The sequence below is a fragment of the Phacochoerus africanus genome, chromosome 14 (genome assembly GCF_016906955.1).
Source record: "Phacochoerus africanus isolate WHEZ1 chromosome 14, ROS_Pafr_v1, whole genome shotgun sequence".
NCBI classification, from domain to species: domain Eukaryota; kingdom Metazoa; phylum Chordata; class Mammalia; order Artiodactyla; family Suidae; genus Phacochoerus; species Phacochoerus africanus.
The window spans coordinates 22,634,797-22,752,909 of NC_062557.1; the positions used below are offsets into that span (position 1 = coordinate 22,634,797).

The following is a 118,113-nucleotide window of genomic DNA, read 5'->3' on the forward strand; positions in this document are numbered from 1 at the left end:
TACAAATTATATGATTACATGGAGTTACATTATAAATGAGGCTGAAACTGGTATTAGTTTCCCCACAGCAGGGATGACAAAACTGTCTTTGCCAAAGATAGAAAATGATAAAGAGTCAGGACTAGAATAGGAAGCCATTTCCATTGCAAACTGCAGGTGTCTTCCTCACTCGCTTTCTGTCATTCAGGGGAGACACGTCTTGCAAGATGCTTTGAAAACCACTGGATATTAGACTCAAACAGCTGGGCCATAAGAAAGAAGGGGGAGTCACATGCGCTTATCTCCACCCCCAGTTTAGTCTTCCCTCTGCATTAAAAAAATCCGGTTGACTTCCGTCTGTGTGAACCACATTCCAGAAAACTTCCACAGAGGTGAGGCAGGGTCCAGGAGCCTGCATGAGAACTCTTCAAAGCTGTGGGCCCTGCATCTCCAAGAAAGGGAACTCAGGCTCATTTGGACTGAGATGTGCTTCCTCTACCCCTTAAGTTGTATGCAACTTTTTCTAGTCAATAGCTGGCTGGTTTGAAGCACTTTCTTTTCTCTTTGCTTCCTGTTTCTTATCTTCTTTGTTTTCCAAACACCCTCACTGCTCCATTTGTTTCCCCGGCTAGATATCAGTGTGTTACCCAGGAACGATCCAAAGTGATAGCATGATATGTGTTCATCCAAACTTCAGGTCACATATCTAGCAAGGATCTATACCTTGGCACCAGTCATGTTTCTGCAACCTTAAAGGTCCTCTGGATCTGCATAATTCATTATTGTGCCATAGCTGCTGAAGTTATATTCTTTCCTGATAGCTACAATCTCTGGCTCAGTAAGAAATACAAAAGTTCTTGGGCTATGTAAATTTTCAATCCTGAGGAATGGATTATTGGTGAAATAAAAAGCCTGCTACCGTGAGAAAATAATTTCCACTCTATTATGTCACTGACTCTGCACAAACCCAGCAGGGATTGTAACTTAAAAATTACTTTTTTTCTTGAGATCCAGTTTTGTTTTTGACTATAAAACTATTCCCCCTCATAGAGCTAAAGGTAATCATACTGATCTGTCAGTTTATCTATGTGCTTCCTTCCGAGGGACTGAAGAAACTTGTGAAACTGAAGGAGGAAGTCAAGAGGGGCCTGAGAAACATTTATCAGATGCGTGAGGGTAAGGAAAGCTTGCCAAGGGCGAACAGAGTTAAGATGCAAATATGGCAGCAACCTGAAGAGTTTAAGGGCACTGAGGGTAAAAAACAAAACACAGAGGGAGAAAATAGCTTCCCGCCTTAGGGAAAAAAAGAAATCCACCAACTCAAGAGGAGTGCCTACACCCTGGGGGATTTTTCTAAGGAGGGGGAGGAAACGTCAAACCGTCAAACCGTCAAACCGGAGGCAGTGTCATCAAAAAGCAGTTTCATCACTAGTTCACCCTTTAATCTAGTCTATTAGTTTTCCTTCACTGGGGTTAAAATTTGTATTTTGTTGTATTTTATTTGCCCAGTGGGCACTTTCCCACTAAACAGTTTTGTTTGAAGAGCTCATATAAAATGTTAGAATAGTTATTACCTGTTAAGGTAAAACTCACTGTGAAAGACAGAATTAGTAATTAAGAGCCTAGATCCTGGAGACTTTCAATGCCAACTCTCTTACCTGCTGTGTAACCTTGAGCAAATTACGTACAATTATGTGCCCCTGCACCCTGTAAAATGTGAATAATTAGAGTATCTGCCTACTGTGATGACAAATGAAAACTAGAGAATAAATACCTCAAAAATATATACTTTTTCTGTCTTTTTGAGGGCTTCACCCACAGCATATGGAGTTTCCCAGGCTAGGGGCTGAATCGCCTGCACCACAGCCACAGCAATGCCAGATCTGAGCCGTGTCTGTGACCTACCCCACAGCTCATGGCAACACCGGATCCTTAACCCACTGAGTGAGGCCAGGGATCGAACCTGCAACCTCATGGTTCCCAGTCGGATTCGTTTCCGCTGTGCCATGACGGGAACTCCCCCTTCTTTTTCTTTTTTTAGGGCCGCACCTGTGGCATACGGAAGTTCCTGGGCTAGGGGTCAAATCAGAGCAGCAGTTGCTGGCCTATGCCATAGCCACAATAATGCCAGATCCTTTAACTCACTGATTGAGGCCAGGGATCAAACCCACATCCTTACAGATACTAGTCAGGTTCTTAACTAGTATTTGTTTTTGACTGTAAAACTATTACCACTCAAAGAGCCAAAGAAAATCATACTAACCTGTCAGTTTATCTATGTTCTGAATAGATAAACCTGGCTGAGCCATGATGGGAACTCCGAGACATTTAATTCTTAAGGAGACAAAAGTTTCCCTTTAAATTCTATCATTAAAATGTTTGTATTCTGGGGAGTTCCCACTGTGGCACAGTAAGTTGAAGATCTGCTGTTTTCTCTGTGGCAGCCTGAGTTGCTGCTGAGGCACAGGTTTGATCCCCAGTCTGGGAACTTCCATGGATGTGGACAAAAAAGAAAAAAGTAGTTTGTATTCTGTTTCTCACGTTTATAAAATTCCACTGTTTCAAAATGAGACATGCTATTGTAAATAAATTTTTTAAATGCTTTAGTCTATCTCAGGATTACCTTACATTCATTCACGTGTGTGCCTATTTTTTATGCTCACAGAAAAAAACTGTACAAACAATGAGATTCATCCTTACTGGAATAGACACATACTCTGGATGTGGATATGCCTTCCGCGCTGAGAATGCTTCCAGCAGCACTGTCACCAGTGGACGCACAGAATGCCGTATCCACATCCTGTCGTTGTACACAGCACTCTGTATCAAGAAACTCGCTTGAGAGCAAAGGAAGTGAAGATCATTACCATGGAGTTAGATAGTCTTAGCGCAAACCTCGTGACCCGGAAGCAACTGGCATTAACTCAAAGGTGAATGGCTTACCTGGAGTTCCCATTGTGGCCCAGTGGAAACGAATCCGACTAGGAACCATGAGGTTGCAGGTTCGATCCCTGCCCTCTCTCAATGGGTTAAGGATCTGGTATTGCTGTGAGCTGTGGTGTAGGTCGCAGATGTGGCTCGGATCTGGCATTGCTGTGGCTGGCAGCTGTGGTTCTGATTGGACCCCTAGCATGGGAACCTCCATATGCTGCAGGTGAGTCCCTAAAAAGTTAAAAGGAAGGAAGGAAGGAAGGAAGGAAGGAAGGAAGGAAGGAAGAAAGAAAGAAAGGAAGGGAGAAATGGCTTACTAAAATCCCAGTTATGGGAGTTCCCGTCTTGGCTCAGCAGAAACGAACCTGACTGGCATCCATGAGGACGCAGGTTTGATCCCTGGCCTCGCTCAGTGGGTTAAGGATCTGACATTGCCATAAGCTGTGGTATAGGTCACAGACCGTGGCTCAGATCTGGCATTGCTGTGGCTGTAGCATGGGCCAGCAGCTACAGCTCTGATTCAACCCCTAGCTTGGGAACCTCCATATGCCTCGGGGGCAGCCCTAAAAAGGAAATAAGTAAGTAAATAAAATAAAAAATAAAATAAAATCCCAGTTACAGTGTCAGTTGGGAGGCACCACCCTAAAATGAGAGGACTCTGTTTTACAGGATGCAACATATGTTTTGAATCAGAGACCAACATACAGCGCTGTCTCCCTCAGAGCCAGAATAATCCAGGAATCAAAGGTGGAAGTGGGAGTGGATCCTCTCACCTAAGACACACTTGCAGAATCTTTGCTTCCTATCCTGATAGTTTTGAGCTCTGCTGGCTGGAGATCATTGTCTCCTAATGGGAGATGCTTCCACCTGGGGACACGAAAGTGGTTCTTCCCTGAACTGAGAGATGGACTGCCACCTGAACATTTTGGGTTCCGTATGCCACTAAATCAACGGGCAAAAAAAGAAAAAAGGAGGGGTGTTGACCTACCAGATGGAAGTGACTGATTCTGAGTACCAAGGGAAAGTGGGTTGCTACACAATGGCATCAAGGAGGGCAGTGTCTGAAACCCAGGAGATTCTCTGGAGGGCCTCTCAGTTCCTCCAGGCCTAATAGTAAAGATAAAAGGAAAACCACATAGCAACATATTAAAGGGCAGAACCACAAAGACTCACACCTTTGGGGAATGAAAGTTTTGGTTATTCCACCAAATAAAAAACCCAGAGCAATTGGCTGAGGGCAAGAAAAGTATCAAATGATTAGCTCAAGAAGGAAGCCATAGGTATCAATTACAACCTCATGACTAATGACAGAAACAAAGTAGTTTTGCATATTTTCTTTTTGCTTGTTATATTAATACCTTTTTTTTTTCTTTTTAGGGCTGCACCTGTGGCATATGGAAGTTCCCAGGCTAGGGGTCAAATCAGAGCTGCAGCCTTCGGCCTATGCTATAGCCACAGCAACGTGGGATCTGAGCTGAGTCTGTGACCTACATCGCAGCTTATGGCAACCCCAGATCCTTAACCCACTGAGTGGGGCCAGAGAGCGAACCCAATCCTCACAGATACTAGTTGGGTTCATTACTGCTGAGCCATAATGGGAACTCCATTCATACATTTTTGTTTTGGCTGCACCTGTGGCATGCAGAAAATTCCTCGGCCAGGGATTGAACCCATGCCACAGTAGTGACCTGAGCTACAGCAGTGACCTGAGCTGCAGCAGTGAAAATGAATCTTTATCCTGCTAAGCCACCAGGGAACTCTGTTCATATGTTCTAACACATGACGCATCTTCATCTTCTCTCTTCCATTTTCATTTTACATACAAATTGTTGAAAGTTAAGTTTTTACAAGTTAGTCCTTAGGTAATAAAATGAGAGTGTGACTGAACTTGAGGAATAATTAATAGAGTTAGCAATAGAAACAATGACTGTCGGGGCTATGTGTGCCTGTATTTTGGGGAAATGGTGACGTTTTTGTAAGATGGATGGTATATCTTCTGTAGAAATATAAAATTGCTTTGTCAATGTACAAGAGTTCACATGTGTGAAGAAAGGTACATACTAAAGTTGGGCAGTCAAAGGCTTGGACTGTGTCAGTTATCAATTTATTGCTTCTCAGCTCCAAATCATCCTTTTTGCCTGCTTTGTGAAAATGGATCTGGGCCTTGTAAATACTCTCTTTCCCCAGCTGGTCCAATGTCAAATTTTTTCAGATGATGATGTAGGAAATACACTACAGAAGGAAAGGAATTTTCTCCTTAGTCCTGGGTTGTTCCCTCGGCAGGCTCCTGCACCATGGGCAATACCTCCAGCATCTATACCCTGCAGTGCATGGTGGCCAGCAGTGTCACCAACAACCCCCCCTCGACTGGTTTTGTAGCAGAGTAAGAAATTTCCCCCACGAAGAGCTTCCCTTGGCACCTTAGAGGGGATATCTCTAGAAAGTTCCAGAGAATAAATTTCCAGCATCAGAAACTTTTCTGTCAACCAGTGACCCATGGTTGTGCCTTCTTCAATAAGGTCTAGATCTCTGGGAAACAGTGGCTCTTTCTTGTTCATTCTATCTCAGTCCCAGTAGTAGGGGGTGCTCTTTCTATCTGCTACTCCCATATTCCTTAGGGCTTTCTTTATATCTTACTCTCCAATTCCTTGTTATTCTAATCCCTTGTTATGGTTCATAATTTTTTATATTAAACCTTCCCTATTCAATTACTTTGTGTTTTCTGTCTCCTGATTGGATCCTGACTGACATTCCTACAATGTTAATATTAACACTAAAATAACCCTAAAACTAAAACCAGGTAACGATATCATAAGAGAGCTAGAGAATAATATGTCTCCTAAAATAAATACAGAAATCCTCAACAGAATATTAGCAAATCAAATCCAACAATGCATAAAAACCACACACTACAGCTAAACTAAAAGGGATTTGTTTTGAATATAGATGGATGGTTCCAACATGTGAAAATCAACTAATGCAATCCATCACATCAACAGACTAAAGATGAAAAATCATATGATCTCATCAATAAATGCAGAAAAAGCATTGGACAAAATCCAATACTCATTCATGATAAAATCTTTCAGCAACCTAGAAATGGAGAACTTTCTCAACAAAGAACATCTATTAAAAAAAAAAAAAAAAACGGAGTTCCCGTCGTGGCGCAGTGGTTAACGAATCCGACTAGGAACCATGAGGTTGCGGGTTCGGTCCCTGCCCTTGCTCAGTGGGTTAACGATCCGGCGTTGCCATGAGCTGTGGTGTAGGTTGCAGACGCGGCTCGGATCCCGCGTTGCTGTGGCTCTGGTGTAGGCTAGAGGCTACAGCTCCGATTCGACCCCTAGCCTGGGAACCTCCATATGCTGTGGGAGCGGCCCAAGAAATAGCAAAAAGACAAAAAACAAAAACAAAAACAAAAAACCCTGCAGCTAACATCACATGCAATAATGAGAAACAATGCTTTCTAAGATCAGGAACAAGACTAGGAGATTTTCACTGTTTCTACTGAACATCATACTGGAAGTTCTAGCTAATGCAATGAGATGAGATAAGGAAATAAAAGACATAAGATTGGGAAGGAAGAAATAAGACCATTTTGTTTGCAGACGACATGATTGTCTGAGAAGAAAATCCAAAGAATCCACAAAAAACTTCCTGGAATTAATAAGCAGTTATAGTAAATCACAGGATATAAAGTTACTATACAAAAGTTAATTGCCTTCCTAAATATCAGCAATAAACACTTGGAATTTGAAATTAAAAATATATGACCGGGAGTTCCTGTCGTGGCTTAGCCGGCTAAGGACTTGACATTCTCTGTGAGGATGTGGGTTCAATCCCTGGCCTCGTTTAGTGGGTTAAGGATCCAGTGTTGCTGCAAGCTGTGGTGTAGGCTGCAGATCTGGCTCGAATCCCATGTTGCTGTGGCTATAGCATTAAGCCAGCAGCTGCAGCTCCAACTTAACCCCTAGCCCAGGAACTTCCATATGCCACAGGTGCAACCATAAAACAAAACACATACACACAAGCGTGTACACAGACACACACACACCATTAACATTTGTTCCAAAAATTAAATATTTAGGCATAAATCTAAGAAACATGGAGAGGATCTACATGAGGACAACTACAAAACTCGGATGAAATGAATCAAAGAAAAATCTAAATAAACAGAGAGATAGTCCATGTTCCTACATAGGAAGACTCAAAATCATTAAGATGTCAATTTTCCCCAACTTGACCTATAAATTCAATGCAATTCCAACCAAACTTCCAGTAAGTTATTTTGTGGTTATCAACAAACTAATTCTAAATGTTATACGAAGAGGCAAAAGACCCAGGATAACTAACACAATACTGAAGAAGAGGAAAAATTCAGGGGATTGATACTAACCAAATTTAATATTTACTATACAGTATTTACTATATTCCTACACAGTAATCAAGACAGCATTATATTGATGAAAAAACAGATGACTTGACAAATGGAGTAGAACAGAGAACCCAGACACAGACCCACACAAATGAAGTCAACTGATCTTTGACAAAGAAGCAAAGGCGATTCAAAGGAGAAAGGATAGTCTTTTCAGTAAATGGTGCTAGAATTGTACACCTATATGGGAAAAAAAAGAATTTAGACAAGCAACTCATACTTTTCACAAAAACAAATTCATCTGAGACTAAGTGTAAAACATGAAACTATATAACTTCTAGAATACAACAAGAGCAAACCAAGATGACTTTGGGTTTGGTGATGAATTTTTAGGTATGACACCAAAAGCATGACCCATGGAAGAAAAAAATTGATAAACTGGATTTTACTAAAATTGAAAACTTTTGCTCAGTGAAGGACATTGTTAGAAAAATGAAGAGACAAACTACAAAATGGGAGAAAATATTTGCAAAACACATACCTGATAAAGAGCCTGTATCTAAAATATACAAGATACTTGTATTTTAGAACTAAGAATAAACAATCCAATAAAAAATGGAGAAAGATCTGAACAGACACCTCACCAAAGAAGATACAGAGTTGACAAATAAACCTATCAAAAAATGCTCAACATCAGATGTCATTATAGGGAATTTAAAATTAAAATAATAAAATATCACTATATATCTATTAGAATGACCAAATTCCAAAAAACTACAAGTACCAAAAGTTGGTGGGGATGAGGAATGACAAGAAACAAATCCATTGCTGGTGGGAATGTACAACAATAAACCGATTTGGGACATAGTTTGGCAACTTCTTAAAAAACTAAACATGGAGTTCCCATTGTGGCACAGTGGACATGAATTCAACTAGGAACCATGAGATTGTGGGTTCGATACCTGGTCTCGCTCAGTGGGTTAAGGATCCAGCGTTGCCATATGAGCTGTGGTGTAGGTTGCAGATGCAGCTTGGATCCTACATTGCTGTGGCTGTGGTGTAGGCCAGCCGCTGTAGCTCTGATTAGACCCCTAGCCTGGGAACCTCCATATGCCGCGGGAGCGGCCCTAAAAAGACAAAAGACAAAAAAAATAAAACAAGGAGTTCCCATTGTGGCTCAGTGGTTAACGAATCTGACTAGGAACCATGAGGTTGTGGGTTTGATCCCTGGCCTTGCTCAGTGGGTTAAGGATCTGGCGTTGCCGTGAGCTGTGGTGTAGGTCGCAGACATGGTTCGGATCCCGCGTTGCTGTGGCTCTGGTGTAGGCTGACAGCTACAGCACCGATTAGACCCCTAGCCTGGGAACCTCCATATGCCGTGGGAGCGGCCCAAGAAATGGCAAAAAGACAAAAAAATAAAATAAAATAAAAATAAAATAAAACAAAAACCCCAGACTAAACATAATCTGATCATACAATCCAGCAATCATGCTCTTAGATATTTACACAATTGATTTGAAAACTTATGTCCATGCAAAAAACTGCACACAAATATTTATAGCGGCTTTATTCATAACCACCAAAAACCGGAATTAACGAAGATGACCTTTATACACCCATAGGATGGAGTATTGTTCAGCAATAAAAAAATGATCTATCAAGTCACATAAAGACATGGAGGAACCTTAAATGCATATTGGTAAATGAAAGAAGCCAGTCTCGAAAGTCTACATAGCGTATGATTCCAAGTATATGCCACTTTGGAAAAGGTGAAACTATAGACATGTCATTATAGGGAATTTAAAATTAAAATAATAAAATATCACTATATATCTATTAGAATGACCAAATTCCGAAAAACTACAAGCACCAAAAGTTGGTAGCGGCTGTCAAGGGCTCTGGGGGCAGGGGTGGGGAGATGAACAGGTGAAGCACAGGGCATTCTAAGGGTATGGAACTATTCTGTATGAAAGTGTAAGGGTGGACATGTCGTTATGTATTTGTCAAAACCATGGAACTGTACTACACAAAGAATAAACCTTAATATAAACTATAAACTACAGCTGACAATCATGTATCAACACTGGTTCATTGACTGTAACAAACAGATCACAGTAATGCAAGATGTTAATAATAGGGGAAGCTGGGGAGGGCTGAGGGTGTGGGCTGGAGTGTGTAATATCTGCTCAATTATTCTGTAGTCCTAAAACTACATTAAAAAATAAAGTCTACTATTCTAAAGACAAACTAAAAGCAAAGAAACTGAAAGAATAACTTTTTTTGGTTCTAATTGTAAAGGTAATATATATGCCTTTATATTATACAAGAGTGATTTCAAACAAAATAATACATGAAAAGTACAAAGCTTTTATTATATTATACTTTGCTAACCTTCTTGACCTTAATATAGTCTTAAGTACAGAGCAAGAGACTGTTTGTAAACAACAAACATAAAATCATCCACTGCTACTTACACTTTCTTTTACACACTGGAGATATTACATCAAAAGCCTTCTTAGAAATGCCAGGTCGACTATCGTTTCAAGGTTTCTAAAATGTATGTTTCCAATATTTTGGTCTTAGTGATCATACTTAATCTATCTATGATGCTCTGGGATATGAACAAATTATCTTATGTCCACCACCGCCACAAGCAAGTAGCAATGCTTCCACCTCTAGTTTTCATGTTGCGATTTTTGAAGTTTATGGGCAAGATTTAGCTCCATAGATGTGGATAGAAACGCAGGTCTGACATGTAACATCAACATCGGGACTAAAAGTCCCAGGACCACAAACCACTGCAGAGGAAAACACAATGGAATAGATTATTATAATTTCAGTTAGAGGTAAGTTAGAGGTATTTTCCACCAATAATAGAAATTGTCATCAATGTCACACCGATTCTATACCTATTTTATACCTACGTTATACTGAGTTCAGCCAATTAAGCTGTGGAAGATTATTTATGAGCTTAAAACTTTGTTATCTGATGATCTTTTTCTTTTTCTTGGGATGAGGCTTTTATTTTTTTATTGAGGTACAGTTGCTTTACAATGTGTTAAGCTCTGCTATAAAGCAACTCACTTATATATACACGTATGTGTGTACAGGACACTGAATATAATTCTCTGTACAGTACAGGAGGACCTTGTTGTTTACCCTCTTCATGTATAATAGTTGACATCAGCCAATGCCCACCTTCACTCCATCCCTCTCCCAATCCCCTCCCCCTTGGCAACCACAGGTCTGTTTTTATCTGTGAGTCTATTTCTGCTTTGTAGATAGGCTCATTTGTGTCTTATTTATTTATTTGGTCTTTTTGTGTCTTATTTTATTTATTTATTTATTTATTTTGTCTTTTTGCTATTTCTTGGGCCGCTCCCACGGCATATGGAGGTTCCCAGGCTAGGGGTTGAATCGGAGCTGTAGCCACCAGCCTACGCCAGAGCCACAGAAATGCGGGATCCGAGCCGCGTCTGCAACCTACACCACAGCTCACGGCAACGCCGGATCCTTAACCCACTGAGCAAGGGCAGGGACTGAACCCGCTACCTCATGGTTCCTAGTCAGATTCGTTAACCACTGCGCCACGACGGGAACTCCCTTTTTGTGTGTGTGTGTGTGTGTCTTATTTTAGATTCCACATATAAGTGATATCCTATGGTATTCCTTCTCTTTTCTGACAGATTTCACTTAGTATAATAATCTCTAGTTGCATCCATGTTGCTACAAATGGCATTATTTCATTCTTTTTATGGCTGAGTAATATTCCACTGTATATATGTACCACATTTTGTGTATCCATTCATCTGCTGATGGACATGTAGGTTGTTTCCATATCTTGGCTATTGTGAATAGTGCTGCTATGAAGACAGGGGTGCATGTATTTTTTTGAATTATAGTTTGTTCTGGATATATGCCCAGGAGTGGGATTGCTGGGTCATAGGTAGTTATTTAGTTTTCTGAGGAACTTCCATACTGTTTTCCATTCTAACCAACAGTGTAGGAGGGTTTCCTTTTCTCTACATCCTCTCCAGCATCTGTTATCTGTAGACATTTTTTTTTTTTTTTTTAAGGGGCCGCACCTGTGGCATATGGAGGTTCCCAGGATAGGGGTTGAATCTGAGCTGTAGCTGCTGGCCTATGCCACAACCGCAGCAACGCCAGATCTGAGCCACATCTGCAACCTATACCACAGCTCACAGCAACACCAGATCCTTAACCCACTAGGTGAGGGCAGGGATTGAACCCGCATCTTCATGGATACTAGTCAGGTTCGTTACTGCTGAGCTAAGAAAGGAACTCCTATAGACTTTTAATGATAGCCACTCTGCCCAGTGTGAGGTGGTACACTGATTTCCATTTCTCTAACAATCAGCGATGTTAAGCATCTTTTCATTTGCTTATTGGGTATGTCTTGTTTGCAGCAATGTCTATGCCTTCTGTCCATTTTTCAATTGGGCTGCTTGTTTTTTTTTGTTGTTGCTGCTGTTGAGTTGTATAAGCTTATTTGATGATCTTAAAAGTAGGAGAAAGTTAGAATCTTTGCTATTTTTTCCTCTAGTATAAGCATTTGACAGTCTCATCTATGGAGCTCCATTTATGAGTTCCTATTTCTCGTTGTCTAATTACAATTTCCAATTCCTAGGTAGGACCGTTTTGTTTTCTTTCATAGTATAGTAGCCTAAGTCAGAACACTATAGAAATGTTTTTAAAACAAAAGAATACATAAAGGTAATTATATTTAGAAATTTGGGCTTTGAATTTTTACTTCCCTTTAAATATGTTTTTTGGCAAGAGAATCACTATAAATTAGATTCAATTCAATTATGTGAAGTGAATTCTCACTACACAATCTAAATATTTAGATATATTTATATTTTATAATTACCACAACAGGTAGCACAATTGCTGTGTAGACCTTCATTTTTTCCAAAGCCTGGACGACAGCTATCCATACGTACTATTTGAAAACTGTGATCCACAAAATGCATAGCTGGTAGAGTTTTATTGAAGTCATGGTTGAAGATATATGCTTGGCTCCGGAAAAATTCTTCTATTCGATCTCTTGCCTAAGATTTAAAAACACCAGAGAGAAGTACAATCACTAATCTAATAATTGTTTCTCCTCCTGTATCAGAGGTAATGAAATGTAGTATAAGCATGCCATACTTTACACAGCAAACTCCCGAAAAGTTGCATGTTAATACTAAAATTAGTCTAGCCTTGACCTTGACCCATCATTTTCAATTTTTATGTACAATGGTTAAAAAAATTAAATTGAGGTTAAAAAAACACTTGAATTATGCCTATTCCATATGCAGATAACCGAGAGTTCATTATTTCTAATTCCAAAGAGCCAAGCAAAATGGAAACCCAAACTATTCTCTAGTCAGCATTACAGACTAATGATGTGATGAATTTTATTTTTTGAGCATAGGGTTTAAATAATAACTAATAATAACTGAGTGCTTCCCATCAACCATACATACCATTAAGGGTATGGGCCCAGGGGCTAGACTGGGAGAGCGAAGGAATTTTTTAGACTATGTCCTTAACTTCTAAAGAGACAGAGGAGAAAGCAACTATTATGATCACTATAGATACAATTTTGGAAAAACTACTGGTTTAATCTAGGATGACATGACTGTAAAATTGTTCAAGGTGCTGCTTAGTTACCATTTGGAGAACAAAGACTAGTGATCTACCCTCCTGTCTTAGGAAAAACATATAATGTTAGCCTGGGGGAGCTATATAATATTTCAGATATACTATTCCAAAACAAAACATCTTTACATTCTGAAGATGTTTACTTTACAATCTCGGTTTATAAAACAAACCAAAAATCAATAATATTTCATATTTAAGTTTTTAAATAGCTTTATTGACTATTCAAATAATTGCCCCTTACACTGAAATTCTCACCTGGAGGATATTATGATTAGTGATATCTTCACAGTCAACAGACCCATTGCATGTACCTTTCCACCCTGGTGCAAAAGGGTTAACTGGAGGGAGAAAAAGTGACATCTTCACAAAAGGATTCTAAAAAGTTCCAAACATTTCAATAAAGCTCCAAATGCTGAATTCATTATGCATGTGTGTGCATATGTTTAATCTATGTAATCCTAGTAATATAGGTGCACAATTTGACTAATTTATACATTATGATTTCACTCCATCTGGGGGCTAATGGAGGTAACTACAAGGCTTTAGAATGAATAAAAATAAATTTGGAGTCTCCCTTTTAAGTTCTCAAAAATACAATTTAAAGTTCTTTAAGAAATTATAAGTTAAATAATAGCTGCACAGTTAAAGCTGTGCATCATAAAATGATTTATAAAATGATACTGACTTCTAAAAGAGAGGCAGCAATGTATTACAGTTAAAGGTAAATAATTAATGTGTTAATTTTTAAAGCCACAACCAGGCTAAGAACAATAATAATGTTTTAGTGCTTAACAAACATGTAAGGCCTATTATTTGTAAGCTGTCTCATATTAATATGGTAATTAACTTTGTAATCAAGATTAAACTCATAAAATTAAAGAAATATGTTAAATGTGTTTACCTTGAAAGGCTATAAACAGCTCATGAACGAGGCCATGTTTTGGAAGTTTAACAAAATGGCATTTATATGATGGTGCTATGACATGGCATGACAAATCAGAGATTAAATTATCCAAGATTTTCCTCAGCACTCTAAAAAGCAGATCATTATATTTTCCCACACAAGACTTTGTGGTAAAACGTACAGCCATCTGATAGGAATAATCAGGTTCCCTATAGGCTTTCAAAAAAGATGAGAATAAAAACAATTGTGCCTAGCTTAATTTTCAAATAACATGTAATATTAAATCCCATCAATCTTGCAAAGTGGCACAGAAACTTAATTTATCTAATAAAACATTTTAACAGTTTGTCCTCACAAAAAGATTTAAACCAATAGTGAGAAGAGGTTATTTTCCTCTACTATATTATCTACTCGGTATAAGAAAAGATACAGCTTCTGTGAGCTGGTTACACATATAGAAGTTAAAAGTATCAAGGAAAAAACAAGACTTCAACAGCGAGAGTCTTAATTTACAGAAGTGTTGTTGTCAGCATAGTCCAGTGAAAAGGATCATTAATTTGCTTTTAGAGAACTGAACATCAGTTTTTAAATTAGTTGGAAAAACTGAAAAAGTAGATTGTGCCTACACACCTAGGCAGTGGGAAGTGAGAGGCTGAAAAAGGATTAATGAGGATATATTATTTTGATTATCAATTTAAGAGTTTACCTGGTTAAATACACCCAAAATACTCTGTAAGTCATAATTATTATATATAACAGACACAGTTTCACCAAATGAAGAAGCCATATACTTAATTATGATCTAAACTAAATGAGTAAGTTAAAGTGTGGCCATGTTCTTACCAAAGATCATAAAGTCATATCTCTGCTTCACCATCTTTTCTTCTTGGGTTTCTGCTTTGACAGTCTTATAAGAAAGAGTGCATGTGTAAAGTCCAGACAAAGGCTCCAGAAAGTCTTTCACCATCAGCTTTCCTGTTTTAGTTATATTTATTCGATCATTTCCTAAAGAGAAATAGTAAGTTACTTGGTTATTCAACATGTCACAATTCAAATATTATTTGGTAAACCTGGGGTTACAAATAAACACATTTAAAAATTAATGGAATATTTTTAACTTCAAGAATTCAACAAAATCTTTATTCTGTCATATTACTCAATGGAAAAACGCAGGCGATAAGTGCACTTCTGAAATATATTTTGATTTTTTTTGTTGTTGTTGTTGTTTTTTGTCTTTTTGCCTTTTCTAGGGCCACTCCTGCGGCACATGGAGGTTCCCAGGCTAGGGGCCTAATCGGAGCTACAGCTGCTCGCCTACGCCAGAGCCACAGCAACGTGGGATCCCAGCTGCGTCTGCAACCTACACCACAGCTCATGGCAACGCCAGATCCTTAACCCACTGAGCAAGGCCAGGGATTGAACCCGCAACCTCATGGTTCCTAGTTGGATTCGTTAACCACTGAGCCACGATGGGAACTCCTATTTTTATTTTCTTTTGGCCACACTTGGGGTATGTGGAAGTTCCTGGTCCAGGGACTGAACCTGTGCCACAGCAGTGACCCAAGCTGCCGCAATGATAACTCCAAATACTTAACCCGCTGCACCACAAGAGAACTCCTCTTTTGGTTTTAATTCATTTCTTGGCATCTAGTTTTGATTGATTTATTTATGTAATTCAGTGAAGGAGATGATACTGCCTGGTAATATAGCAATTTCTTCACATAAGACAGAAATTAATAATGCTTATATTCCAAGACACCTTCTAACATCTGGAAAAATTACATATTAGTTACCTCATCTCCTATCACAGGTGTTGCAGGGATAAATTTTAGGTTTCATAAAAACTAAACTAATATAGCTCTGGGAAGTAGGGTACAAAACTTACTGCTTCAGTTTTTGCATAAAGAGAAAATAAGGCACAAACCAAGAATATGGTTTAAGTATGGAGTAAGTGAAACTGCAGTTAAAATTAAATTTCAAGTTGTTCATTCCAATAAGTGACAGAGCCCTTCTAAAAAAAAAATTCCTCAACATTAAAAAAGATATTAAAATCAAATGACTTACCTGTTAATGGCTTTTCATTGGGTCCAATCCATAAGTAAGTGGGGTCCACTGTTTCTTTTTCAGCAAGTTTAAAATCCATACAGACAAGAATTGGGCTACTGTGATGTAATTTTACATATACTTTCACTGTGACAAAATCAAACAATATATAAGTACTTTATACAGCAAAATTAAATTAAGAAATATGCTTCCTACCATTTTATGCCAAAGTTACTTTTTTTTTTTTCTTTCTTTTTACAGCAGTACCTGCTGCATATGGAAGTTCCTGGACTAGGGGTCAAACTGGAGCCATAGCTGTAGGCCTATGCCACAGCCACAGCCACGACAGATCCCAGTTGCATCTGCAACCTATGCCAGAGCTTGTGGCAACATCAGATCCTTAACTCACTGAGTGAGGTCAGGGATTGAACCCGTGTCCTCACAAACACTATGTCAGGGTCTTAACTCACTGAGCCACAGTGGGAACTCCCCAAAGTTACTTCAATTAGTTGTTTTTGGATTTCACTATTTTAAAAATTAGTATATGATTATAACATTTGGAGTGTTTTAGCTTCCTTTTCACTTCTTGCAGATTTAAAAAACTGTTCTACTGGAGAGTCAGTATTTTTTCTTTTTTCTGTGATATTATAGTGCTGTTTATAAAAAAGGTATATAATACATTTAGAAGTTCATTTTAATGTGCAGATTCAGAACTAACTAGAATAAAAAAAATTCTGAAGGGTTAGTGGAATCAATTTGAAGGTCAGTATTTTTTGCTACAAAACTATTTTAAAGATAATCATTGTCACCTTCAAGGCAAACTTGATATTTATAAATGTCCTCTGTTAGAACAATAACTAAGTCTATGTGCCACATTCAAGGAAGATTTTCTGAAATTACCTATTCTGTTTCAGATTTGATGGAAACAGCAGTAATGTGCTTGGAACCAACACTGTTTCATAATATATTAATTTTAAAGCCTACTGAATGCCAGGCTCTAAACATAAAAAGACGACACTGTGTAGCACTGGGAACTATGCCTAGTCACTTATGATGGAGCATGATAATGTGTGAAAATAGAATGTGTACATGTACGTGGAACTGAGTCACCATGCGGTACAACAGAAAAAAAATTGCATTGGGGAAATAGCTATTAAAAAAAATAATAAAGAGAAGGATTTAAATTCTGCCTTCTAAAAAAAACAAAACACTGTCCTACAGTTTGGGGGTAGGGGGAGGAGCTCAAAGCCCAGAGCCTTTGGGCCCTGGACTGGCCCAAAGTTATCTAAGTTAGCCAGGAGACTAATTTTCATTGGGGAGTGTGAGAAAGTTTCATCGCAGTGACAAATGACATTTGAATTGAGGCAGAAAAGGATGTTGAAGGAGTTCTAGTTAATAAGGTAAGGGATAAGGGCATTCCGAACAGAGGGACTTCCAGCCCGGGAAATCACTCCTCTGAGTGGGCCTTGCACGTTGCAAAGAAGCAGGGACCCCTCAGGTGGCCTCAGAGAAAGAGACCAGGATTGAATCCTAGCTCATCGCGAGCTGTGCGGCTTTAGACAAGGTGATTCAACACAGGCTCAGTGGCGTCGCTCTAAAGATGAAACGACGAAACCTTCGGGAAGCGCGGAGCACACAGCAGATGTTCCATAAACGTTCGCTCCGTTTCCCACCGTGGGAAGCACCTTAGCAGAGCCAGGCACACCTGGCTCTTCGGATCGACTCTGCAGATGACGAGGTCCTTATTACCTGGATGTCCCGGCTTGCCATAAATGAAGCCTTTCTCATTGCGTTCGGAAGAACGCTGCCATCCAACTGCGGAGAAAAGAAACCACTGACTTTTCACGTAGAAAAGGAGCCAGGGCTCAGCGTGGGGCAGGACGGGGAAGAGGGGAGAGGCCGGGGGGGGGGGGGGGGGCGGGCGGGGAGAGCCCCACCTCCTGTGAGGTACCAGAGCACCGCGGAGAGTAGGACCCAAGCTCGCATCGTGGCTCAGGGACTAGCGTCGCGGGAGGCGTCGAGGGGCGGGCACCTTCCTACCTCAGCCCCTGCGCAACGCCTCCTCATCGCTGACCAAACCGCCGAGAGGCAGCTCCCCTACCCGTCCGTAGCTACCGCAGGAGCGGACGCGCAGGACAGCGCGTGCGTGCTACAGAGCCTCGCGCGCGTGGGCGGGGCTAGAGCGGGGCGTGGGCGGGGCTAGAGCGGGGCGTGGGCAGAGGGCAGGACCCTGGGCTGGTGCGAGCGGGAGGCGAGCGCCCCGCCCCCTTGCGCGCACGCGGCCGCCGTCGTTAGGGTGCTTCGCGCCTTCCGCCTGGCGCCATATCCCTGCGCTCTGGGCGGCTTAGTTCTCTGCGAGGGCCCAGAGGGAAGAAAAGAGTAGAGGAAAAGAAACCAGGGCCTTGAGTTTTCTGTCACTTACTTAGTCTAGGGACAAGAGAGCCACAGGAGGAACACCATGGCTCTAATGGGGTAGGGCGGGTAGGGGAAGCGATTGCATTAGCACCGAAGAGGGAGAAGCTTGTGAAAATTTCCACCTCATAGAAAGCAGAGAACCCCACGTGGGAACTTCTGTGCCTTTCTTCTCAGGAACTGTCTGAAACTGTGGGCACAATCTTTTCCAAACTCTTAACACCCGTTTTTTGCTGAACTGTATTCTACCCACAAAACGAAGAAGTCAGCGAACCGCTACTGCACCAACAAGGCGTCTCCAGGCCTTCACTTTACGGGAACATTTCATCTTCATTTTCATCTTCGAGTATCAGCGATGTTGAGAGACCCCCCCCCCGCCCCGTTTGCAAATTTCTGCAGGGTTGTGAAGTCAGCCTGCTTTGAAAAAGGGCCCAATTGAAAGGCAAGGTCCCCAAATCGGCTTTTCCGGTGGGAAGGGAGGCTAGGTCAAGATCAGCAAGCTCCAAAAGAAAGCGTGCCAGGGTTTTTCACGGGTCCCTTCTTGGCTACTAATTTGGTGGCCTGGAAAGCCCTGTGTATTGTCTGTTTCTTAGCAGCGGGACACCCGCAGTCGTGGTTTTGAGTAGGCTGGTGGGTAGAGAGCCCAAGGTTCAGACAGGGTGCAAAATGATTATTTGGGGTGAGATCAAGAGTTTTCAGTTTTATTTCCTTTGAGCCGAGTCAGTACTTGGACTATCTCAGATGGTCCAGGAGCAACCTTTGTCAGTGATTTCATTTTTAGTCACTGTTAATTTTACCTACATAGCCTAAGCCATGAAATGTGATTCAGTGAGTCAGATCCACCCATGTCAGTTACAGTGTCTAGATTCATGGTTTAGTCTCAACTGTTGTTTCCTTCTTAAAGTGAGGATAAAGAAGATAAATTTAGGCATCCTCTCTGCTTCCCTGGAAGTTTATTATCCAATTTTAGTTCAAGTACATTGTAAATCCACAGTGTTTTAATAGCTTCCCGGTCATAACTAACTGATCCTTGTAAATCCTGTGTGATCAGCTTGGAACACTGAGAAGCGACTTTAATCAAATGAGTGGTAGTTATTTGTTCAAAGTATCGTCCACTCTTTTAAAATAAACTTAATTTTAGAAGTTTTAAATTTACAGAAAAGTTGTGAAGATAGTACAGAAAGTCCTCCACCTACTTCCTTACTGTTAGCATTTTCCGTTAATTATGGTACATTTCTCAAAATTAATGAACCAATATTGATAATAAAGTCCATTCTTTATTTAGATTTCCTTAGTTTTTACTAAAGGTCCTTTTTCTGCTCCAAAATCTGAATCAGGATCCCACCTTATGTTTAGTCGTCAGGTCTTCTTAGGTTCCTCTTGGCTGTGACAAATTGGGTTTGATGACCTTGACAGTTAGTGACAGTTTTGATGACATTGACCTGACTTGAACTGGTCAGATACTTTGCAGAGTGCCTCTCTATTGGAATTTTTCTCATTTTTTTTTTCCATTATTAGACGGGGGCTATAGATTTTGGGGTGGAAGACTATAGAGGTGAAGTGCCATTCTCACCACGTCATATCAAGGGTACATACTGTCAACATGCCTTAACATCACACTGTTCCCTTGATCACCTGGCTGCGGTGGTGTTTGGTTTCTCTGCTCTCTCCCCCCTTTTCATAGCGTACTCTTTGGGAGGAAGTCACTATGTGAATCCCACTTATGGAGTAGGGATTTATGTACCACCTCCTTGAGGGTGAAGTAGCTGCATAAATTATTTTATCCATGTACTTTTTATCTATCCCCTTAGGTATGACGTTCTTGAGTCTGAAATACTCAATACTGAACAAATTCTTTAGAGTAGTGACACATGCCATTGTTAAGTATAAAGAACATTGTAGTAGAAAAGTTTTCTATAACTCTTTAATCAAATAACTACTCATCCTTATACCATCCCTGCGTAATTTTACAGTTCCTCTTCTGCTACTTTTGATGTGCTATTTTTGCTTTTAGAAACTAACAAACAACAAATTTCCCCTTTCAATACTAAAATTAGACCCAGTGTTTAGAGTATTTCTCTGAAACTGATATTATCCTGTAGAGCTCCAACCCAAACAAGCTATAGAGATGCTTTCATGGTACCATGATCTTAAAACAAAGCCAATACAAGTTATTAATTCATTAAAAACCATATATATCTCCTACACCAAAGCATGTTTAAAATAAACTAAATTCATAAAATTATAATAAGCACACTTTAAGTGTGGGTTTATTCTTATGTGGTTTGTTGATGCACAAACCCCCAACCTTAAGTCTCAAATATATTTGTATACTAACAATATGTTTCTAACAAGGGTGACAGTGGTCTTTTTGAAAATCATTTATATGTTGTCCAATTCAGCATATTTAGTAACTTTATAAGGACTCACTTGAACGATGTCCCTTAGACCTTAGTGTGGAGAAAAATTCTGCTTTTGAAAAATTGTTATGTGGTCATCTCCCTTTTCTTCTCCCTGTAGTCAAAAGTGTGCTGACCTCTATAAAGTGTGGAGGATGTTGGAAATAGATATTGACTGGTACAGCTCTGCTTGTTAACATCTTTGAGTTAATGTTATTATCTTATTGTGTCTCCCCACCACCACCACCACCACTTAGCACTAATACATTATACATAGGTTTTTGTAGGCTGTCTCACATCTTATTTGGAAGAAGGCAGGGTAGTAGAAAATAAACACACATACGTAGATCACGTAGTATTTTGTGAGTGGTGACAAATAAAGCAAGCAGTTCCCAGGAGGGAAAATAAAAGTGAGAGACTTGCTTCCAAAAATGAAAAAGTTGAGTTGATAAAAGTGCCAAAATTCTTTTAAGCTATCCTAGAACTTTCTGAAAACTTGGACCAATGAACTTTATTACGTGAAACGAAAATGTGAGGAAGAAAAACCCATCGAGTGAAGTGAATGCTCCTTGATGATCTTCATGGTTCTCATCCTCGAATCTAGAGCAAAAGTTCCAGATTTTGCTCAATTCCTGCCAAACCTCTCTGAACTCAAACTTGGAAGAGAGCTATCCAGATTCCTCCTCTCCCCTCCACGTGATAGCACGCTCTCAACTCACATCCTTCGGCAAGAGACATTTTGAGACAATTTACTGTGGTGCCTTTCCATCCTATCCGGCTTCTGGGCTGTGACATTCAAAAAGGTGCTGGAGGCGCGGTACCTCCGGGCGCTCCGCGGTGAGCGTCCTTTAAAGCCGCCGCCAGCCAGCGCCGCTGTAACCCCGCGCACCGGCCGATCGCCGGCTCCTGCCCCCTTCCGTCTGCGCCGACGCGGCGGCCGGCTCCCGGGGACTCCCCGAGCTGGGAATCTCCCGCCAGCTGCGCGCTGCGTCCCGGCGACGGCAGGAGCACGTGGAGCCGCTGGGCAGCCAGAGCCGCCGCTCCAGCCCAGCCCAGCCCAGCCCGGCGGCGAGATGGAAGGTGAGCCTCCAGCCCGCTTCTTTTCTAAGGGATCTTTGAAATGCTCGACCGGTGCACGCAGCAGAGAGAGTTCCTTCTGAATCTCGGTTTTGCTTCTATTTATTTCTTTTGTCAGAAGTAAATATGAGGCATTTCAGAGGGCGAAGCGTGTGCCGGCTTTCATACATCTCTCATTTGCTCCCTACCTCCCCCCCCCCCCACCCCGCACTTAACTTTGGAAAGTGATAACTTCTCCGCAATTTCATTTCTTAGGAGTTGTCAGGGGTCAGTTCTTGAGTCTGCAGAGGAAGAGTACCTAGGACGAGGTGTCCCTGAAATGGCAGCAAACCTGAGTTGGAATAATTAATCCTTTTGGATGATTTTTTTTTCCGTCCATGGCCTTACTGTCCATTGGAATTAGGCTAATATGAGCGACTTCTTTAGAGTGAAAGGAGATTGTTTTTCCTCCTAAAGGCAAATGCTGTCATATGGGGAGGTAAATGTTAAAGTGTTGGCACTTAGCGGTTCCTTTGGAACTCCATCTTCTAATGATAACTTTACTCAAAGCAAAAATCAAGCTCGTGTTGAGTTTTATTTGAATTAATTTTGAAAGTCATAAAACTCTTCGCTTCTCAAAAATGTTTCAGTATGTACTTCCTTGGGATAACTAAAATTTCCCACTGCTATTTAGTAGTCTAAACTTTGCAATAGTCTTTTCAACAAGTGTTTTTAAAACCTTGAAAATGGCAGATGCCTCTCAGACTGGGGGAGGTAGTGACAGAAAACCAGAATTTGTGAGAATATATTCATTCTGTTGATAAATGAGATACTGATACCTAAATAAAATGTTCACTTGGTAAATATTATGAATAGCATGGATATTTTCTTCATAGTAATCTAAGGCTCTCTTATTGCCAGGGAACCTTGATCTTTGTCTGCCTTAGGTCTAGAGTATATGAAGTTATTAAAACCTAATTGAATACTTTGGAATATAAGATAGATTTTTGTTTCATAATATAATTGAGTACAATACTGGGGTACTAAGTCCTCAGTTTGTACATGGATATGTTTACAATTTTTTTTAAACTGACTTGGCTCTTATAAACATTTTTTTTCCCTCTAAGTAGAATGCTAAATGCTAAATCAATGAACAGTGTGTATTTAGTATGTGTATAGAAAAATTTAAATGACTATTGAATAATACTTCAAAGTTCTCTTATGAAAAACTCTTTATGCTTTACATTTGAAAATACAAGTCTAAAAATTTGCACTTTGAATATTTGAAAAGTGATTTATGATGTGCAATTTTTACATGTAAAGATTTCATTGGCCAAGAACAGGAAAAAAAAATTAGGTTGCTGTACGCTATGAACAAGTAATTTAAAAAACTGTCATGCTTTAGTTCTTATAAATTAATTGCTGAATTTGTTTTGTGAAATTATAAATCAATAATCCAACACTTTTCTTTCCCTAGTCTTAATCATTTCACTTCTCAGGAATAACGTACAGAGTAGTGTAAAACAGTGGAAACTGGAATGTTTCTCTGCAAATGTTAATATTTCTGAGTTCACTTATTTAAGATGAAATAAATTATTAACTAAATAGCATAATTTAGGATATTAAAGCCCTAACTTTTAGATAAGCCTGAATAAGAAAGGAGTGAAAAGTTGGGTAGGATTTGATTTGGAATGTACAGACTGTAAGAGGAAAGAGATAGAATATAGAATATGAATCAGTGATAAGTTGTAAATTTATGCAAGTAGATTATATTCATAGGTCCATAGAGATAGAAGTTATGTGGTATGCTTAATGCAAATACTTCAGTACTTAAAGCAAAAGATAAAATTGACAAAAAGTTTATTGCTGTGAATTTGGCTATTTTAACATCAGGTCCCTGAGGACCAGAGTATTTGATGTAGTAAAGTATCTGATTCATTATAGCCACCCAAGATTGACTAATCTGACTCATGTGTTTGATATTTAAAATAAAGTGCTTTTGTATTATTTCGATATCTTGGTCTCAATCTAGAATTTGACCTGTAGTGTATACCTCTCATTTCTTGGCAATGTAAGGAAGTAGAGTACCTTATGGAATACTTTTATTTTCTGCCTAATTTGGGGGTTGAATTAATATGCTATAGTTTAATGTGAGATGCGATGCTATTTAGTCAATCATTCCTTCAGCATATAATATAAACTCTTTTAAAAAATTCATTCATTTTTTTATCATCACCAGACATTTATCGAGGCTTTCTATATCTGAAGATGTCAAATGAATAAGCTTTTGAAGAGGAAGCTTGTCATGTAAAAATGAAAAGAGTTAAGGCACCTAATAAATCAAAAGCTGTAATTTTTTTCTTTTTTCACAATTTGTGATCTTAAATATTTTCTATCCGGAGGTTCTTTATGTTATTAACTTTTGTTATTTGTGCTTAATTATATCCTTTCTGTCTGGTATGGTTGAGAAATGGGTGGTTCACAAATATGAATTTCACAGGTATTGGCATAGTTGTCATTTAATATAAAATGTTTTATTTAAACAATATTGGATAGAGATCTAAGAGTATTTATTACACAGCCCTTTTCTTTATTTAAAAAGGTACATAGGAAAAAAACTTTATCTTGGTGACCTAGGGTCCCTATTCTGACCATCAGGTAATGTGTGGTTCTATAGTATATTCTCACGGCTGCCGGGGGAGGGGCGGGGGGGGGGAGGGTTGAACTGTGTGGAACTGGATGTCCCTGGACTAAATAATCACAGGTTCTTGTGTAATTTTTGTCTCCTTCTTGATGTCAGCTTCTCCTTCGCACCACACAGCTTTTGTGGTAGCCATTTTTCATTTCTAGGTCCTTCTCTATGCTCCGAATGGTTGGGATTTACAGAAATAAAGCCTCCAGGTGGTGGGGTTGACTAGCCCTCCATTACGAACATGTAAGACTGAAATGGTGAAGTTCAAAGGAACAAAAGCCACAGAAAGACCATGGGGTCGTAGTAGAACATAATTTTAGAAAATTCCTCTTTGTGCTTCCTATAATCCGAGATGCTACTTCACACTTGCATGTCTGCGCTACAGTTTTCACCCCATTCTTTACCTAGTTATGCCTACTCATCTTTCAGACTTTTCTCAGGCATTCTCACCATGAAGGACCTCCTTCTCATGAATTTCCCTCGTGCCTTCTGTTGGTCATTCTACCCAGTCTTTTGCCTCTCTCCAATTAGGCTAAGGGCCTTTCCTTACTGTGCCTATTTCTGCCAACAATATTGAAATTATTTATTGATTTAAGTGTGTTCTCCCATTGGTCTTTAAGCTTCTGAGGGCAGAAACTGTGCCTTATTTTTCTATGCTCTGTGTTAGGAACAGTTTGTGGTTCATAGAAGACCCTCAGACTTTGTTGCATTCGGTTTAAAAAATGATGCTGCATGTAATTTTCATTCTGTTTATCATGATGACTTTTATTTAATTAATATTTGTGAGTAAGGATTGGTGCTAGTGATTCTTTGTTAGAGAGGTCTCAGAAAAATTTTAAAGTACTGTCTAGTCCTTTAAGTGGTACCATTGATATAACAGAAAAAGAAAACTTAGAAAACCAAAAAAATATTATTGGTTTTTGGCTAGAATATCATTTATTGCTAACTCTTATCTTTTAACTTTATATCAGCAGATTTCAGGATCATGTCTTATTAGTCCATTAACTTATGGATCAAATATGAACAGAAATTTGTTTTCTCAATCAGTAAGATATATAGGTGGTGCCATAAAATTAGGATACGTTTTCCAATGATGCCTTTTTAATACATAGTTATAGACTTGTCGTTAATGTATAAATGTCTATATTTATACTTACTTAGGACTCAAAGATTATTGGTAGATCCTTTATCAGACACCCAATATTAATTGGCTCCTGACTCAAACGGTAGTTCTAGACCAGATGTGAGAAGAACTGAGTGACTAACTGAAACCTGCCTATAGTAAGTGCTCAATAAATATTTCTGTGTGTGTGCTAAAGATTCATTAATTATTACAAAAAGAGATTCTAAATATCACAAGGACATAGAGTACACTCTGCTCTCAAGCCTTTTAAAAATACAACTCTCCCATTAACTGGTACATTCATAAAAATTAGAAATCATAAGGATGACCCCAAGGCTTTTTGAACCACTTTTTAAAAAAGATGAAATAATAAAACAGTAATTATATTTCTAATATATGTGGATTAGTTGAAAAGTGGTCTATATATGTCTCAGTAATTATTACTCAATATCAGACTACTTTAATCCATAATTACTTTGAATGAGGTAATTTTTTCATCCTTAATTTAAATCTGCATCCAAAATTAAAGTTTGTAGGATCCAAAGTTGTGTAGGGTAAATAAAAATAATTTGGAGCTGATATCATATTATGTTGGATATATGTCCCATTTAGAAGAGATGACAAACTAAGTGTTTATTAATGGATATGAAACAGAATAAAACACATTTATGGAACAGTACTTTTTACTTATTGTCAAAATCAGCTTGCCTTATAACTTTGTATATCAATGGAATTGGCAACATATCACACATTGTATTTATTAATGAGTATACTTAGAGATAGCATTTTTGGCACATCAGGTTATTTATGCATTTATAAAGGAAACTTTTTTTTTTAAATAGGGGAAATAGAAAACATTTCAATAGCATCACTGATGAAACAATGCCAAACTATGTTTCTAGTCATAACTCTTAATTACCCAAAGATTATTTAACCAGGTTTCTTGCTTATTTTGGTCATTACTACACCTGTAGCCCCATCTAGACTATCAGGTTCCAAAGTGTAGGGATCTTTTTATCACCAGTGATAGCTAGTACCCAGCTAGATCCCCAGCACATAGTAGGGCTGCAGTCATATTCATAGAATAAATTAATGAATGAGTTGCCAGTGTGTTTGGTAATTTGACCATTTATTTGTTCAGCTCTTATGGTAAAGAGAGTAAGGAAAATAGTGACATAGAAATTAGTTAAATTTGCTGGTTAATTTGTCGAGATGCTGTTACAGGTTTGGTAGACAAGTTTGGAATATTGGCTTAATCCAACACGATGAATGCTATTACCTTTTTCTAATCCAATATTGGCTCTATTATGGAGGAAATAATATAGTGAAATCTAACTTGGATTCGTTTTAAAATTTTGCTACATTCTTTGTTTCAGTGTAGTACTGCATACCCCATAATAAGCCAAATTGTTTATGTTCTGATTCTTAAAGTTGAGAATAATATATTTTACTTAATTTGAGCTCTCTATCACAGCATGGTCAGTTTATCTGAAAAGTGTTATCTATTTGAGAAACTATTAACATATCAGAATATTTGGCACATCAGAACAATTTCCTGCAGTAGTAATCATATAGACTCTATGGATATGAAAAAAAAGATTATGCTCACTAATCTATAAATACTTTTTATGGCTATGGAGTTACATGATAGCTGATGTAAACTATAATAGGTCTGGTCTGAAGAACTAATTTTTATAACATTTAACAACTAATTTTTGCCATTTATCTCTGTAGTTAAATAATCACTTACTAATACTATTAGTTGATTGATTATATGCTTGAGTACAGTGCACATAGTAGCACAAATGTACTTCAGAGGCTTGATTTAAATTTCATTTGACTTTTATGTGTATCATTTACCAAAATTTTAATGCATTGAGGATTATCCATATATAAATTTACATTCCGACCTCAAAATAAAACTTTGTAACCAACTCCTTGAAAATACTAAAAATTTGATGTGAGATTGTAGTTCCACACCGGTATTTTTTTTTCCTGTGCCAATTTGCTCATGTAGAGTTATTTAAATAAGAATATCAAAGAGAGACTACTGCTAGACCTACCTAGCTGTTGCCGCTTTCCTTGCCCTGATGAGCCCCTGGCAGCCCTCTGGAACTCTGGAGTTTCCATAGAACACATTTTGAAAACTACTGATTCAGACTGTTGCATGTTTTTCCTTTTGGTAACCCTGTATCTAGACTTGCCTCTTTGAATTCATTTTGAGGGTTGCTGCAAGAATGATCTTCCTGAAATATCAAGTTATTCCCCTGCTCAACAAACATCTTAAGTATTTCCTAGTTGGGCATTTAAAATAATCCACAGTGTGGCTTCAGTATACCTTGTCAGTGGCATCCTATCTTGTAAAGTTGTTATTCTGGACTGCTCAGTGTTCCCTGAGCACATTGCTTTTCCTAACCCCCATTCTAGGCTCTTCAAACTCAGCAAGTCCAAAAGTGAACTCACTGTCTCTCCAACCCAAACCAACTTCTCCTGACTTGTCAACACTAATATCACCACAACTGTGCCAATTGAAATCCTCACTCATCCATTATAGTCTGTCTGAAATCCCTTGTCTTTTAGGAAGCTGTTCCTCATTCTAAGGTGGAATCTTTCCCTTTCCTGAAACTTAGTAACACTTTATATCTATCTAATGACTTCTAGACTCAAACTCCATTTTATGTATAAACATAATGTGTGCTTTCATGATTTTAAAACCATCTAAATTGTTTAAGAATGCAACTGCTGTGTAAATTAAGAGATGAGTCTTTGTTTAGAGAGCCAAGACCTTTGCCATTATTGATGCAGCCCTTGTATCCTGCATTTTTTATCTCTTGCATTCTTGGTGATTCTATAAACACACCTGACTACTTTCTTATTGTGTCTTCTACAGTAATTGTGCTTTATATTTACATGTTAAAATTAATTTATTATTTATTTAGCTATTATGTTACAGTTAGGGCTTTAATTTTAGAAAACATATGTGTGGAGAGATTATATTTAATTTATGATGACAAAGAGGTATTATAAAATATTTTTTCTAAAGTGAGGGGCATCTGGCACCATCTTGAGCTCTGCCCATCCGCTTCAGATGCCTTAATAAATCTCTCTTGCTGTATTGAAAAATAAATATAGTGACTTGGTCTTGCTAAGGTTGAGAACTCTAAGTTTCCTATACTACGAGAGACCGGCCACAGTGTAAGAAAATGTGTATGAAAATCACCTTGCATTCTGCTAGATGCAAAGTTAGTGTCCAGCAAAGTTCAGTTTAATTTGTAAATCATTTGCAAGGGTGCTTTAGATCCTTGCTAAGTATGGTCTGTGGACCAGCAGCATTATGGAATCTCAGGTGGGACTTGCTGAATCAGAATCTGCATTTTAACAGGATTTCTAGGACATTCTTGTTCATGCTGAAGTCTGATAAGCATTGCCCACAGTTTGAAATGTATCAGGGAAACTTACTGCCACTTTCATAGCACAAGTTTGGTTAGTGGTTGATTGTTTTTTTTTTTTTTTTGGCCGCCCCAGAGACTATGGGGCCAGGGATCCAAGCCACACTTGTAATGTATGCTGCAGCTGTGGCAGCATGGATCCTTAACCCTCTGTGCTGGGCCAGGGATTGAACTTGCATCCAAGTGCTCCAAAGACGCCACTGATCCATTTGCGCCACAGCAGGAACTCTCCTGGATCATCTTTATATATGGACTTAGAATGTATTTTTTTATTGTTTAAAAGCTGATTTTAAAAGATAGCTGGGCAATGAAAGTTTTATAACATCTAATTTTGACTTCCCTTATAATACATTTTATAACACAGTATAATCCAAAAGTCAGAAATCTTTATTCATTCATTCTTCATTCGAAAAAATATTTATTGATTGGACTTCCCCTGTGGCTCGCAACAAAAAAATTCATTCAAGAGTTCCCTTGTGGTGCAGTGGATTAAGGAACTGGTATTGTCACTGTAGCAGCTTGGCTTGCTGCTGTGACATGGATTTGATTGCTGGCCCGAGAACTTCCACATGCTGTGTGCACAGCCAAAAAAAAAAAAATTTATTGAATGTCCTTTATGTGCCATATATGCAAAATATTGGCAATACAATGATGAACAAGACAATGCTTTTGCCCTCATGGGATTTACAGTCCAAGAAGAAGACAGGCTCCCAAACAAATAAATCCCCAATGAAATAATTAAAACTATGCTAAATATTATGAAGGAAATTAAAGTGCTAAAATGAAGGCTAATGGTCAAGGGCAGCGCTGGTGAACCTCTCCTCCAGAAAAAAAGATCTGGCTAGAGATAGAAATTTGGTCATCCTTCCACATAGATGATATTTAGCACAGCGGGAATAATTGGGGTCACAGAGGAAATGTATCATGAGAATGGGGCTCAAGATTGAACCCTGAGAAGCATCTCATTTAGGTGGTCAGGTAGAGGAGGAGGGGCCAGCATAAGAGAAACAGCAGTGGCAAGACAGGTGAAAAACCAGGAAAGTAGGGTGTAGCAGAATTCAAGAGAGAAGATTTCATGAAGGAGTGAGTGATCAGCCCTGCTGAAGGTTGCTGGAAAATCAGATAAGGTGAGGGCAAAAAGTGTGGGTTGGTTTTGACAACATGAATCTTGCAAGTGACCTTCACAAAAGTGCTTTTTGCAAAGTGGTGGGGATGGAAACAGTTACAGCAGGAATGGGAGTAGGGGAAGTAGAAACACTGATACCAGCCATTTCTCCCCCCACCCCCGAAGTTTAGCTGGGAGGGGAAGTGGAGAAATAAGCGGGGCTGTTGTTGGAGAGAAATGTGGATCAGAGGTTTTGTTTGTTTGTTTTTGTTTTCCAAAGATGAAAGACACAAACTATCTGTAGCCTAAGTTCACTGAAAAAAAAAAAAAAATCAAAGATCAAAATTGAAACGAATCTTGAAATCTCAATTCTCAGGAAATTTGGAGAATTTGCTATCACTGAAAATATCTTCATATTTATTTGGCATGTAACATGTAAATAAATTTCCTCACTGTGAGAATTTTTGTATAATGCCTATTCAGTGGGTGTTGGTATAGTTATAATCTATAAGGACTCTATAGCAGAATCATGAGAGGAGTTCCCATTGTGACTCAGCAAGCTATGAACCCAACTAGTATCCATGAGGTGGAAGTTCGATTCCTGGCCCTAAAAAAGAAAAAAGAAGAATCATGAGAAACGCTTGAAATTCAAACTTTTTTAAAAAGTGGGAAGTTATTGCCATAATTGCATTTCTAAAGTTTTGGATTTTAGATATTTGAAAATGAGTTTAATAGATTTTTTTTTAAATTAAGGAATAACTTATACAATGAAGTATACGTCCTTACATATATAGGTCGATTAATTTTTACCTCTGTACACACCTTCTAGGTCAAGATATGGAACATTTGCGTCACCCCAGAAGGTGCCCTGGTGCCCATTTATAATACCTTGCTTTAGCCCAACTAAAACACCATTCAGATTTTCTTGATTGTCTTGTAAATCATACAGTACGCACTTTTTTTGGTGTCTGGCTTCTTTTGCTCAACATACCTTTGAGATCCATCCATATTGTTACATTTACTAGTAGTTCATTCTCTTTTATTGTTGAGTTGTATGAACATAGCACAGCTTGTTTATTCATTGTACTATTGATGGACATTTGCTTGTTTCCAGTGGTTGTCTAAATGGTGAACATTCTTATACAGGTCTTTTGGTGGACATATACATTCATTTTTCTTGGGTATACATCTAGGACTAGCATTTCTGGGTCATAGAATAGGTGTACATTTAGCTTTGACACATACTGCCAAAAAGTTTCTACTTTTGGGTTTTAAAGCCTCTGCTTAAACACTTCCAAGACTAGCATTGGACCCTCTCACTGGCAATGTCTGGGAGTTCCAATTGTTCCACGTCGTGCCAACACTTGCTATTGTCGGTCAGTCTTTTTAATTTTAGCCTTTCTGGTGAGTGCATAGTGGTATTTCATTGTGGTTTTAATTTGCATTTTCCTGATGAGTAATGTTGTTGAGTACATTTTTGTATGTTTGTTGGCTGATTAGATATTCTCTTTCCTGAAGTACTATAAATCTTCCATACATTTTTTTAAAAGTTGGATCGTTTGTATTTTTTTTTTTTTACTGGCTTTGTAGGCATTAAAAAAAACTTTTAGGAGTTCCTGTCGTGGCGCAGCAGAAACGAATCCAACTAGGAACCATGAGGTTGTGGGTTCGATGCCCGGCCTCCCTCAGTGGGTTAAGGATCCAGTGTTGCTATGAACTGTGGTGTAGGTCACAGCCAAGGCTCAGATCTGGCGTTGCTGTGGCTGTGGTGTAGGCTGGCAGCAGTAGACCCCTAGCCTGGGAACCTCCATATGCTGTGGGTGTGGCCCTAAAAAGCAAAAACTAATAATAATAATTTTTTAGAAGCATGTATTTTGCCATATGTGTACTGCAGCTATTTTCTCTGAGTCTGTAATTTGCTAATTTATTTTCTTAATAAATGCCATTGCACCTGTTTGTCTCCCAGAAATGCTATAAGATAATATGAAGTCTCATTTACTCTCCTGGGCTAAGAGCTTGGTGCCACATTTTTGGAGGACCACAGGCAAACAAAACCAGATTCAGAAGAAAGCTCTCATCGTGGTTAGGGAACTGAGTGGTAGCCTTTGAGTAACAGCTTATTCTGGATATTCCCAGAAAGCTGAACTAGGACCTGAAATGGACAGTTTAGGAAGTTTGAGTTCCATTACATTTCAGGAGTAACTTTTTAAATCATTCGTCTTTCTGAAATGGGAAGGTATAACTTCTGTTCTTGGAAGTGTTTAAGCAGAGGCTTTAAAACCCAAATAGGGAGATATTGGAGAAAATTCAGGTATCAGGTGGCAGGGAAAGAAGAGGTAAGGTAGTTAAGATATCCACTCCATTTCTAAAATTCTAACTTCATCAGTTATAGGAATAGTTTTTGTTACGCAGAACTGTTCTTGTGATGGTAAGATTCCAGGAATGATTGTATGTGGTATTAATAAAGAGAAATCATGAAAGACCTTTCAGAAATAGTAGCTAACACTTCTATGCCACATCTATAGTCCTAAGTGTTAATGTTGTAATTATGAATTCATTTTTGTAGTCAGTGACTCAGTTTCCAAAGTTTTTAGTTAAAAAGTAAAAGTGGACATCTTAGTTTTTAAAAAGAGGTTGGAGGATAGAGGAATCAGTGTACTGTTAGGAAGACAAAGAGGAATGTTGATATTCAGAAACAGCTTCTGACAGCTGTCAGGCACCAGTGCCGCTGGCAGCTGGCAAAGTCAATGCAGGATCCTTTCTAAGATTGACATTTTGCTCTTTTAGCATCTTTTCTTCCTACTGGGAAAACAGAATAGCAAGTAGAAATCTGACCTCTGAAACTAAGAGTAGAATTTTATTAGCTGGTGTTCTTAATTGAATGATAATTACTTGAAGTAGGAAAGCAAAGACAAGTTTATAACCATTCAAATTCAAAATACATTAGCAAAATACAAAATTTTGTTGCTAATGTAAATATTTGATTTTGTTTGTAGAGAACTTATTCACATGTGAATTTTGATGAATTCTCAATTAACCACACTCCTGCCATTTCCAAGTTTAAACTTTATTTGTAATCTTTTACAAGATTACACATCTCTTCATTTTGCAGCACATAAAATGCTAGAATCTCTGAGAAAAATCTTGGTATCCTTTAACAAAAATTCTAACTAGTGAAAACTTTTTAACAGCATTGTTGTCGAAGAAAGAGAATCTGAAGGAATAAAAACAAGTTTGAAATTGTAATCTCTCAGTAAGCATGTGATGAAGTTTGTTTTCAATAATGGTAGAAAACAATTCGAGATTGCTAATAAAGGCTTTGAATCTGCAGAGTGCTTGGAAGGCTGCAGAACAAATAATCTTTAAATTTTACAGAAAATATATTTGTGAGCTTGATCAGTAATAGAATAGTTATATTTTTTACAAGATTTATTATTTAAGAAGTAAAGCATCAATGGAAAACACCAATGATTTAATTATATCTAAAACATATCATGAGATTAGTTATTTAGTTGTGGAAAGAGCAGGAGGACAAATGACACGAAAGAGTGTTAGCCAGGGTTTTCTGCTAGATTGTAATTTCAACTTTTAAATGAGATAGAGAAAATGGTTTTATCTAATGAGATCAAAAAATCCTAATGTATATGCTAAATTTATATTTGTACATTTTTAAATGTTTTATCTGGGAGTTCCCTGGTAGCCTGGTGGTTGGGAATTCAGCATTGCCACTGCTGTGGCTCAGGTTTGATCCTTGGCCCAAGAACTTTCATGTGCTGTGGGTGCACCCCCCAAAAAAATAAATTTTAAAAATTGTTAAAAAATAAAGTATTTTTTCTGGATGTTTGCCCCTATGGGTTTTTTTTAACCCTCTAAAAAGTAACATTAACTTCTTTAATCAGTGAATTTTGCAAAATGCTTTGTTTGAAAGATGCCAGATATCTAGATCCCTTATCTCCTTGATCCCTGCATTAATGGAAACTATTTTGCCCTGAAATTCCAATTGCAGGAGGTTGGAAATAGTAATTGAAAATGGTTATTGTTAAGCTGTCTCCTAGTACAGTATCTTTAGAAGTTTAGTTGGTATTTAGTTTTTAGAGATGATTCGATTCCTGATCCAGAGTTTTAATGTTTGTTTTAAATAAACAGTTTTGCTGTGAAAGGTATCCCAAGCAACAATGAGACATTTTAAAATCTGGAGTGGTGTTATTCAATAGCATTTTCTATGATGATGGAAATGTTCTTTGTTTGTGTTACCCAATATTCAAGCCCCTAGCCACATGTTCTGTTGAGTCTTGAAATGTGGTTGGGTGGCTGAGAAACTAAATTTTTAATTTTAATTAACTTAACTTTAAACTTATATACAGCACAGTATTAGTGTTAGTATTAATAATAATAATAGATTGAAAGCTGATCTTGGCAAACTTTTTTTTGTAGAGAACCAGAGAGTAAATGTTTTAGGCTTTGCAGGTCACATAGTCTCTACTCCAAGTAGTCATCTCTGCTATTGGAATACAAAAGCAGCCATAAACCTCACATAAATGAATGGATTTGGCCATGTCCCAATAAAATTTTATTTATGAACACTGAAATTTGAATTCCATACAATTTTCAACAGTATTCTTATTTTTTTTCAATCATTAAAAAATGTAAAAATAATTCCTCGTTCACAGGCCATACAAAAACAGGTGATAAGCTATAGTTTGCAGAACCTTGACCTAGAGTGTTCATACGTAGCAAAGACAGGGATGTAACAATTCATGTGTTCATTCAACAAGTATGTATTGGGTGGCCATCACGAGTGGGCACCCTTTTGAGAAATGAAGATAGCGCAAAATGGCAACGAAAACGACAGCCAACATCCCTGTTTTCGTGGAGTTGATATTCTGATGGTGGGGAGACAGATTTTAAAAATGAAAAAATATATTTCATGAAAAAAAGTAAAGCAAGAGAAAAGAAAGTGACGATGGAGAATGACATTTTATTACAGGGTAGTTAGGTGAACCCTGTTTGATGAGGTAACTCTTGAGCGTACACCTGAAGAAAGGAGGAGGCCGGATTGCTCTCTAGGGAAGAGCATCTCAGTGAGGGTAAAGGAGGGTGAAAGTAAAGGCCCTGGGGCAGAAGCATGGTTTATGAATTCAAGGAACAGGAGAGATGTACAAAATTGATGAGATCTGTATCTCAACAAAATTAACCCACTTCGGAATTCTGTCATTTTCACCAGGTATGTATAAATATCAGTAAAGGAAAATATATTTCTATCAAAAGCAATATAGGGGTGTTCCCCGGGGCTCAGTGTGTTAAAGATCCTGTTCTCTCACTAATGTAGCTCAGGTCGCTGCTGTGGCACAGGTTCAATCCCTGGCCTGGGAACTTCTGCATGCCTTGGGTGTGGCCAAAAAAGAAAAAGGCAATAGAGGGACCTTACCTTCTTAGCTTTCTAGAGCATTCTTTTTGGAAAATAGTTTAAAGCTATGTTGACTACCAACACATCAGAAAGACCCCAGTAGATCCCACCATGGAACCTTTTTTTTTTTTCCTTCTTTTTATGGCCACGCCTGCAGCATATGGAAGTTCCTGGGCCAGGGGTCGAACTGGAGCTGCATCTGCGATCTGCGCCACAGCTTATGGCAATGCTCGATCCTTAACCCACTGAGTAAGGCCAGGGATTGAACCTGCATCCTCACAGAGACAACGTTGGGTCCTTAACCTGCTGAGCCACAGCAGGAACTCCCCATCATGAAAACTTTTTGAAGGCTTTTTTGACCTGAAGTATGAAGAAGTTACAAAATGGTCCATTAAAATCTATAAAGCTTTTGCTTCAGTTAGAAATATTTTAATAGATTTCTGGTCTTAAGATGGGCATCTACTGGACTTCATATTTTTACAAAGACCTTTGCGTTCAAGAAGAGGAAATGCACTTCAATCTATTTGTCCTATGTCTTAAGTATTTTTTAGCACCTAAGAAGAACATCCATGTAGCATGATTATAGATGGTTTTAATGTCTCATTCAAGCTCTGAATACTTCGGCAGTGGAATCTCTTCTTTCTCTTGGAAACTGTATTAAGTTCCTTCTGGTGTTATTTACTGCACACAAAGGCTGCTGGAAAAAAATATTGCGAGCTATTTAAATGTCATTGTCGGAGAGTTTAAAAGGCTCAGAGGACGAGGGGCTTTTTCCTTTAGGTCACCAAAGCAAAAGGCATCTTGCTCTGTAGTAACTAAAAGGTGTTTTCACATGAAGTTTGCTAATGTGAAACTTTTGAGCTAGTTTTTTCTTTTTTCTTTTTTTCCTGTTCAGAATCCCTTTAGTGTGCAGTTAAAAGTTTCACAGTCAGCTTTAAAAAAAACAAAACTTTAAAAAACACTATCAAACTTACAGAAAAGTTGCATTACAGTTAAAAAAAACCCAAAACTTTCTTTTTCCGGAAATTTTGAGAATAAGTTGCTGACATGAAGCCTAGCACCCTTGACTATTTTAATGTGCTATTCTGCCTTCTCCTAACACAACCACAAAACAACCATCAAAATCAGGAACTTAACATTGATACATTACTACCATTTAATCCTCAGACCCTATTCAGATTCCTCCAGTTGTTTCTATAATGTCCTTTATGACAGGAGGATTCTGCTCAGAATCACAAAATGTATTTCGTTGTCACTGTCTCCTCACTCACCTTCAGTCTGGAATAGCTGCTTTGTCTGTCATGATCTTGACACTTTTGAGGATTACAAGCCAGTCATTTTGTAAAGTATCCCTCAATCAGAGTTGGTTTGCTTTCTCACAGTTGGATTCTTGTTAGGCCTATTTGGCAGGAATGTCACGGAAGTGATACTATATTCTTTTCATTATCAGGGGCACATAATTTTCACGTGTCTCGTTACTAAAGATGATCACTTTGCTCAGTTCCGGTGGTGTCTACCAGGTTCTCCACCATATAGTTTATCTTTTAATCTTTGCAGTAAGTGTTCTGAGGAGAAGCATTTTGAAATTATATAACTATTCCTTTTGTTACTAGACCTTCAATTTATTAACTTATAAATGTCCATATAGATTCATGAATTTCTTTTTTTTTTTCCAATGGGTTATAGTCCAAAACTACCATTATTATCTCAATGGTCCCTTGTCCCAGATTTGGCCAAAGCCCTTTGAAACGATTTCCGTACCCTCTTAACATACTTTCTCCGTTCTGTGAGCGCTTCTTGCTTCTGGCACAACAAAATAATCCAGACGCACCTGTACTTTCCCTGCCCCAGGGCTGGAGTCAGCCATTTTCTAAGGAGTCTGGTTCCTTTAAGTTGAGAATGATATTTAGAAGTGAATATCTGTGTGCGAAAAGCTGTCATGGTGTTGCGGCTGCACTCTGCTCCCAGGTGCTCTCAATAGACAGGGCTAGAGGCTATGTGTATGTATACCCTACACACATTTATGCCTATATTTTGTATCTATTTATTAATGTAGTGGAAGCTATGTGTTCCACTTACATTTCCAATATAGTACCGTAGGTTTTCGTGTGTGTAATGTCCTTCTCTTAACGAGAAAAACCTGGGTCTCATTATCCTTATTATGTTTTTCTTATTTGATCAGTCCTCCTTTATATAACCAATCGTCCGTTGCCACTTCATCTCCTCTTCAGTGAAGATGCTCTCCTTACCTCCTTTGGGTTCTGGCATCCTGTACCATGGCCACTGATCTGTGGGGACACTCTTTTCAACTGTTGGGCTCTGACATCCATCCTGATGCAAGGGCTGCCGCTAACAGGTGGCTGCCTTCTTCACCCCACTCCAAGTTCTGACGCTTTGCACTGGACCACTCTGGCACATAGAAACTCTCCTCATTCCATTTGGCCTCCATCATGCCAGCCTCCACTGTCCCTGTATGGGTTCCTTTCTCACCCTGTTTCGTCTCTGAAACCCTGCACCAGACCGCCCCCAGGCATAGATTCCCTCTTCACTATGCTCAGCCTCTGCTGCTCATGTTAGGCCATTCCTTACCTGGATACCCTTATCATCCCTCTCAGACTCTAACACTCCAAGTCAGGTAATTCTCCTGCCTGTATGCCCTTTTTATCCTCCTCAGGCTCTGCCCTCCCATGCTGTCTGCCCCTTGTGTAGAATTCCTCCTTATCTCGTTCTTGAATGCCCATCCCACACAGGCACTCTTCATGCTGATTGGTCTTTAGCAGCCTGCCCTGGCCAGTGCTCATTCCTTGCATGGATGTTCCTTTCACCCATCTTGGGTTTTGACACCACATACCAGGCTGCCCCTTTGTTTATTTTTTAAAATATCTGTATTTTCTCTGCCCTAACTACACTACAGCTCACGGCAGTGGGGATCCCCACCCACTGAGCGAGGCCAGGGATTGAACTGCATCCTCATGGATGCTAGCTGGGTTCTCTTATCACTGAGCCATGATGGGACTCCTGGAATGCCATCTTTAAAGTCCTGGAAGGGAGTTCCCATTGTGGTGCAGCAGGAACAAATCAGACTAGGAACCATGAGGTTGTGGGTTTGATCCCTGGCCTCGCTCAGTGGGTTAAGGATCCAGCGTTGCCCTGAGCTGTGGTGTAGGTCGCAGATGCAGCTCAGATCTGGCGTTGCTAGGCTCTGGCATAGGCTGACAGCTATAGTTCCGTTAGACCCCTAGCCTGGGAACCTCCATGTGCTGCAGGTGCAGCCCTAAAAAGACTAAACAAATAAATAAATAAAGTGCTGGAAGAAGACTATCAACCAGTAATTCTATGCCAAGTAAAAAAATCCTTTATACAGTGGGGGAAAATAAAATCCTTTAAAATTGAAGAAAAAATAAAGATATTTTCAAACAAAATGAAAACTAAGGAACACTCCCTTTGTTCATAGCAGCACTGTTCACAATAGCAAAGACTTGGAGACAACCCAAATGTCCATCTACAGATGAATGGATTAAAAAGTGGTACATATATACAATGGAATGCTACTCAGCCATAAAGAAGAATGAATGAAAGAATGCAGCAACATGGATGCAACTAGAGATTATCCTATTAAGTATAGTAAGTCAGAAGGAGAAAGACAAATACCATATGATACGATTTATATGTGAAATCTAAAATATGGCACAAATGAACCTATCTGCAAAACAGAAACAGACTCGCAGATGCAGAGTACAGACTTGTGGTTGCCAAGGGTGAGGGAGGAAGGAGAAGGATGGATTGGGATTTGGGGGTTAGTAGATGCAAACTATTACTTTTAGAAAGGATAAACAACAAAGTCCTACTCTATAGCACAGAGGACCTATATCCAATCTCCTGGGATAGACCATAATAAAAAAATATTAAAAGTATGTGTATGTCACTTTGCAGTACAGTAGAAATTAGCACAAAATTGTAAATCAGCTATACTTTATTTTTTAAAATTAATTTTAAAAAAACCTAAGAAAGGTTTTCACTCATAGAGTTGCACTACTAGAAATGCTAAAAGAAGCTCCTTAGACTGAAGAGAGAATAACCAGTAGGAATTCAGGTCTTCGTGAAAAAAATGAAAAGCACCAGAAATGTTAAGTATGAGGGTAAATACAGAGTACTAATTTTTTCCTCTGCTGCATTGATGATTCCTTTTATTCTCCTTGAGGCACTTTTTAGGAAAGATACAAAGAATAGTCCTGCTCTGAAGAGGAAATCAGCAGCTAAGTCTTCTAAAATGGTATCCTTATTAAATTTAGAATGCTCAATCCTGAAAAAATTTACTCTTAAGTAGCTAATATTAATAATCTTTTTCTTTTCAGATATAAAACCAAATGTGGAACTGAAAAGCAGTCAGGAGCAGTCTGTGTCCACAGGTAACTGCAGATCTTTCCTCTCTCAAATATGCCTTTACTGAATAGACCAAAGAAAGGAATATTCTGATTGCAGTAAAAATGCTTTGGAAATGCGTTGGGGGAAAAAACGTGATTGTCTTTTCCTGATATAAAATAATGCATCCATTTAGATCATATAAGTTCTTTACCTCACAGAGCCAAACCATACCACCTAATGTTAATCACTGTTTTTTTTTTTTCTTTTTAAAAAATTTCAACTGAACTGATTGATTTGAATAAAGACAGTTTTGGTTGAACAGTATAGTAGCTTTATTATCATTATTTTTTTTGGCCATACTCATGACAAATAGAAGTTCCTGGACCAGGGATCAAATCCGCACCACAGCAGCGACCTAAGCCACAGTAGTGACAATGCTGGATCCTTAACCACCAGGCCCTCATGAAACTCCTAGTAATATAGTAACTTATATTTGAACAGCTTGTGCTTTTCACTTAAGAACAGTAGTCAGGAAATTTTTTTTTGGTAAGGGGCCAGAGGGTAAATATTTTAGACTTTGAAGGCCATAGATAGTCTCTGTTGCGCATTCCCCTTTATGTTATTTTACAACTCTTCAAAAATGTAAAAACCATTCCTTCCTCCTGGGCCCATACGAAAATAGACCATGGCTCGATTTGACCCCTTGGACCATGGTTTGCTGACCCCTGCTCCAGAATAAACTATAAACATTTAAAATAATCTATTTCCTAAAAATAACTTGGTTTTGATTCCTTTGTTTGAATCGAAGCTTAAACCGTATTATAAAATTTACCACTTAAGTGCCTTGTTGTATTACTGTGAGTTGTAACCTTATATTTTACTTAAACCTGTACCTCATATTAGTTGTTCAGACATGCACTTTATGTCCATCATTTCAGGTGTGAGAAAAGTAAACTATCATTTAGAGCAGTGCCTTAGTGTCTTAGCATGTAGGTTATAATATGCAGAATTGAGAAGCTTTACCTATAAATCCAAACTTGAGTCCATGATGACCACATTTTCAGGACTTTTTTTTTTTTTTTGTCTTTTTGCCTTTTCTGGGGCTGCTCCCGTGGCATATGGAGGTTCCCAGGCCAGGGGTCCAGTCGGAGCTGTTGCTGCCAGCCTAGGCCAGAGCCACAGCAATGTGGGATCCGAGCCGTTTCTGTGACCTACACCACAGCTGACGGCAACGCCAGATCCTTAACCCTCTGAGCAAGGCCAGGGATTGAACCCGCAACCTCATGGTTCCTAGTTGGATTCGTTAACCACTGAGCCACGACGGGAACTCCCACACATTTTCAGGACTTCCTAATCATGGATTTCGTGACTATGTTTCCATTTCACTCCTGCCTTCCAGTGAACCTTCTGCTCCATGTGTTCAGTCATGCCTGCAGCTAAAAGGAAGCCACTGCAGAGTTTCTGCTCATCCCTCCTACTTCAGCCCCTCCCTAGTGCCACAGGATTCCTTTGACTATTTGACTATTTGTATTTGAATATTTGTTGCATATAATAGATTCTCAGTAAATATTTTATTGAATATTTGGAAGGAGTTTGATAGCAAGTGGGTATCTTTACTGTTCATTTCTTTCACTGTCTTTTTTTTGTTAAGCTACCATGCTTGCATGTGAAATACCTCCAGCTACATTTGCTTTCTTCCTTACTTCTAATATTATCACTATTTAGTGTACAAAATTACATTTTTGTTAAACTTGATCTTTAATAAGTTTGCTGTTTACTTTAACCATGCTTTTATTATGTCTTTTGCCTTTTATTTAGGAACTCCCATTATTTCCCTTAGTCTCTTTCTGAGTCTACATTATAGACTTATCTCTTGTCTGAATCTTGCATTACAGTTGTGGGTTTGTCTTATAGACATCGATGAAGTATAAAGCTTCTTGAAGACAGGAATTATGACTTATTCCTATCTGTACCCTTGTCAACATTTAGTAAATGTTTGAAGGAAGAAAAGAACCGAGGGGCAATATGTTTCCACAGAATCGCATATATACTGGGAACAGAAAGGGAAAATAGCATTTGGTATACAGAAGCTTACATGCTTCCTCACAGGAAAGCACCTTTCGCAAATTGAGTTATGCTAGTACTTTCCAGCTCGGTATCTCACATCATTATATATTAATATTTCTTGGTCATAACTAGAAGTAACATCCTACTGAATATTGTGAGATACACCAAGGAAAGAGAATTTCTATCCAGAAGGAACTTGAGTGCATTTCAACTCAGGTGAAAGAAATATTCAAGAAAATTATACCTCATGGAAAAGCACATGATCCTTGGGCATATTTCTAAACCTCAAGAGTTTTCACATATATCCTACTTGAGTGTGTGTGAAAGGGATATTATCTCTCACTCAGGGTTTGGGTGAAGTTGAAATAGGAGTCTTATAAAAATGTTTATAAAAATCCTTTAAAGTTGACTGCATAAAATTCTTTTTATCTCTTAGAAGGTTCAGTGCTTTTGAATGACTACGATTTAACCAAACCTCATGAAACCGAAAATGTGGACGGTGCCGAAGGCCCAGCCAATGAAGATGAAGATGTAGGAGGTGAGCCGTAGTGAACAAACCCAGAAACTAAAGATATGGTTGAGGCTTAATATAGAGGAGAAACCAGGAAATCTCCAAAGGAAACTTGCATTTGTGGGTTGAGTTGAGAGGAATTCACTTTTGTTCACTTTACACGTCTACATTTAATAATTTGTTGCAGGATATCAGCAAAATTTTAAGAATCTAAGGTGCTTTTTCAGTATCCAAGTTATACTACATTTCTAAAATAGTATGTTTATTTTACTCTTTTCCATTAAAAAGTGATACGTGTTCATTATAGAAAGTTTGGGTGGGTGGAGTTCCCGTCGTGGCGCAGTGGTTAACGAATCCGACTAGGAACCATGAGGTTGCAGGTTCGATCCCTGCCCTTGCTCAGTGGGTCAAGGTTCTGGCGTTGCCGTGAGCTGTGGTGTAGGTCGCAGACGCGGCTCAGATCCTGCGTTGCTGTGGTTCTGGCGTAGGCTGGCAGCTACAGCTCTTGCTGTGGCTCTGGTGTAGGCTGACAGCTACAGCACCGATTCGACCCCTAGCCCAGGAACCTCCATATGCTGCAGGAGCGGCCCAAGAAATGGCAAAAAGACAAAACAAAAACAAAAAAAAAGAAAGAAAGTTTGGGTGTTTTCCACCATTCTCCAATTCTCTAGTCACCAATTGGGCATCTGACAATTCAATTCCATTCTTTTAAAAAAACTTTTTTATTATAGTTGATTTACATCATTAGGTCAGTTTCTGCTGTACAGCCAAGTGACCCAGTCATACATCTCTACACACTCTGTTTCTCATATTATCTTTCATCATGTTCCATCACAAGTGACATAATTCCCTGTGCCATACAGCAGGACCTCATTGTCTATCCAGTCTAAATATAACAGTTTGCATCCATTAACCACGGACTCCCAGTCCATCCCACTCCCTCCCCCTCCCCCTTGGCAGCCACAAGTCTGTTGTCCATGTCTATGAGTCTATTTCTGTTCATCTGTGGTAGTAGGGTCATCTGTGCCATATTTTAGATTCCACATATAAGTGATATCATGTGATATCTTTCTCTTTCTGACTTACTTTCCTTAGTATGAGAATCTCTAATTCAATTCATGTTGCTGCAAAGGGCATTATCTTGTTCTTTTTATGGCTGAGTAGTATTCCATTATGTATATGTACCACATCTTAATCCATTCATCTGTCAGTGGACATTTAGGTTGTTTCCATGTCTTGGATATTGTGAATAGTGCTGCAGTGAACACAGGGGTGCATGTATCTTTTTCAGTGAAAGTTTTGTCGGGATATATGCCTAGAAGTGGGATTGCTGGATCATATGGTAGTTCTATATTTAGTTTTCTGAGGTACCTTCATACTGTTTTCCGTAGTGGATGTACCAATTTACATTGCCAACGACAGTGTAGGAAGGTTCCTTTTCCTCCACACCCTCTCCAGCATTTGTTATTTGTAGTGTTATTAAATGATATAGCCATTCTGACTGATGTGAAGTGGTACCTCATTGTAACTTTGATCTGCAGTACTCTAGTAATTAGTTATGTTGAGCATTTTATCACGTGCCTGTTGACCGTCCATATATCTTCTTTGGAGAAATGCTTACGTAGGTCTTCTGCCTATTTTTCAATTGGGTTGTTTGTTTTTTTGCTGTTGAGTTGTATGAGTTGTTCGTGTATTTTGGAGATTAAGCCCTTGTTGGTTGCATTGTTTGCAACTATTTTCTCCCATCCCATAGTATTTTTTTAAATGGTTTCCTTCACTGTGCAAAATCAATTCAATTTTTATGCAAATTTCTAGAATTAGCACAGAACCCACAGATTAAGGGTTCAGTCCCACAAGACTGCCCTCACTTCAGACACCAGTTGAAAGTACCAGGTCCCCAGGTTATTACCTGAACATCTGTCCAATGTGACTACAAATTCAGGATTTCCCACAACGCCCCCCCCCCCCACCCGGTTTAATAATTTGATAGAATGACTCACAGAACTTAGGAAAGCACTTTATTTACTGTTACTGGTTGATTATAAAGGACACAGTTCAGGAAATACCAAAAGGAAGAGGTGCACAGGGCAAGGTATGGAGGGTGTGGAGTTTCCATGCCCTCTCTGACCACACCACCTTCCCAGCACCTTAACATCTTCACCAGAAACTCACTGAATCTTATAGTTCAAGAGTATTCCTAGAGCTCAGTCTCCAGTCTTCCCTCCCCTTCCTAGAGGTTGGTGGGTGGGGCTGAAAGTTCCAACTCCCTAACCACTTGATCTTTCTGGTGATCAATCCATCCCAAGAGTATCTAGGAGCTGCATCCTGTCCTCTCAGTAGCATAAACTCAGGTGTGATTGAAAGGGGCTGTTTGAATAGCAAAAGATGCTTTTATCACTCAGGAAATTCCCAGGGTTTTAGGAATTCTGTGCCTGGGACAAAGACCAAGTATATATATTTCCATATTTTGTCTTTCACCACAGAATCTCATATAGAAAAAGGATCATCAAAGTCAAAATATACTGGTGTCACACTCAGTCACACTCAGTCATTAGTAATGAGTCCAGTCCATCATCATGTCGTAAGAAAGTGTCTCCCAGGTGCGACCACTCAGATTTGCAGACTTCCATCTGATTTTGTCAGGTTCCAAAGGCAGGAGTGGTCCCATCAACACGTCTTCATCTTTTCAAGCGTCTGGTATAATTGAGCTAAGAAATAATTCTATTCCCTTGCTCTGAGCCTCTCTTGAGATTGTGTTATAATATTGGATTTCCTTTATTAAGCAGTTCATTGATTCATTCCTTTACCTTCAATTATTATTCCTCCTCTCCATTTATTTTATACCTGGACTTCTCCCCATTTGGAAGGAACTTTGGGTTCAGCCACCGTGCTGGTCTAGGTTTCAGGCAGAAATACTAATCCAGTGAAGGCCTCCCCTTCAGTTCACTCCTGTCCACTTAGGGTAGAGTTACTTAGGTACAGAACCAGTGGGCTTATACCCCCAGGCAACAGCTACTTTGAGTGTCAACCTCAGTTTTGCCAAATGGAGTAAAGGCCCACCCTGTCCTACCAGGCCTTCAGGAAGTCTGACATAAAGGTTTAAAACTATACTTACAGTTTCTCTTTTAGGCATCATCCCTATTTCTGCCAGTTAAGGTTGCATCCTTGATCCCGTGACCATAGGGCATCAGATAGGAAAGAGAAAGTTGAGGAATGTAGAGAAGAGAAAAAAAAGTATAGTTATCATACCAGTGTCCTCTCTCCTTTGAAAGAATCATACAGCCGTGCCATCACTGTCCCTTTCTCCCATGGAAAAAATTGTATCGTCATTATAGCAGCTCTCTCTCCTCTCACTTCCCCATATCCACCAGAAAAACAGAGGACTCTGTCTAGTGGGGAGAACACTGCCTTAGCTCCTCTGACGTTGAGTGTGAACACACACTCCTGAAGACACATAAACCAACCCTTCATGCTTACATCCCCCCCTGTTTTAAATGACCCATGTTTCAACAGCCTGTTCCAATTCTCTATGAAAGTGTTATTCTGAGGAGAATATCTCTTTGGCCATCCATTGTTTGACATTGTGAACCGTAAAGTGTATTCCTTGGTCTGAACAAATGTGGTTTGATGGTCCAAATTGGTGCAATATCTTCTGTTCCAGTTCTTTCATAGTACTCTGATCATTCGCATCTACCACCAGATAAGCAAAGCCCAGTCCGGAGTCAGTGTCCATTCTGTCAAATCCTATTTGTAGCCCCACTGGGACCATTGGCCTTGGTTCAGTGTAACTACTTGCCAGCTATGTGTGGGGTCTTCCCCTTGAGGAAGCACCCACATGCATCCGTAGCCTCTGTTTCTCTTATTGGCACACAGGATAGTTCTTGTTGGTATTTTGAGCCTCAGAGGATGCAAAAGGAATATGTCCTTCTGCACTGCTTTGGTCCCTGAATGTCTACTCATTTTGTGGACCCAGAGGGCCACCTCAAGCTAATGCACCATGACATCCACTTGCTTGTCATCCTCCAAACCTGGAAGGGGATTCTTCTGATGGGCATCAACCTGTCCTACTTTAATGTACCAATCACATTCCCATGGTGATTTCCATAAGGCTATGCTCCATGTGAGCATCCCTTTAATAGGCCAGATTTCCATTGCCCTCTGCCTAACAGTATGGCCAGGCCATTGGTCATCACTCATAAGTCAGGTAAAAACTGAAACCTAGAGGCTTGTATTATTGTCCAATTTTTCCGTCGCTCCTTGGGAAACAGCATGTAATTCATCCCATCAAACTGATATATTTTTATCTTTTCAGTTAGAGTGGTAGTCTTCCAAACAGAATATTGGCCATTTACCTTGGAACTCCTGTCCATAAACCAAGCAGCCCTTTGTTGGTGAGTCAGGAGCTGTTTATAGGGCACTGTCTAAGTGATGATAGAATCTAGCTCCTCCCACAGTTCCAAAGTCATCCTAGAAGAAAAGAGGCTCCCTGCTTGTGAGTATCTCCTGCTTACATTCCCTTTGTAGCATAACCCTGTGTAAACCATTTCCGTTTTATTTTATTTTATTACTTTTTTTTTGGCTGAGCTCACGGCATGTGAAAGTTCTCAGGCCAGGCATTGAACCTGCACCACAGCAGCAGTCTGAGCCACAGTGGTTACAACATTGGCTCCTTAACCTGCTGAGCCACCAGAGAACTCCCCATTTCCATTTTATTATAGAGTTCTTCTGGGCATTGGATGGCAGTCCCCCATCAGAGTGTTTTTCTGATATTACCTAATACATCATGAGTATTTAGATATTAAGATTATTTTTTGTTCTGCAATCATAGGGGAAGTTTGAATTAATGTCTGATATCAGCCTACTAATTTTCACTTCAGATAATTCTCTGTTCCATCATCTCAATAGTTGTCACTAGGAAGTGCTTTCAATCTTTGCTGTAAGTCCCAATCTATGCTCCACATAGAGCTATCACACAAAATTTGTCTGTACCAGCACTCCAGCTTCTCTTCTACACTGTGTGGACTTGGGCAATCCTATCCATTCCCGTTTAGCATGTCCAATTAATATTGCCTGGAGGATAGATTTACATGCCTCCTGTTTAACAGAAATAGTTCCCCAGTCAGACACAACATCCATCCCCATAAGACATTCGGGTAAAAGAGACTCAACCATTTCTGATACCAGTTTTCATACAAACTTTCACCTTAATCCATGAACCCTTATATCACTTTAAAAAAATCAAAGTATTGATTCACAATGTTGTGTTGATTTATGGTGTACATCAAAGTGATTCAGTTATATGTATATATACATATTCTTTTTCATTATGGTTTATTAAGGATACTGAATATAGTTCTCTGTGCTATACAGTAGGATCTTCTTGTTTGTCTCTTTTATATATAGTAGTTTGTATCTGCTAATCCCAAACTCCTAATTTGAAGCATTGATGGTATCATTGTTAGCATAACTGCCTTCCAAACTCCTAATTTAGAGCAGGATCAAGATGGCAGAGGATTAAGATGCGTTATTCACCTTCTCCCACAACGCATTAAAAAAAAATCTACATGTAGCATGATTTGCACAGAACATCTACTGAACACTGGCAGAAGACCTTAAACCTCCAAAAAGGGCAAGAAACCCTCCACATAACTGGGTAGAACAAAAGGAAAAAGAGAGAGAGAGAGAAAAAAAAAAAAGAATCAGAACAGGACTTGCACTCCTGAGTGGGAGCTGTGAAAGAGGAAAGGAACCCACACCCTGGGAAGCCACCTAACTGATGGAGAGATCAGCTGAGATGGAGGAACCTCAAAGCCTCAGAGAAAAAAAAAAAAGTGCAGCGGCTGGACCGAGGAAGGCACAGCAAAGAGAACTGCACAGACCACTGGTATCACCTCCCCAGACACCACAGCCTGAGACCCTTGGAAGGGGACTGGCTGATGAGACTCAAGTCCAGAGGTCAGTTCTGAGGAGAGGACTAGGGTAGGCTGTGTGGAGACAGCCTGAGGGCCTAGAGAGCAGTGCACAAAGGGCTGGGGAGCAGAGCACCACAGCCAAGGGAACTCGGGAGGAGGTCTGAGCCCACAGGAGAAGCAAGGCACCATTGTTTGGGAGGAAGGGCAGATTTCCATAGAAATATTTTTCTCTGTGCACACTCAGAGTCTTGGAGGATGGGGCTACTGGTGTTGAGGTGCCTTTTGTGCAGTCTACAGGTGATGAGCCCCTCTTGTATGGGCTACAGATGGCAGGGGCAAACCCAAGGCATTTCAGACCCCAGAGGAGGGTGTGGCCTTCTGCCACTAGGGGTCCGTGAACAGGCATCACCTGGACCCCAGTCAACTCAGTGGTTGGCACAGAGGTGGGCACTGCAACTGAGCACCACCCCTGGGAGTGTGCACACCCTGCCGCTGCCACTGCCAAATTATCCGGGCACCACCTACACCTGCCTGAGAGTCACTGCCCCTTCCCAAGGCCCTGCAACTAGGAGCAGTCTGCACCACCTTTCCACTGTCAAGGCCCAGGAACCAGCCACTGGCTACTAGCCCTGCCCATTGCCTCCATCTCTCTGGAAGCACACTCAGCATTCTATCGGGGGCTAACAGCCTGCACACACTGAAGAAAGAGACAACAAGCATCCAAACCAAAAGCAGTCCTCACACCAAAAATAAATAGTAAGCCCTCACAAAATACCCAGGGGTACTCTTGCATATAAATAACTCTCCAAGACTACAATAGTTGTTTTCCCTAAACTCACAAAATAAGAAAAATATAAGCAAAATGAAGAAGCTTAGGAACCATTTCCAGTTAACAGGAGATTTCACCTGAAGGAGCAAACAATGAAAAAGACATCTGCAGTCTAATAGACACCAAATTCAAAAAGGAGATAGTGAAAATACTGAAGGAATTAAAAGCTGATATGAGCAGTAATGCAGATTACTTTAGAAAGGCACTAGAGGGAATTCCCATCATGGCTCAGTGGTTAATGAATCCAACTAGGAACCATGGGGTTGCAGGTTTGATCCCTGGCCTTGATCAATGGGTTAAGGATCCAGTCTTGCCATGAGCTGTGGTGTAGGTCTCAGACATGGCTCAGATCTGGCGTTGCTGTGGCTGTGGTGTAGGCTGGTGGCTACAGCTCCGATTTGACCCCTAGCTTGGGAATTTCCATATGCCACAGGTGCAGCACTAAGAAGACAAAAAGACAAAAATAGTAATAATAAAAATAAAGAAAACAGATATAAAGATATAGGAAGCACAGAGGGCCCCAAGCAAGTTGAAAAACAGGCCCACACCAAGACGTATTATAATAAAAATGACAAAAGTTAAAGATAAAAGAGGATTCTAAAGGCAGCAAGAGAAAAACAAACAATTATAAGGGAACCTTCCTAAGGCTATCACCTGATTTCTCTACAGAAACACTACAGGCCAGAAGAGAATGGCAAGATGTATTCAAAGTTCTAGAAGGGAAAAATCTGCAGCCTAGAATAGTCTACCCAGCAAGAATATCATTTAAAATAGGAGAAATGAAGAATTTATCCAACAAAAAAACCTAAAAGAGTACAGGAATACTAAACCCATTCTAAAAGAAATACTGGAAGAGGTTCTCAAAGTAAAAAAGAAATAAGAAATAGGATGGAGGAAATAACAATTGGAAAGTGATCACTTAAATGAGCCAGTATACAGATCTAAAAGAAAAAAAAAAAAAAAAACCTATTTAAAAGTGACGATAAACACAAGAAACAACAAGACTAAACATGAAGATATTAAAAAAGGACATCAAAATCATAAAATATGGGGAAGGAAAGTAATAAAATCTAGACTCTTTTTTTAGAATGTGTTTAAACCCATGTGACTGTTAGGCTAAAGCAAGCAGATGTGGGAAGGGCTTAATATACTTGAAAAGCAGGACAACCACAAATCAAAACCAAACAATACATTCACAAAAACTAAAGAGGACACAAGCATAAAATAAAAGGAAATCATCCAACCAAAAAAAAAGAAAAGAAAAGAAGGAACAAAAGAGAAAGAATCAACTGGAAAACAAGGTTTAAAATGGCACTAAATACATATTTATCAGTAATTACCTTAAATTTCAATGGATTGAATGCTCCAATCAAAAGACATAGAGTTGAAGACTGGATATAAAACAAAAGCCTACAATATGCTGCCTTCAAAAGACTCACCTAAGGGCAAAAGACACATATAAATTGAAAGGGGATGGAAAAAGATATTTCATGCAAATGGAAAAGACAGGAAAGCAGGAGTTGCAATACTCGTATCAGACAAAATAGACTTTAAAACAAAGGCCATAAAGAAAGACAGAGAAGGACACTATTCAATGATTAAAGGATCCATTCAAGAAGAGGATATTATACTCATCAATATATATGCCCCTAATATAGAAGCACCCAAATACATATGACAAATACTAACAGACATAAAAGGAGAAATTGATGGGAATACAATAATAGTAGGAGACTTTAACACCCAACTCACATCAATGGACAAATCCTCTAGACAGAAACTAAATAAAGCAACAGAAATCCTAAAGGACACAATAGAAAAATTAGACTTAATTGATATTTGCAGGACATTACATCCAAAAAATCAAAATATACATTCTTTTCAAGTGCACATGGAATATTCTCAAGGATTGACCACATACTGGGGCACAAAACTAACCTCAACAAATTTACGAGTATAGAAATTATTTCAGAGATATCACCTCACACCAGTCAGAATGGCCATCATTAATAAATCCACAAATAACAAGTGCTGGAGGGGGTGTGGAGAAAAGGGAACCCTCCTGCACTGTTGGTGGGAATGTAAACTGGTACAGCCACTATGGAGAACAGTTTAGAGATACCTTAGAAATCTATACATAGAACTTCCATATGACCCCGCAATCCCACTCTTGGGCATCTATCCGGACAAAACTCTACTTAAAAGAGACACGTGCACCCGCATGTTCATTGCAGCACTATTCACAATAGCCAAGACATGGAAACAACCCAAAGGTCCATCGACAGATGATTGGATTCGGAAGAGGTGGTATATATACACAATGGAATACTACTCAGCCATAAAAAAGAATGACATAATGCCATTTGCAGCAACATGGATGGAGCTAGAGAATCTCATACTGAGTAAAATGAGCCAGAAAGACAAAGACAAATACCATATGGTATCACTTATAACTGGAATCTAATATCCAGCACAAATGAACATCTCCTTAGAAAAGAAAATCATGAACTTGGAGAAGAGACTTGTGGCTGCCTGATGGGAGGGGGAGGGAGTGGGAGGGATCGGGAGCTTGGGCTTATCAGACACAACTTAGATTAGATTTACAAGGAGATCCTGCTGAATAGCATTGAGAACTTTGTCTAGATACTCATGTTGCAACAGAAGAAAGGCTGGGGGAAAAATGTAACTGTAATGTATACATGTAAGGATAACCTGACCCCCTTGCACAGTGTACACACAGTTTTCCCCCTTGTACAGTGGGGAAAAAAAGAAAAAAGAAAAAAAAAAGAAAGAAATTATTTCAAGTATCTTCTCTGACCACAATGGCATGAAACTCGAAATCAACCAAAGGAAAAGAAATAAGATAAAACTGACAATATGGAGCCCAGCCTGCATCCCTATCAAATTCCACAGTCCAGTTGACAAGTGAGTGAGCCCAACTTGCCACCCCACCCAAACAGGGAGCCCAACCAGTGGCCCCACCTAATGCAGAGTCCAGCCAATGGCCCAATCTGATGGCTAAGCCTAGCCATGAGCAGTGCCTGAAAGCAGAACACAGACAGTGCACCCATTCAACCAGGGAGATTAGCGGTGAGGCCAGCAGACCTCAAAGCCCACCTAACAAGAGACCCCCCAGAAGCAAGCCCCACTAACTCCTGGATGCTACCAGCTGGCCAATCTAGTACCACAGAATGACAAATTAAGGATTTCCCTGCTGAAGCAAACTGTAAAGAATAGAAGTGATCACTCCCTCAACTATGCAGACACCATTGCAAGGATACAAGGAACAGGAAGAAACAGGGAAGCGTGAAACCGCTAAAGGAAACCATCCAAGCTCAATAACTTGACCCTAGGGAGTTCCTGCCGTGGCTCAGTGGTTAACAAATCCAACTAGGAACCATGAGGTTGTGGGTTCAATCCCTGGCCTTGCTCAGTGGATCTGGTGTTGCTGTGAGCTGTGGTATAGGTTGCAGACGTGGCTCGGATCCTGCATTGCTGTGGTTCTGGCGTAGACTGGCATCCTATGCTCCAATTTGACCCCTAGCCTGGGAACCTCCATATGCCACGGGAGCGGCCCAAGAAAATGGCAAAAAAACAAAAACAAAAACAAAAACAAACTGACCCTAAAGAAATGGAAGCTGATGAATTGACTGACAAAGAATACAGAATAATCCTCTTAAAGAAGTTCAGTGAACTAAAAAAAACCCAAAAAACAAAACAAAAACTGACAACATGGAGGCTAAACAACATGCTACTAAAAAACCAGTGGGTCAACGAGGAAATCAAAGTAGAAATTAAAAAATACCTTGAGGAGTTCCTATCGTGGCTCAGTGGTTAACGAATCTACTAGGAACCATGAGGTTGTGGGTTCGATCCCTGGCCTTGCTCAGTGGGTTAATGATCTGGCGTTGCCGTGAGCTGTGGTGTAGGTCACAGATGCGGCTCAGATCCTGCATTGCTGTGGCTCTGGTGTAGGCTGGCAGCTACAGCTCCTATTGGACCCCTGGCCTGGGAACCTCCACATGCCACGGGAGCGGCCCTAGAAAAGGCAAAAAAAAAAGACAAAAATTAATAAATAAATAAAAAATACCTTGAGACAAATGATAATGGAAAGAAACAACCATTCAGAAATCTATGGGATGCTGCAAAAACAATTCTTAGAGGAAAGTTCATAGCAATATAGGCCTTCCTCAAAAAAGAAGAAAAACCTCAAATCAACAATTTAACGTACTACCTAAAAGAATTAGAAAAAGAAGAACAAACAAAACCTGAAGTCAGCAGAAGGAAAGAAATCATGAAGATCAGAGAGGAAATCAGTAAAATAGAGATTGAAAGAACAATAGACTTATATCTGGAATCACAAATGAACCTTTCCACAGAAAAGAAAATCATGGACTTGGAGAATAGACTTGTGGTTGCCAAGGGGGAGGGGGAGGGAGTGGGATGGATTGGGAACTTGAGGTTAATAGATGCAAACTATTGCCTCTGGAATGGATAAGCAATGAGATCCTGCTGTATAGCACTGGGAACTGTATCTAGTCACTTATGATGGAGCATGAAAATGTGAGAAAAAAGAACGTATGCATGTTTGTGTAACTGGGTCGCCATGCTGTACAGTAGAAAATTGACAGAACACTGTAAACCAGCTATAATGAAAAAAATAAAAATCATTATATAAAAATTTTTTAAACTAAAAAATAAAAACAGAAGAAAAAATAAAAATAAAAACTATCTCAAAAAAAAAGAACAACAACAACAATAGAAAAAATCAATAAACCCAAGAGCTGGTGCTTTGACAGGGTAGACAGAATTGACAAACCTCCAGCCAGATACACCAAGAAGAGGAGAAAAAGAATTCAAATAAACAAAATAAGAAGTGAAAAAAGAGGGATCTCAATGGATACTGCAGAAATACAAAAAATAATAATAAAATAAGAGAATACTATGAACAATTATATGCCAACAAATTTGACAACCTATAAGAAATGGACAACTTTCTAGAGACATACGGCCCGCCAAAACTGACTCAAGAAGATATAGGTTAATTGAACAGACCAATCACTAGAAATGAAATTGAATATGTAATGAAAACACTCCCTACAAACAAAAGTCCAGAACCAGATGGCTTCACAGGAGAAATCTACCACACGTATAAAGAACTTTACCCATCCTTCTTAAATTTTCCAAAAGGTTGAAGAAGAAGGGATAATCCCAAAGACATTCTATGAAGCTACCATCAACCTAGTATAAAAAAAAAAAAAAATCAGGAGTTCCCGTCGTGGCACAGTGGTTAACGAATCTGACTAGGAACCATGAGGTTGCGGGTTCGGTCCCTGCCCTTGCTCAGTGGGTTAATGATCCGGCATTGCCGTGAGCTGTGGTGTAGGTTGCAGACGCGGCTCGGATCCCGCGTTGCTGTGGCTCTGGCGTAGGCCGGTGGCTACAGCTCCGATTCAACCCCTAGCCTGGGAACCTCCATATGCCACGGGAGTGGCCCAAGAAATAGCAACAACAACAACAACAACAACAAAAAAGACAAAAGACAAAAAAAAATCAGATAATATCAACCTAATATCAGATAAAGATACTACCAAAAAATAAAATTATAGGCCAATATCTTTGATGAATATAGATGCAAAAATTCTGAAAAAAAATTTTAGCCAACTGAATCTAACAATGTATAAAAAAAGACCATACACCATGACCAAGTGGGATTTGTCCCAAGTTCACAAGGATGTTTCAACATATGCAAATCAGAGTTACTGCCTTGGCACAGCAGAAATGACTCCAACTAAGAACCATGAAATTGTGGGTTCAATCCCTGGCCCCGCTCAGTGGGTTAAGGATCCAGCATTGCCATGAGCTGTGGTGTGGGTCACAGATGAGGCTCAAATCTGGCATTGCTGTGGCTCTAGCGTAGGCTGGTGCTACAGTTCCGATTGGACTCCTAGCCTGGGAACCTCCATATGCTGCAGGTGTGGCCCTAAAAAGACAAAAAAAAGAAACAACAAAAAAATGCAAATCAATCAATGATATACACAGCATTAACAAAAGAAAAGTCAAAAACCACATGATCATCTCAGTAAATGCAGAAAAAGCATTTGACAAAATCCAACATCCATTCATGATAAAAACTCTTACCAAAGAGGGTATAGAGGGAACATACCTTAACATTAGAAAAGTCATTTATGACAAACCAGCAGCCAATATAATGCTCAATGGAGAAAAGCTGATCTTTGTCCCACTAAAATCTGGAACAAGACAAGGATTTCCACTCTCACCACTTTTATTCAACAGCAATCAGACAGACAAAAGAAATAAAAGGTATCCAAATTGGAAGAGAAGAGGTAAAATTGTCACTCTATGCAGATGACATGATACCATGTAGAGAAAACCCTAAGGGCTCCACACAAAAACTATTTGAACTGATCAATGAATTCAGCAAAGTAGCAGAATATAAGATTAACATTCAGAAATCGGTTGCATTTCTGCATACTACAATTAAATATTAGAAAATGAATATAAAAACACAATACCTTTTGAAATTGCACCCTCAAAAATTAAATACCTAGGAATAAACCTAACCAAGGAAGTGAAAGTCTTCTATGCTGAGAGCTATAAAACATTAATCAAGGAAATTAAAGTGGATTCAAAGAAATGGAAAGATATTCCATGCTCCTGGATTGGAAGAATTAATATTGTTAAAATGGCCATACTATCCAAAGTCATCTCCAGATTCAATGCAATCCCTGTCAAATTACCCATGACATTTTTCACAGAACTAGAACAATCCAAAAATTTATATGGAACCATAAAAGACCCAGAATTGCCAAAGCAATCCTGAGGAATAAAAAACAAGCAGGAGGCATAACTCTCCCAGAGTTCAGACAATATTATAAAGCTACAGTAATTAAGACAGTATGGTACTGGTAGAAAAACAGACATACAGAACAATGGAACAGAATAGAGAACCCAGGAGTAAAGCCAGACACCTATGGTCAGTTAATCTTTGACAAAGGAGGCAAGAATATAAAATGAGGAAACGTTTCTTCAGTAAGTGGTGCTGGGAAAACTGGACAGCTGCACATAAATCAATGAAACAAGAGCATACCCTCACACCATGCACAAAAGTAAATTCAAAATGGCTTAAAGGGAGTTCCCGTCGTGGTGCAGTGGTTAACGAATCCGACAAGGAACCATGAGGTTGCGGGTTTGATCCCTGCCCTTGCTCAGTGGGTTAACAATCCAGCGTTGCCGTGAGCTGTGGTGTAGGTTGCAGACGTGGCTGGGATCCTGCGTTGCTGTGGCTCTGGTGTAGGCTGGAGGCTACAGCTCCAATTGGACCCCTAGCCTGGGAACCTCCATATGCCAAGGGAGCGGCCCAAGAAATGGCAAAAAGACAAAAAAAAAAATGGCTTAAAGATTTAAACATAAGACTAGATACCATAAAACTCCTAGAAGAGAACATAGGCAAAATATTGTCTGACATCAATAGTACAAAAGTTTTCTTAGGTCAGTCTCCCAAAGCGGTAGAAACAAAAGTAAACCGGTGGGACCTATCAAACTTAAAAGCTTTTGCACAGCAAAGGAAACCATAAAAAATGAAAAGTCAACCTATGGAATGGGAGGAAATAGTTGCAAACTTTGCAGCTGACAGGGGCTTAGTCTCCAAAATATGCAAAAACAGCAAACAACCAACCCAATTAAAAAATGGCAGAAGACCTAAATAGACCTTTCTCCAAAGACATACAGATGGCCCTCAGGCACATGAAAAAATGCTCCACATCACTAATTATTCGAGAACTGCAACTCAAAATGACAATGAGGTACCACTTCACACCAGTCAGAATGGCCATCATTAGTAAGTCTACAAATAACAGATGTGGAGAGAGTGTGAACAAAAGGGAACCCTCCTACACTGTTGGTGGGAATGTAAATTGGTACAACCACTATGGAAAACAGTATGGAGGCACTTCAGAAAACTAAATATAGAACTACCATATGATCCAGCAATCCCACTCCTGGGCATATATCCGGACAAAACTTTCACTAAAAAAGAAATATACACCCCTATGTTCATCGCAGCACTATTTACAATAGCCAAGACATGGAAACAACCTAACTGTTCGTTGACAGATGAATGGATTAAGATGTGGTACATATATAACAATGGAATACTATTCAGCCATAAAAAAGGAAAATTTATGCCATTTGCAGTCACATGAATGAAACTAGAGACTTTCATACTAAATGAAGTAAGTCAGATGGAGTTCCTGTCGTGGCTCAGTGGAAGTGTATCTGAATAGCATCCATGAAGATGTAGGTTCAATCCTTGGCCTCACTCAGTGGGATAAGGATCTGGCATTGCTGTGAGCTGTGGTATAGATTGCAGATGTGGCTTGGATCCCATGTTGCTATGGCTGTGGTGTAGGCTGGCAGCTACAGCTCCTATTCAACCCCTAGCATGGGAACCTCCATATGCCACGGATGAGGCCCTAAAAAATTATAAAAAAGAAAAGAAAAGAAAATGTGGTACATATACACAATGAAATACTACTCAGCCATAAAAAAAGAAAAAATAATGCCACTTGGAGCAACATGGATAAAACTAGAGACTCTTCATACTAAGTGAAGTAAGTCAGAAAGAGAAAGACACATACCATGTATTATCACTTATATCTAGAATCTAATATACAACACAAATGAACCTATCTACAGAAAAGAAACAAACTCATGGACATGCAGAACAGACTTGTGGTGGCCAAGGGGGAGGGGGATGGAGTGGGATGGCCTGGGAGTTTGGGATTAGTAGATAAACAATAAGATCCTGCTGTATAACACAGGTAACTCTATCTAATCGCTTGTGATGGAACATGATGGAGGATAATGTGAAAAAAAGAATGTAGGGAGTTCCCATCGTGGCACAGTGGTTAACGAATCGGACTAGGAACCATGAGGTTGCGGGTTCGGTCCCTGCCCTTGCTCAGTGGGTTAACGATCCGGCGTTGCCGTGAACTGTGGTGTAGGTTGCAGACGCGGCTCGGATCCCGAGTTGCTATGGCTCTGGCGTAGGCCGGTGGCTACAGCTCTGATTTGACCCCTAGCCTGGGAACCTCCATGTGCCTCGGGAGTGGCCCAACAAATGGCAAAAGACAAAAAAAAAAAAAAGAATGTATATATGTATGTATAACTGGGTCACTTTGCTGTACAGCAGAAATTGACAGAACATTGTAAATTAAGTATAATAAAAACAATTTTTTAAACTTATTTATCCCTCCCCCACCCCCTTTCCCCTTTCCCCATAAGGTTGTTTTCTACATCTGGGAATCTGTTTCTGTTTCATAAATATGTTCATTTGTGTCGTATTTTAGATTCTATATATAAGTGATATCATATGATATTTGTTTTTCTCGATCTGACTTCACTTAGTATGATAATCTCTAGGTCCATCCGTGTTGCTGCAAATGGCATTATTTTTTTCCTTTTTATAGCTGAGTAGTATTCCATTGTGTATATATACCACATCTCCTTTAGCCATTCATCTCTCAGTGGATATTTAGGTTGCTTCCATGTCTAGGCTATTGTAAATTATGCTGTTATAAACACTGGGATGCATGTATCTTTTTGAATTAGAGTCTTTTCCAGATATATGCCTAGGAATGGGATTGCTGGATCATAGGACTATTTTATTTTTAGTTTTCTAAGGAACCTCCGTACTGTTTTCCATAGTGGCTTCATTAATTTACATTCCCACCAACAGTGTAGGAGGGTTCCCTTTTGTCCACACCCTCTCCAGCATTTGTTATTTGTAGACATCTGGGGGGCAGGAGGGCCGGCACTGCCCCTATGGCACATGGAAGTTCCTGGGCCGGGGGTCAAGCCTGAGCTAAAGCTGTGGCAACACCAGATCTTAATCCACTATGCCGCAGTGGGAACTCCAACTTGTAGACTTTTTGATGATGGCCATTCTGACCAGTGGGAGGTGGTACTTGCTTCACTAGCAAGTTTTGTTTTTGTTTGTTTGTTTGTTTTGCTTTTTAGGGCCGAGCTCAGGCATATTGAAGTTCTTAGGCTAGGGGTAGAATCGGAGCTACAGCTGCCAGCCTGTGCCACGCCACAGCAACTCGGGATCCGAGCTATGTCTGCAACTTACACTACAGCTCATGGCAATGCCAGATCCTTAACCTGAGTGAGGTCAGGGATTGAACCTGCATCCTCATGGATCATAGTCGGGTTCGTTCACTGCTGAGCCACAAAGGGAACGCCTCACTAGTAGGTTCCGGTACCACAGTACTTGAGGTGCCCATGTCAGGAAGTTCTAGAGACTTGACTTTGCTACCCCCTGACCATTTTACCCCTGCTAGTGAAAAGTGGAGCCAAGGGCCCCTGGCTCTTTCGTTGTGACAGAGATTAATCTGCCAGACTATTGCCCTAGGTGATCTCAGATCAGATTTCTCCTTGCAGTCTTTGCCTTTGGCCTTTTTTTTTTTTTTTTTTGGCTTTTTGCCATTTCTTGGGCCACTCCTGTGGCATATGGAGGTTCCCAGGCTAGGGGTCAAATCAGAGCTGTAGCCACCAGCCTACACTACACTGGCCTCGGGATCCGAGCCTCGTCTGTGACCCACACCACAGCTCAAGGCAACACCGGATCCTCAACCCATTGAGCGAGGCCAGGAATGGGACCTGCAACCTCATGGTTCCTAGTTGGATTCGTCAACCACTGAGCCACGACAGGAACTCCGCCTTCTGCCTTTTTGTTTCCCTCCACCCTGGGATGAATAAAGTGGACTTGTTTGGGGCCCTTTGAAGTAGGGAAACTAGCAGGGGTCTTGTTGGTTCACCCAACCCTCCGTAGTGCTGTATTAAGACTTTGGTTTCAACGCTATCAGTGTCCATTTTATTTACCCCGTTTCTTAATAACCATCTAGATTTTCATCCTACTGAGATGAGTCCCTTGACTCCCCTTTCTTTTTCTTTATTTTGGCCCTATCAATGTTTCCTTTATTCATCCTACTTCTTAATAACCATTTACAATTTCCACCTTGCAGGGACAAGTCCCTTGACTCTCCCTTCTGTGTCTCCTCATTTTCTTGTTAATTAACCTAATGTTTTTATTAGCATCTGAAAGACTCCAGAGGAAAAGCTGAGACAGCAGTTTCAAATAAACCTTCTCAGACTGTTGCTAGATTTCACAGCAGTAATATTAAATGGGATGCCCGCGCAAAAGATGTCCCCTATTCTGTGTTTTCTGAGATTCTGTATTTTTCTCTTTGGCATCTAGTCATCACAGAACCAATTGTATTAACTTTATTTTTTTATTTTCTGTATTTTTGATGCTTTTGACTTTGGGAGGCTTGCAGACCCAAAGAAAGACTGCCCTTTCCAGGACCAGCCAGTTCTTAGAGATAGCAAAGGGCTTGGCCAGGAGTATGCTTTTCTTATACAAACCAACCAATCCAGAGTCTATACCTCCCAGCCATCTCCCTATATAAATCTGTCACACTAGACTAATATTTCCCCTGCCTGAAATCAACCCAGAGCCAAGGACCAGACAACTAGAGACCACTCTTCTATCCCCAAGCCTGCTGACATTATTCAAACCAGCCAATCCTAAACTGTTTGTCCTACCTGCCTTGCCTTTTCTCAGAAACTCCAGTAAAGGCTCTGGCCTATAATTTTCCTTCCCCTTTTCTGCATCCTGACTGACACTGGTGCATCCCCCTGTGGCCCTGCATGGTATGTGGTGACCACTCTCTATGGGCCTTGTGAGGATAATAAACTTCTTCCTTCCAGGACTTGTTGGCATCTCCTCCTGTGACTGTACCAACTTTACCATACTACATCTAATGTGTACATTCTTAGAGCAACCCCTTAATCTTTAGCATTTACCATGACCTGGGTAATAGGCATATTCAGTGAGTGATTATCTTAGTTATCGTAAAGCCAATCCCATACAGCTTACATATGAATCATATCAGCCACTTCGCCTGGGTTGTTTCACTTGGCACTGGTATGGGCAGTTGAAAAGTCCTCTTTCTTTGGGTAGACAGACCTTATGCTGGCTTATATCCAGTCCACTAGGCTGGACATTACCTCAGGAAAAACCTGCCGTGTGTCTGGATCCATTATAACAAACCATTTGTGATTGTTCCACAAAGAGCTGTGGATCCTAGATCAACCCAAACTTGCTCTTCCACTCTGTAGCATTCAAAACTAAAGACAATGTCCCTAAATTAGTCACTCTTACAATCCATTTTAGTAAAGGTTCTTCAAAAAGCTTATGATACTGATTCGCAAAATAGGACGTCTCTTTCACACCATACCCCCAGGTTTCAGCAGTTCCTTGGTTTTGATCTCCTGCCACATAAACTACCTTCTTGGTGACCAGAAGTTTAGAGGTATTCTCTACTGTTCCTGCGTAATTTTTCTCTTTGGGGGAAGCTTTGAGTCTAGTATTTGAAGCACAAACCAGTAGAAATCTGATCTTGGTCCATCATCAAGGTCTGACCCAGAATTCTCTTTTCATTATAGTTTAGCTATTGCAGACAACAGTAACCAAGGAATTGCACATTTCACTTTTTTTTTTATTAGTTTGATTTCCGTATGTATCCAGTGATCCCAAGAGTTGGATCCATCACTGAATACCCTTGGTAATTTTACATTTAGTAACTAATCACAGCGCAACCACTGCTCCACAACATGGATGACCATGTGGCCAAGAATCAGAGGTTCTTCATCCCCTGCTCTTTTTTCCTTTTTCTTCCCAAACCACATGTTTCCATAAGCCAGGACTAGGCTATCAAATCCTACTCTTGACACCTATTCTGAAATGTTTTCCAGCACCAGCACCTGATTCTCCAGATACCAATTCGCTATCAGTTCAATTCTAACACTAACTTCTGGAATTAGCACAGAACCCACAGGTTTAGGGCTCAGTCCTACAGACTGCCCTCACTTCAGACACCATTTGAAAGTACCAGGTCCTCACTTCTGTCCAGCTAGATTGCAAGTTCAGGGTTTCCCACAATACCCCCTTGGGCTTGCTAGAATGACTCACAGAACTTAAAGCACTTTACTTACTATTATTGGTTTGTAATAAAAGTCACAACTCAGGAACAGCCAAATGGAAGAGGTGCATAAGGCAAGGTGTGGGGTGGGAGGGTGTGGAATTTCCATGCCATCTCTGGGCGCACCACCCTCCCAGCACTTTGATGTCTTCACCAGAAACTCTCTGAATCTTTAGTTTTACAGAGCTCATTCTCCAGTCTTCCCTCCCCTTCCTGAAGTTGGTGGGTGGGGCTGAAAGTTCCAACCCTCTGATCACTTGATCTTTCTGGTGATCAACCCCTCCTGAGACTATCTAGGGGCCCCACCCTAAGTCACCTCAGTAGCAAAAACTCAGGTGTGATTGAAAGGGGCCTGTGATGAATAGCAAAAGACACTCCTATTACTCAGGAAGTTTCAAGGATTTAAGGAACTCTGTGTAAGGAACTGAGGACAAAGACTAAATATATTTTTGTATCTTACCACATTTTGGAAAGTTCATAGAAGTAGAAAGAAAAGAAAGATCCACTTCTATCCTTCAACCAAATATAGTCTGTATTAGCATTACGGAATACTTCCAGGCTTTTTTTAGGGATTTTGAGTACTATATTTATATTTGCATTGCACACATTTTATGCTAATATTTTTGTTGATAAATCTTATCACTATTGCTTTACAAATATCACTCAGAACTCATCTTGTCATTTCTTCAGAGACTTTTCTTGACAACTCAGTCACTATTTTAGCACAGTAGCCTATTTTAATTCTCTTCATGGCACTTGTGATGGATAATTTTGTTTATTTGTTTATTGTGTCTTTCCCTCCACCCTTCATGAGCCAGGATCTCGAGCTTTCTTTTTCACACCAGGTATTTACAGCATCTAGAATAGTATTTGGCCCATGGTAGAGGTGCAATAAGTATTTGTTTAGTTAAAAAAAAATACACATACATACACACATACATATACATTTTTTTCCTTAAAGGAAGAAAAGAAAAAGACAAAAATCATTTTTCAGGATCTTCTTTTGCCTTAGGTTCTTACGGGACTAAGAAATGAAGTTCTGTTTAAAACTTCTGAGATTCAAATCACAGCTTCAACTAGCATTCCAACTCTGCCTAGCTGTACATTAGTTTGTACCAGTTCTTAACCACAGAGACTGAAAAATGCTGCCTGGCACAGGATGTGGTCATTTGTGCTGAGGAAAGGCATATGGTGTTCTACCAGTTCACGTAACTCTTCGAAGGTGACATCCATGGAGTCACACTCAGAAAGAAGCAAATGATAACTGTGCCTCTGGCTTGCATTTTTCTGAGTTACAGTTTCTGAGTTCTGGTGGGTAACACTGTTTAAGTTTAGGTGTGAAATGTTGAGCCCTATACAACTTTTGGTCTGGAAATTTATTATTTATGTTAGAATGTGCTGTGGATTCAGAAGTAACCTGTGAGTTTTATGTTTTTAGGTAGCCGGGGAGAAGAGATTAAATACTCAAATATAAACAAGCAACCAAATAACTCCATCCAGCAGTAGAAATTTAAAGCAAATGTCGTAAAAAGCCATGTGGTACAGCACTTCTCTAGGAATCCGTGCAGTAGGTTCTGGCCTCTGTGTTTTGACCTTGACCTTGCTCCAGAAGTGCTTCCAAGAGTCATCCTCAACTGCTGTGATGCCTATGCCATCTGTTACCTTACCTCCAACTACATGGCAGTGGATTAGTGGGATATCTGTGTCTTTTTGTCAGTGGTTAGGGGTCTGGGAGTGACATGTAGTTCTTGGTAGAGACTAGAAGATGTAATCAATCATTCTACATAATTTGGGAAAGAGAAGAAACAGTTCTTTCCACTAAGCCTGACTTAGAAAGAAATGGGAGTTCCCGTCGTGGTGCAGTGGTTAACGAATCCGACTAGGAACCATGAGGTTGCGGGTTCGATCCCTGCCCTTGCTCAGTGGGTTAACGATCCAGCGTTGCCGTGAGCTGTGGTGTAGGTTGCAGACGCGGCTCGGATCCTGCGTTGCTGTGGCTCTGGCGTAGGCCGGTGGATTCAACCCCTAGCCTGGGAAACTCCATATGCCGCGGGAGCGGCCCAAGAAATGGCAAAAAGACAAAAAAAAAAAAAAAAGGAAGAAATGAATAGGCTAACTTTAACGTGGAAAGAGTAATTCACCCTTTCATGATTAAGCTCCAAACTGATTATTCTACTGTCACATAAGGGTGTGCTGGCACTTAATCTGTGTTATATACCTTTGGAAAGTTTATCAGGCCCCTGCTTTTTAAAAAGATATAGTATGATCAGTATATGCAAATTATACATGCTAAATTATAAAATCACAGAATTGAAAAGTAGCATTGCCTGCTAAAAGATATGTAATAGGAGTTCCTGTCGTGGCGCAGTGGTTAACGAATCCGACTAGAAACCATGAGGTTGCGGGTTCGGTCCCTGCCCTTGCACAGTGGGTTAACGATCCGGCGTTGCCGTGAGCTGGGGTGTAGGTTGCAGACACGGCTCAGATCCTGCGTTGCTGTGGCTCTGGTGTAGGCCAGTGGCTGCAGCTCGGATTCAACCCCTAGCCTGGGAACCTCCATATGCCGCGGGAGTGGCCCAAGAAATAGCAAGAAAAAAAAAAAAAAAGATATGTAATAATGGATCTTAATATACATTAAGGCATTTTGCCATATTCAGCATAGGGAAACATTAAGACCAGAGTTAAGATTATACTTTTAAAGGTAATGAAGGAAATTTAGCTATTTGATTATAAATAACTTTAAAGTATGTTTTAGAGGATCCTAGCCTATTTAAGTATAGTGGAAGCATTTTTTTTTTTTTTTTTTGTCTTTTTAGGGCCACACCTACTGCATATGGAGGTTCCCAGGATACGGGTTGTTGAAGCGGAGCTGTAGCCGCCAGCCTACACCACAGCCACAGCAACGCCAGATCTGAGCCACACCTGTGACCTATACCACAGTTCATGGCAACCCCAGATCCTTAACCCACTGAGCAAGGCCAGGGATCGAACCTGTGTCCTCATGGATACTGGTCAGATTCATTCCCACTGAGCCATGACAGAAACTCCTGGAAGCATTTTTAAATGTTCTCTAAAAAGTTTTAGAAACTAAGACCAGTCTTGGGATGTTTTAAATTCAGGATAATTGTGATCATGTTTAATTGACATAATGTCATGTGCATCTTTCTAATTTTCTAACTCTTAGAAAATTATTTTAGAAACACTCGCTTTCACCCCATTACATTATAAACTTTTTGGAAAAAGGAGCCCTAGTAGCTCACATTTATATCTTTCCAAAATGCCTGCCTAGGAAGTGATATAATCCACTCAGATTTTTGAAGTTGAGAGTTTCTTTTTCTAGCCTGGTCATTGACTCCTGTGTGAACAATTATTATTTCTCTTCTTAGTAGGGACCAGCTCCAACTGTTGTCAGACTAATCCTGAGCAGTAGGAAATAACCCAGGGTTTCCCCCATCTTTATTTATGTTTAGCCTTGGATGAGTGCTGGGCGTATCATAGGCACTTCACTGAAAGCAAAGGATCTTGGGACTTTCCTGTTGGGTCTAAAAGGTCATTGAGATACTATGATGTCAAAAGTAGAAATTAGGAGTTCCCACTCTGGCACAATGGGTTTGGTGGCCTCTCTGGAGCCCTGGGACGCAGGTTGGATTCCTGGCGGGGCTCAGTGGGTTAAGGATCTGGCATTGCCACAGCTGCAGCATAGGTCGCAACTGCAGCTCAGATCTGATCCCTGCTCCGGGAACTCCATGTGCCTTGGGGCAGCCAAAAAAGAAAAGAAAAAGCAGAAGTTAAAGCAAAATTCTCATGAGAGAGAATATCCCTATTGCTTATATCTGGCCTGTGTTCACAAGAGGAACACAATAAAATTAAGCCTCTGGATCTCAGGGCTAGAAGTAAGATGCTTTGATGGTCACATACCTGGAAATATAACTAGTAGAGATGACACAGGAGATGGTGGAGTGTCATCCCAGTAGGTCCCTGAGAAAAAGAAATGCAGTTAAAGGTGGAATGACTGAGGGAGAACCTCACGGCTTTTTGTTTTAGTCCTTTTTCCGCTAAAACTGGATCCCCATCTTTACCATTTCCCACTTAGAACAGAGAAGGAAAGATTCTGTCATTTATATGTATGTCTTGAGTGTGTGATTCTCCATGCATGTGCTGGTGGCATTACTTTTCCTCTTTGAATAATTAGGGATTATACATTTGGCTACCAACTCCCTGCTACTGGCCTCTGTTTTTCAGCATTCTCCTAACAACCACCATCTCTTTCTGCTTACACTAGCAGTTTGTGCTGGAGCTGCTACTGGGCAAAAAGTCCACAATAAATCTCAGTATCCATCGGCATCAACTGTTAACCCTGCTTCAGTCGCACATTTGCCCTCACATCAGTTTCCTAGGCTTCTATAACAAATTGCTGCAGACTGAGAAATTTATTCTCTCCCAGTTTTGGAGGCTAGAAGTCCCAAATCAAGGGGTTATTACTACCAGGCTCCTTCTTAAAAGGCTCTAGAAAAGAATCCTTCCTTGCCACTTTCTAGCTTCTGGTGCTCCTGGCAACGCTGGGAGTTCCTCTGGTTGTAACAGTATAACTCTAGCCCTCTGCCTCCATCACTGCATGGCCTTCTTCCCTCTGTGTATATCTCTGTCTTCTCTTCTTATAAGGACAGTAGTCATCAGGGTAAATGCCCACCCTCATCCAGTGTGACCTTTTCTTAACTAATTGCATCTACAATGACCTGATTTCTGGGTCTGAAGTTCTTGACAGACGTGAACTTTGGGGGTACATTCATACACTCCACCCTTCATCTCCAAAAATCTTTACAAGGGATATCAGACATACCTGACACTCACTGTGAAATAGATTTCTTTTTAATTAATTGTACAGTGGTGATCAATGTATGTATTTATAATTATTCCTGTGTGTAAAAATTAGGATCCTGCCTGATTCCATGAGAAAAGTTCAATTTGATCATTTTTTGAAAGGCCTTAAATTTTCTCTGTTGTGATACTTTCTTTGCATGATGCTTAATTCAAGTGATAACTTTAATTAGAAAGTTTGCTGAAAAATTAACTCTTCCCCCCTTAGGAAATAGAGCTCCCATCCCCAGTAGTTTTCCATGTCAGGGTCTCAGTGCCTTTTGAAGTGTATAGCTTTCTTGCACTCATAAGAAATACAAACTATTTTGATGCTTCTGAAAGGGGGGAGAGAAAAAAAACCAAGCCACAGTTGTGGTTTATGGATGCTAATTACTGCTACATTTAGATGTGCGAAGGAGGGGTCTATGGCTGGAGGGAGCTGGGAGAGACCGAGTCGGCCTCGCCTAGGCGCTCACTGAGGTTCCAGCGGTACTGCTCAGCACACGCAAATATGTGCTTCAAAAGGAAGTGCCGTTTTTTATCAAAATATTACATCTCTCAAGCCCAGATCAAGACCTGTCGCTCATGGGATGCAGGGGTTATCTTACAAAATCAGCAGTGCTTTGCTGCAAGAAGTTCACTCACAGGGGATTTCTGTAAATGCTCACAATGGGCAGGGAGGCTTCGCAGCTCATACTGTGTCAAACGGGTAAGTTCTGTTGATGATAAAACCCAGACACCTCTCCCTGACTTTTTTTTAAACAAAAAACCACTCCTGGATTCTTTTTTTTTTTTTTTCCCCCAACCAAGCTGTGTAGCACAGTAAACTAAAAGGAACTTAAAGGAAGATATTTGGCATCTGCAAAAAAAGGAATATATGTTTGTAATAGTTGACAGAAAAATAGATCTGCCGACTGTCCTTAGTGGATCCTCGGAGACTTTTCCTCTCCCTTTGGCTTTTCTTTAACTGTAGAGTCATAATACTGGCACCTCCTTGGAGTGGAAGCAAGATGCATGAAATAAAACGTCGATTCCAGTCCAGTTGGTTAGCAGTACGTGTGAAACGCTCATCTGTGCCAACTAACTCTCGTAGCATCTGCTCTTGCCAAGTGAGTTCAGCTGCTCAAACCAAGCTGAGCACCAGGCATGGTGACCCCGGCCATTGTGTACCCTGGTACAATTTGGTAACCACATGAATGCACCCTGCTGAGGGCTAAGTGAGGAGTCCCTGTGGTGTGCCTGAGTCAGCTCCTAATCACTTGTTAAATTTTCAGTGAGCCGGCTGACTTCATGTTGATAGCTTGAAAACAGCCCTGGTATTTATACCACTGACATCAGCAAATGCTAATGAAGCAGCCCTTCCCCGACTCTTGAGTGGGTTTTTAAGCATTTACCAGCACACTGCTGGACTGAGGACCAAATGAAATCCTGTTCTAAAGCTCACTAGGTCATAGTTTTTCATTATACATCACAGGGGCTTTTTTTGTTGTCGGGTGTGAGTGTGTGAATTTTCACGAGGGGAATGTTGTTGGAGAAGAATGTGAGGTGTCCCCACGACGTCCTGGGCTGGATCCAGAAATGTTTCTCTTTAAAATATAGGAGTCACGTTATTACAAAGTTAATGAAATATAGTTTTTGATAGATACTGTTACAAAAAGCACAAAGCAACAACAGTGAAATTTAGACTAGGCACAATTGACCATACATTGGAACTTTTAAAAGTCTCAAATAATTTGGAGGCAGTTACTTCCTACCTAATCCCATAACATAAGAATTTTAGCTTGCTCCTATCAGAGAAGAGGCGAAGAGTGGACAGTTGTAGGCCATCATTAATCCTGTTATATACAAATTAATACATAGGGCATTGAGGTGGGGGTGGGGTGGGGGGGGTGCTTACTGTACTTTGTTGTCTCCCAAAGAGTTGATGACCTGACAAGAACAATCTTTTCCAGTCGTATTCTTCTTTTATACTGAAGTTTAGGGTATAAGGTAAATGCTTGATATTTATGCATTTTTCTTTCTGCCTTTCCATCCAACCATCCATTTATCCATTCATCCTCTGCACTGTTCCCAGTGCTTGTTGAATAACTATCAATTAAGTAAAATGAAGAAGATCATGTGAGTTCATTTTGCCTTGAGGTCTTTTTTTCCCACAGTGGTCTTCAAACTGGGACATGGGAAGACTTTCCAAGGATTATGTGGTGTGGATAATTTTAAGAAAATCACCTTCAGCGTATTCTGTTTCCTGAAACTGATCTCCCCTCTATGGCTGCTGTTGTCGAGGCTTTTCTTTCCCATCTCCCTTTTTCTCTTTCTTTTTTCTTTACTTTTTTTTTTTCTTTTTCTTTTTTATAGCCGCACCTGTGGCATATGGAAGTTCCCAGGCTAGGGGGTGAAATGGAGCTACAGCGGCAGGCCTACACCATAGTCACAGCAACACTGGATCCAAGCTACATCTGTGACCTCCACCACAGCTTGTTGCAACACCAGATCCTTAACCCACTGAGCTAGGCCAGGGATTGAACCCTCATCCTCATAGACACTATGTAGGGTTCTCAACCCACTGAGGTATGATAGGAAAGCCCCATCTCCCCTTTTTTCAGTGATCTTTCTCCACTTTGTAAAAGAAAGGAACATCTCTCACTCATCCCAAAGCTTACCTCTTTGCCCTAAAGTGTAAATATTTCCAGGATAGGGGAGTTCCTGTCGTGGCTCAGTGGAAACGAATCTGACTGGCATCCATGAGGATGCAGGTTCAATCCCTGGCCTTGCTCAGTGGGTTAAGGATCCAGCATTGCTGTGAGCTGTGGTTTGGGTTGAAGCCAGGGCTCGGGTCTGGTGTTGCTGTGGCTGTGGCATAGGCAAGCAGCTAAAGCTCCAATTCAACTCCTAGCCTGGGAACCTCCATATGCCACGGGTGCAGTCCTAAAGAGACCAAAAAAAGAAGAAAAAAATTTCCAGGATGCCAAACAAAGGGTCAATTAGATAATTCCTCTTATCAAATTTTCATAAATACATGCCCCTCCATCCATCTCATTTAGAGATGCAGCCCCAACAAATTTTACTTTTCAAGATTTGATTTGATCAAGATTTATAATATACCTATATTGTTTTTATGAATTGTTTGCTAATAATTGTAATGATAACTCAATCCCAAAGAATTTTTAACACATAGCACTTCATGGTAATAAAAATATTTATATATATATATATTAGAGACATGATAGGATGAGCAATAGAAAATTCACAAAAGAATAGCACATAAGAGAGTTCCTGCTTTGGTGCAGCATCAGTGGTATCTCTGCAGTGCCAGGACACAGATTCCATCCCTAGCCCCCCACATTGGATTAAAAGATCCAGCCTTTCTGCAGCTGCAGCATAGGTTGCAACTGAGGCTTGGATTTGATCACTGGCCCAGGAACTCCATATGCTGTGGAGTGGCCAAAAAGGAAAAAAAAAAAAAAAAAAAAAGACTAGCACTTAAAGGGAAAATTCTGTGGGGAAAGGGAAGTGGGAAGAGAAGTTCAAGGAGAAAGTTTTCTGATTTTTCAAAAGCTTATTTATGTATTTTTGGGAGTTCCCTTTGTGGCACAGCAGAAACGAATCCTACTAGTATCCATGAGGATGCGGGTTCAATCCCTGGCCTTGTTCAGTGGGTTGGGGATCTGGTGTTGCCATGAGCTGTGGTATAGATTGCAGACATGGCTCAGATCCAGCGTTGCTGTGGCGCTGGTGTAGGCTGGAAGCTGTAGCTCCAATTTGACCCCTAGGCTGGGAAACTCTGTGTGCAGCCCTAAAAAGCAAAATAAAATAAAATAACAAGCTTATTTATATATTTTTAAATGTATGCGGGAGTAAATCAAGTCACTGATATTTATATTCCATTTGTGCCTGTTTGAAAAGGTGCAATAACAGTTTTAACAAAAATGTTTTTGTTTTAAAAACTTAAATTATGACAAGAAATTATAGAGTTCAACTTAATGTCCACTGTATATAAGGAAGAAACATAATCTTTCGAAATTCTTTTGATACCACTTGAGCAAAAATTTGGAGACCAACTGCTGTCATGTGTATAATATATACCATAAGGAGTCTTCAGTTTCAGCCTGAGCCTACTTAAAGGCCTAATATAAACTTGATACCTCAAGGTTTGAGAAACAACTCAAAACTGTGTGAAATTTTGTGTTTATTGGTATGCATACATTTTTCTGGATAAAGAGTGCAGTTCTCAAGAGGTAGGTCTACAACCCAGAAAAGATAAAGAAAAAGCCCTGACCAGAATATCTGAGGTTTTAAGACTTCTTGACTTTGCTGTTTTTGCAATAGTTTCATATGTAATGGTCCGTATGCTTCCAATCTGAGCAATTTTGATTCATTTCTGTATGCGAATAAAGTAATACGTACTAATTTTGAAAAACCATGAAATAGGTACAATCCTCCTTTCTTCATCACCTGCCTGAAACCTCTCCTAGAGCACCCTTTTAACTTTATTCCGTGCTGATTCAAAAGTCTTTCCTTGTCTTAGTTTTGATAGGGACTGTTGGAAATGCTTCATCCATATAAAAATACTGGGTGGCGATTTGGAAAATAGTTTTTAAAGGAACAGACAATTCTGTTATGTGGTTTCTTCCATCCAGCATTTAATACTTAGCAGTCTGGTGATAGGTTGACAGAGTATTCAGGCTTAGAATTAGGAAAATTACATTTGGAAGTGACTGACAACCCCGTAGTTTCAAAGCTTTGGATTTTAAGGAGTCACACACAGAGCAGACAAATGAAGATGTCAGAGCCAGGCCTAAAGGAGGACCCCAGTAATCCAGCCCTTGGTGTATAACCTTCAAACACCAATAAACAAGATTATCTGGATTTAACATGTGACCTTTCTCATTCTGACTGGTGGGTCCAGATGTTTTCTCATTCAGCTGCCTGGTTGAAATCTGCTTTTTAACCGTCTGCAGTTGGATCTAGATTTGAGGTTGCAGAAATGACAGTCTTGTACCCCGTATTCTGCAGTGAGCGATGCTGTCCAAACAGCAACATATGGACATCCATGGTTTCATAATTAAAGATAATTTGTGACCTTACCCTTAGTAGATTGGTTAATTGTGTCAACTGAATAAGTAAAAATTGGATTGCGGTAGATAGTTCACTGTATTAGTCAGTCTGGTGGCATTCAAAACGTTGACAAGGTTTGTCAGAACCAGGCTTTTCTGCACCTGCAACTGCAGAAGCAGAAATCCCAGTCACGCCTTTGTGACCCTTTGTTACTCCTCAAGCAAGTTCGTGGCAGCCCTAGAGAAATAGGAAAGGCTCTTTATTAGCTTCCCTTAAGTCAGTCTAGGCTTCTGGCCCTACTCCTCATCCCCTTTAATGTACCTTTATTACCTCTCTTCATTACTTGGAGCCCAGAACTATTTCTGGCATTTTTACGTGAACACTTACTCACCATCAATCAACTTGATTTCCCTGTTCTAGTCCTTCAGGTTGTACTAGTTCTCTCTCTTAGACTTTATAGAAAAATTAATTCCTTATTTTCTTCTTTTCTTATGGGAGAATAAATTCTCACATTCCCGAGTGAATCCTCAGAGAGCTTCCCCATATGCTTTATACCTCTGCTACTTGTAGGTCCTTGACAGTGATCATTAACTAATTAATAGTCTTAGCCTAGTAAAACACACTATAGCTCTGACAGAATAGAAAGTGAGACATAAAAACACGTAAAAAGACATAAAAGCACAAAATATGACAAAGACCTAATACAATCAGAAGATCCAGATCTTCATGGATTTTAGTACAATTTAGAAAGAGAACAAAAATTAGTAGTTACTTAGGTGTTCTCTGAAGTAGATAATAAAATAATTAATTACTATAGGAGAGGTCCTAGAAGGCCAACTCTTAGAGTTGATTGTTCAGCCACTTTCCTACTGCTAAGTAGCGGATAAACCTTGTGTGTTATGTGTGTTTTTTAACACAACATTTATTATTTTATTTGAAAAGGGCATGAAATTAGTTGCACAGGAACAAAAGGAGTTAAAGATAGTCTTATGAGGATTCGTCATATGAGATAAATCATAGCTTAAAAGTTGCACTTGGCATGATGCTTTTTGTAATAGTTGGTGAATGAGCTGCTAAACTCTCCCCTCTTGGAACAGAGTCAGTATCAGTCTAGCTAGCCATCAATTGTTGGGTTTTAAAAAAATCCTTTACGTGTTCTTTAAAAAAAAAAAAAGCCTTAATGTGGTTATAATTTACATACCTTTAAATGTCCAATTCAATGATTTTTACAGAGTCGGGCAACTAGCGCCATGCTTTAGAACGTTTCGATCACCCTAAGAACGTTCCTTGTACCTGTTTGCCGTCACTCCTCACTCTTGCTTCCAGCCCCAGGCAACTACTAATTTGATTTTTTTGTCTCTGTAGACCTAACATTTCTAGACATCTCATATAAAAGGAATAATACAATATGTAGTCATTTGCTCTGGCTTCTTTCACTTGGCATAATATTTTAGAGTTTATCTGTGTTGTTGGATGTATCATTATCAGTATTTTGTTTGTCTTTATTTGTCAAGAGTATTCTGTTGTACTGATGAAGTACATTTTGTATATCAGTTCACCAGTTGATGGACAGTCTGATTGTTTCCATATTTTGACTTTTATGAATAATCCTGCTGTGAACTTTATGTGCAAGTCTTTGTGTGGACATATATTTTTGTTTCTTTTAAATCGATCCCTAAGAGTGGAATTGCTGGGTGGTATGGTAAATTTATGTGTACTTTAATAAGAAACAGTCTAAATCTGGGATATTCACACCATGGTATTTGGAATGACTGGCTAATGGAGACCTGCTGTATAGCATAGGGAACACTATCCAATATTCTGTGATCATCTATATGGGAAAAGAATCTGAAAAAGAATTGTGTGTATATGTATAATCGAGTCATTTTGTTGTGCAGTATACTTCAATAAAACTTTAAAAAATGAAACGAAAAACAAAACCCCCAAAAAGCCCATGTTAGGTTTTTTTTTTGTTTTTTTGTTTTTTTGTTTTTTTTTGTCTTTTTGCTATTTCTTTGGGCCACTCTCTTGGCATATGGAGGTTCCCAGGCTAGGGGTCGAATCGGAGCTGTAGCCACCGGCCTACGCCAGAGCCACAGCAACGCGGGATCCGAGCCGCGTCTGCCACCTACACCACAGCTCACGGCAACGCCGGATCGTTAACCCACTGAGCAAGGGCAGGGACCGAACCTGCAGCCTCAAGGTTCCTAGTCGGATTCATTAACCACTGCGCCACGGCCGGAACTCCCATGTTAGTTATTGATTGCAGTAAAACAACTTATCCCAAACTTTAGCAACTTAAAACAATATAAGTTTAATATCTCAGAAATAGAGACACATGGCTTATCTTGGTCCTTTGCTTCAGAGTCTCTCATAGACTGCAGTCAAGGTGTTAACTCAGACTGTGATCTCATCTGAAGGCTGGAGTCGGGCAGGATCAACTTCTAAATTCACTCATGTGCTTGTCAGGATTTACTTTCTTAAGGGTTTTTGGACTGAGCACCTTATTTTCTTACTATATGTTGGCCAGAAACTGCCTTCAGTTCCTTGCCATGTGGGCTATCTAGCTTACTTCATCAGAGAAGCTCATGAGAAGCACCAGAGAAAGAAAGAGAGAGAGAATGAGAAGATGAAAGCCACAGACTTTTATAATATAATACCAGAACTGATTTCCCATCACTTTTGCCATGTTCTGTTAATTGGAAGCTCATCTCCTAGGTCCACCCACATGCAAGGGAAGATTACACAAGGATATGAATACTAGGAATCAGAGATTATTGGGAACCATTTCAGAAGGCTGCCTACTACACTGCCAGACTTTTTCCCCAAATGGTTGCACCATTTTTCATTTCCACGAGCAGTGTAATAGGTTGGAATTTCTCCACATACTCACCGACACTCATTATTGTCTGACTTTTTGATGGCAGCTATTCCAGTGGCTGTGAAGAGGTATCTCATTGTGGCTTTAGCTTACATTTCTCTAATAACTAATGATGTTGAGCATCTTTTCACTTTCCTGTTGTTCATTTGTGTAATTTCTTTGATGAAATGTCAATTCAAATATTTTTTTGCATTTTCACATTGGGTTGTTTGTCTTACTACTGAGTCGTAAGATATTTTCATTTATGAATCATGCTTTTGGTGTCAAATCTAAGAAATCAGTTCCAAGGTCACAAAGATATTATGTGTCAGGTACTTTGCTAGGGCTTCATATACATTATTTTGCCTAATTTAATTACTGTAACAACCCTGTTAGGCATAGATGTTATCATCATGGCACAAATAAGAAAATTCACAGAAGTCAAGTGACTTGCTGAGATCACACATCTTGTTAGTACAACTTGAACGTAGATTCAGTCTTACTCCAAAGTTCATGCCCTTTCATCAGAACTTTAAAAAAAAGCCTTTCAGGAGTTCCTGTCATGGCTTAGCAGTTAGCGAACCCGACTAGCATCCGTGAGGATGTGCGTTCAATCACTGGCTCACTCAGCCAGTTAAGGATCTGGCGTTGCCATGAGCTGTGGTGTAGGTTGCAGACGTGGCCTGGATCCCACGTTACTGTGGCTGTGGTGTAGGCCGGTGGCTACAGCTCTGATTGGACCCCTAGCCTGGGAACCTCTATATGCCTTGGCTGTTGGCCTAAAAAGAAAAAAAAGAAAAAAAAAGACCAAGACATTCAAATCTATTTTCAGTGGGCAAAATAAAAGTGAAATATGATATTATCCCTTCCTTCTAATTATCAGTACCCATTCTGGTGCTATTTGAATACTGTTGTTGGAAACCTCTATTTGTAATCATTGCAAGTTGCCTTTTGAAAGAGAGAAGAGCATCTATTCCAGTTTGTTGGCAAGATTCCATCCAGTTTTATTCTGCCAGACAATATTCCCTCCACAGTTTCTGGTAGAGCTAGGACATATTTTTTGCTTGCAGCCTTGAAGTGTGTCACTGGGCAGCTGTTAAACAGTTATACTTTACCCCCAGGGACAAGCATATTCCAGTGACAAGATAGCTTATTCCCTTATGTGCTTTTAACATTGTGTATTCACCTAGGATATAAGTCAGTGCTGAGTTTCTTCCATGGTTTCTTAGTGCTCTAATTCCATTATTTGAAAACCAGAGAGAGGAGAATGGAGGAAGCAGAAAGACAAGTCCAAATGATATGTATCAGATGGTAAATTTTATATTATTTTGTACATTTTTGTTTTAATTAATGTTAAAAAGAGCAAGAATCTTCTAATTCTTTTTTTTTTTTTGTCTTTTTGCTATTTCTTGGGCCACTCTCTCGGCATATGGAGGTTCCCAGGCTAGGGGTCCAATTGGAGCTGAAGCCACCAGCCTACGCCAGAGCCACAGCAACGCGGGATCCGAGCCGCGTCTGCAACCTACACCCCAGCTCACGGCAATGCCGGATCGTTAACCCACTGAGCAAGGGCAGGGACTGAACCTGCAACCTCAAGGTTCCTAGTCGGATTCGTTAACCACTGCGCCACGACGGGAACTCCCTAATTCTTAATCCTTATATTCATTTTCCTCTCTCCCAAGAATCCTTTGTACCCTTTGGGTCTGGTTGGTATACCTTAAGTTAGAAATGCAATTTATTTGTTTTCCTGTGCTGTAGCCTAATATGCTTAGGCAAAATTTTAATCTATGCAATATTTAGGAAACATATCCAACCTCAAGTTTGTACTTGAAGCAAAGAACAAATAGTTATTTATTCCTTCCTTCCTTCTTGGCTTCTTTCTTTCCTTCCTTCTGTTCATTGGGTAAGCAGTCACTGAACTGTGTGCCAAGAGATACTAAATATTAAGGGTGCTGGTGGAATGATATACAGACATTGACATCAAGGAGCCACTATACAGAAGGGAAAACCAGACTACCATAGGAGGAGCAGATTTGGAAAGTACGGAAGACAGAAACAATGAACTAGGTTGCAACTTGTTGAGTTATGAAACAAGTATAAGAAATCCAAGAGATGATTGGAAGTATTTGTAGAGCTCAGCAGGGAGCTCTAGGCTGGAAATACAGATTTGGGAGTCATTAGACCAAAAAAAAAAAAAAGTTGGATCAGGAGAATATGTAATGTGAAAAAACAAAAGGTTCAAGAAACAGGCCCCTGAAGACCATTGACATCCAGGAGATAGAGAAAAAGGAGTAAACATGGAAAATAAATGAGGTAGGAATAGAATCAGGAATGAGTAGAGTTCAGAGAAGAGGTTCAAGAGGCAGGGACTGGTTACTGGCATCCTGTTACAAAGTAGCGGAGTAGGAAGGACAGAAGCCAGCCCATACCAGCCAAAGAAGTCAACTGGAAGACTGGTTATCACTGTGGGGCTTAGGGCTCTCTCTGATGTATCATGAGGAGAAACTGCATGCTACAGCTCAGCTTTAGATGGCTGTAGACAAGTTAGGGACCTGAAAATTGACTGACTTCTTTGGCTGGCCTTCTTATTATTAAATTGGTTCAGGCTGCCTAAGGAGTTCATTCATTCATTCAGTACCTACGATAAGTAGGCCCTCTGCAAAGCTCTAGGGTCACAAATATTACTAAAACTGGGCCCTTGCCTTGATGATACTTTTAATCTATATGGGAAATAAACCTGTTACTTATTGTATAGCACAGCATATAGTATGTATACTGAGAGCTATTTATGCCCTGGATATACGAGACATTTCCATGCCTTCCGTTACCCATGATCCTGAGGTTAGTATTGTGACAGAATGTTTTTAACCAATTTAATTGTATTTGGATGACAAATTTTGCATTTTTCTAAGAATTATGTTTTAATCGTGCTTTAAATTTTTTTTTTTTTTGTCTTTTTGGCATTTCTTGGGCCGCTCTCGCGGCATATGGAGGTTCCCAGGCTAGGGGTCGAATCGGAGCTGTAGCCACCGGCCTATGCCAGAGCCACAGCAACGCGAGATCCGAGCCGCGTCTGCAACCTCCACCACAGTTCACGGCAACACCGGATCCTTACCCCATTGAGCAAGGCCAGGGATCGAACCTGCAACGTCATGGTTCCTAGTCGGATTCATTAACCACTGCGCCACGACAGAAACTCCAATCATGCTTTAAATTTTTTTAACTGAGTTCTGTTAAGAGAAAGAGTGAATATTCTATACAAGGGAATTACGAATGAAAAGCAAATTTTGTCTTCTGGATTTATAAGTGAATTATCTGCCAGAGGCATACTTTAGTCTATCTCTAGTATGTTTAGGCAACATTTAAAACTTTAAAACTCTTTGCATGTATTTTCAGTCATTATTTTTCAATGGAGAGCAGTTCTTTCTCAGAAGTTTAAAATAATAAATACATAGGTTAATCAATAGAAAAAGTTCATAGTCATAATGGACAGAAATGAAAAAATTCATTTGTATGCTTCTTTATAGTTTAGAAGGACCTTTCACACCCCGTATCGTTCAATCCGCACAACATATCAAGATAAAGAATTCACCTGGCCCCATGGTCACTGAAGAGCTTAGCCCAACTGTTCAGCTATAACCTTACCTACTGCTGATGTGTAGTATATGCCTGTTGTTAAAAATAATAAATCTCTCGTTCTAATGGGGAAGCCAAGAATTACCCTAAAATTATTAAGCAGAACTGTTTTTACTATTATGGCAGTGAATGAGCTATTTGATAGATAATCCAACAAAGATTAATGTCATTAGTAAAATTGAGGGTGGCTTCTTTGCAACTGAAACTTTCTTCAAGTTTGCATTCCAATACTCTTGAATTTGAAGTGACATGATTCGCTAATTATCAGTTTAGATTCTTTAAGGACAAATTTGAAAGTCTGATAAGAATATGTTTTAATGAGAACTTAAACCAAATCAAATATTGTCCAAACTGCTACCTCTTATTTCATTGCTCTTGAAAGATATTAATATTTTATCGCTTATTAGTCTGATTTACCCTTTCCAGTTTTTCCCCTAATTTTAAAATAGGTGTTTTTAAAGTTGCTAGATGGCTATCATTTTTAAATTTTTAAAGAAAAGTGAAAACATAATGGATACTATAAATCAATGACCAAAAGTTTTGTTTTCATTAAAGATTTATAGCTTTACTGGTCAGAAAATACTAAAACTTCTTATTCTTTATTTCTCAAAATATTGTTGGCTTTTCTCCCTCTTCACTCTACACATAAAAATGTAAATTAGAAAATGAAAATGACCCATAATTTCAGGGTTCTCGTTCGTAATACAAAGAAGCCGTTGTGGGAAAGGAGTACAGACATTAATTTATAAGGAAAACTGTTCTAGTTAATCTATTTGTGTTATGTTGGGTGATAGCAACAAACTCTGTAGACTAAATACCTACAATACATATATCTCCCGTTTTGCTCTTTAGTGCTTCAGCTTCTAAATCCTATTAACAGCTGTCAAAACCTGGTAAACTATTTAGATGCTTTCACAATTTGTTTAATTGGATAGTTAGAAAATGGCATACTAGAAAAGCCCACCCACCCCCCTTTCTTTTAGCCTGGCTGAACATCTGTAGCATTAGGGCCTCATTATCTCTGAATTGGCATAGCAAATCAGTGGCATCATTAAAATGCCACATTAAGATGATTAAGCTTCTTTGTTATCCAGTTGACTTTTGCATGTGCTGAGGATTTCATGGTTATGACCCCCAATCTTTGCAAAACACTTAAACAACATCACCCTTTTGTGTCTTCCCTAACAGCCACTATCTCGTTTGTCCCTTCTCACCATATTTCTGGCACACTTGAGGCTGTGACTCCCACCTTTGTCCTCCTTTGAGTTGGATGCTGGGATCTCATAGTTGAGAGTGGAAATTCAAAACCCTGCTTTCTACACTGAGACATTCATACGAAAAGCATGCTACCCAAGACACCCAAGTTGCCTGTTCTGTTTGCCATCTTTGACAGGCTCTTCTCTCCAACTGAGCATTTTATGTGCCTGTAAAAACAAACTGAGGCACAGTTGGCAGAGACTGCTATTGCCCCTGAAGGATTTAGATGTTGGATCCTTTCCAAGACCCATTGTTTTTGCAGTGTCTCAGGTGAAACCAAAAATGTCTACTCTGGAGTGCAAGCCTTTCATGTGATAACCATCACCCCAGGAAATGAAACCATGTGCATCAGCCCCCGTGAGCCAAGCCTTTGTTCTCTTCAGCCTACAAAATTCTCTCTGGGGGGTGTGTGTGTGTGTTAGTGTGTGTCGTCTTCCTAAGAGGCCTCCAGAACATAGACAAAAATAGGAGCAATTGTACCCCAGAGTAGCTCCTTTCAAAAGAACTTCACTTAATCTAATTTTCTATGGGTTAGATTCAATTTAGACATCTTTCCCCCACCTCTGGGAATGTTTAGCAATTACCTTTATCAGCAATTTGTGATTTGATATGTTCCTTTTTCTGAAAGCTCAATTATAAAAAATTTACTCAGGAAGACTTTAACATTTTTTATTATGAAATATACATGCAAAAAGGCAAATATAATTACATGTATCAAGCATAATAACAAAACAAGCATCCATGGACCCACCACCTGGCTGAAGAGATAAAATATTGCTAGTGCCTATGAAAATTCTTGATAGCCTGTTAAGTGGCAATTTAAGTCATGTGTCTCAGAAACCTGATACATATGATAAGATACTGAATTTACAAAACTAAAATGGGAGGTGATTCACATTACAAAAAGTCTGTTCACTTTATAAACGATTTCAGGATACTGTGGGCCGCTCCTTAAGTATATTCAAGTATTTGATGCCAAATCTTTAAGATTTTTTGCTTTTATTAACTGTTCAGGTGTTGCCAGTCACAGACAACTGAAAATCAAGGACAAATGAAAATAAACATCTCTGAATGTATAGTGTAAATCTCCGGGACAATATTACTGGTTTTACATGTAGCGTTTTATGAGCACAGAAACAGGAGAATTTTTTTTCTAGTTTAGGGTATCAGGAAGACTTCACAGAAGAAATGACATTTAAACAGTTTCTGGAAATTTGAATAGAATCTTGATGTGGGACAGGGCATTTTAGGTGAAGGAACACTGGAGAAGAGGCTTGGAAAACTGCACTTAGTAAGACTGCAACTGTGCTTCTAAAACTTTAATGTGTCTAAGAATCTTTGAGGGAGTTCATGCTGTGGCTCAGCGGGTAATGAACCTGACTAGTATCCATGAGGATGTGGGTTTGATCCCTGGTCTCACTCAGTGGGTTAAGGCTCCAGTGTTGCTGTGAGCTGTGGTATAGGTCGCAGACACGGCTTGGGTCCTGCCTGCTGTGGTTGTGGTGTAGGCTGGCAGTTGTAGCTCCAATTCAACCCTTAGCCTGGGAACTTCCATATGCCACAGGTTCGGTCCTAAAAAGCAAAAAAGGAAAAAAGAAAAAGAATCCTTGGCGATTTGTTAAAATGCAAAATCCGATCCAGGAGCTCTGGGGTGAGGCCTGAGAGTCTGCATGCCTAACGAGCTCCCTGGGGATGCTGAAACTGCTGATCCAATGATCTCACTTTGCAAGGTTCTACTCTGAAGAGAAGAAGGATTCGGAGTTCCCATTGTGCCTCAGCAGAAATGAACCCAACTAGCATCCATGAGGATGTGGGTTCCATCCCAGGCCTCCCTCAGTGGGTTAAGGATCCGATGTTGTTGTGAGCTGTGGCATAGGTCGCAGACAGAGCTTGAATCTGGCATTGCTGTGTCTGTGGTATAGGCTGGCAGCTGTAGCTCAGATTGCACCCCTAGCCTGGGAACTTTCATATGCCGTGGGTGTGGACCGGGGAAAAAAAAAAAAAAAGAGGAAGGAGGATTCAAAGAGTCTCGGGAGAAATTAGATGATCAAGTTAGCTTGGGGCAGGTACTGGACAGGCCCTTGAATGTCTCACTAAGGAATTTAGATTTTATTCTATAAACAAAATGAAATCATTGAAAGCTTCCAAACAAAGGTTTTAGTGCTACAGGATGGTTAATCTGGCAGTAGGATATAGTCTACTGAGTTCACATACACTGCAGACCAGCTGGGAGGTTAACATAGTGGTGTATTGATGTACTAAGTATTTATCGTGCATATACTTTATGCAGAGCACCGTGTTGAATTCTAGAGCAGCTGTTCTCAGACTCCATTGTGCATAAGACTTACCTAGAGAGCATTTTAAAATTTTTATTTGTTCGTTTTTATTAAAGTATAGTTGATTTGCTTTGTTGGAGAGCATGTTTTCTAATGCATGTTTCCAGTCTCCACACCCAGATGAGTAGATCTACAGCAGAACCCCCAAATTTCTATTTTGAAACCCTGCAACTTCTGGTCTTACAGATAGAGGACAAGCAGTGACATAGGGGATACTGAGTTAAAAACAAAAACAGGAGTTCCCGTCATGGCGCAGTGGTTAACGAATCCGACTAGGAACCATGAGGTTGCGGGTTCGGTCCCTGCCCTTGCTCAGTGGGTTAACGATCCGGCGTTGCCGTGAGCTGTGGTGTAGGTCACAGACGAGGCTCGGATCCCGCGTTGCTGTGGCTCTGGTGTAGGCCGGTGGCTGCAGCTCCGATTCAACCCCTAGCCTGGGGACCTCCATATGCCGCGGGATCGGCCCAAGAAATAGCAACAACAACAAAAACAATAACAACAACAAAAAAGACAAAAGACAAAAAAAAAAACTTGTAGAGCTTCTGACCTCAGACAGCTTCCATATCCATACGGGAGGTGAGGTGCGTTTGCAAGTAACTCAGAGAAAGAAGGGACAGGTTATTTTGCAGCTGGGGGGAATCAAGGAAAGCATAGTGGGGGAAAGGGCATTATTAGTTTGGCTCTAAATGATGTACAGGATTTGGACCTGTGACAATGTTGGGGAGAGACCTTTTAGGCAGTAGAAAGAATTAAAAGGAAGAATACTCAGAAGTTGTTTATTAAGTAAAAAATGAACACAGAGGTTTACTGTATAGCACAGAGGACCATAGTCAATATCTTGTAATAAACTGTAATGGAAAAGAATCAGAAAAAAAGTCGTTTAGTTAGGTTAAAGATACCTGAATATTCAGAATCAACATGACAAAGACACCTGGGGCCAGATACTGAAACGTCTTTCAAATTCTTTGTTTCTGAGTTTGGATTTTATTTTGTTGGCAGCAGAAAATATTGGCGAATTTGGACAGTGTCATGATATGACCAGAGTTAGAGTTTACCGTCTGGTGGCAGAGTCTAGATGAGCTGGAAAGGAGAGAAAGAAGGCAGGGAGAACAATGTAGAGGCTACTACAGTGGAGTGTGAGGAGAGCAATCAGGGTCTGAGATTTAGGATAATGGCTGTGCAAAATAATGAGGAGGAGACTCAGAGTGGATCGAGGGTACAAAACAGAACCAATGGGGAGTTCCCTTGTGGCACAGCAGGTTAAGGATCTGGTGTTGTCGCTGCAGCCGCTCGGGTCACCGCTTGTGGCACAGGTTTGATCCCTGGCTGGGGAACTTCCGCATGCCATGGATGCAAGCACCACAATAAAAAAGATCCCATTGGTGATTAAATATGAGGCACCAACAAGAAGAAGGAAAGAGGACTGTAAAGATTCTAGCCTGAGCAACTGTGAAGATACCCAGGAGGCCTTTAGGAACAGAGGATTGAAGAAGGCGCGAGAGATTACACCCAGAGATAGATATTTCAGGAGCAATCATATAACATGCTAGTTGAAGCCTGGAGAGTGGATGAAATCGCCATGGGGAGGGGATGTTGAGGGAAGCAAAACGAGGGTTAAGGACAGTATTTAGGAGGCAGAGGGAGGAAAAGGAGCTAGAAAGAAGCAATCAGAAAGGTGAGGAAAGAAGAATACAGTAGGAATATGGAAGAACAAGGAGTGCTGGTCAAGAGCGTCAGGGGCTTCAGAGAAGTTGGGGAGAGTGACACACACAAGACCATTGGGCATAGGACTCGGGAGATTATTGGTGATCTTCAGGGGAGCAGATTGAGTGAATTATGGAGGCAGAAGCCTGATTACAAGGAATTTTGTTTGGAGAATGTAGAGACAGTAAGACAAAAGTATAGATTACTTTTGGAGTTGCCCTCATGGCTTAGCGGTTGGCGATCCCAACTAGCATCCGTGAGGACATGGGTTCGATCCCTGGCCTTGCTCAGTGGGTTAAGGATCCAGCATTGCTGTGAGCTGTGGTGTAGGTCACAGATGTGGCTTGAATCCCGAGTTGCCGTGGCTGTGGCGTAGGCCTGCAGCTTCGGCTCCGATGAGACCTCTAGCCGGGGAACCTCCATATGCCACGGTGCGGCCCTAAAAAGACAAAAAAAGAAGAAAAAAAAAAAGTATGGATGACTTTTGTATTCAATCTATCTAGAAAGGAATGTCGAGAGAGGATGAGTTTCCGTATGATGGTATGAGAAGCTGAACTAAATTGCAAAGGGAATAGAAAAGAGGAATTGGCATCTAGAGAGCCTGAGGCCATAGAATCTGTAGAGTCCTAGAGGCTGATGCGATACAGAGATTGGAAGGAAAAGGATTCCAGTTTCAAGACTTGGAAACTGGAAGAAGGAAGATGCCATGTACCTATCAAGGTGTCAAAAATGAGAAGCAAGTTTGGGTTCAAAGATGACAAGTTTGACTTTAGATATGTTTATTAATACTTTCAAGGGATTCTAAGTAGAATCCCCCCGCCCCCATTTCCTCTACTCCAATAAGTCTTCCTCCCAAGGAGTGGAATGAATCTCTTTCTCAGAGCAGACTAGAGTTCTTTTCTGGTAGTTTTGATGGACTATAGTCAGAGGCTGGGTGCTAAGCCAGTTGGAGCCTGGGTGCTAAGCTAATCTCTCAGGAATCCGTTTCGTATCTTAGATACTAATGTATGCTCACATTCAACTCTGTTCATCTCCACATGGTAAGCCATAAAGAATTGTTGATCCCCAGTGACCATTCAGAGAGGCCATCCGGGTCTTTTATCTAAAACCGGTAAAACTCCAAGGGCAAACCAGTAACTGTACCAGGAGGTCTTTTGGTCCAGTAAATCCAAGGGACTTCCTTAATGCATGACTCTTCTGCATTCCCTTAGGGCGCTGGGTGTCAAATACTGAATACTGTACTTCCTCGCTTTACAGTTAAATCCTAAAGGACAAAATTCAAGAATTTATTTTGAGCCAGGTCAGTGTAGCATTGAGTTCTAGGTCAAGCCCATTTAGAGCCAAAATCCTGAGAGGAGCAACCCCTCTTATGTCTTGTGTTTTCAGAAAGACCCAAAACGTTGACCTTACTGGTTTTTCATTGTCACTGACCATGGAATGGACTGCATCTGTTCATATGAACGTTTTATAACCAAAATGAAAAGGATCCTTTTCAGCTAGCCCTTTCTTATATGCTGTTTTTGGTTTTCAGTAGCTGTAGTTTTCCGTTGAGGTTCTTTTAAACGCCTACATGCAAACTGAAGAGCACTCAAGCTTTAGTGGGATATCACCCACAGCTGGAGTGATGGAGGAAGGGAGGCGGGTACAAGCCTCAGGTGCATCCTTCTCTTTTAAAAAATTTAAAAAGTCAAAACCCAAAGTACCTCCGAAAGCAAGTAGGATGGGTCCAGCGAAGAAGAAAATGAACCTCTTACCATGTAGAAGTTGGATATCAATTCCTATATAACCCAGATGCATAGGATGGCAAATTTGGAAGGTGTTGGATGTTTCCCGCAGCCCTACGTCTCTTCTAAACAAAGAGTGAAAGGTTGTGAACCATGAACCGTGGTGAGAAGCAGTGGAACAGTGTTGCAGCAATGGCTCCTCTGTTGGTGGTTAGGCCCTGTCTTGCTCTATTAAGCAAACACAGTTAATATAGATGAAAGGTAACCTTGATAGAAGTGAAAATTGAAACTCGAGTTGAAGGTAGCAAGCCAGGCACAGCTGCAGTTATAACTTCCTCCTATGTGGCAGCAGGAGCTGCACTTACGGGTGGTGTTTGGAAGGGATGTAGTTTTCTAAAATAGCTTTTCTTCCGAGTGTTTTGGTTTGTAACTTCTACACCATTGGTAGGGGTGTGTGGCATGCGATGTTAAGGAGCAAATTGGACTTTATATGTCAGAGTGTGAGGGCAGATCCAAGTTGAGTGTTCTAATTACATGTCTGCTATTAACTGGCTGTCTAACCTTGGATAGCTCACCAAAAGCATCTCTGTCCCTGGATTTCCATATCTGAAAAACGAGGGTTGGATTAGATGATCTCTAAATTCCCTTCCAGCCCTGAGATTCCATTGACTTGTGATTTCAATTTCTAAGAAAGAACTTTTTTAAAAGTAAGCATTTATGCAGCGTGTTTTATATATGAAAAATCACTTATAAATATTTATTATTACTGCATCAGGCAAATATTTAGGTTTTCTTAGGGTCAGTACGTAAATTTGCCTTCTTCATTTTTTTTTCTTTTGCTTTTTAGGGCCACACCGGTAGCATATGTAGGTTCCCAGGCCAGGGGTCAAATCGGAGCTACAGCTGCCGGCCTGCACCACAGCCACAGCAATGTCAGATCTGAGCAGCATCTGTGACCTACACCACAGCTCATAGCAATGCCAGATCCTTAACCCGCTGAGCGAGGTTCCTAGTCAGATTTGTTTCCGCTGCACCACGATGGGAACTCCTTTTTTTTTTTTTTTGGGGGGGGCCTTCTTCATTTCTTATGTTCTTCAGTTTGAGAGTGTTGCAACACTTAGCGTTCCCCCAGTGGTGCAACAGGCTAAGGATCCAGCATTGCTGCAACTTTGGCATAAGTCACTGCTGCAGCTTGGATTCCAGCCCTGGCCTGGGAACTTCCATATACTGCAAGTGCAGGGAAAAAACAAAAAACAAAAAACCTTGCAACTCTAAAGATGGTACTTGGCCAGCCAAGTTCACTTGGGTCAAGCCTTCCTCTCCTATCCAGTTCTGCAATTCTAGGATCTTGAGTTTAGCCCTCCCTCACTTGGGCACCGGTGCCCTTCCACTTGCTTCGGTGAAGGTCCATTTACCTGTGTCAATGAAAGTGACTCCTTAGAAGCTTATGTTAAAGAATTAGTTCTCCTTTTATCTTTCTCAACAGTATTTCACTAGTACTGCCAGCTTCCTCTACATTCAATGTAGTCTCTTTATCAGTTCCAAGAGAGATAGAGAGATAAGACTCATGTCAGCAGTTCATATACATGGAAGGGGAAGAGGCAGAGCATGGCTTAAAATCATAAAAAACGTGTTAACGATTCAGCTCTCAATCTTAGTGGCTTAAATTGGATGTAATGAAGAATTAAACCAGTATTTTCTTCTTGAAACCAAAGAGCACATCCCCTTGCCTTTTAACTGCAGCCACCAAAAAAGGTACTAGATCTGAGAACCTTTTTTCTCCCCGGTACTAGAAAATTGCTTCAAAATGGCTTTTTTTTTTTTTTTTTTTTGGAGTTCCCGTTGTGGCGCAGAGGAAACAAATCCAACTAGGAACCATGAGGTTGCAGGTTCGATCCCTGGCCTCGCTTAGTGGGTTAGGGATCTGGTGTTGTCATGAGCTGTGGTGTAGGTTGCAGACGTGGCTCAGATCCCATGTTGCTGTGGCTGTGGTGTAGGCTGGCAGCTGCAGGTTCGATTCGACCCCTAGCCTGGGAACCTCCATATGCCACAGGTACAGCCCTAAAAGGACAAAAAGACCAAAAAAAAAAAAAAAGGTTTTTTTCCATAGTTGCTTTGAGCAGTCATAGCTAAAATCTACTATCTCTAATTTTCTGGATGGCCTAAAATGCTGTCCTGTGTGTGTGTGTGTGTGTGTGTGTGTGTGTGTGTGTGTTCCCTGACTGTAGTTCTGTGGTTCTGAATTCACATAATGAGCCATCATCCTAATGGTGTTTTCTTGTTTCGTAGATGTACTATATCGTTAGCTCCATTTGGTTTTTAATTGTCAGTTGTGGGTCTCTGCTCTTTGAGCTGCTTTGTTAGCTCCAAACACAATCATTGTTCATTTCTTGCATTTTCCTCCCTGCAGATGATTCAATGAAAGTGAAAGATGAATACAGTGAAAGGGACGAGAATGTCCTAAAGCCAGAGCCCATGGGAAATGCAGAAGAGCCTGAAATTCCTTACAGCTATTCAAGAGAATATAATGAATATGAAAACATTAAGTTGGAGAGACACGTTGTCTCGTATGATGGTAGCAGGCCAACCAGTGGCAAGATGAACTGCGATGTGTGTGGGTTATCCTGCATTAGCTTCAATGTCTTAATGGTTCATAAGCGGAGCCACACTGGTAAATAGTCTCCTTCATCTATTCTTTTGATGTGTCCTCATGCAGCTACGTGAGAGGAAAAAAAAAATGGAATTTAGGACTTCCTTTTCATTACTTTTCATTGATTCTTGCTGTAATTCTGATACAGCTCTCCCTCTCTGCATTTCCACTTACTCAGTGCTTCTTATTCCTGCTTCACCATGCATTTAGCAAAAATATTGCAAAAGCTATGAATAAATGAAGGCTATAGAGTACAGTGTTTTAGGTCAGCCAGATATTTTTCTTCAGTTAATGAATAGCTGTTGAGTTGTGTGATGTGCTTTGTAAGCATTTTTCGTATATTTTTACACAACGTTTTAAAAAGCAGATCTCCTTTTTGTATTGGGTTCAAATTTGGCAGATGAAAGGGTATAATTTTTATTGACGGTTTTAAAAAATTTGTTTTCAGACAACAAAAAGGCAGTCTATAGACATGCCTACAAATCCAGCAGTCCCCCTGAACCCAACAGATTCCATCTGACATTAGATGCGAAGACTTTAAAAAGCATTTCTGTAGTCTGTGACTCTTTTTGCAGATTGAGACTATTCAAAAGGAATTCTCAGTAATGTTAAAAGCTTAAATCTAGAAAACACGTCTAAAGCTACTCTTGTTTTTTTGCTCTGACCCAAGACAAGATGCTAAGAAGTAACCTTATTAGATGAGTGCTTTTCCTCTTCTAGAGGGAAGATTCCATAAGTGAGTCTTAGGCTTGCCTTGAAACACAGTTCCCGTCTGATCCCAATATAAGCAGAAACTGTCTGAAAAACGAGCTTTGGCCATAGGCGTCTAATCTGTGCCTATGCTTCACCACTTGCGGGGTAATCAGAAATCTCTTTTTTGTCCTTTTTAAAGGTGAACGCCCGTTCCAGTGCAATCAGTGCGGGGCATCTTTTACTCAGAAAGGTAACCTCCTCCGCCACATTAAACTGCACACAGGGGAAAAACCTTTTAAGTGTCACCTCTGCAACTACGCATGCCAGAGGAGAGATGCGCTCACAGGTCATCTTAGGACACATTCTGGTAAGTGAAAGCAACGAGCATCCCATATCTAGTAGCTGTGTGTTCCTCAGTGCCCATTGCAGAAACCAGAAAGAGTTAAGTATGGAGCTTTTAATCTGTCATTCCTGTTCTGAAGGGTTACAACAGCAGAGACCTCTAGGGCTAATTACACTTCCATTAAGGCATTAATTGCTCTCCGTCTGGCTCAATGGGGATGATCATCTCCTTACCATCTTTGCCCCCCTGGAGAACAACACAGTCAGACAGGAAAAGCCTGCCCTATAAAAAAGCCTTTTTAACTTTTGCAAAAAAAAAAAAAAAATTATAGCCATCAGTATTCCTATGGTCAACTTTATTAACAGATTGTTTTCCTAAAAATGTACCCACATACTTTTCATTCAAAAGTCTGGGTAAAGCAAATGATGCACAGCTAGTAAATTATGTAAAACTGAAAACTGGGTCTAAATCATTGTCGGGCGTGAGTTTTTGGCTAGTCTGGGCTATGTTGGGGATTTTTTGGGGCCATGCTGGTCTAAATTTATTTTTTAATCGGGATATAATTGACTCACATTGTATGAGTTTTAGATGTCTATGAGCTACATTTCTTAAATCCAACTCTTTCTTCTTGATTAGCCTATTGGTTTTTAATCTCTAAAAGATGAGCAGCAATCAGAATTCATAAAATGTTATGTTCTCTGTCTTGATGTTTTTGCTCCTTATTTTAACCACGGAAGATAAATTTTTTTCAACATTAGAATTTCCCTCCTAGAAAAATAAGATCGCGTTTATTTTCAAATTTGGGACCTCATGTTCTTGATGTTATCTGACAAAATTTTAATTGAAGAGAAAAAAAAAAAAGGTTTGTTTTTATGTCAATCCACATACTGCTTTGACTAAAACCCAGCCCCAAACCCACAACTGGTCACAATTCAGAGACAAAGTATTAAACAAATCAGCCTCAGTGAAACCCACCTAGAGAGATCATAAGTGGCAAAACAAGTGTTTCTTTTACTGCTTATCCTTCAAAGTAGTGAATTAGGACTGAGTTTGGTCCAAAAAAATTAGAATAGTTCTTTCCTGTTGCTTTTTTCCAAGTAAGATCCAAAAGTAGTAGTCATTTTTAAGACAGATTCTGGGGGACCCCGATTTATGCAGAAATGGCATTTTTAGCCCTAGCAAACCTGCATAGGATCCTATAGGGATCTTTTAGTGCTTTAAGTTTTGCAAAGGCTCTTTTAAACTGAGCAAGATTAGAAAATAAAATATTTTAGTCCCTTAAATGAAAAATTCATAGGGTACATTTTATCAGGTCAGAAAGGCCAGCTCTGCACAAAGAGTTGAAGTTGTTTCCTACATAATTTCAACAGTCATGCCTTTGGAGGTGTTAGGAGGATAAAGCTGGCCTGAAGGTATGGATGAATTCTTGAGGAAACTTTTACTTTATCTTAGAAATTAAGATGAAGTCATTTTGTGATTCCTTATTTCCGTTTTTCAAAACTGTCCTCAGTTAGTTAGCTCAGTTTCTATTAATTTAGCCCGGACTTAGCTATAGCCACTGGGCAAATATATCAGTGCTCTGAAAAGGCTGAATGGCTAACTCCCCAAAACTGCAGCCTTCCCTACTTATAGCCACACGGATGTCACAGAATAAGGGATCTCTTCCTATTGCATTCTTTTTTCTTCTTTTTTTTAAAAATTATAGTTGATTTGCAATGTTGTGCCAGTTTCCACTGTACAGCATAGTGACCCAAGTCATACATATATACTTTCCTTTTCTTACATTAGCTTCCATCATATTCTATCCCAAGAGAGCAGATAGCTCCCTGTGCTGTGCAGTAGGACCTCATTGCTTATCCATTTCCTATTTCGGTCTTAAACCACACTAAACGCCTTGAAACATAAAAAAGTTCCTCTTTTTATTATTTTCCTGAAGAAACAAGATTGGATCTGGAGCCAAAACACTATGCTCCATGCTAGTCATTAAATCCAAAGCCTTTCATTTGTGAAAGGAATTTACCCTTTCAAGAACACCTTAACATGATAATCAGTCATAGGCCATAAGCTGACTTCGGTTTACTAAATTTAAAAGTAACATAGGTCAGAGTTACTGTCGTGGCTCATTGGTTAACAAATCCGACTAGGAACCATGAGGTTGTGGGTTCGATCCCTGCCCTTGCTCAGTGGGTTAAGGATCGTGCGTTGCTGTGAGCTGTGGTGTAGGTTGCAGACGCGGCTTGGATCCCGTGTTGCTGTGGCTCTGGTGTAGGCCGGCGGCTGCAGCTCCCATTCGACCCCTGGCCTGGGAACCTCCATATGCCGTGGGAGCAGCCCAAAGAAATAGCAAAAAGACAAAAATTTTTTAAATTTGAAAATAAAATTAAATTAAAAAATAAAAGTAACATAGATGCACAAGTATCCAAATATTCTGGCTTCTCTCAGCAGTCTCATCCCTCGTGGATGGTTTTCACGGGGCCCCAATTCATCATTTGTTCTGTAACCCCTGAGGGTCACTAAGTGCCCTTTGTACTCTCCTTATAGTTGAGAAACCCTATAAATGTGAGTTTTGCGGAAGGAGTTACAAGCAGAGAAGTTCCCTTGAGGAGCACAAGGAGCGCTGCCGTACATTTCTTCAGAGCACTGACCTGGGGGAGACTGGTGAGTTCATGCAACACCTGTTCTGCACACCTTTAGTGAGCATCTGCTGTTCTAGTGGTGGGATACAGTAGTAAATTAGAAGGAAAAAAAAAAAAATCCTACCCTCGTGGAATTTACATTTTAAGAGGGAAAGACAGACTAGAAACAAAGTGAATAAGTAACTTAACAGTAGAAGATAGTCATTGCTGTTGAGAAAAATGAAGCACATGCTGAAGGTTGAAGGTGAGTCAGGGAAAAGATCAATGAGCTGACGGATCCGGCATTGCCATGGCTGTGGTGTAGGCCTGGAGCTGCAGCTCGGATTCAACCCTTAGCCCGGGAACTTCCATATGCCACAGTGCAACCGTGTTTAAAAAAAAGAAAAAAAAAATCAACGAGCTGACATTTTAGCAGATTTAAAAGCATGAGGAGGGAACCCTGAGATAACTAGAAAATAGCAAGTGCAAAGGCCCTGAGGCTTGAGTTTGAAGACATATAGCTGGTCCTATGTGGCTGTAACAGAGTGAGTAATGGGATAGGAGGCCAGAGAGGAAATAGGCAACCAGATCTTATCAGGCCTTAAAGGCCACGGTAAAGACGGTGGCTTTTACTCTTGAGTGAAATTGAAAATCTTCAGAGGATTTTGGAACAGAGAGGTGACATGATCGGACGTCTCATTTGAAAAAATAATCGCTCTACTCACTATGGAGAATAGATTATATTTGGAGCAGGATTAGAAATTGGAGCATCCAGGCAGGAGGCCGTTGCAGTGATTCAAGCTAGAGAAAGTCGTGTCTTGGTAATGGTAGAGATGGTGCAGAGTGCTCTAACTCCATAGAGCGTAAAGATGGAACCAATAGGACTTTTTAACAGATTGATACCGGATGAAGAATGTGATTGCCATTAACCCAAATGGCAAAGGTTAAGGGTAGGAGCAGCTTGTGGGGTGGCTAGGGCAGAGTCTATTAAAACCACAAAGATTTTCTTTGCACAAGGCCCACAAATCATATGCTTGTCTACTCATAGGATTTATTGTGATGCTTATATTTGGCTTTGGGAATTTCATATTTTATTCAATAGCGTTTTGAATAGTTGCCTAGTGGCAATTAGTTGAATGGATGTCTTTCCATATGTCAAAATTGTAGTTTTATTTCCCTTCATTCTTTTTTTTTTTCCCCTGCTTTTTAGGGCCACAGGTGCAGCATATGGACATTCCCAGGCTAGGAGTCTAATCAGAGCTACAGCTGCCAGCCTACACCACAGCCACAGGAACATGGGGTCTGAGTTGTGTCTGTGACCTACACCACAGCTCATGGCAACACTGGATCCTTAACCCACTGAGTGGGGCCAGGGATTGAACCCGCTTCCTCATAGATACTAGTCGGGTTTGTTTCCCCTGAGCTATAACAGGAACTCCTCCTTTCATTCTTGAGTTGAAACAGCCTGAAGTATTTTTGTCTCACATCTCTGCAATTGTCCTTTGACCCATGTAGTTGACCATCAGCCTGGTTCTGCCGCTTAGATTATCTGATGTTTTTATTTGGTTACTTGAACTGGTTGCTAGAGTAAGTATAAATCCTTGAGGGATTTGGTGTTTGACAGCAGTACTTGCAGTTGAATAGTTTGGACATTCTAAAATGTAAAGATTATAAAAATACGATCAGAAATAATGTGGAACTCAGGAAAAATGGAGTGAAAACCGTGAGGAGTGTAACTGTACCCATTTTGAGTGAGAGGAAACTTTTGTTTTAGATAAAGCCTATTTCATGGTGTTAGGAGCTGGCCAACTGAATTCCGTTGGTTTGCACTGCTTCTGCTTTTTATCCTGATGGCATCTTTAAGTTTTATCAAGGAGTTGGATTTCCTCCTTATTTCTAAAGAGAAATGTTTACTCTTAAAAAAAGGGGGGGGCATCTAAAACTTGGGTTTTGATATCTTAACGAATCCTACTAGTAACCCTGAGGTTGTGAGTGTGACCCCTGCTTAACCAACATGCTTAAGGTTAGTCTGGCACTCCCTGGGCATCTTTCCTTGCAGTTCCATATTTCAGACCACAGACAAAGCTCTTACTGTGAGAAATTCTCAAGTCGTGAAAATCTATTCTGTTCCAAATAGAATCATTAATATTTAAAGCTGGAAGAATCAAAGAGAGCATCTAATCCTGTCTCTTCATTTTAGAGGTGAGGATATTGAGACTCATCAAAAACTCAATGACTTACTTAAAAGTCACTAGAACTTTCATTATTTTCATGATTAGCTATTTTTTTCATTTTCAAGGATGTATTGGACTATAATTCACATACCATTAAACTTACCCTTTTAAAGTGTACAATTCAGGGAGCTCCTGTCGTGGGTCAGTGGTTAACACATCTGACTAGGATCCATGAGGAACCTCCATATGCCGCGGGTGGGGCCCTGAAAAGCAAAAATAAAATAAAATAAAATAAAGTGTACAATTCAGTAGTTTTTTAAATAAATTCACAAAGTTATGCAATCATCACCACTAATTTCATGTCTTGTCCCCCCCAAAAGAAGTTCTGTACCCATTAGCAGTCACTCCCATTCCCCTTCTCTCCAGCCCCCCACAACCAGTAATCTACTTTCTGCCTCTGTGGATTTGCCTATTCTGAACATTTCACATGAATAGAATCATATAATGTATAGCCTTTTATGTCTGGCTTCTTTCACTCAGCATGATGTTTTCAGGGTTCATCCATGTGGTATTATGTCATTCCTTTTTATGTCCAAATAATATTTCATGGTATTGATTCTCTGCATTTTATTTATCCATTTATCAGTTAATGGACATTTGTTTTTTTTCCCCTTTTGGAAAATTTGACTTGGTTAGCTATATTTTCAAAGGTTATATATTATCTAGTTAGCAAAAGGAGTAACACACATACATATGTCTTGATCGTCCTGGAAGTAGAAGGAAAAACCAGTAAAATATCCTCTATGAACAGTGAGTTCAAAATTACTGATTTTGAAGTAAGGGTACCACCTTATTTCCCATCCTCCTGACGCTTTTTAGGAATTTCAAATTAGAAAAGTATCAAAAGAAAAATACAGAGGTTGAGTTAATTTGCATTTCATAGGCTGGTTTGATGGATGCAGGCAACACACGAAGTCTCAGCAAAAATAAAATAAAATAAAAGGTTAACTAAGTCAGCAAGCTTGATTTTTTTAAAAAACAATATGTTTTTGTGGTGGTTTCAGTTTACAAAATGTATAAAGTCACAGCTTAATCAAATGTAATCAATACTGCACATCATAAATAGTTCTCATGATTTTTCCTGAAATCCAAAATAGAAAGAATGTTTAATCTAACACAAGCCAATCCTCTAATTCCTGCCGCTGTTCTCTTCATGGTTTCCACTTCTGTTTCCTCCTTAAAACTGGGAGTCCCCAGTCTAGACATAAAGTTCCATTCTGAGCCTGACCAATATAGTGTTACCAGTGGTACCTCCTGTCCTTTCATCCTCAGCTTTGAAATCGATGAGCCGCCATTGTGGGTGTGGCACTTGTTCATCAGGTACTTACTATAAATTGAAACGTAGCCTAGTGTGAGAGTCCTGCGTTGGGACAGACCTGCCCCCATCAGAAAGCAGGCCTTGATGGAAGCAGAACACATGAAACAGCCTTAGACTGGAGACCAGTCTGCAAAAGAATACTGTGTTGGGCATCAGGACCTCTGCCCTGGCTCATCATTTTCTTTTGGTCAGATAGCATTTGTTGGACTCTCATGCGCCAGGCTCTGTGTCAGAGCTGTTTGTGAAGATGAGTGAAGGTTAAACCCTTACCCTTAGAGAACACACCGTCCAACAAGAGACTGGGTCCTTGATCTATTAGTATAATAGAAAGGTCTGATAGACACATGTGATAGTGATACTTCAGTCCAAGCGTCTACACCAGGCATCATTAAGATACTCCAACTCTGCTGTCTTAATGGAGTTTGTGTGAAAAGAAGAATGAATATAGACGACCACGGATTTCATTTTCTCATTAGCTTGATCCTTATTCCAGAAAGGGACTAACAGCTGGTATAGAGATTCATTTAGCCTCATTTCACACAAATTATGAATACTTGGAGCGGGACATATTTTTGTATGACAGTGAGTTCTAGCAATAACAAGATTTTTAAAGTAATTGAATAATTATATTTATTTATGAATCTAGGAGTCGAAACCTTTTATCTTCATGCTTATTGTTGCAGTTGAGATAAAACAAGCATGACAGTTTCAGAATAAGCTTATATTTTTTCCAAACAACAGTCCAAGGGAAAAGCTTAAAATATTTTAAACGTCTGTTTTCCTAACAGATTATCCCTTTTAAAAAATCAATACTAACTCACAAGTCGTATTTATTCTGCTTGCTCAAAAAGGCAACAATTTTATGTCTCTTTTTTGTTCGAACCTGCCTACATCTTTGATAACAATCTCTTGTTAGACAATTCTTATTACACAATAACACCCCCTTGTTCCACTCTCCATCAGCTACTGGCTGACCACACCGTAGAAGAGACAGGAAGCGATGGCTCTTATTTGAGCTCCACTTGACACTTCAAGATCCAATAAAGGACTTTGAACAAAACCGAAAACACAGCAAATTTTATATAGTTAAATCTGCTATCACTTTGAAATAGAAATGGCATCATGCAAACAGTTAACAAAAAACCAGACAGCCTCTTAACACGTTTGTAGAGATTAGAGGTGGTAACCCATTCTGTAATTATGACTTGGTATGAGGTTTGTTGGTTACTTTTCAACATGTCATGAAAATCGTTTTGCTAATGAAAATGGGTGTATCCACTCTATACTAGCAGGCCAGTAACGTAAAGGAGAACTGACCCCTAATCATAGCCCTGCTCTTACTATGCTTACTCGTGAACTCAGGTGCGAATTGTTCCTTGTCACCACCTCATATTCCCCACACCCACTCCTTGCAACATTAAACTGCCAAACACCACCCAGGAACGGATTTCCTATTTCGTCATTTAAACCCATTATCTTGTTCCCTTACTATCTTGCCAAACTGGTTTCCCTGCACTTACATTCTGAGACGTGATGTGGCAAGATAACACGTCTAGACTGTATAAATAGACAGTTGGGTCTTAGAGTTAAGCAGAGGACCCAATGCCCAGAGTCCTCTTTTTTTTTTTTTTTTTTTTTCTTTTCCTTATCCGTGTGATGCCTAAACTCCTTGTCATCCCCAAAAGACTGTCTTGACTCCATAGCATTTCTTTGTGGGTTTTTTGGGTTTTTTTTTTTTTTTGGTCATTTTTTTGTCTTTTCTGGGGCTGTACCCACAGCATATGGAGCTTCCCAGGCTAGGGGTCGAATAGAAGCTGTAGCCACCAGCCTACGCCACAGCCACAGCAACGCCAGATCCGAGCCGTGTCTGCAACCCACACCACAGCTCACGGCAACACCGGATCCTGAACCCACTGAGCGAGGCCAGGGATCGAACCCACAACCTCATGGTTCCTGGTCGGATTCGTTAACCACCGAACCACGATGGGAACTCCTCTTTGTGTTTTAAAGGGTGCCCATTCAGTACAGCAGCTGTCCACCAACTGTAAGGCAAAAGACTAGCAGTTTGGGACAAAAAATGGGCATAATACCATAGTAGCCAATTGAAATTTTAGCCTGTGCCTAGCTCACCAATTAGAAAACACAGTTAACTGGGTAAAGATTAACTTAATCTCTAGAGTGCATTCCCCTGTACAGTGAGGATTGGGATCTTGGAGCTGATATTTGGAGTGAATGACCCAGCAGGAGGGTGTTGGTAGATGGCAGCCCTCTAGCTGAGTAGTTTCAGAGGATTCCTTTCAGTCTAACCAGAGCTGTGGAAATGGGAAAGGCTCCACTCTTGTCTCCAATGCTCTGTCTATCCATAAACACCCAGAATTTTATCTCTTTAAATGCCAGCCACTGATTAACAGAATAAGATTACCTAGAAATGAGTGTCAAGACAAGCTTGGTGAATAACCAGGGATAAAAGATGATGTTATCTCTAAAGGTTGCCACTTAGTGACGTGCCCCAATGACTTTATTTAGGTCAGTGTATCTCCACTTTAGCATCCTCCCAAATAGAGCATATATTGCGTATGTGTCCTCAGAAAGATGCTTGTAGTAATTGACAATGACTCTGGTAAAATGTAGACAGGGAATGCTGAGAGCCAAACAGGAGAGCCAGACTGGCAGCGTAGCATGCTCACGGGCAGTCCTGAAACTGAGGGGCAGGTCTCTGAGTAATGATGGGGCCGTTAGAGGAGTGACCAAAAGACTAACTAAGAGTAGTGGTGCAGTGGGGACAATGTTTAAACTTCCCAAAGTACTGTTTTTCATTCTTAGTTCACTGTAAATCTTTTTGATAATAAAGACGTGGCCTGTGGGGTGGGGGGGAGTAGAAGAAACTTACCTGGATTTAATCCTCTCCAAGTTGCTGGAACCAGAATGGGGGTTCCTAGTCAAAGCACAAACTGAGCAGCCTCGCTGATGCATTGAAGAAAAAGCCTCCTAATAACAGCCTCAGGAACTTATGTCAAATCCCAGGCTTTTGTCTTTCATCTCTCTGCTCTAGGGGCTCTGGGTAGTGCCACATCTGGTGGTGGTTTGTGTGAAAGGAAATAATATGTATAATAGTTTCCTGTTTGGTCATTTAAACCTATCCCTGAGCTGGACAGAATTTGACCCGCTTCACTCAATAGCAGTGTCCTGTCACTAATGTGCCTGTTATTTACAACCATCAGTCAGCCAGAGTTGCAGGGCTTTAACCACTAGCCCCAAAGCAGCCCAGGCCCCTTATTCGGACCATTATTGTTTGCCTTTACACAAATGGTATCGTTATAGCTTAAACTAGAGGCTGGGTTTTATTCCTTTAGAGCACAGAATTATTTCTTATAAGAAACTCACAGGCTAGTAAGTATGGTCATTATCCTCCTCCTCTTCTCATTCATTTTTGAAGCCAGATTTCATTTGAATTTTAAAAACCCTGAGCCTTATAATTTATTGTATAATGACTGGCAAGGAGTTTTAAAAAGGGAAAAAAAAACAAAAAACACAGAACCAAAAACATGCCAATAATAAAATGAAAAATATTTAATACTTTGAAATCTCTTTTTCTGATTTGACTTTGGTCTCTCACCCTGGCCATCCTTGACAGTCTTGCCCTTGAGGTCTAGCTTTCATTTACTGCAGAGGTGGCCAGTTTCCTTCTCTCTGGGTCTGTCCCCTTGCAGTCCTGAGTACCTGAGAGACTGGAACGTGTGACCTTATTTCTGTACACACAGCAAACTCAAACTACAGAATGAGCATGGACAGTTCCTCAATCTGTGTGTATATTTGGCGGGGGGGGGGGGGGGGGGGGGGGATTCCATTCCGCAGTGTCATCCCTTGCTTTTTACTCAGGTCCCTTAAACTGATGTCAGTTTCCTCTTCCTCCAAGACATTAGGAATACATGGATGTTTCACCTTAGGTTGGATCTCCTGAAGTACTTATGATAAAACCAAGGGAAGTGCTTGTAGCATCGCAGCATGTTTGCTCAGGGCAGGGTGAGCGAAACTACGATCCTCAGGCCAGACGCAGTCAGCAGCCTGCTTGAACAGGGGCTTTTACAGTTTTAAAGGTCAAGGGAAATCCAAAGAATATGGGACAGAGACTGTATGTGTCCCACAAAATCGAAAATACGAGGGCCCTCTACAGAAAAAGTTGACTTACCCCTAATGTGGGCTAGCATCATGTATTAACATTTAAAGCCTTGTATTTAGAGCAGCTGATGTCTCTGAACTTCTTATTGGTACTGTCTGCTGTACCAAGCTAAGTGGTACTATATTTATTCCAGTTTACTATATATGGTTGATTTGATGTGGGCTCTATTTATGCATTCTTCCAGTGGTACTCAAATCTGGCCCAAATCTTAAAATTATCTGGAGCGCTTTAAAAATACTATTGCCTAGGCCCCTACCCCAGAGATCCTGATTTAGTTGATCTGAAGGGGGGCCTGGGCATAGGTGCTTTTTTTTTATATGTTCTTTAGATGATTCTAATGTTCAGGCAGGCCTGAGAACCAAAGGTCTATACCACTTAGAGGTCTGTTTGTGGATTGACAATTAGACCATCTTCTTAGGCAGTTTTTGTTCACATTTTTCATTAGAAATATAACAAAGATGCATCATACAAATTGCTCTTTAATTTCAAGACAGAAGTGTTGCTTAGGGAAATTTTAACTGAGACAATTTTGAAATGTGAAGAGCATATGAAACAGATAATGCAGAGCCCAGAAAAATAGAATTTAAAAGATAGGAACCGAAAGGAGCATACTGGAAAAAGAAAAAAAGAAAAAAGAAAAAAAAACCACTCAGAATTTCAATACACAAATCACTGAGTAGATTTCTTGCTGTCTGGGTAAGTGTATCTATTTTCAAAAGTGCTATTAACATAAACAGAGCAGTAAATCTGGGGCACCATACTTTTTTTTTTTTTTCAAAGTTGTTAAGAAGAATTATATCAGTCTGCAGGTGTCACACGCAGTTACTCAGAATCAGAAAGAAGGCTGATCGGGGGTTAGAAGCTCTCCATCTATCTATCTTTTTGCAACCAACCACGTCCAGGCTGTTTATTTAATACTTCCTCTTGCTAATGAAGGTACTGGTTGGGGATGGGTCGGGCTTTCCCATGTCAGCTTAAGACTGCAAGATTTGAATGTGCCCTGGTGTTGGCTTCACTGACCACAGCAGGTACCCCAGGCAAGAATCTGAGCAGTCCTAACAGGTAACAACCGAGTGTACAGCAGACCTCTGACACTTTGCGTTTCAGTTTAATTCTTTTCCTCTGCATTTATCAATGTGTTCTTTTCCCTCTTCTCGTTTCATCTTTCCAAACCAGCAAGTGCGGAGGCAAGACACATCAAAGCAGAGATGGGAAGTGAAAGAGCTCTCGTTCTGGACAGATTAGCAAGCAATGTGGCAAAACGAAAAAGCTCAATGCCTCAGAAATTCATTGGTAAGAATATAACCCTTTTTCCTGCTGTTGTTAGCAGATAGTTTGAATGAGATAACATTGGATGCTTACTACACAGGCCCTTCCTAGTTTAATCTCTGTTAAAATAAGGTATTTAATTTTCCACTGTACACGTTTATTCTTTGGGATTCATTTTGATAACTAGAGCAACGAGAATAAAATATTTTAACTAAAGAATCTTAACTACTGAAGATGGGAGTATTTGGTATCCAATTTCCTAAATGAAACCGGTGTTAAAAATTCTGTTCCTTCCTCTTTATTCTGAATGACATATGTTGCATGAGAGAGTTTATGCAATTTGCACCAGTAAGATGTTCAAGATAGCATTTTTGTAATCTTTTGTGAGTATATCTTACAAGTTGGTTCCCTTATCATGCTCAAACTTTTTCATGCTCTAAAATGTTTTGCCATATTTTCTTGAATTTGATGGAGAATTGATTTTAAGAGAAAGTGCTTGGGAATATATAGATTTAAATAACAAGGTTTGATTTAATCATTTGTGTTACTGCAGTTAATTTTTATGCCATCGGTTTTCACATTGTCAACAATACAGCAAGAATGAGATGGCTGAGAAATAATTGTGTCCATTAAAGGTGTTAGGACTGCCAAATGGCAGAAATATTTTGTTGAACTCTCCCAGATGTTTACATAAATATGCCTATGATATTTAAAATAGATTTGTATTTGTGAGGTAGGTAGCTGAATTAAATGTATTGGTTTTGCTATGAACTGAAAGTCAGTGACATTGAGCAAAAATAGTTATCACACGAAAATAGACCTCCCTCAATACCAATAATATTTTAGAAACCTGTCAGTCTGTTTCTCCAAAGCTACTTGCTGCTGCTGTGGATTTCTTACTTCAATCCTTTTGTGTTTATTCTTTTCAATGGCTTTAACAGATATCAAGTGCCTGCTTGGTGTTTACATCTGGTTAAGTTTTATTCTGGTCTAGGTAATTTTTAAACTCTGGTCTAATTAATTTTTTAATGTTATGTGAATTATAGAGATATGTTGAAAGAACTCATATATTTCAGAACTACCTAGCTTGGTTTTTAGGTTTGTTTATTTTACTTTGATTGGCTGGGAAGTTTTTGTATCCTTTTAGTCACTTGAAGAATAAATTGTGTCGTGGAGTTCCCCAGTGGTGCAACAAGTTAAGGATCCAGTGTTGTCACTGTAGCAGTTTGGGTCACTGCTGTGGCCCAGGTTCAATCCCTGGCCCAGGAACTTCCACATGCCACAGGAGCGGCCAAAAAATAAATAAATAAACCGTTTCAGACTAAAGTTGGTGCATTTCAGTTCAGAGAGACCCTCTCCTTCTGACCATCTCCCCTCTCCCTGGGAGAAAGGTCAAGGGACATGTAGTGATTTCCATGAGGAGTTTGGGCAGTATCTTCAAATTGTGATTTCAAGACAGTATCTTCAAATATTGCTCATGTATCCTTTAAGCTTTACTTTTGTGACGAGGTTCTGGCTGGAGTCCAAAGGAAGCTTCGATTGTTATTCTGCGCCATGAGTATGATTTAATTTGGGGGAAGTTTTGACCCTAGAAATGGCTGCAGCTGATGGAGAGGAATGTGGGGAAATGTGGGCAAGAAAAAAAAAAAAAGTAAAGTGACTCGATTTCAGTCCAGTTATGATCAAGGCATGCTGGTCTAAGAGAACCATAGGAGAGAAAGTACCTGGATCACATCGTTGCCCTAAACCTGTCATTGAGCTAAAGCCCTACTTAATATAAGAAAAGTTGCTTTGGTTTTTTCATGAGTTTAAAAACTCATGTTTCGCCTGTGCAAGTTCATTGCCGTTTTGCTTATTTCATCCGGGATCCATTCCATTTGTTTGTTGTCACTGTGACCAGAGGATTTTCAGTCCTCTGTTTCCAGACTCAGGAGAGATACTGATCTGCAAGGTACTGATTTTTCTCATCTTCTGAACTACCACGTTCTGTCTGAGCTAGAATTAGGAAACCCAGGAGGAGTTAGCTCTTGATTTGAGCTGAGGTAGCAGCTTCAGGACTTCAGGGCCCTGAATGGCTGAAGGACTTTTTTTTTTTTTTTTTTTTTTAATTGTGGTATAGTGTAGTAGGGAGAGCACTGGATTAGAAACCAAAAGACCCAGATTCTGATTCCAGCTCAGTCGTTTCTTAGCCGTGTGTTTGGACAAATCACATAAACTTTCTGGGCCTCTGTTTATTCACCTATGAAATGCAGAGACTGAACAGGTGATGAAATGACCAAGAAGGCCCTTCCCAGCTGTATCATCCCATAAGTCTTGGAGATGAATTATAAAAGGCAGCAATTATGAACATCACTTTTTGTTTGTAAGTCCATGTGTATAACTTCAGATAACTTTTTTCCTCAGGCTTGTATAGATATGGTATTTTTATATTATGTACCGTATCATATATTCTAGGGGTTTTTTTTAGGAAGATGTCATTGACCTGAAAGTCTATAAAATAGCTGCCTTAGTTCAAAATTTATACATTTTACTTAGTGCACTACTACTTGCTCATTTGCTCTTTCATGCATTCATTTATCATGTGAATGGTTATAGTGCTCCTGCTTTAATCCATGATCTTGTTCTGGAGCCTTGTTCTAATCTAGCATTACCTTACACCCTAACCTTTTTTCAGAGATTTTTCTCAAATAAAAGAAACCCCTTGGCGGAGTGCCCGCCGTGGCTCAGCGGAAACGAATCTGACTAGGAACCATGAGTTCGTGGGTGCAATCCCTGGCCTTGCTCAGTGGGTTAAGGATCTGGCGTTGCCATGAGCTGTGGTGTAGGTCGCAGACGCGGCTCAGATTCTGTGTTGCTGTGGCTGTGGTGTAGGCCAGCAGCTACAGCCTCGATTAGACCCCTAGCCTGGGAATCTCCAAATGCCGCTGATGCAGCCCTAAAAGAAAAAAAAAAAGAAAAAGAAACCCCTTGAAACATTTAACTGAATCAACCTTTTTGATAGAAAATAGTAGTATCAAGGGGAAAATAAAGGACTGTTATGACACTGTGTGGTATATGGGATGAAGTGATACACATCATATGGGGCTAATATCCTCCCTCCTTCTCTTCTCATCTCTCTCCCTATATTTCCTCTCCAGGGCATTTCCTTTTCTTTCCTTCTTTCTTTCTTTCTCTTTCTTTCTTTCTCTTTCTTCTTTCTTTCTTTCTTCTTTCTTCTTTCTTTATTCTTCTTTCCCCTTCTTTCTTGTCTTTTTTCTTTCTTCTTTCTTTCTTTCGTCTTCTTCTATTCCCTTTCTCCTTCTTTCTTTCTTTTCTTTCTCTCTCTCTTTCTCTCTCTCTCTGTTTCTCTCTTTCTTTCCTCCCTCTTTCTTTCTTTCTTTCCTTTCCTTTTCTTTCTTTCTTTTTTTTGGCTGCACCTGCAGCATGTGGAAGTTCCCAGGCCAGGGATCAAGTCCAAGCCACAATTGCACCCTAAGCCATAGCTGTGGCAATGCCAGATCCTTAACCCACTGAGCCACAGTGGGAACTCCCAAGGCACCATTTTCTGAAAAGATTCGGCTTCCAGGGAAACGGCAATGCGTAAGGTGTGACGGAAGAATGAGTCATTCCCTTTAATCCTGGCTGACGGTTGCACAGCACTCAGACCAACCTTGGCTTCCCTGACCTCTTGAACTGTGAGGGTAAAGGTGAAATTATACCATCAGGTCAGCCTGTTACTTTCCTAGCAGGCTAGAAATAATCACCAGTAGATAGCATTTTTCATCCATTAGCTATGAACTGAGGAAGAGGGATGGATGGAGTAAGCATAAATGCATTTAGAAACACAAACACGCCTCTCTGGAAGAGCAAGAGTAAAATTAAGTAGGAGAAAAGCTTAGTAGGAGAAAAATGAAATCATTTTCTCCCTAATTCTCTGAAAAATTTTGTATCACCAAAGACCAAGAAGACTTCTTTAGCACCTAACCCTTTAGGGGTGGGTCCTTCCTCTAAATCTTACTCTCTGGTTACAAACTTGCTTCGCCATACTTCTAACTAGGCCATCTTCAAATACTTGGCTCAAAATAGAGGCCAGATTTCTCTCCTGGAGGGAGGAGGAAAATGACTACATTTCTGCATATTTCTTTTTCTGATTTTTCATTCTTTATCCAAAAACAGATGTGTTATTCCGACCAAAGTGGTTACCATAGCATCTCCCCCTATTTTTTTTTAATTTCATGTATCACTTTATTAAGGGACGTTTTCATGTTAAAAAGAACATGAAAAAAGCTCTCTCTCACCCCGGTAAACATGTTAGTGAGGTTTTGACACTTCAGCAAACACTGTCGGTTCTCCCTGTGCAGTAACTAATGAGAAAGTGTCTGCTTTGGTTAACAGAGTGACAGGAAGCAGTTTTTATACCTGTTTCTAAAAGCAAAAAGTATCTTCTCCAACTCCTTCCTCAAGGCCCAGAATCCCTAAAGGCATAGGACTTTGGAGCTTGAAGGGATGTCAGGAACCACCCAGCCTAGTTCTTTTACTAAGGAGGGAAGGGGGGTGGGAAAGATGGAGAGATGCAGCTAGTAGGTGACAGAGCAGGGCCAGAACCTGGGCCTTTCAAGTGCTGCAGTCCAAGGCCTTCCTTCCCCGGAAAGTCACCCAGAGCAGTGCATATCCTGTGTTGCTACACAGGGCCTTCGGAAAGGGAGGAGTCAAGTCTTTGAAAGCTGGTAGAAGAAAAATCCTTGAAGAAGGGCAGCCATTCTCTCTTAAGGGTGTGTTTTCTGGAGGGACGACCTGTGGTGACTCCATCAGGAGAGATGACGACCAAATAGCACTTCATGCTGTCTCACGGAGGACAGAGGCTGCTGCAGCCACAGAAACGTGGTCTCTAGCTCAGTTTTCCTCACCCCCACCCCCACAGCCCGCTCTGTTCTCTCTCCTCCTTCCCGCTTCTGTGGCTTCCTACCCTTTGCTTTCCTCCTCCTGGAAGAGGTGTTAGCCACTGTAGTCTCAGTGAGACTGAGAGCAGGGCCATCATCCCCATCAGATATTCCACTCACCCTACTTACCTGCCCTTTTGCGGGGAGGATCTGTGCTTGGGGTGAAAGTCAGTGATGCTGCACATGGGGAGGTGGACGAAGGTATCAGCAGGTGTCGTCAAGTGACCTGAAGACACTAAAGAAAGAAAACCCGGATATCTCACATTACCCTGTCAGGGTGGCTGTAACATGAGAATTGTGCTATTTTTCTAATATTCAAATCCATTCTCCCCGTCTTCAAAAAAAAAAAAAAATCTCTCAATGGTTCCCCATCAGGATAAAATCCAACCACCCAAGCATTCTGAACCCTTCACAATCTGTTGTTAAGTTATCTTTCCTACATGTATCATTTCAGCCAACTTATCTTTGCATTCAGCCATAATGAACACTCCCACTTGTGTGTAATCATTGTTTCCGTGCTCACTGTCTGGACCGCCCTCCGTCCCATCTGCTCTGATACCTCCACATGGTCTGCATTCCCAAACTCCCCGTGTTCTCTCTCCTCTCTCTCTGCACTCAAGGTGAGTTTCAAAGTCTGCTTTTTGTGATATTTGAAATTGCCTCCACCACCTCAGATTACAAGGACTTTCGAGGAAAGACGAGATTAATATTTGTCCCATGTTATGTGGCATCTATGAGACATGGTCTGTATTTTTCTCTCTCCACTCCCTTGGCTCCTCTTTACTTCCTTGCACTACACGGTATTAAAGATACTGATTTAGGAGTTCCTGTCATGGTGCAGCGGAAACGACTCCGACTAGGAACCATGAGGTTGCGGGTTCCATCCCTGGCCTCGCTCAGGGGGTTAAGGATCTGGTGTTGCTGTGAGCTGTGGTGTACGTCGCAGATGCGGCTTGGACCTGGCATTGCTGTGGCTGTGGCGGAGGGTGGCAGCTGTAGCTCCGACTCGACCCTTAGCCTGGGTACCCTCCATATGCTGCGAGTGTGGCCCTAAAAAGACAAAAAGACCGAAAAAAAAAAAAGATACTGATTTGTAATGACATTGCATAAATGCTGCATCTTCTATTGGATTGCAATTAAGTTGGTATTCTTCAAAGCACCTAACATGGTATGAGGCTAATAATAATAATAATAATAATAATAATAATAAATAATAATAGATCTACCACCAATTGAGTGCTTACATGTGCCAGGAACTCTGTTAAGCACTTTATGGACATCAACAACTCACATCACATCACAGCTGTTTCTTGAACGCATGGTACTAGTCCATATGGAACAATGCGTAGTTGTTTTTCTACTGCTTATGGGAACCATCCCAGCAGAGAATCTGAAGTCATTGCTAGCGGTGGGACTGTGCAGCCATGGACAGGGTAGCAGCCAGGAAACACTAGTTGATGCTCAAACACATACCAAGGTCATGGGCCCTTGGATCACATCCTGGTTCTCCATTTACCAACCTTGGCAGGTTTGTGCTTATGTTCTTCATCGACTAGGAGATGATAATTCATCTTAAGTAAAAGGAGACAGTGTGCTAAGTACCTAGGACAGCACTGAGTCTATCATAGGGAGTCAGTCAAGAGTAGCTCTTCTTAGTATTATACGTAAGGCACAGAGCTGAGTACCGTGAGGTACAGAAGTAAGCAGATTAGAGTGGCGAATCTTGTCCCTCCATCCGAAGGCAGAAAAGTCTGAATCCACATGCTCAGGTCCCTTTTTGCTCTGGGCTACGATTCTGTACTTTCAAGTTGGCCCTTCGAAACCAACATCCGTGTGCCCTCACCGCACTGCAGCAGTTCAGGTCAGGCAGTTGCTCCCTTTGGAGTTACCAAAGCCTGGATAGTAGGGATTGACGCCTTTCCAAGGAATGACAGGTCGGGCATGGCCCAACCGGGGCAGCCTTGGTTTCTAAACTTAGCACTTGCTGTTGCCATTAGTGTTTTCACTGGAAGAAAACCTCTAATTCAGCCCGAAGCTGCTCTCATTAATCATTCAAAGGTGTGGTACGATTTTGACTAGAACCTGGACTAGAGGCTCCGTGCAGGTTTGGGAGCAGTTACACTCTTGTGGTTTGACTAACCTTTTTTATGAGTGTGTTACTAAAGAAACGTGAGCTGTTGGCTTTTCAATTACTGTAGCTCACCCCTTCTGAGTTTCATACACATTGAGTCATCGTGTCTACAGGTGACTGATAATCATCTGCGCTACTCAAGTTACCGTAACTCAGAGATGAGGGGATCTGATGAGTGCAGGGTACATGCACGTGAAGATCTGAGGCTCTCCCATCTCCTTCACAATGAACAATGGTCTGCGTTAACCACAGAACTCAGTCACTGATTTCCCCTTATCCAGGGCTTGATTTTTCCTCTTGCTGTTTTTGCCTCTTACAACCTGAGCACTCAGCTGTTTTCTGACATGTGCTGCAGGTGGTGTAGATGGTGAAATCGTAGGCCTAGTTAAGTCAAACAAACTCTTGGGGCCAAAAAAAAAAAAAAAAAAGGATCAAAGCGGAGGTTGTGATGTGCCTGCCTCATCCTGGAAACCTTCTGGAGCTTCTCTCTTAGGTGAAAAGATTCCCCGGGACCCCTGGGATTTGGGTAGTGGAGTAGCACTAGCCACCCTGGAAAATTCTCAGTAGCCTTGAAAAGGCCGGGGAACCAAAGGCCATCATTTCTGGGTCACTTTGAGGGGAATGAATAGTTGTGCCTTTGGCCAGCTTTCAGGTCCCCTGTCTCATTCTTCCAAACAGCTCCGATCAAAGACATAGCCAACCTGGCAGTCGAAAGGAACCACTGCCTCCCTCGGCAAAGGTCTGTGTTTTTGTTCCATTTTGATGAGTTGCCAAGGCCCAGTGATTTTCTTTGCATAGTTTTTCCTCTCAGGTATTTGTCTGGAAACTGTCAGGTTGGCCTTCAGGTAGTGGGGATGTCGGACAAACCCATCTGATTAGACCAAATCTTTTAGCTGCTCTTTCTGCCTCTGATTGCTTGGTGGTTCTGGTCCACCTTACACATGGCTGTTACATTAATATCCTGAAAATAACATTTTGACCAAAGCCTGTCTTGCTCAGGGGCATGTAGAGGTTTGCCGTTCATCCTACGGTTGGTCATTCAGAAGGCCTATCATGTGGGCCCACTGTGTCATCTTTTTTCAATATGTCCCCAAATGTCGGAGGCAGAGTGCCAGGAGGCTCACAGGGCATTTGAAAACCTTGATGCCCATGGCCAAGAAAGTTATTTTCTTTTTAGTTCTCTTTCAGTCTTCCCGGTTACACCAAGGAGAAAGATCTAGAATTAACTAGATGCTAGTTATCATCAACGCTAATTGCACACTCAGTAATCTCTATTTTTAGCAAAGAGAGGGCATCTTTGTCTCCGGGTGCTTATAGTATCTGATCAAAATTTAATAAATTGCTGTCTCGTTGTCTTTATTTTTCATAATTACCTTCTGTTTGCAGCAGGTGATTCTGGTTTTCCGTTTATGTTCGTGATATAAAGTTTCCTTAAAAAACAAATTTCTCGGCCCTAAAAAGACCAGAAAAAAAAAAGAGAAAAAAGAAAAAAAAACTAATTTCTTTTAGCAAAAAAGGAAAGAAAGAGAAGCAAGCTGATTCAAAGTTTAAAAAAAAAAAAAACCTTAGCATTTACCATGTGCTCTCTCTGTGCCAGGCACTGTTCTAAGCACTTGCCAGCTGAGGTAAATCATAATTATTAGCCCTGTTTGACATGAGTACAGCCAGAGACAGGTCAAGTAACCTGCCCAAGGTCACATAACTAGTAATGATGAGGCTCCATCAAACCCACTCTGCCCTGGGGTGTGAATACTGCAGAATGTGGAGGAACAGGCGACCTTCGAGAAATGCTTTAGTCCATACTTTTTGACATGGCTACAGTCAGACTCTATTACTCCTCCCTGCTCATGGCCTGGAAGGTCCCACTTCTCTGTCTCCATTCGTGCAAAACCCTCAACCAGGTTCTCTCTCGGCCTCTCTGAAAATCTAAATCCTACCAGTTCATCAAGACCCTTCTCAGAATTTCGGTGGTCCAGGAATGCTGTCCCTTCCCCAGGTACTCCTGAGTTTTCTGCATTCCCTTAACACTTAAATATACCGAAGCACCCTGCTCTTGCCTTATAATTCTTTGTACAGGAAGACATGCTACACATCCCCCTGTTGAATGTCTCAGATATGGCATTTAGCATAAAATAAAATAAAATAAAATAAAAGGCCACGCGGCCCTTTCACAACCCTTAACATTTATTTTTCTCCAATTCCATCCATCCAAGTCTTACTTCTCTCCCCCTAGGTTGGGGACACCTCAAGAACAGAAACGGGTTCTTCCAGTCCCTTTTGTCCTCTTGCGTTTTTTTTCCTCCCCAGCCCCTTTCATGTGTGGCAGGGACAAGTTCTGGAAGCACAGTATGCCTAGGAAATGTCAGAGAAAAGAGGAGGTGGTTCAGCAGATCTCTCAGAACCCAGTGTCTCCGAGACAAAAAAGCATCAGCAATACTCGTAGCCGCCCTTCCAGCCCTTGACACACCTGCCCCGTTTTCTCTGCCTCCACCAGCCACTCCCCATGGAGCACATCTGCCATCACTGCAGACCCTGCTCCTGCCTTCCCTGTGGCCAGAGAGCCTCTGTTTTCTAACACACAACACCCACACGCCCTGAAGGTGGCTAAACTCTGTTTTCAAAATTTCTCAGCAGTTTGACCTGAGAAGTAGGAGAGGGTGACCACAAATAAATTTTTCAGTTAAGTGTGAGGTAAGTCCTAATGATCACATATGTATCAATGATACATCTTTTCAAGCAAGGGAAGAAGAAGAACACACTTTCTAAAGAAGACAAAGGTCCTCGTGGTCTTTCCTCCAGAAAGCCTCTCTCTCTATGTATGAAGCTCTTTTACTTAAATCTGCCAGTCTGATGACGGATGTGTTTGGGGACTTGGAGTTTGGGGGCTATTTTTTCTGCCTCTGCAGCTTTTGAAATAGCATCCCCAACTTTTTGCAGCACTTCCGGCCCCCTGGCTCCCTAGTGTTACAAGCAGAAAAGAACAAGCAAACCAGGAGTTCAGGAATTGACTGTGGGCTAAGGATGCATGGGCAGTAGAAGCGCAGAGAGGCCCCATGCTCCTGAGCGCCAGCAGCTCCCTCGCCCCCTCTTAAGCCCTCTCCCCCTGTTCCCCTGCATCTTTTCTCCAAAGTGCCCCTCTGACCTGAGCAGTGGAAACAACTCACATTGCAGCCTCCTCTTAATGACACCCCTGACGCCCCCTTTCGCCTGCTGGCTTAAGTTATTTTGACTGTCCACACATGTGCCGTCTGCCACTGTCCCCTGAGACCTCAGTGCCACGTGGGACGGTTCTGCCCGGGTTGAGGGTCCTTCTTCCCTTTTCAAGGACTCCAGAAAATAATTTTACGAACTCTCTGCCTGTGTGTCGTTCCTCCTGTCACTCTTCCTTTTCCCTTGTTCCAGGTGAGAAGCGCCACTGCTTTGACGTCAGCTATAACCCCAGCTACATGTACGAGAAAGAGAACGAGATGATTCAGACCCGGATGATGGACCAGGCCATCAATAACGCCATCAACTATCTCGGTGCTGAAGCCCTGCGCCCCTTGGTCCAGACACCACCTGCTCCCACCTCGGAGATGGTCCCCGTTATCAGCAGCATGTATCCCATAGCCCTCACCCGAGCTGAGATGCCGAACGGTGCCCCCCAGGACCTGGAAAAGAAGAACGTCCACCTGCCAGAGAAGAACCTGCCTTCTGAAAGAGGCCTCTCCCCCAACAACAGTGGCCACGACTCCACGGACACTGACAGCAACCACGAGGAGCGCCAGAACCACATCTACCAGCAAAATCACATGGTCCCTCCCCGGGCCCGCAATGGGATGCCGCTTCTGAAGGAGGTCCCCCGCTCTTATGAACTCCTCAAGCCCCCGCCCATCTGCCCGAGGGACTCCATCAAAGTGATCAACAAAGAAGGGGAGGTGATGGACGTGTACCGCTGTGACCACTGTCGCGTCCTCTTCCTGGATTACGTGATGTTCACCATTCACATGGGCTGCCACGGCTTCCGTGACCCCTTTGAGTGTAACATGTGTGGATATCGAAGCCACGACCGCTATGAGTTCTCCTCGCACATAGCCAGAGGAGAACACAGAGCCATGCTGAAGTGAACATCTGGCCCGGAGACGCTTGGCACCTGCGCACTCCACATCATTTTTGAAGGCCGATATATAATGTCCTCGCCGAACAAACTGCTCTCAAAACAAACTCAGTTCCAAACCCCTTTCTACACCATTTTTAGTGTCCAAAGGATCACGTTCACGTGGGCAGCAGAGAAACGCTGTCCCCATTTAGAAACTGTTTGCAGAGACATCGTGTTCCTAGTTTTGGGAACCCTTTGTTTTCCCCCCAGGAACTTGAATTTTATGATATTTAAAAGCCAGCGACGTATGTGGTCGTCATCTTTTGCAGCAGTAGAACAGGCATTCCTTGGAGCTCGTTGCCAACTGGAAGCGTCCCCTGGTTGTGCTGCATGAGACCCTTTTTCTGAGATACATCAGCCACATGTGGAAAAGCATCAGCCACATGTGGAAAAGCCTCTTAGTCACGTGCCCAGGGCCACAGAGAAGAAAAGCCCACCAGCTGACTGACATTGCTGGGAAGCCTTGGCCTTCTGCACTTCACATAAGGCTGAAGGGTTAGGACAGAACCCCCACCACCCCAGATCATAGTCCAAGGGTAAGGAAAAGAACAGCCAAAAATTGCATTATGAATAACTGAAGCCCCTAGTCTCTGAACATCAGACTCACTTATCACATGAGAAGAAAAAAACAAGCTATCTGATGATACTTCTGCTTCTATCTCTTTATCTACCCATCTCCACTTAAAAGCTGCTTTGGGTTAAACCATTCCTGTATAGAAGCAACTCTAGGTCAGAAGAACCAATGGTTTAAATGTAGACCATCACTGGACCTGCAGGAGGTTGTCCACTGTGGGTATGGCATCCGTTTCCTCCCATCAAGACTGGCAGGCTGGGTGTTCCTGTGGTGGTGGCATGGCGGTAATGAACCCAACTAGCATCCGTGAGGACACGGGTTCGATCCCTGGCCTCACTCAGTGGGTTAAGGATCACGGCATTGCCGTGAGCTGTGGTGTAGGTTGCAGATGCAGCTCGGATCCTGCGTTGCTGTGGCTCTGGTGTAGGCCGGCGGCTACAGCTCTGATTTGACCCCTAGCCTGGGAACCTCCATGTGCCACGGCTGTGACCCTAAAAACACAAAAAGAAAAGACTGGCAGGCTTGGTTCCAAGGGGGAAAAGGTTTAGCAGAACCACCAGGGGGTGGGGGGGAGGGAGGAACAACCACCCACGAGGTGTTCCATCTTCTTCATACAGAAGTGGCGTCCAAACCCAAAGCAAACTTGCCAATGATTTTTTTGACCAAACACGACCAAAGGATCCAAAAAGTATGACTTAGTCTCCCCCTCCCTGCAGGAAAGGCATCAGGGATGGACGCCCTGATCAAAGCTGAGCTTCAGGATGGGGTGAGGAGGGGACCATCTCTGCTGGCAGGTGCTCCCTGATCAGGCCCGTTGGGTCCTCCCCACCCCCATTTTCAGTGGCGCTGTTGCAGTCCACAAAGGTTTCTGAAGATCCGATCTTGGTTCTGCAGGCTCCTCGGTCATCTTTATCATTAAGTATGGAGGACAGGCTATCAAGGAAGAGGGCTGTGATCATTGTGACATTAGCTCTGGAACAGGGGTCACAAAATCTGTTTACTAATTCCACATTTGGCACTAATGAGCGGGACGACTTCGGCAAATCACTTAACTCTCAAAACTACTTTTCCTCGACCATAGGATTAGGACTTGGATTTCTATGTTCTCTAAGGTCCTTCCCAGCTTTAAATTGATGTGATCATGCAGTAACCGCAGTATATTTTTTTTAAACCTCTTAACATATGGGTACTAAGAGTATGATGTGAATATACGTTTCACATTTCTTTGGTGTGAAAATGGTAGCATTGTTAAGTTTTTCCTGTAACCACTGAGTTGTGAGTGTGAAGGGGATGATGGGGAAGAACAAAACACAGGAAGGTATTTTGATCTTGCCCCAAAGTGTACATACAAACTGGCACCGGCAGCTGCTTGCCAAAGCCCTTTTTTTTTTTTTTTTTGTCCTTTTTAAGAACTTGTGTTAGGGAAAATGACTTCTGCTTCCAGGGACAACTTGGTGGAGCCTATTTACAAACTAAAGAGTCAGAGTCAGCTGTGTGAACAGTTCTACCGGAGCCAAGAATCCCACATTCCCGGTAGATCAGCGTTTTATGTATTTGCCTTGATATTTCGAAAGGGCTTATGCATGAGGCTCCAACTCAACTCGTTTATGTGCTGCCAGTAATTAAAATGTTCCACCTCAGACTGCACAAATGGCTTATCCTTCTTTGTAGCGTGGCGTCTGTCTCAGGAAAAAAAAAAAAAAAAAAAGATTTTGTGAAATTCCATGGCAACAGTCCCAACATGTTTGAGATTGCAGCTAAAAGACTCCACACACGTCTTCCGGCGTGGTGGTGTCTTCAGTCCCTCACTGTACGTCCGTAATCCTAGACTCCAGCCTCCACCAGCTTGCTTGTGCCCGTTGTGGCAAGGGAGCTGTCTCATCGAGTCTTGAAATATCACACATCCCGTTGACTCTTCAGGGGACGAGAGAAAGAGAACTTGGACGCGAGGGTCAGCAGGAAAGGCAGGGAAAGGGAGCATTGGCACCAGGCTGGTGGGAAGACAGCAGCTTCTATACCTGAAGTCAGTGGAACTAAAGCCCATCCCACCACCACGGGGACTCTGTAGACGTGACTAATGGATTTTCTGTGACTAATGGATTTTCCGAGTGACTTCCATTCTTCTGAGGTCAGTTTTCCGAGTGGGGTGAGCCCTCACCCAGGCTGCACTTTCACTGTAGCGTGCCGAGCCTAGGTGGGGACACATCAAGTCCAGAGAGAACGTCTCTGTGGAAACTCCGCCCACTTAGGTCTTGAAGGTGAACCAGGTGGTGTGTAGGGGTTACCACCACGCAGGTAACCACTCGCCGCTGCAGGCACGCCTTGGTCTCCCGACTGCCTCCCCCGCTGGGTGTGGGAAGAGGGTGAAGGAGAACCTTAGCAAGAAGCTTAGCGAGGAGGGCCGGGCACGTCTCACATCTGACCCCGCTGGACGGTCAGCGCCCGTGGCAGCTTCACATTTCCATTCTCAGCCAGAGTCCCTGTGAACGTGAGCCTCGTAGGCCTTCCCAGCAACCCTCTTACGAGCCAGGCTTCCCATCCCACACCCAGGAGGCAGAAATCTGAGGAACAGCTGAACCCCTGAAAGATTCCCTTAGAGCCAAGGTGGCAGGACTGGGGTGAGGACGGAACAGGACAAGAGGTGGCTCCCCACATCATCCTCAGCGCCGCCCGAAGCGTTGCCTAGGTGTTCCCTCCTGGCAGAGGACAAAGAGAAGTCTCCCGCATGGCCTTCCACCACCAGCAGCAGGGGAAGAAAAAAAGACATGAATCTACCAGTTTTTCCATTCCTTAAGTCATTCTCCCAAAAAGATATGAGCCTTGACACAGAGCAGCTAGCAAATCGTACACTCTGTTACCCATTCTGAGCTGTTCCAGACTCCGCTTCTGACTTTGTCAGTGACAAAATATCTCCCCTTTCAAATGCAGGGCTTAACATTTGGCCAGGCCCAGATGCAAAAATGACCCCAGATTTCTTTTGCAAAGAGAAATGTTTAAAAACACAACATTCTACTCAGTTGAAACACTGTGTTCATTACAAATCTCAGGTCAACCTAAAGTTTTTTCCAAGTGGCCTCTGCACCGCTGTTCTTACTCTCCTCTCCTGCTTTTTTTTCCCTCTGTTAAATGTAAGGTTAGAAGGTTTTCAGGGGGAAAAAGCAGTGCTTTTGATGTATGTATAGATAGATACACACACATCCCAGGACAAGTGGTGAGACTGCAATGGAAGTGTTAAATGTTTAGTATTTAGAGTCCTAGTTTTAACCTGTACCCCGCTGAGAGCAGCTGTGTTGGTCTCTAGCGGACTTTTGGAAGCCCCAGGACGCCAAGATTTGAGTCTTCAGAGTGCCCAGGCATTTCACAAAAACTCAGAATTGGGAGTTGTGAGCTCAAGAAAAGAAAACAGGGTGGATGGGCGGCGAGATCCTGCTGTATAGCACAGAGAACTCTATCTAATCACTTGTGAGAAAAAGAATGTATATATATATGTGTGTGTGTGTGTGTGTTTCTATATAGCTGGGTCCCTTTGCTATACAGCAGAAATGGACAGAACATTGTAAATCAACTGTAATAAAACAAAACAAGCAAACAAAAAGAAAACAGAGTGATGACAGTTTTGTCCTGGAAAACAGAATCAGGCTGTGCAAAAGAGAAAAGTTACTGAGTGATCTGTCTCATCATATAAAGAATTAGGAGCTCTTTTTATTCTCAAACAGAAAGTATAGTTCAGAGAATCACTGTAGGCAGAGTTCAGAAAAGCAGAATGATTTGGGATTTAAGTGCCTGCAAAGAGGGAAATTTTGACCTGAAACCAAATGCTCAACCTAAGCCCTGCAGAGGAAAGGATTCTGTTCTCTCTAAGCCTAAACGGACTGAGCAGTTCTCAGAATGATCAGTGAACCTGGGGCTGGAGACTGGGACGGAGGAGCCTGGAGGAGAGGTACGGGCTTTCAACTTTTGTGAGCTTATAGCCCAAGACTGTGCCTCTGTTTACCCAAGCTGTGTATAGCCTGTACCACCCCGGGCCATCAACGTGAGAAAAGGGTCTTTGCACTTTGATGAAGCAGAATGCAAGTTTCCTCTGAATATGACAAGAGTGACTGTTTTATCCACTGATACCGAGTTGTTACTTGAAACTACAATGTGTTTTGATTTTTAAACTGTTAAGGGCATCACAGTATCTACCTCCCAAGGTGGTTGTGAGGTTTGCTGTAGTTGGGGGTAACATTACTTTGTTTGGGGGGGTGGGGAAGGGGGCAATTTTGTTGCAGATTTTCCACTATGTGTATTGTGTCTGGAGTTAAAACCATGGAAAATATTCAAAGGCCGTACTAGGACCATAAGAGTGCTTCGCTTGCCAGTGGAACTAATCTCTAACACAGAGTTTCCCTCGTGTTGCTTTAATGCCTAAGAGTCAAGACTCTGCTAACCCTTAGCACCCAGGTGTGTGAACCACACGGCTCAGACACCTCATGGCTTTGCAGCCAGGGAGGGAGCCTAGCTTTTTGCTCCCTCGCTGTCTTATGAGCCCTCAACCAGGGAGTCTCCAAGCAATTTAGAGTTTCTTCGAGGGGTCCTCACTGTCCATCTTTCCCTCAGCCCCACTCTAAGAAGCCTGGAGGGCGGTCCCAGGGTGCCACCCCGCTTCTCGCAAGCCCATGCCGTGCGTCTCTGGGGCCTGCTTCGTATTCTGAATGTAGGTGCGACTCTGCTTCTTCCTCTCCTAAAATGGGGCAGCCTTAAAGAATGACTGATCCCACTGCCAGGGTGACTCACTTATACAAGGACTTTTCCAGGTTAGCAGACAAGGACCTTTCTGGTGGGCCTGCTTTTGTGGGTTCACAGAAACCAAATTACTGTGGGTTGCAAAGAATTAGCAGGTCATTTGAAAAGCAGACATCCCTTCACCCAGACTGTGGTTTTGCATGCTCAAGTTCTCAGTCTGTGAGCTTTGGTGAGGGATCATTTTGGCTACTGGAAAAACCATAGCTTATTTTTAATTTCTGGTTGCCAAAGCCACCACACGTGTGGTCTGTGGATGACCCTTGTCTGTAGAAGGACGGGGTGGGGGCGGGGGCGGAGAAGGGACCGTGGTCTGGGGCTCAGGGTGGCCTTCCCACCAGGAGTGAGGGAGGGAGACCTTGCCGAGTGGTTTTGACACAGCCTGTGCACACAGCCCTCTCGTCTGCGTTTCTCAGAAATGCCCTCCCTGCCCAGCAATGACCTTCCCTCTTGACTCTCGAATTTTACCTGGAGCCCAACCCTTTGGAGCAGTGGAGCGCCCTACCCCTCTGTAGAGACTGCGTAAAGAATTAGCTTCTGAA

General features: G+C 40.9%; 2 protein-coding genes across 7 annotated transcripts; one reads left to right on the forward strand and one right to left on the reverse strand.

The window, feature by feature from the left end:
- Nucleotides 1-9,632: 9,632 nt before the first annotated feature.
- ZPBP2 (zona pellucida binding protein 2) lies at nt 9,633-18,039 on the reverse strand. 3 transcript variants are annotated; one of them, XM_047757470.1, is made up of 8 exons: nt 17,840-18,039; nt 17,652-17,717; nt 15,924-16,049; nt 14,703-14,864; nt 13,857-14,075; nt 13,211-13,293; nt 12,177-12,357; nt 9,633-10,083 (listed from the first exon to the last, which is right to left on the reverse strand). In XM_047757470.1, exons 1-8 carry the CDS (start codon nt 17,886-17,888, stop codon nt 9,989-9,991), a joined length of 981 nt encoding a protein of 326 aa, XP_047613426.1. In that variant the 5' UTR covers nt 17,889-18,039; the 3' UTR covers nt 9,633-9,988. The 3 variants fall into 3 exon arrangements, with proteins under 3 accessions (XP_047613426.1, XP_047613425.1, XP_047613424.1); XM_047757469.1 differs by lacking the exon at nt 13,857-14,075 and having other exon boundaries at nt 12,250-12,357; XM_047757468.1 differs by lacking the exon at nt 13,857-14,075.
- A 3,437-nt stretch (nt 18,040-21,476) lies between these two features.
- On the forward strand, nt 21,477-112,861 carry IKZF3 (IKAROS family zinc finger 3). 4 transcript variants are annotated; one of them, XM_047756949.1, is made up of 8 exons: nt 21,477-21,793; nt 39,901-39,954; nt 42,414-42,515; nt 88,136-88,396; nt 89,268-89,435; nt 91,953-92,069; nt 100,935-101,051; nt 111,480-112,861. In XM_047756949.1, the coding sequence occupies exons 1-8, from the start codon at nt 21,787-21,789 to the stop codon at nt 112,181-112,183; spliced, it is 1,530 nt and encodes a 509-aa protein (XP_047612905.1). In that variant the 5' UTR covers nt 21,477-21,786; the 3' UTR covers nt 112,184-112,861. The 4 variants fall into 4 exon arrangements, with proteins under 4 accessions (XP_047612905.1, XP_047612904.1, XP_047612906.1 ...); XM_047756948.1 differs by lacking the exon at nt 91,953-92,069 and having other exon boundaries at nt 21,560-21,793; XM_047756950.1 differs by lacking the exons at nt 21,477-21,793; nt 39,901-39,954; nt 42,414-42,515; ... (1 more) ...; nt 89,268-89,435; nt 91,953-92,069 and adding an exon at nt 100,541-100,820.
- Nucleotides 112,862-118,113: the final 5,252 nt, after the last annotated feature.

What these genes read in the sequence shown, in the direction of transcription:
- ZPBP2 (XM_047757470.1), bottom strand. Translation starts at nt 17,888, where the DNA reads ATGCGAGCTTGGGTCCTACTCTCCGCGGTGCTCTGGTACCTCACAGGA. An exon ending in TGGCAAGCCGGGACATCCAG is followed by an intron (nt 16,050 to 17,651) that starts GTAATAAGGACC and finishes ATTTTGTCACAG; the next exon opens with TGAAAGTATATGTAAAATTA. An exon ending in CTAATCATAATATCCTCCAG is followed by an intron (nt 12,358 to 13,210) that starts GTGAGAATTTCA and finishes TTTAAATCTTAG; the next exon opens with GCAAGAGATCGAATAGAAGA.
- IKZF3 (XM_047756949.1), top strand. An exon ending in GGAGCAGTCTGTGTCCACAG is followed by an intron (nt 39,955 to 42,413) that starts GTAACTGCAGAT and finishes TTTATCTCTTAG; the next exon opens with AAGGTTCAGTGCTTTTGAAT. An exon ending in TCATCTTAGGACACATTCTG is followed by an intron (nt 89,436 to 91,952) that starts GTAAGTGAAAGC and finishes CTCTCCTTATAG; the next exon opens with TTGAGAAACCCTATAAATGT.